The following is a 136245-nucleotide window of genomic DNA, read 5'->3' as shown; positions in this document are numbered from 1 at the left end:
ATCCTTTGTGCAAAGTAGGTAACAACTAAGCTTCATAAGCTCGATTCATATTTTTTAATATAAAAATGAGAACAAGCATTTTCAATTAAGGTGCGTTGGGGTAAGATCGGCGGAGGGGTAAGAACGTACAAATCAAATATCTCCCTTATTTGGCAATATTTTTTAATGCTGGCTACATTGCGTGACACTTCATTTCGTTCCGCCCCGCCCCGCAGTGACCGCCACTCGCTCCGGCAGCAAGGACGTGTGCACGCGCCGTTTTAAAAAAAAGGTAAGTTTTGTAAAATATTTGTTTATCCGGTCTTTCACCTAGATTTTTATTTGCATATTTTAGCAAAAGTATAGATTATTTTGACATGGTTTTGCGTAAATACTAAGTTTTGAGCAATGATAACATGATAAAACTAATCCAGATTTGTCTACTACCTCTGTAGGCAGAAATCCGGTGTTACCCATGTCGGGTAAAGATCGCACAAAAATATCCGGTCTTAACCCTATTCGAAAATGGGCAGTGATTGTCAAACTTTTGTTACACATGATTTAATTTAATTTTAAATAATTACTTAGGGCTGATTTTTCATCTTTAGTTAATTCTTAAGTTTAGAATAAATTTGACAATTGACAGTTTTTAGTATGGAAGAATTGTCAAATATTCAAAGTTATTCCTTTGACAAAATTTAACTGATAATTCAATAATTGGCCCTTTAATGTGTTAGCAATCGTTTCAATACGGCGCTTATAACCCAGGATCACACTGCTCGATTCTGCAGCTATCTGTTTTTTGATGACATTAATTTTAAATGAAATTTGAGTATGATTTTATTGTAACTTTCGTGAGACATACTAAATTAATTATTATGTTATCGGATTACTCACGTAATGTTTTGACGAGGAACTCGACTAGTTTCAAGCCATGCTAGAGGCTCATATTCATGAGCAGCATTACGCGACACACGACGCGGCGATTGTCGCACTGCTACTGGCGACTCGAGTTTCGCGCCCATCGCGCCCTCTGTCTGGAATCGCGCGTAGTATCCGGCGCGCGCGACGTTGTTGGCTCGTTAGACTCGTTCGCCGGCGGCTGCGTAGGTGTTGGGTTCGATTCTCGGGTCGACGCAAAGACGGTGCTGCATACCGCGCTCACTGTGTCACACTCCAGACCCGCAACATTGTAGGCTGACGCAGATTGTAGACTTGGCTTCGCCGTCGCGGAATGCAGCACCGTCTTTGCGTCGACCCGAGAATCGAACCCAACACCTATGCAGCCGCCGGCGAACGAGTCTAACGAGCCAACAACGTCGCGCGCGCCGTATAGTACGCGCGATTCCAGGCAGAGGGCGCGATGGGCGCGAAACTCGAGTCGTCAGTAGCAGCGTGACAATCGCCGCGTCGTGTGTCGCGAAATGCTGCTCATGAATATGAGCCTCTTGCATGGCTCGAAACTAGTAGAGTTCCTCGTCAAAACATTACGTGAGTGAGCCGATAACATAATAATTAATGAAATTTGAGTAAGTAAGTATTCAAAGGATTAGCATTAAGTTACCTATAAGTAACTTGCCTGTATTTTTTTTATATTATAATTATTTTGGTAATACTATTTACAGCTAGATTTTTAGGGTTCCGTAGGCAAATGACAAAAAACGGAACATTTATAGATTCGTCATGTCTGTCTGTACGTATGTCACAGCCATTTATTTCCGAAACTGTTGGACCTACATAGTTGAAACTTTGTAGGTTGATGTATTTCGGTAACCGTTATGCGAATTTTGAATAATAAATTTAAGGGAAAAATTTAATTTAACTCCATACTCGTTTTTAAGAAATAAAACATTTTCAAAAACCGCAAATATAACTTTGTCGTTTATACAAGCGCTATGGAAAACTAAGTTATTTTTGGCATTACAATTTTATATTGTGTCATATACTTGCCTGCTACGGAACCCTTCATGGGCGAGTCCGACTCGCACCTGGCCGGGTTTTAATCCATTTTACGTCATTTAAAATAAAAATATGATGTAAAGAATAGAAAAAAATGGTTGCCATCTATCAGTGAGCTGCGCTTAACAATAATATACCTATTTACACCTGGCAACCTACCGTTGCGGCTGACTGAGATTACATTATATTTTTTCATAGGCAGCCCATTGCTAATTCTCTGATTACTTTTTCTTCTTTCTTTAACTTCCATTTAAAATTAATATCATCAAAAAGTCAGATAGCTACAGAATCGAACAATGGGATTTTAACCTATTATGTAGAAAATATCATTTAAATTAAACTAACTTACGTAGCTGTTTTTGAGATGTTAGGGTTTGTGTCTCGGGTTAGATAGATACTTAGATCAACAATTTATTCGCAGATGCCACGTAAATACTCCCGAACCTCTTCGCGGGCCACTGCTTACACAAAAGAAGCGCTGGAGTTAGCAATCCAGCGAATAAATAATAGAGAATTAACATATGCAGCCGCTTCAAAAATGTACGGCATACCTACATCGACACTTAGTGACCGAATTTTAAAAAAAACAGCAACATTAAGTACTACCCTCGGCAGGCCGACAGCTATCCCACCACCATTAGAAGCTCAACTGGCAAACTGCCTACGAATACTGGAAAAGTGGGGTTGGGGGTTATCAAGACAAGAAATACTTGATGTTACCCAAGATTTTATAAAAAAAAAATAAAATTAAAACCCCCTTCAAAGATGATAGACCGGGACCGGACTGGTTTATTTCTTTTCGGCAACGCCACAATTTATCTATAAAAAAACCGCAACCAGTAGAATTCGTTAGAAAAAAAATGACCGATCCATTTATTATCAACGAATATTTTAATGTTCTTAAAAATACACTCCAGGAATTAAATATTACAGATCCCAAACAAATTTGGAACCTAGACGAAACGTCAGTATGTCTTGATCCTACAAAAACGAAAGTTGTAGGTGCCAGAGGGGAGGCTTGTACACGAACAACATATGGAAGCGCTAAGGAAAATATCACAGTTTTAACTACTGTTAATGCAGCTGGACAGAAATTGGACCCACTGATCGTTTTTAAGGGCAAACACATGTACGAACAGTGGATGTTACAGACTCCTGAAAAATACGATTTCAATCTTGCGTATGCAGCCAGCAAACGAGGCTGGATGGAAACGGATATTTTTTATGATTACATATTAAAAGTATTTATACCTAATTTGGGTGAAGACAGGCCCGTATTATTGGTGTATGATGGACATGTCAGTCATGTCGATGATAAAGTGGTAGCTTTAGCAGTAGAGAATAACATCACTATATTGAAGCTGCCTGCCCACACTTCACATCTATTGCAACCGTTAGACTTGGCTGTGTTTAAATCTTTTAAAACAATTTGGGATAGAAACCTCGTAAAATAGCAGAGACAAAACGTTGGAATAAAATTAAGAAAGGAAAGTTTTGCTCAAATGTTTGCGGATGCGTGGCAGGAAACCAAACCACATGTAATAAAAAATGGCTTTAAAAAAGGTGGTATTTACCCTTTTAATCCTGCGGTTATACCAAAGGACAAATATGATCCAGCAGCTTATGCGCGATGGCAAAAACACATGGCTTTGACGACTTTAAAACAACCGAAAACTCTAACACAGATATGTCTGAATAAAATTAGTAAATTCATGTCTTATAACGGCTCTATTTCTACAAATAATAATATTGATAACTCTAACATGTTGGACTCACTGAATTTAGAACATAGAAACAGTCTGCAACAACCACTCGCCAATTTCGAACAAATGCTATTAGAAAAAGTTTCACAAAACCCTCAAAACTCTAAGAACAATAAAGCTGTTAAGTTAAAACGAATCGCGAAAGGTGCAGAAGTGATTACAAAATCATTTTTAGAAAAACAAAAAGAGATAGAATTCGCAAAGGAAAAAGAAATACAGAAGGCAACGAAACGGGAACAAAAATCTAAAAATGATGCATTTGATCCTATACCAGGACCATCTGGGATTCAAGATAAAAACTTAAGAACAGAAGCAACTGTAACGAATGTGTCGATTTTGACAAATAAGAACAAGCCTGACTTGTGTATTTCTAAAAAAGGCAAAGGAGTAGGAAAACGCACTAGAGCTGACAAAGAAAATCATTTAAATGTGGACAAGTTTGATGAATACAAGAAGAAAAATGTATTAAATAAATCAGGCCAAAAGACAACTACAAAGAGAGCAATGAAAAAGCGTAAAAGATCTAATAGCAGTGTAACGACAATTGAAAGTGTTCAGATGAGCGTACATAGTGATTCTGACATAATAGATTATTTTAGTGATATATTTTCTGACTGTGATAAATTGACTGACTTTAATATGTATGAGGAAAACAAGACTGATTTAGAATTAGCATCTAGAGAAGAACAAATTGAACAAATAATTAAAGAAATACAGGAAATGGATAATAATCAAGAGAAAACAGCAAGCCAAAGGGATGATACCTATGAAGAGAGATATGAAATAATTCCCGAAATTCATACCGAACCGACATTCGTTAAGGCAAAAGATAAAAATAAAGTGACTATCTTGTCGTCTGTAAAAATTACACCAGAAAACCAAGCTTTCTATAAAATTCCACCCAGAAGTTTACAACTAAAGCCAATTGATAAAGATTTAGATTTGTTTACAAACCAAAAACGAAAACTAATACATAGTCCAACCACACCAAAGAAAAAAACAAAGAAAGTTAATTCCCTGACAAAAGTAACGAAACAAGATCAAAAAGATTTAAGTGGAAACTATTACATTAACATTGATAAAGATGATGATGATGATGGTGAGACCAAAAATAATGATTCGAAGAAATATAGTATTGGGGATACAGTTCTTGTTCGATATTACAAACGAACTTGGACATATTACGTTGGTATCATTGAAAATATTGATACAAATATGTACAAAATAAAATTTTATAGAAATGTTGGCAAAAAAAACAACATAAAATTTGTTATTCCTAAGCGTAAAGATGAAGACCACGTACCTGATTCTAATATAGTTAAGGTGATAGAATTACTACAAATAAATGAAGATCCTGTTGAGTATACCCTTATGAATGATGATGATGAAAATTTCTTTTAAATTGAATAATTATGTTAACGGTAATTTTATTATTCCGTGTTTGTGATTTTTTTATACTTTAAGATGGCAAAATATTTCTGAAAGGTACATTTTGTTTTGATTTTTATTTTTTGGTTTTGATTTTTATTTTTCTATACCATTGTTATAGATATTTCAGTTTAATTAGGAATGTTGTCTTAATAATACTGAAATGTCCATAACAGTGGTCAATTCTTTGATATAATTGTTTATGGTAAAATTAGGTATATTGGCAGTATAATTTGATATATTGGCTAGTCATTTTATTTTTCGTTAATTATATTCTGACAGTATAAGCATTTATGTGGCCTACCCAAATGTTTTTTGGTTGGTATTGTTCGTCGGATCATTCAGCAACAGCCGTCAGCTGAGCTAATTGTAAACTGAGACACATGCGTGCTTCCATCTGAACAGGGGCCTTAGTCTGCTATTACAATTGTGTCAGAATGGTCGAACATTGAGCAGTGCAAGAGGGAAGGAGGTATACAACCTATGTAGGTTGTAGAGGAGCTATGTAGCTCCGTCCCTTTTGCACTGCTCAATGATCGACCTTTCTGACACAATTGTAATAGCAGACTAAGCGGTTGTTTGAGTGGACCTGGAGCCTTAGTCAGCAATTACAATTGTGTCAGAATGGTCGTTCATTGAGCACTGCAAGAGGGAAGGAGGTATACAACCTACATAGCTCCGTCCCTTTTGCACTGCTCAATGATCGACCTTTCTGACACAATTGTAATAGCAGACTAAGGCGGTTGTTTGAGTGGACCTGGAGCCTTAGTCAGCAATTACAATTGTGTCAGAATGGTCGATCATTGAGCAGTGCAAGAGGGAAGGAGCTATACAACCTACATAGATCCGTCCCTTTTGCACTGCTCAATGATCGACCATTCTGACACAATTGTCCACAGGTCCGCTCAAACTGTTGTGGTTCTTTCCTCAAAAGACCACTACAGAACCAACTTGCACGGTTCTCCGAGATCTTTAATTGATCTTGTCTGATATTGTCTTGACTTTAAAAGAGACAAACTCTGAGTTTGTTTCGGCATTTCTTCTCAGAGTAGTCCGATTGGCAATACCGGTCTCATCTAGTTATTTAAGAGATTGACGTGTAAAAGAGTTACATTGTAACTTATTTGCAAAATAAATATCATTTATAAGCAATTTGTTTTCACATTGTAAAATGAAAATTTTATTATTATAGTATTCATTCTGTTTGTGTTTTCTATATTTTAAGAGGGTAAAATGTTCCTAAATATGTTTGTTTTGTTATGGATAATTATGTTTTTATTATTTTCTAGATCCTTGCCAATTCTTTGATAAAAAAAAATATTGTTATTTTGAATTGTATTTCACATGAAAATATTTTAATTTTAAGTTACTGATTTCTATTAAGTAAGTACATTATTACAATATAAAATTTTATACTAACACAAATTCGTTTTATTATTTTAATATTCGATTTCCGATTCCCTCATTCCATTAATTTCACTACCAACTATACAGTATTTCAATATTATTACTAATACTTTAACAGGCGCGTGATGTATTTGGTAGCATGCTCGAGGATAAATCCAAACTTTGAGAAACACAATTTCTTTGAAATTTGGTATGCGGGGTAAGATCGGACAAATTTAACGAAAAAAAAAGAATCATCTGGAACATCTATATTTGTTGTATTAGGTAAATTTTTGTGATGTCATGTTAAAGTACAGGAAAGATAGGATACGTTCCTTTCATACACCTTGTGCTCCAAGCACTAGAAGTTATTTTAAATTGTTGTTCGAACTTACCCCAAGATGACCAAATCGTCATTACATAAAAAAAAAATGTGTCCTGGTTTTATAGGCTTGCAGAGCAAAAAGTATTGAGTATTTATAAATAAATGAAATTAAAAATTACACTATGTTTAATAATGATTCGTTTCCACTATTTTTCATTAATGTGCTGTGTACCAAAATGGAGAAAATTAAGTTTTTGCAACATCCTCGCAACTATTCGAAAATCCGTCCGATGTTACCCCAACGCACCCTATATACTACACAGTAGTATTAAATAATATTATTAATACATTTTACACTTATTATTACATAATTAGTCTAAGTTTTAACTAAACACCGCGTTTCTAATATGGAAATTCACAATATATTCAGAGTTCGTTCTCTGTACACTGATGGCGAATGGGTCGGTTGGATGGAATGTGAATGCGACAAGTCTCCGCGCACTAGCTGGCACTGACTGTCCTAAAACGCCTGCGTAAATCTTGAATTTTAGTAATCCCGAGTCACGTGCATAAAATCTGTAATGTGACGAAATATAATGATTAGATTTCAGCCATGATCCCACTGCAGTACTAAGGCTAAAAGATAATGAGCAACTGTTATAGAAGCAACATAAAACATAATATTCTTAGGGTTGTAATATCTTACCTTATGGGATATTCTCCATACGCTTTTGGCCTTTCCATAACGGAGACCCATTTGTCATCATAGCTGAATAGTCCTAGATCTAAATATGGAGATCCACTATAAGACTGTGCACTGATAGGCAGCTGCGCTAGAATTCTCTTTGTGGCTTCGGTTCGGCCTCCATAAATAGCTCTAACTATAGTTTGTTTAAATCTTTGTTGTGTAAGCCTTGCATAAAGATTATTAGATGGAGAACAAGTGAACTGTGAGTCGGCGCATAGCCTGGCATTTCTAAAGCAGTCACAGTAATTCTCAAAAAGCTGTAAAAGACCTTCTGATGTGTTCTCATATACTTCTAATATTTTGCTTTCACTTATTTGGTAAATGACGAAAAACGATGACTGACTGTTAGGTTCTGCCACACGCAATGTCACGACCTCTTCGCTGGCATACTTTATAAAAAGGTGATCCTCATCTAACAACTGCATCTTCCACATCCGAAGACTTTTGAACATGTCAAAATATTTGTAAAACTTCCTTAGTTCAAGGGGGTCTCTAGATTCATCACTGATTGTCTTAGCCCTTTTAAAAAGGAAAACTAGTAATCTGTGTTTTAGGCTATTAATGGTTTCTTCATGAAAGGGTCTTTCATTTGTTAATGGCACAAAAACAGAGTTCACTATAAATGGATCGTCATCATAGCAAAATCTGCCAATTTTCCTTATTTCTATGAGCATGCCTTCAACAATCTGGAACAAGTGTATTGTTTGATGCTGCACTGATAGAACTGCTAACACTTCCTTGTACAAATAAATCCCTTGATTGTGAGACAGGTAAATTTTGTCAATTCTGAAATGCTTTGTGTCACACAACTTGCCTTGATGCAAGTCAACAAGATGGAGGGAATAATCTTCTAGAGCTGATCTGAAACAAGACAGAAAATGAGTCAAATAAGTAACAAATCTTGGTTGATTATTGTATCATTACTTTTTAGCAAAATACCTAATAGTAGGAGTAACAGCTTCATTGTTGCTATGGATATGATAGAAATGTGGTCTAAGGTCATCAGGAATGTGTGCTGCTGATCCCACAATGACATATCTTCCGTCTTCAGTGAACAGACTGCACTCTCTGTTCAACTGCTGGTCCATTACGGGCATGTGGCCAACATTGCGCTCAGACCTCTGCACTTCTCTTTGCTGACACACATTTACTGTGAACTTCGGCTGAAAAGATATAGATAGTAATTTGAGACTCATTATATTGTTTGGTACCTAACATATCCACCATTTCATACATAAGTTAATTTACATCTGATTAGTTAATAAAAGATGTTTACCTTAAAAAACCTGTAAAAAATGTGAGTTCTAATTCTATGGTGTGCATCAGCATCAGCATTAAGTAAATCTGAAGGATATCCTGCAACTAGATCTCCGGCAGCAGAGGCACCTCTGTACTCATAAATCTGTAAAAATGTTTTGGAATCCATTTAAAAAACTTCATAGAAAAAGCATGTAGAATGAATAGCATGTTATTTTAAAATCATGTCTATACCTCTAGAGATGTTTGGTCAGCAGAAAATGCTATGAAATGCTTTCCATCTGGGCTAAATTTCCTCAGGAAACATGGTGGTTTTTCTACATTAACAATAGTCAAATTCGGAAACACGTTTTGATAAAACTCTCGAACGACATGAAAGTGAGAGCCAGGTTTTCGGGAACCGTAAATTTCTCTATCCATAAGCCGTATCACTAAATTTTGAGGCTTGATTTTACGTGGTACTATTCTCTCCGTACAGAAGAATTCATCTTCGTTGAGAGCACCGGGCGGAGGATCTTCGTAATACACTGGTTTGGCTTGACTGGTGGATGCCATGGTTAATATCGCTGTATCACTTAGCTACAAATTCCACCATTTTACACAATATGTACTAGTAAATAGAACAAAGATTTATAATCAAACTCGAAGCTGACGCCTGACGGGCTGACGCTAAACAACAAAATTTAGGAAAATGGCGATATCAGCTGTTTAGTGACAGTCGTAAGCATCGTCCTAAAACAAATAGGTATTTTTGTTTTTAGCTTTTATTGCGAATCTGTAATCATAATTCTCCATTAGTCTGTATGGATAAATAAATAACAAATATTTTATTAACTTAATTGACACAAACGTATGCATAAAATAGTTTTCTACAATATCTTCGACTACGTGCATTTCATTGTCAAAACAAAAAAAGCTACTGTTGAGTTGACATTTGACGGAAGACGGAACTGTCAATATAAGAATTTAAGGTTATGTTGTTATATCACGGTGTTTATCTTCTCTGAATTCCTAAAATTTTGGAAATGATGCAAGAATTAAATGCCCGACTAGGTTCTATGTACAATACCCTCTCGACCTTAAGCAAACGGAAATCATTTAAGTATGGTTTGCCCTTCATTTTATTTATGGTTGGAGGATCATTCGGTTTGCGAGAATGGACACAAATCAGGTGATTTTTACATTCTTTGAAAAACATACGTGTCCTTTTAACTCAATTATTGTATTATTGTAACTAATGTGATTAAATATTACCTCAGTTTGTTATATGTTTGTATAATGGCATTACAAAAGAGCCCCTTTACTATGGCATCGTACTATGTAAAGAAATTAATATTTTTACATTGCTTCCTTCTACTATCTTATCTGTAACTTTTGGTTAGTGTTTAAATATGAACACATGGTTTTAAATAATGTACAAATTGAGTACATAACATAATAACATACCTACAAATAATCATTGTTATTTATTAACAGTAAAATTGCTAGATCTTGCAAGAGAATCAAAACATGATTTTCAACCAATTCACTTGGAGCAATAATAGTGTAGGAATTAACTAAGTCATAAGTAATCAGAGTTAAGGTCATATCCTGAATGTTGATAAGCAATAATTATTTCCAAAATGCTGATGAAATCTTGTGTAAAGAATGCATTAGTCAATATAATTATGTTATTATAAGTTGATATGAGTATATGATAAGTTGATGATATTCATGATATTTATTACTGTTATCTGCAATAATTTCTCAATAGGATTGACAACTAATTTTTATTGTAATGTCTGTCTGGTTGATTATTTAAAAATATTGTATATTGTTATGTATTTTTTTAGTTTATTATGGAAAAAAATACTTTGCATGATGTATGGATTTGAAATCTTGCATGACATCACTTCTATGTACATTCTATACTTAGAAATGACATAGCCAGCTCCCATTACTAAACATTGATTCATTTCATCTAAGTATTGCAACTATATGCAACAACTTTAAAAAAAATGTGTCTAATATTTTGTCATTATCTATTGTATGGACTAAATAGATAGAACACTATATTGTTTGAGTACAAATTCTTAAGAATGGCAAGTGTAGAGATAATGTATTAATAATACCTACATATGTGGACTATTTGTCATCATTTCCTTAATAGCAGTAGGCAATACTCATTGTTTCCTTTAACAGTCATCACTTTACTTAAAATTTATTGTATGAAACATCCTTATGTTAATTTAAACAATGAACTATTTGTATGTAAAATCTAATCTCAATCTGATGTTTTTAAATTGAAGATTAACAAACACCCATCCTATTTATTATGCAAAAAGTATTATTGATAAAAAAAAGTAATAAAATTACTTATTATTTCCTTTCAGATACCAATTTTCTAAGGTAAAAGGTGTAAGTAGAGAGGAGGCAGCGAAAATGGGACTTAACAAAGAGAAGAATGTCACTTTAGAAGAAACATATGAAGAAATACAGAAACTTGACATAGACAACTGGGAAAACAAGAGAGGGCCTCGCCCTTGGGAAGCTGTTGAAGAAAAAAAGAAGTGATTAGGAGGCTAATTGATATAGCGCTTTATTCCTATAGTCGTAAACTACAAAGTTGTTTGTATTATTGGTGTAAATATTGTTAATTCTTAGTTTATTTAAATAATAATTACTGTTGAAGAGTACATGACTATGATGTTGTTTTATTTAATGACCATTGTTTATTTATTTTGATTATTGATTAATAACATAGTAATTAGTAACATAGTTAACTAACAAGTTAATCACTCAATGCTATAATTATGTGGACAAGACTTTAGAGATAACTAATTACATGATCATTAAAATACCATGAACTGACTGCTTCGTTGGTCGAGTGGATGCAAGTGCGGCCGAACAAGGGGCCTTGGGTTCGATTCTCCGATCGATTAAACTACTACTGGGCTTTTTTCGGTTTTTCGAAAATTTCTTAGTAGTAGCACGAAGTCTGGAATTGTGCACAGTATATGGCAATAGGCTCGCCCCCTAATTACACGGGGCTAATAGCACAGTGAAAAGTGGGTGTACATTGTATTACGTGCCGTAATGTGCACCTCGGCCTACCCTTTCGAGCATAAATGGCGTGACGTTGACGTAAAATACCATGAAGTATGTAACAATGTTATCATCTTAGTTACAAAACTCTATTCATAGATATTTAACATGAATACTATGGATAAATGGTTACTTTGTTTAACAAAAGTTTTAGAATAAAGCAGTAGAATCTATACAATTTTACCTTATTCTATTGTACCCACCTAGAACTAGATGGTATTTTAAAGAATAGACCATAATATCCTAAGATGTTGGTAAAGAAAAGACCAATTTTATTAGCATCCTATTTATTTAGGAGTTAAAATTTAAGAATCATTATGTTTTTTTTGCCCTTGGAGAACCTGGAAAAGATTGTATTGTAAACTTCAGTTGTTTAAAAAAAACATGCAGTTGTTTTTGCATCTAACGTTAACAAGAAAGATAGATGAAAAACATTTAAGAGAAATTTCATACATATAAAAAGTTGAATCACCTAGAATTCGTTTGAAAACAAATGCCCTCATTAAAGTCTCCGGGAAATCTTTTTACGCACGCAAAATATTTACTTGGCGCTTTACCAAAAACGAAGTGTTTTCAGCGATGCGAACTGTGAATATCATAGGTTTAATAGCCTTGCACTGCCATTGAATAAAGTGCGGTAGGTATTAATAGTTACTGAATACCTATTCCTAATAGTTCCGCGTAGTATAATGTATTTTAATGCAATGTACGCAGCGATGTACACGTGTAGCCTCGAAAACATCCGGGAAAATAGGAGCATTTAATAAAAAATATTTATCAATTTGAAATCTAAATTCGTAATAAGAAACAGTCGGATTGTCGGAAGCATACTGTTTGCCCAATAACGCTTGTTATAACAGTATCTAATTAACGTATGTCCTAGATATTTTTATAGAGCGTAAAAATAAGGAAATAATCAGAAATTCACGACAATACCTACTGTAATATTATGTATAACTGTACATAAGCCTACTTAGGTAGGTATATCACTTGAATTTCAGTTTAGTCCTGTTAGGTATAATTTGAATTGCCTACCTACACATTCAAGTCATTGTCATTTTTTTTTCTTTTGTTTTACGCCGGCTCCACACGTTGGCCCCAATATTGGCCCCAACGCTATTCATCCAACGTGTGGATCTAGAAAATGGCATTGGTCCCAACGTTAGGGCGAGCGTTGGTAGTTGGCCGGCTCGTGTCGGTTTCATCAAAGGAATCTGCGCCAACGCTCGCGATCTGTCCACACGTTGGCGCTTTGCTCAGTTCTGTTACAACACGCAGCGAGTGCATTACGTCGAGCGAGAATGGCTTTCTCATCCACAAAATCGTCACCGGCTTGGACAAATGAAAAAGTAATAGAATTTACAGAACTTTATCATGCACATCCAATAATATGGGACGCAACTCGAAAGGACCACAAAAATATAAATTTATTAGCTGATGCATGGCGCACCATTCAACAAAATATGGGAATGAATTTCTCAATCGAAGATTTAAAAAAAAAGCGAGAATCATTAATGAGCACATATCGCCTTTACAGAAAGAAAATTAGTGACTCTACTCGATCTGGATCATCAACAGATGATATTTTTAAACCAAATTGGTTTGCTTATGAGTTCATGGATAGCTTTCTTGCTCCGATTTATGATAAATCGAATACAATTACTATTAACACAGAGAGATTGTCTTTTTATTTTTTCTCAGTAACAAATATAAATGTGCACTCATCATTACTATAAACGCGCTCAGAGCAGTTTCGATTTCTGTATCGGACATCTTCACATTGGCGTTGACGGGATAGAACTAGTTTATTAGCCAACGTGTGTACGCCTCACCGAGTTTGCAGTCCAACGTTGGTACGAGCGTTGGGACCAACATGTGGAGCCGGCCTTATGCGCATGAGAGTTGCAGGCGGGCATCGAACCCGTGACACGTGACACGTTGGTCACCCAGCCACTGCACCAACCTTGATATTAGAGAAAAAATGGACTTTCGACTTCGAAATTAAACAGCACGAAGTCTGATAAAAAGCTACCTACCTAGTTTTTGTGTGGTATTAAGGTACCTGGTAAATGACAAAAATAAAGTATGACAACATTAGTCGTGGTATTTATTTTACTGCCTTTTTAAACCACGACTCGTGGTCTTTATTTTTAGTACATAAAGCGCAATAGAACTGCAAAATATTATTTTATTTCTTTCTGAGTACTTAACTACTAATTATGTAGGAAAGAAGCGAAAGAGATCTGTAAGATCGTAGCAATTGGCGTTCCATTGTCTCTGCCTACCCCCATGGGAGACAGGCGTGAGGTTAATTATATATGTATGTATATAAATACCCTTATGTATAAAATGAACAGGAAGGCACAATATGTTCATAAACGTTTTTGTATTTATAAAATCAGAGCTATTGTTCGATAATTTATTGTGATTTGTGAACAATAGAATAGGTATGTCCACAATACGTTTCTAGAGCGATGTGGAAGCGATAGAGGCCTGTCTGTTTACTGTTTACTTATCAGATAGAATGAAATATGCAAACATCACGTTTTTTTCACTTGTTTCGGTAGGTATTTGTGATAATGACCGGAATAACCTCGCGCCCGACCATCGACCGACTGACATGAAAATATTACTTTTCATTTTAGTCTAATCGGGTTTATTTGTCTACAAAGTGCGATGAAACAGTCTAATCTATACCTATCTCAATAGGAAATATGCCAATTTTACTGGTTTTACACCGAGCGAGACCGATGCCCGCTAAATGCTACTGAAAAAACTACGCACCAAAAATATTATTCTCTGGAAATCAATCTTGGCACTAATTTGTAACTGTTGGTGCTGCGAAACTGCGTAACCAGTCACGGGTTTGGTTCCCACGATCCAGACATTGTTATTTCACTATCTGTATGGATGTAAATATGCACCCTAATCGCAGGTAAAAAATGTAATAAAGGGTGACTCGGAGGGTCTTTGTGTCTAGAAAGTTCAGACCTTCAGATGAACTCGAAGCGAAAAATGCAATGACGCCCTCCCTCACCGAGGTTATTGACCTTTTAATCTCGTCTCGTCTGGTCGTCTGGAGTCTGTCAGACAAAGCACATTAGTTTATTGATAAAGATACGGACTGTAGATGCTTATGGGTAGACATAGATTTCAGATAGCCCTCTTTATCTCCACAACCTTAAACCCTACAATTTTATATCTTCCCATACCAATAAAGGAAGAAAGGACAAAAAAATTAAAAATGAGAGATTTAAAATGTTTTAGGTATTGCACAATAATTTCATTTCGTCACGTACCTATTCCCCTTAAAACGATGAGTCATACCATCGTGTGATTTTACATAATGTACAGCTATATACGTGTACCTAGACATAATTTATGCTTAGGTACAAACTGTTGTATACAGTATCTGATGCAATTCTACTTATAACTTAACAATAATATCTCTAAGTATTACTTACATAAGGTAGATAGACTAGATACTACATAAGTAAAGTACCTAGGCACTTATAAATGCCAACCAGCATTTAGCAAGCGTGGTGATTATTTCTCAAACCTTCTCCATGTGAGAAGAGGGCTTTGGTCAACAGTGGCTCATTTATAAGCTGTACATGTTGACTTACTTTTTTTTAGGTAAATCAATGATTCCAACTGCTATCTTAACCGTTAATGCGACTGTAAATATTCAGTTGACCTACTGAACTTAGACAGGATTTCCTGCAATTGTTTTCTTAGGTTCATCATTTTTATCGCTACAACTACAAGTATCGTGAGTGACCCGGTTGTGGCCACTTTAAGAATTTTGTCGACTTTGAGGCTGTCTTAACTTATAGTTTTCGTTATCATGAACATATTTCTTGTAAAAAGTCATTTAACATGTATTAATCTTGCCTAAGAAAACCCTTTTTTTAAAGAACGTCCAATAGAAAAATAATTGTATAAAAAAGAAAAAAAAAGGGAGTTTGTGCCATTTTTGGCCAGATTCGTGCCATTTCTGGCCACGGTCGTGTGCCAGTTCTGGCCATCAAAAAATACAATAAAAGTAATTAAAATTTATTAATTAAATTTGACATTTTAGAAACAATGGTTTTTATTTAATCTGGAAAATATGAAATATTATTACTTCACTTGAATTTAACTTACTAATAAAGAGATCAATATTTATATGACGTTGGTAAAAGCTGTAAAGTAAACTGACCTCCCTTTGTGTGAAGGCAATTTATAGCATCTCTGAAAATGAAAAATATGTATTTTTTGATATGTAAAGCCAAGGAAAAATAATAAATAAATTACGATAAATGACTAGAAGTTTCTGCGTTTATGTACAAAAATTTTGGCCAGCCGTGTGGCCAAAGATGGAGAAATTCATAATTTTGTCTCCATTAGTGGCCACCTTCTAATAATCCCACTTCAGAAACATATGGCGACAAAATAACTTTAGTTCCACTAAGATAATATATTCTTCATGTAGTATTAACATAAACATCCAAACAATAAGCAAAGATTAAAAAAATAAAAACCAAATCCTCACCCGCTCGCCTTAGCCTTTTTGTTAAGATCTTAACAATTTCACCCTCAACTAAAAAGAATGACTTGTTGCATCGAAGTGAAGTTTGACACATCAAAGCTGCCAACGGTATCAGTGTCTCCAATATTCAATATTTTAAATACTGTACATCACAGAGTAATTTATTTGTCCATGCCTTAGTTATAAATATTTGAAGGCCCAAGTGGCCACAAAGGGGTCGATGGCCACAACCGGGTCACTTGCCCTATTAGGTAGCTTATACCCGTGACCCTAAAAATATCTGGTTACCTAGTAAGTTCGTATAAGTACTTCCTCTGCGAACCTTAGAATAGTTTATCTAAAATTAAACAAGTTTTTATTTATAAAAGGGTTCAGAACTTCAGACGAAAATAACCACGTTCAAATAAAATGTGTTAATGCCCTTTATTTAATGAATGACCGGTTACCAAAAGAAAATACACTTTTCGCTAACGTAAAAATAAACTAAGTTATGATACCTATTTAATTATTGTATGTGGGATTAAATGCTGGTAGGTATCCATAGGTGCCTAAATCAATTAATAATACCTATACCGAGGTATTAATATTTTATGTGGATAACAACTATAAGTACCTAAGTATAGGTATGTTTTCTAAATAATTTCTATGGCCGTGTGCCTTTCTTTAATTTAATTACTTATGTGATTATGATAACATATCTACAGACGGCCTAATGAACTAACCACAGTTAGGTAATAAGTTCTTAATTAGGTTTACAATTTATGAAGTTGGTAGGCTAGCTATCGAATTTAATTTTGTTTTATTAAGGCACCTAGTTCCCTATAAAAACACAGGTACATTTATTCTGAGTAAATAACAGAAAGCAACGGCATTGTTTTGCGTCGAAACTCTGTTTTTATTATTGATCGCCATGATACGCAGAACACAGTAAACGGCTTTGTTTTGTTAGGGCTTCCACCAGTTCCAGACCAAACAGTTTACGTCACAAAGGAAAAGAAGCAACGCATGCGTTCTAGAACATACTTGTTATCTCTATCTTTCACGGGTGCCAAAGAGAGACAAAAATAGCTTCGGTTAACTTCGGTAATATGTTCGGTGCGCTTCGTAGCATTGATTTTCCCCGAGACCGTGTCTATAAAAAGGGTACATCGGTGCTCGCAGCAGCGCATTTGAAAACGAGAATTGAAAAAGGAATTCACAAGCGTGTGACTTTTTAGAGTTGTTCGTCAGAGATAACAATTTTATTGAAATTTTGTGTTTTATCAGACTAAATTCTAGTGATTAAATTGGTAAGTGTTATTTTTTTATTTATTAAATATTTAGTGTTTTAGTTTTTATTTACACATCGGTGATGAAAAGTGAATACATATTGTAGTGAACTACGCAGTTTTTATTATTGATCGTACGCCATCTTGATTTCAACAGTGATCCGATTTTACATTCGTTGCTTTGAAAGTAAATTTCGTGTGAAGTTCTCTTTATAAATTCAAGCATGTATTCTGTATAAATCACATCCAACAATAAAAATAATGCTCAATTTCTAAAGTTATTGTTGATAATGACAAAATAAATCATAATATTCAGTGCAGTGCCTACTTCGTCATAGTCGTTTTCTATTGAACAAAATAAATTAAAATTAATATAACTAATACATATTGTTCTCATCAATTTAAACAGGGTAAGATAATTCAAATATGGCATTGTGGCCTACTTTATGGTGATTTCACTGTTCTATGAATAATTTAAACTTAATTTTCTGCAATAAAAGATGGTCATTACGAGATAGTCAAGCCAGCGTAGTAGGTCGCCCTCATTTTCTCATTTTATTTTATCCGTGACCTACTTATTAACGTTAGTCTTGTAGCAATCGTTTCCTGCAGCGTGTTATTTTTTTTTTATTTCTTTAAGAACCTTAGCTGTATTGTTGTTTTGGTTGGTTCTTATTTTATACCTTACCTGTTTATGAGTATAATAAGTTACTGTGTACTTATGTGGTATATTGCACAGTGAAGTGAAACTACACAGGGCTGTTAAACCAATTGTCTAGGTGTTGTCATTGTTATTAGTCATACTTGTACCGAAAGATATTAGTGACTCACAAATTGTTTACCTAGTACATTGTGAAATAATGTTGATTTTAACCAGCAATTTTCTTCTATTACAGACAACATGCAGATCTTTGTGAAGACTTTGACGGGGAAAACCATAACACTCGAGGTTGAACCTTCGGACACAATTGAAAATGTGAAAGCTAAGATTCAGGACAAGGAGGGTATCCCCCCAGACCAACAGCGATTGATCTTCGCCGGCAAGCAGCTGGAAGACGGCCGCACTCTCTCCGACTACAACATTCAGAAGGAGTCCACCCTTCACTTGGTCCTTCGTCTGCGTGGTGGTATGCAAATCTTTGTCAAGACCCTGACTGGTAAGACTATCACTCTTGAGGTCGAACCTTCAGACACAATCGAAAATGTCAAAGCCAAAATTCAGGACAAAGAGGGAATCCCACCTGACCAGCAACGACTGATCTTCGCCGGTAAGCAGCTGGAAGATGGCCGCACTCTCTCCGACTACAACATTCAGAAGGAGTCTACCCTCCACTTAGTCCTGCGTCTGCGTGGTGGTATGCAAATCTTTGTCAAAACCTTGACTGGTAAAACTATCACACTGGAAGTTGAGCCCTCTGACACAATTGAAAACGTCAAAGCTAAAATCCAAGACAAAGAGGGAATCCCACCTGACCAGCAACGACTGATCTTCGCCGGTAAGCAGCTGGAAGATGGCCGCACTCTCTCCGACTACAACATTCAGAAGGAGTCGACCCTTCACTTGGTATTGCGTCTGCGTGGTGGTATGCAAATCTTTGTCAAGACCCTGACCGGTAAGACCATCACACTCGAGGTCGAACCTTCAGACACAATTGAAAATGTCAAAGCCAAAATTCAGGACAAAGAGGGAATCCCACCTGACCAGCAACGACTGATCTTCGCCGGTAAGCAGCTGGAAGATGGCCGTACCCTTTCTGATTACAACATTCAGAAGGAGTCGACCCTTCACTTGGTATTGCGTCTGCGTGGTGGTATGCAAATCTTTGTCAAGACCCTGACCGGTAAGACCATCACACTCGAGGTCGAACCTTCAGACACAATCGAAAATGTCAAAGCCAAAATTCAGGACAAAGAGGGAATCCCACCTGACCAGCAACGACTGATCTTCGCCGGTAAGCAGCTGGAAGATGGCCGCACTCTCTCCGACTACAACATTCAGAAGGAGTCGACCCTTCACTTGGTATTGCGTCTGCGTGGTGGTATGCAAATCTTTGTCAAAACCCTCACGGGTAAGACCATCACACTCGAGGTTGAGCCCTCTGACACCATTGAAAATGTGAAAGCCAAAATTCAGGACAAAGAGGGAATCCCACCTGACCAGCAACGACTGATCTTCGCCGGTAAGCAGCTGGAAGATGGCCGCACTCTCTCTGACTACAACATTCAGAAGGAGTCGACCCTTCACTTGGTATTGCGTCTGCGTGGTGGTATGCAAATCTTTGTCAAGACCCTGACCGGTAAGACCATCACACTCGAGGTCGAACCTTCAGACACAATTGAAAATGTCAAAGCCAAAATTCAGGACAAAGAGGGAATCCCACCTGACCAGCAACGACTGATCTTCGCCGGTAAGCAGCTGGAAGATGGCCGCACTCTCTCCGACTACAACATTCAGAAGGAGTCTACCCTCCACTTAGTCCTGCGTCTGCGTGGTGGTATGCAAATCTTTGTCAAAACCCTCACGGGTAAGACCATCACACTCGAGGTTGAGCCCTCTGACACCATTGAAAATGTGAAAGCCAAAATTCAGGACAAAGAGGGAATCCCACCTGACCAGCAACGACTGATCTTCGCCGGTAAGCAGCTGGAAGATGGCCGTACCCTTTCTGATTACAACATTCAGAAGGAGTCGACCCTTCACTTGGTATTGCGTCTGCGTGGTGGTATGCAAATCTTTGTCAAGACCCTGACCGGTAAGACCATCACACTCGAGGTCGAACCTTCAGACACAATCGAAAATGTCAAAGCCAAAATTCAGGACAAAGAGGGAATCCCACCTGACCAGCAACGACTGATCTTCGCCGGTAAGCAGCTGGAAGATGGCCGCACACTCTCCGACTACAACATTCAGAAGGAGTCTACCCTCCACTTAGTCCTGCGTCTGCGTGGTGGTATGCAAATCTTTGTCAAAACCTTGACTGGTAAAACTATCACACTGGAAGTTGAGCCCTCTGACACAATTGAAAACGTCAAAGCTAAAATCCAAGACAAAGAGGGAATCCCACCTGACCAGCAACGACTGATCTTCGCCGGTAAGCAGCTGGAAGATGGCCGCACACTCTCCGACTACAACATTCAGAAGGAGTCCACTCTTCACTTGGTATTGCGTCTGCGTGGTGGTATGCAAATCTTTGTCAAGACCCTGACCGGTAAGACCATCACACTCGAGGTCGAACCTTCAGACACAATTGAAAATGTCAAAGCCAAAATTCAGGACAAAGAGGGAATCCCACCTGACCAGCAACGACTGATCTTCGCCGGTAAGCAGCTGGAAGATGGCCGCACTCTCTCCGACTACAACATTCAGAAGGAGTCGACCCTTCACTTGGTATTGCGTCTGCGTGGTGGTATGCAAATCTTTGTCAAGACCCTGACCGGTAAGACCATCACACTCGAGGTTGAGCCCTCTGACACAATTGAAAACGTCAAAGCTAAAATCCAAGACAAAGAGGGAATCCCACCTGACCAGCAACGACTGATCTTCGCCGGTAAGCAGCTGGAAGATGGCCGCACTCTCTCCGACTACAACATTCAGAAGGAGTCTACCCTCCACTTAGTCCTGCGTCTGCGTGGTGGTATGCAAATCTTTGTCAAAACCTTGACTGGTAAAACTATCACACTGGAAGTTGAGCCCTCCGACACAATTGAAAACGTCAAAGCTAAAATCCAAGACAAAGAGGGAATCCCACCTGACCAGCAACGACTGATCTTCGCCGGTAAGCAGCTGGAAGATGGCCGCACTCTCTCCGACTACAACATTCAGAAGGAGTCGACCCTTCACTTGGTATTGCGTCTGCGTGGTGGTATGCAAATCTTTGTCAAGACCCTCACGGGTAAGACCATCACACTCGAGGTTGAGCCTTCAGACACAATCGAAAATGTCAAAGCCAAAATTCAGGACAAAGAGGGAATCCCACCTGACCAGCAACGACTGATCTTCGCCGGTAAGCAGCTGGAAGATGGCCGCACTCTCTCCGACTACAACATTCAGAAGGAGTCGACCCTTCACTTGGTATTGCGTCTGCGTGGTGGTATGCAAATCTTTGTCAAAACCTTGACTGGTAAAACTATCACACTGGAAGTTGAGCCCTCTGACACAATTGAAAACGTCAAAGCTAAAATCCAAGACAAAGAGGGAATCCCACCTGACCAGCAACGACTGATCTTCGCCGGTAAGCAGCTGGAAGATGGCCGCACTCTCTCCGACTACAACATTCAGAAGGAGTCGACCCTTCACTTGGTATTGCGTCTGCGTGGTGGTATGCAAATCTTTGTCAAGACCCTGACCGGTAAGACCATCACACTCGAGGTCGAACCTTCAGACACAATTGAAAATGTCAAAGCCAAAATTCAGGACAAAGAGGGAATCCCACCTGACCAGCAACGACTGATCTTCGCCGGTAAGCAGCTGGAAGATGGCCGCACACTCTCCGACTACAACATTCAGAAGGAATCTACACTGCATTTAGTTCTTCGTCTAAGAGGCGGTATGCAAATCTTTGTCAAAACCTTGACTGGAAAAACAATAACTTTAGAAGTTGAGCCATCAGACACCATCGAAAATGTAAAAGCAAAAATTCAAGACAAAGAGGGAATTCCACCTGACCAACAAAGATTGATCTTCGCAGGCAAGCAACTGGAAGATGGCCGCACACTTTCCGACTATAATATTCAAAAAGAATCTACACTGCATTTAGTTTTAAGGTTAAGAGGTGGAATGTAAAAAAAATGTTCTTCTGAAATAAATTTCTTCTGAATGAATTTTCTTTGTTTTTATTAAACGACTTCTAGGAGGTTCTCAGTTTGACCTGTATGTTTTTGCGCGAATATCTCGCGTTTGGCTTAACTAATTTTGATGCGGTTTTAAGCATATTCTTTTTTAGACTTAGGAAAAGGTTTTAGGGATACTATCTGATTTAAAAAAAATAAAGGTGGTAGATAATTTGAAGGCAAAGTAAAGTAAAAGTTTATTATTATTAGAAGCCTTTATTATTTTTTTATTTTGTCTTGGTGTGTGCTGTAATATAATCTTACAAATTTAATTTGAGCTGCTTCCCCGTTACCTATTGACTTGAAACTTTACATCCATATGTGCCTATTTAGGTACTGTGTAATATTATGATGATATTGATAATGGTACTGATCAATGATCATGTATTACTTAGGAAGCCGTAGGCACTTCAATAGTAATTGTACTACGACACGAGCTCATAGAGTTTAGGCTTGTTTGGTAAATATAAACAAATACAATACATCTTTGCTAGATGGTAACCACAACATGTGTCTGATGAAACTGAAAGGTAGCTGGAATATAGTTCTTCACAACGAAGTTCTTTTGTTGATATTTGATTGCATGATGCGTACCTTCACGACAAATATCTCGTCGTCATTGATATAATTATGGTTAAAACTACAATAAAGTATTCTAAAAGTTTATATGAACAATTTATTATCCCTATGTATTCTTTATGTCTACTCTGCATAACCCTATCGAATTAGGGCTCATAGGCTCATACTCATACTAAAGAGTGAAATATAAAAAGAAAAGTCTGAAAGGTATTATCTTTTAAATAATTTCATTAATAGAATGAAATTGCCTCGATATAATGGTTATAAACATAAGTAGTTTCGGGTTCGATTCCCGAGTATGGGAAATGAAATGGTATATTTGTTGGATTTAGACTTGATGTTACATTATCTTATTACCTACACTGTTACAAATGTCCACATTTTTTGCAAATTACAAAAAAATACATACTATACTGACAAATTTAATGGTCCTTAAATACCGCAGTGTCTTTGATGCTATACTATCAAGGGCGAGATGTTTGGTTTTTATAAAACCAATACCTAATATCAAGCAGATTCAAGTGGTGGCAGATCTTGGTAAATCTTCTCTTCTCTAGCAGAACTCCATTCGAAACTGGTTGCCAATTTCACAGCATAGATCCTATACAGGTGTAAAAACTTTTAAAAACTATGTTTAATGTAAAGTGATTTTTTAAATTACTCGCCAAGCTATAGAACTTTTAGTACACCGCGAAATTTAATTTTCGTAATTCATCAAGTGACTGTCCATCCGGGATCTGTGGCACTTTATGGTTTTTAGAATTGGGTCCGTCTATAAACAACAGGCTGAATAAGCAAGTACCCCAGTTGGCATAAAGTAGTCAAAGGACGGGAAAAAACATTTGATCAACAAATCAACAATAATCTGAACTGTCAGATTTGAAATTTCAAATAAAATCACCACAAACGGGAGCCAACATTGGTCGCTAAAATTGCAAAAAATTGTGTGTTTGGAGGATTTTTAGAGTATCTGTATGGAATACTATATTATGATTCAAGATTAGTTACAGTTACTTCAATATTAATGCTTTTAGTGGTATTTTAAATTTGTAAATTAAGTATAACTTCACGATGGAAGAATCGATTCTACGGTATGAAAAAATTGACTTCCTAGGAGAGGGACAGGTAAATAACACTATATTTTTACATTATAGTCATGTCAGTAATTATACTGAGCTGAAAATAATTAATATAGTAAACTACATAACCTCCAAAACTTTGTTATAGTTTGCCACTGTCTACAAAGCTAGAGATGTGAAGACGGATAAAATTGTGGCGGTAAAGAAGATCAAAATAGGCTCCCGTCTGGAGGCTCAAGATGGTATCAACCGAACAGCTTTGAGAGAGATAAAGCTGCTGCAGGAGTTGCAGCATATCAATCTCATTGGTTTATTAGGTAAAACTTATGTTATTACATACTTACATTACTTCTCTAATACTTGTGAATATATATCATTCAACCACACTTTTTGAGTAGTCTGTATTTACTAATTTAGAAATTGATGTGATAGCCACCAAGACAGGGCATGAAAATTAATAAATTGAAGTTTTTTTTTCTAAATGTTTGATGTGAAAACTATTCAACAATCATTCCTAATTTTGTTGATAGAAATCTGTATTTGTGTATAAGGTTTTGGAATTTTTCTTTTCTTTCAGATGTATTTGGACAAAAATCAAATGTATCATTAGTGTTTGACTTTATGGACACAGATCTAGAGATAATTGTTAAGGACAATACTATAGTGCTCACTCCAGCTAATGTTAAGGCTTATATGATTATGACTTTAAGAGGTAAGATATCATAATTGAAATAATAGTAATAGTCTAGCTTTTCTCCATTAATTTACGGAAGTAAACCATGATTTTTAGTTAATTCAGTATGTCTCACAATAGTTATTATAAAACCAGCATTTGTTTAAACTCAATATTTCACTAAATAGGTACTATCATCAAACTAAATTTTTGACATAAACATACATGTAACATAACCGCACCCTTGTCTCTCAAAGAGGTGGGCAGAGACAATAGATTGCAAATTCAGACAAATCTTACATACTTCTTTCACTTCATTGTTGTTCCTGCTGCTTAAATGAAAATAAAAAGAAAACAGTTTAAATCTACAACTCCTATTCTAATTTACTTTGATTTTGGAACCTGTGCCTGTTGTGTGACTTTCATTTCCACAGGCTCACTTCCTATTACTTGCGCCACTTAACATAACTGGTGAAAAGTGGGTGTTAACATTTGTACCTCTGCTTTCTTCTTTGGCTGGGTATCAACTCATTGCATGTTTGATCATGGGTTGCCACTATTGGCTCATAAGACACTCAATGAGTTAAAAACTCAATTTTTTCATAATTGCAGGTTTAGAATACTTACACCAGAATTGGATTTTGCACAGAGATTTAAAGCCTAACAACTTGCTTATAAATCGGGAAGGAATTCTAAAGATTGGTGATTTCGGTCTGGCAAAGGCCTTTGGCTCTCCGACCAGAATAAATACTCATCAGGTTGTCACCAGGTGGTACAGGTAATAATTTTATTGTTATAATATTAATTTATGTTCTAGAATTTTGATTTTGGAACTTATATTATGTTGATTATACATGTAATAAAAATTCTATAGTAATTAATTACAGTATATTTACATCCAGATATCAGTCATAAATTCACAAGAAATTATAATATAGAACCTTATATAATTACGTACTATTATTATTCACCACTGACAGTGTGACAGCCCCGACTATGGAAAGGTAGAACAAATTACTACTACTAAGAGTTCGGAAATTGATCCAAGGAATGGGCTAGTACTTGTGTTTGTGACCAATTCAATGTGTATAGTATATACCCTTATATTTCAGATCCCCAGAACTATTGTTTGGAGCCAGGCAATATGGCACAGGTGTAGACATGTGGGCGATAGGTTGTATATTAGCAGAACTACTGCTGAGAGTGCCCTTCTTACCTGGAGAGTCAGATCTGGACCAACTTTCGCGTATCTTTCAAGTGTTTGGCACACCAAGTGAAGAAACTTGGCCAGTGAGTATTATTAAATGTATTCCATTTTTCTAACATAGTCCTACAGATAAATAGATTTAGAATGTTCATAAAACTCTGTTGTTCAGCTATCACTGTAGACTTCAAATAATTTAATAGTATCTAAATCTAAATTACAATATACTAGTTGCAATTTGATTGTATTAGGACTAACATTATTTTATTGTTATCTTTTATCTAGGCCTAGAATCCTAGATGAAGATGATAATACTTGAAAGTCTAACAAAGTATTTTACTTTTGTTTTTGTTCATTCGACTTTTTGTATATTTTCAGGGTATGAAGAACTTAACAGACTATGTGCAGTTCAAGCACTTTCCACCGCAGCAGCTACGCCACATTTTCAGCGCCGCGTCTGATGATCTCATCCAACTGTTGGAGAGCCTACTTGCTCTGTATCCACCCAGCCGGTGTGATTGCACACAGGCATTACAGATGGCGTATTTCAGGTGATTATTTTTTTACAATAGTTTAGTAACAGATAACAGATAGTCCTTTGTGAATAACACTAATGTATTTATTTTTCAATACTTGTTATTGTGGTTTTATATGTTGTAATAATATGCAGATATTGCATCGAAATTATTAATTGAAAATAACTGCTTACTCATGTGAAATTACTGAGAAACACTACTAGTTTCAAGCCACAACGGAACTCTTATTTTACAAACTGTGTGCGGCGTCAATTGGGTGCGAGATGTCGTCTTTTCGCGCACGTTGTTCAAAATTGTCGATTCATACAAATACTAAATTACAAAATACTTGTTTCAGCAACAAACCAGCTCCATCAATAGGCTCCAAGCTGCCTATGCCTTCCAACATAAGCAAGATAGAGGCTGAAAAACCGTCGCTAAAGAGAAAGCTGCTGGAAAACATCGATGGCGGTTCCTTAGCGAAAAGACTACAGTTTTGACTAGCAAACAACTTAAGACATTCTTAGTACTTGCTGGACTTAGTACAATGAAAGTGCAATTTACCTTATAATAATGATTGTTGATTATAATGATGTTGACATTAGAGGTAAAGCTAGAAACATGTAATTATTGACAGATATTATACCTCGTGCAATGTTACACAGGTGTCTATTAAATATAATTCCAGTCTTAAGATGTTAAATGTCCTGTATTTATAGCATTTCAGATGATTTTATATGTTATTGCTGATTAATCAAAATAAGCAGACTGCTTCAGCCAATGATAACTGTGTCAATATGTGTAATTAGAAAACGTCAATTTATGTAATGTTTTGTAATTTTATGCATTTTTGTTTTTGGATTGTTATGGCATATGCACCACTTCAACTAATTGACAGAACTGAACTGCTAAGACTTGCTGATATTAATTACAAAACTTTATTGATAAGAGAAAATATAGATTTGATATTAAAATATACTTTTATTTATTAAAAACAATGATAACTGTAAAATAAAAGTACAGTTTGTAGTAAATATAATATTTCAAGTTATAGCTTAATTTTCTATGCACCAGAATTTAAAAACATTGACAAAATTAATCTCCTAATATAAAGGATTATCGATACGGACGTAAGATTATCATGATTAAATATGAACACGTTAGCAATTACAATATAAAAATAATTCTTATGTGAAATACATTGTAATGTAATTATTGTATTCAGTAGAAGTATACGACTATAGTTGTCGTATACCCAAATAGTTAGAGACCTATCCTTGGTCTATTTGATGCCTGCTCTAGAGAGCGAAGCATATACTTGATTTATCTTATGCACACAACAACACTGGTGCGTTGTAAATGTCCTATTTCTGTCTCACGTTTACTTGGGCAGCGGGACCGACACTAGTCTGAAAAAGAAACGCCATATTTATTTACTAGAAAAAGATAAATAAATAGACTAGGTAAAGAAAATGACAGACGAGCTCATTCTCCGTATTGTGTAGGCAGTGCGTGCGAGATGTGCCTTAGTAGAGCGCTCTGGAACGTCCAGTACGGGCAACGGCCTTTCGTATATCACTACGTCACGGCACTGCACCTGTAGTCCTGGAAATAAACAATACTACTAAATTGTCCAGACCTATTTCATAGGACACCATGATCCACGATAAACATTATAAACTGTACACCCTGGTTAAACATTATTAATTAGATGCTAATCTTATATCTTGCGTTGCCTATCGAAATAACTCAGTAATTGGAAAAAAGTTCCAAAAAATATTTTAATGTTATTTTGTCACTACTCACCACTGTCCGAGTAATCGCCGTTGTCGTTAGGCCTCTGTGCGACTGTTTTGCTCTTCTTAATGGCGGTCTGTACACAAAATTTATATCTGTCCCTTCTTTAATTTCTTACATCTAATTTTTTTCTATTTTATAGCTTAATTTTCTTGCAGCTTATACATTCACACTTTCTGTAGGCAAACACAACATTTTAGTATATTGACTATAATTTCTGGAATGATGATTTATGCAATGTTCTAAGTGCCAATTCATAGTTGAATTAAAAACAAAAATATTGTGTAAGCCAACGAAAGTAACAAAAGTACAAGGAGAATCATAGAATCAAATGAAATGGCCTGAGAACATTGTCTTACAATAATTTACATTTACCTTGGGCGAATTGGACACTACTGACAAACGTCCGTAGACGCCATATTTGCGTTCGTCTTCTGGCCTTAGCGTTCCCATTTTTTTCATGACTAAATAAATCTGTGGGTAAAATGTAGTTTTAGAATTTCATCCCTTTTGAATGATAGCATATTAGAATTTTACACGCGTATGGCTAACCTGCTCTAACATGCCGTAACTTCTTATGAGGAAATCCCTCTGCGCCAACAAATTGACTCTCTCGCGTTCCTCTTTCTCCACGATAGGATCAGGCTCGAACGAACACAGCACGTACGTAGGCTTGACCTCTTTCTCGGGCACCTAGTTTGTTTTCCAAATATAAGTACACTTAAACTAAGATTTTTTCAACTATGTAAAAAGAAAATAAATAATAGTTTGGTGAATTTAAACTTTATTTGTTATAACAGTGATGGGTAGCAGAACTATATTAAATTATTGTTATATGTTATCGTTATTTTATCCTTATATACCATTTCAGTTTACAGCAAATGGAGGTGGAAATTTAGGCCTGGTATCATAATCAGTGTCGGCGTAAGGGCCACTGACACCCCGGGCGAAAATATTGTGGCGCCCACTTGAGGAAAGCAATATCAAGTGTTAGTAGTAGTTTTAAATTTTTTGGCGCCCCCAGACTTTGTCGCCCTGGGCCATCGGCCCATCTCGCCCCCCTAACGCCGGCACTGATCATAATTGAATACAAATGTTAGCAGGCACTTTAAATGTAGAAGTCTCTTAATAATAACTTATGATTACTTTTCGTTTTATTTTAACTTTTTTTGTTTTGACATTCTGATTTTTGTTGCGGCTTGGTAGCTCTGTGCAAATCGGTTTCCGTATATTTGAAATTCCTTGATAACAGCCTGTTGTATCACTTCTGACGAGGGGTACCCCTCGCTTCATGTCCGGAAACCATTCACCTACTTCAGGTAAAGATCCTATTAAAATAAAATCGTTAACCGGTCGCTGTGGTAGTGGACTGATTAACTCGTATTCTTCTTTTTCAGTTTTCTCAATGACTATATTTTGACTAGCGTGAAAAAACCAGTCTTCAACGCTAGGTATAATATTTTTAAACGAATGCTTTACCTTTTTGGTCGATGCCGTACTTCTGACTACGCGGACGGGTGTTCGTTGGTCATCTAGGAACCATTCACTGACTTTTGGTTCTAATAAAGTGACATCACTAACCGGTTGCTGAGAGAGCGAGGGTTTGTTGCTGAGCTTCTTATCTTTGTCATCTTTGTCTTTGCGTTTCTGTTCCTTGTCAGCGCGAGCCTTTGCTTTGCTCGGCTTTTCTGTAATTGTAGTTGTAGTGATTGCGGTAGTGGTAGAGCTTCCTTCTTCAGGTTTCTTCTCACCTTCCTTGGGGCCCTTCGGTTGAGATGGCTTCTTAAGAGCTTCGGCTTTGGCTTTGGTTTGCTGAATGTTATGAAGATATGTAGTGAATTGTAGAGTTATATGTTTATTATGTTTTAAAAATGTGGGTGAGTGATAATGTTGTTTAGAAGTACCTGAAATTCTTCTCTCTGTAAGCGCGTGCAGTCTCCTCGGGCCCGCGATGAAGCGGTACCAGTGTAGAGCGAGCCCGACGGTTGTTGGAACAGGGACGCGTACTGTTCACCCACCGGGTACACACGTCTGCAAAAATAAAAAATCTTATAATATAAATATTACATACTTTAAGAAGAAACCTTGAAATTTGTGGTGTGTAACTGACCTATAGTTTCCTAGATGCGTTTCCTCCCATTGTATTTGGGTTTGCCATGGACTCTTTTCGGGTTCTTTCTCTTCTGTTGGTGTAAATTCTGCAAATCTGCAACAATTTGTTCGTTAAATTCTGTCCCTACTAAATTACTTTGTACTGGTCCTTCAATTTCAATGCACTTCTGTTAAGTATACGATTTATTTGTATTATTAAAATCTCTTGCATATTATTAAATGGTCTTACTTGTTTGTCTGAAGGAGCCGGTCTCGTATCCTCTTGCGGTCCTCTTCGAGAACTCTTCGCTTATCACACTGCCATATATTGAGCATAGTCAACGTGTCTGTGAGTAGACCTTCCTTCACCTCGCGGTCCAACTGCGTGTCCGTGTGAAAACTCGGCGAATGATTCACCTGGAAATATGTTAAATAAATAAATACTCTAACTTCATTGTTAGTATTTTTATTAAACTTGTATAAGTGATCATCAGTCATAGTCAGAGTCAGAGATGAATACTTAGAAAAAACACCCATCTCTAATCACAGTTGTTAGTTGTCAGGGACAGACCTCATACATTTATACATTTAGCAACTAATGAGTAGCGTTTTAGTACTGAACTTACTTCGAGTATATAAGGGTGTAACTTATGATCCAGAAGGATATCGAAGCCCAGTATTTCAAAGCACGCATGCACCTGTGAAATAATTAGGTATAAAATAGTTTAATTATAAATCCAAAATGTAAAATAAACGTATTTAAAACAAAATACTTTATTTTGAAGATATAACTAAAAGATTACTACTATAAAAGTTCTAACTAGATAACGCTAAGTAGCAAGTATAGAGTATAAATAATTTACTTTAGAAAAAAAAAACGCTAGGCTATAGAAAGGTCCTGTACTATCAAGGGCTTTCATTAAATTTTTAAAAAGGATGGAAGGAAGAATCCAGTTTGGATAATAAGAACATAGGTAAGTAATTTAATTTAACATACGATTTCAAAACTCGTAGCACATAGTAACAATCTATACCTAAAAAAGCTTTATAGCAGATATAAAAAATGGCTTACGCTTAAAAGAAATAGAAGTAAATAGGGAAAAGAAAATACTTTTAACTTGACTAATTTTATCAAAATTTAAAGAATAGGTATCTACTGGAAATAATTTAGGGCTGCCTTTCAACACAAGTTCCAAAAAATGTTTGCTAGTTATATGTAGAAGGCGCTTAATATACTTACTAAAATACCTAGAAAACTTTACTAAGCTAAAAATATGAAAGTCTGCTCTCTGAAGCTCCAACAACAAATATAAAACTGAAAAGAACCATATCATGCGAAGGAAAGCATGCGTGGTAGCTATGCTTGAGAATCGGCCACGCAGATATTATAGTCTTCACGATAACTTGGTCTATGGCGTGCCACAGCCTGTCCAGGTCGACGCCTTGTGACAACAGGATCTTGTTCAAAGTCGATATCTTGCTGATGAATGGAAATTCATCGTGACTTTAGATTCGATTAGATAGGAGCCCTACCTCAGGAATCAAGATAGGTAGTGACCTATCACAGGACATTATCTATCTTTTAATTAATCAAAACTAGGTATTTTGTCGACCAACAAGTAGTAGTCTACGTAGTAGGGACTTAGGTAGTAAGTAAACTTTTGAACATTACCACTATACAGTCAGTTTATAATTATTTTTAGAATCGATGGGGAATATAAGTACAAAGAGAGTTTATTAAATAATCCAAAATTCTAACTATAAGTATTCACCCTTGAAGTATAATACAATAAATCTGAATATATTAGGAAGATAATTCTCACCGTTTGCTTCCCGCTTCTGAATCATACACATAAGTGCGGCTGTGCTTATTTAGGGCGTAGTTCGTTAAGTGCATAAACACATTTGTCGTGTTGTTCACATTAGGATCTGCGTACCGGCTCGTAGCGAACCTTAGACAGAAATCATATAAAATTTATCACATTAATCATTAAAATTACATTGAATATCTTATTCTCTAACTTACCTTAAGCTTTCGACGAACACAAGCATATTAAATGATGTAAATATAAGTTATAAATAGTTATAATAGCAGAGATAAGTTAGTTAAATAATGTGAATGCGCTAAAAGAAGACGACTAATGTCAGAATTAAAAATATATCGTAATGTGGTGAACCGTTTGTTCGATCGATCAATGGTGTTCCTCAGGGTAACATTCTTGGTCTGATGATGTTTTTACTTATCTAAATTACTTGTAATGAAGGTTGTTAGTAGGAGTAAGTAACTAAATGAAAGCTGAAAATGATTCTATTAGTAGCCATTACTACCGTGAGAGCTACTAATACCTTACGAGTCCTTCATTGTAAACAAAAATGCGAAGGGGGTCGCACGATGTTATAAGAGTGTATACTCGAATATCGAACTTGTATCCATCAACCAAGTATGGCTTTGATAAATACACCTAAAATATGTAAATCAATTCTAAAACTGAAATATTTCTTCTAGGTATATCAACAGAGGGGAAACAGGTAAAATTACCCCGAGGCAAACAGTCAAGAACAGTTGACTGTTCTTCAACTAATTATACAATAAAGGAAGGTTTTTAGAAGTATTTTCTGAATATTTTGATTAACTTACCTGACAGATAAGTTTGTCCGTAGGTTTAATATCTTTAAGTGACTTCGTTAGATAGATGCCGCGCCCTTGGCTCCCACATTCTGGTTTTATGATAAATGTCTTATTTTTACGGGACTTACTATAGTTTAGTGCTTCACCAAAACTGCAACATAATCAGGATTATTAAGACACATTTTTCACTGATCATAAATTATTTAGGCACCGGAAATACTTACTCTGCAGGCAAGCACCAAGTTTTTGGAAAAAAATTGTACTCCTTGGGATAAATTTTCTGCATTCTATTCAAATTCCGTGCTAGCAAGTCTTTCCTAAAAATGTTACACATTATGAGATTGAAAAGTTCTTAGTAAACTGTGAATATCTTCTTTAATATAAAAATAAATCGTAGAATTAGCTTGTTCATTTAAGGAGAACATTCTTATGTAGGAAAAGTTAACAAATATGCGCAGAAAAAAAAAAATATAAGAAAGTTCACGGGCTCCGCTAGTTAAATAATATAATAATAGGTTTACCTGCAGATTTCTAACATTCCAGGAAAATGATTGATGCGTTGAAATCTTTTCATTTCTTTTGCTCTTTCCACAGAAACACTCATGTCTGTCCAGTAAAAATTCCAAGCATCTTCCTCAGATACTTCTCGCATCCCAAAAGCACTAGCAACCTTCCGTATTGACTCATATCGACAATTTGTTAGACATATTGATATTTGCGATCTAGCAAGGAAAAGTAATAAATAGTACTCTGAATTCAGGTTACTTTTTAACACAATGAAATACAGTGTATATCAACACTTTGTTACCAGGTTTCCCTTCATTCGGTTTTTGGATCAAATTTATCTCATAGGATCAAAGTATGAACAACTTGTCTAGTATTTTTGAACAGCATATAATTTATGAGAGGGTCCCAAATTTGCCAATCCCTGATTCCCTTACAACCCTTAACGCCTCTAGTTTTTCGGGTGTCCATGGCCAGCGGCGATTGCTTACCATCAGTTGATCCATCTGCACATTTACCGGCTTTTACCATAAAAAAGTATTTAAAAAGGTTATTATAATGTATACGAGATACCTCCTCCTCTTCTTTTTCTTGCGTGTAGCTTCTATAGGAATAATAGGGGCTGTTCTTGATGTTGGTTGTGATGTGTCATCCTCTCCGTACAGTTTATTGTCGTAGTTACGTATCAGCATTGAAGCTATGTTTTCAGCCTGTTCCTTTTCCTCCTTAGCTTGCTGCTCAGTTGCCACTTTCTCTTCTGTAGTATTAAATATTTTATATGTTTATTTATTATCTAATAATACACCTTCCTGCTTCTAAAATATGGAAAATTTATTTTTATTAAATACTTACCCTGCACTTTCTCATTTTTCCTTTTGTTTGCCACTGAATATGTTTGTTTCGAGCTATGTTGCGATTGCTGATCCTCTTCACGCAAGAAAGTGTCTTGTAAATCCACCTATAAAATAATTAAACTGATCATAGCAGGTATCTATTAACTTTCAAATATTTGAATAATAGTTACCTCCATTTGCTGCAATGAATTAATATTAGTGATAAATGACCTAAAAACTCGTGTTAGGCATTCTACGGCGTGCAATAATATCGCTCAGTGCTTATGAAATAAGTCACCTAACAACGAAGGCCTAAAACAAAAATTAAAAGTCGCTGAAACAGGAATTTATGCCATAGAGTTTTTAAATTACAAACTTTCATAACACAGCTACATTTATATTATTCTTCTTACCAAACTTTGTTATGTAGTAATTTCATTAAAATTTTGCGAGAGACATTATTGGAAACTGTTTTTTGTTTTTGTTTCATGTCAGCTGTCAAGTCAAAATATTTCACTTCCGTTTCAGCTGGTTTCAGTATCAAACTTTTCCGAATTTTCCGGAAGTGACACATGAGATCAAATACGTTTTGTGCCCACCATCATGAACCCATGACAGATAGGAGAAAATTAAAAAATACTATTGTTGTTTTTTCCCAGAACTTAAAAGTTACGATATTTTGAAATATTCAAGAGATTATTATTGTAAATACAGGTATTAAACGTTGAAACTTGAATCAACGTATTAGAAATGATAAAGTAAGCAGAAAAAAAAAAGTTATCAAAGTAGGGCAAGTAGACAGATTATTTAAGTACCTTGGCAATTAATTAGTTACTAAAAATAATTGAGTATTTACTTTTATTATACATAAAAAAAATTAATTCGAAAAAGCAAGCGTATTGTATTTCTTTTTGCGCTGACAAATTTTAAATGGTTACTCGCAAAGCCACAATATCTGCAGGCTTTAGCAAGGGACTTCTATCCTAAATTGATTTTGTTATATTTATCTAGCAGTGAAAACTCAGCTTAATTTTATTATTTGTTTAAAATAATATAAAAACTCATTTGTTGATTCCACAACTGTCCTGAATTTACCATAGACTTTTATTGGAGTGGCAATGTTGTCTTTGATTTTAAGCTTGTTTTTGAGTCCGGTCCAGTCACAAAAATTAATGTTTCCATAGACAAAACGATTATTTGCTATCTTCGGAGCATTACGTGGGAATCAATCAAATTAAACTCTATTTTTTACGTGATAAAATTGAAATCAGTTTTGGTGATTTTGGTTTTGGAAGTTCAGTCATTTACCAAAGTGGGCCGTACCCCGGGCCGTCAACTTAACACAAATCGTCAAATTCTACATTCTTGTACATATTTCTGCTTTTCCGCCAAAGTACAGAGTCATTCTAGATTTGCCAAAATGGCAGAGGGACAGGACGAACCCAAAAAAATTACTATTACAGTGAAAACACCGAAAGAAAAACAGCAAGTAGAGATTGATGAGGATGCTGACGTTAAAAAAGTAAGTACGGCGCCGCCAGAAACTGTGCTCATGGCGTAATAACATAGATATTGCACACGCAATCACTGACGACATTTATTTGGATATTCGGTAAAGTAAATATGAATTCGTTATTTGGTTTTAGCTCAAGGAAGTGTTGTCCCCTAAATTCAGTGCAGAGCCGGAGCAGTTATGTCTCATATTTGCCGGAAAGATCTTGAACGATGCCGACTCCCTGAAACAGCACAACATCAAGGACGGGCTGACAGTCCATCTCGTGATAAAGACCCCTCCGAGGCCCGAGCCTGAGGGCGCTACACGACGCCCTCCAGGTACGCAATTACTTACATCCTGTCACTATTGCGAAACATAGGTTTGGATTTCCCTTAGTGCTACAGCTAACAGAGCTAGTGAACCTTGCATTAACTGGGCCAATGATACTGTGGATCTAAATGAGAGAATTTTGTTCAATGGTGTAACTCAAGGTACTGTGAAGAAAGAATAGTGATTGTAATGGTTGCACAGCTATGTTGGAATTTGTTAAAGTAATATTTTAATTAGGTCATTGACTAATTAATGTATTCAAGCAGCAATGAGTTTTGCGAAGCTAGAACAATAGTGAACAAAGTATTTTATCAAAGGTGTAGTAATAATTTAATGTAAAATTATTTATTGAAGACATAGTTGGACGGATAGACGTCACTCCGTTTTCATTGTATATTTTAAATGCTTATAACTTGAATTTCTAGATAGTTCAAAAATTACACTAGCAAATAAAAGTGTTGACAATGTAAAGATTTCATAGGTACTATAATGCTGAATTGTCAACAGTTAATAAGTAACACATATAAACAAAATTCTTATTCTTAAATTCCATGTAATGCGTCTGTGTTTTTTGATAAAAGAAATGATAATGCAGATGTTATCAACATTTGTATTAAGGTCAATTTTAGGCTGAAAAATATACAAAGTACCTAAATTGGTTTATTTTTGTGCAACTTAAGTTTGATTGCATTACCAAGTACTACCTGATTTATGATATTTGTGTAACAAAGGGAGTCTACTAGGACCATACATTCATTCCGTTTACATTCCAACTAGAACTGCTACTGTTTTATTATAAAAACAATGTTCTTCTAATGATTTTATAATGGGTTACAGTCTCAATTCAGTTAGCTAACTGTTTAGGAGATATTATTATACACAAGTATTAACTTGACATCATGTGAAGATAGAATAATATGTATTAAATAGTATTAATTAACTAAACACTTATCAATTTAAAACCATAAGTCTATATTATCTTAAGATTTAATGTTGTTACTGAGAATTTGAAACAAATAACAATTACAAATATGTATGAAAATACAGGTAGACTGTAAAATTGAACTGAAGAAATCAATATACCTACTTGTTGATTTCTTGAAATTAGTAATGATATGACAATCAGAAGTAGTGTTTGTAATATGTAACATTAATGAGAATGTTAGTAAATATAAACCTTATCACACTAATTCTATGTCTTGGCACTCTCAAAGATATTATGAGATTTCCTTATTTGACAACCACAAAAGTAGATGGCTGATGAATGAAGAAATATAATGATTCATCCTATTGCTTGTGACTCCTATTATTAGGCATGGATGTTTCTTTGCCTGTCACACAGAAATGATGCAACATTGTGTAAAAGATTAAATGAAAATCTAGAATAATCTTATTAGAAAATATAGTGTAGTGAAAATTCTAATAAGTAATTAATGGTCATGAAGCATAAAAGGTGTTTAATTATAAACTCCTTGGGTATATCAACAGGTTTATTAGTATTTTGATATATTTACTAAACTAAAGGCTGGCTTCACAGGATCTGGATAGTTCTCCCAGTAAACTTTATCAGAAACTTATAAGAATAGAGAAGTTGGACTTTAAAGTGTATTTTTGGTATTTGGAAAATGTTAGTAAGATATGGTAGAATGTATTTTAATGTGTGATTTCTCATATTTCAGCTGATGTTGGTGCTACTCCATTTGGTTTAAATTCATTGGGTGGATTAGCAGGCCTAGAGAGTTTGGGTCTTGGCCAGAGCACTTTTATGGATTTACAGGTATGGAATCAACTTGATAATGTTTTGTGTGAATGTAAAATGAGTAACTGATTCGAAACAAAAATACTTGTTTAATGTTTATTGTAAATTTTTTTCATTCCACATAGACTTCTTTTGGTGTCAAAGAATAATCATTGTTAATAAATGATATTCGTTGTAGGCTCGAATGCAACAAGAGCTCCTGTCCAACCCAGACATGTTGAGACAAGTGCTGGACAATCCACTGGTGCAACAGATGATGAATGACCCCGAGAACATGCGCACACTTATCACTTCAAACCCACAGATGCAGGATCTTATGGCAGTAAGTATTCTTATTAGAAATGCTTTGTCAATATAATTTTCTTCATTACTTCTACCTTTTTCTACCTTCATCTAGTCACATTATTGTCTTTTTTCACAACTACCTCCGTCATGGGTCTCAAATGAAGGTGTTTCATTTGGTATTTCTAAATAAATTTGGTAAATAGACAATCATCCAATGACTTCTCCCGCCTTGGGCGAAGCGAGAGGGAGTGTCTATTACTGACTAAAAACTACCCCATTCCTATTCCTGCTTTTCGAGCCAGAGCCCCAGTAAACCTGCTAGGTAGTTTGCAGCTCCAGATACTTTCAGTACTCTAGATACTAGATTCACAAGATAACAAATTGTAACAAAGCATTTTGTTATTACAGAGAAATCCAGAGATAAGTCACATGCTGAACAACCCTGAGCTTTTGCGGCAGACTATGGAGTTGGCTCGCAATCCCGCCATGTTGCAGGAACTCATGCGTTCTCATGACCGTGCCCTCTCCAACCTGGAGAGCATACCTGGTTAGTAATCATTGTCTAAATTGTTTATCATCATCTCATCAGATTATGGTTTCGTATATAAGAAAAAGATATAAGATAAGACAACAATAGAAAATACATTGTGTCTCGTGTGGATCTGCATTCTGGCACACAATGTGTTAATGGTGATGAGTACCAGAATGTAATAGGGTTAGTCTGTCGGGTTTTATTATAAGAAACCATTGTTCTGACGATGGATACCTATTTCATATTTAGAAAATTATTCCTAAAATATTGATTATATTATTCCAGGTGGTTACAATGCTTTACAGCGTATGTACAGAGACATCCAAGAGCCAATGTTGAATGTAGCTAGCAGTATGGCGGGCAACCCCTTCTCTGGACTAGTGGACAACTCTGGTGAGTTAATTTTATCAAGTTTAATATCCTAGTTTATTTTATAGAAGTTACTGTAAAAAGTTACAAAAAGTCCCTGTTGATAATTACAGAAAAATTGTTGCAAATTAGATTTAGTATATAAAAATTCTGAATTGAATCTTAAGCTGAAGTACTTGTGACCAACAATCACAATAATAACATTATATATGTTGTATTTTTCCCTTTGGACATTGTACTATCTTAAACATTTACCATTTTGTTCCCATCAGATGGTACAAACCCGCAACAGGGAGCTGAGAACAGGCAACCACTGCCCAACCCTTGGCAGCGTGGTGGCGGTGGTGGCGGCGGCGGTGCCGCGGGGACCGGCGGCACTGGCGCCGCACCGACCGGGCCCGGCCTCATCAACACGCCGGGCATGCAGTCGCTGCTGCAGCAGATGTCTGAGAACCCTCGCCTCGTGCAGTCCATGCTCTCCGCGCCCTACACCAACACTATGCTCCAGGCCCTCGCCGCTGACCCTGACATGGCATCCCAGCTTATTAACCAGGTTTGTGAGACGAGAGCAAACTTTTTACTTTGTACAATAAGACGAATGCGATGGGGTTTAGCTTGTAATTAATGAAATATAAGTGATCTTTTCTTTATTTTCAATTTTACGTAACATCATTTAATAAATAATAAAAAAATATATATTCTTACAGAACCCGATGTTCGCGAACAACCCCCAGCTACAGGAACAGATCCGTACAATGATGCCGCAAATGTTAGCACAGTTACAGAATCCAGAGATGCAGCAGATGATGTCCAACCCACAGGTCAGTATTCAATTAGTCACATCACATCAACAGCCTTTTAGTTGCCACTGGTGACCCAAGACCTCTTCTCGCACGAGAAAGGTTTGAGATTTACAATAAAATTAAATGTATTTTTTACTATGTACTCTAATGATTAAAAAGTCTGTCTAATGTTCAAAAAGTCAATATGTTTATTGTTTTGACTATAAGTATTGTACAATATTTATGTAACCAATTCAACTCATACCCGATATACAATAATATGAGTAAAAGTCATGAACATTATTAAAGATCATAATCATTTTGAGGTATTTATAAGAAACATAATGTATGTATCAATTATCTTGCAGGCCCTGAACGCGTTACTCCAGATCCAGCAAGGGTTGGAGCAGCTCCGCACGGCGGCGCCGTCACTGGTGGGCAACCTGGGGCTGGGCGTGGGCAACGCCACCGCCACCCCCACCACCACGCCGCCAGCACCCGCCGCGCCGCCCAACGCACCCCCGCGCCAACAACAGAACTCTGAACTCTTCACGCAGGTTGTGCTCTATAACATTATAGCTTCTAATATTTTGTCAGTGAATTAATTTACTTATTAATCATAGGTACAACTAAAGAAATCCCAGGAGATATAAATCGTAATATAGTCCAAAATAACCAGTTTAAAACAGTATTTTACTAAAGCAAATTATCTGCACTGCTAGTAAGGGTTCTCTTGTGACTGAATGAATAACTGGCTAAATTTTTCGCTATAAAGTTCCCAGAAATCGACACTTTTTAAACTAGAGATGAATTAAATGCTTATTATAATTACAGTATAATATTATTAAACAGTGGTTTCACAACAAGTTTCGAGTAATTTGCTCTTAACTGCAGTGAAACCACTAACAAGGTAGACATAAAATACTTTGTCTATATGTGCCGGCTCCGTCGCAGTCATACGCGCACCGCCCGCACTTCGATGTGGTACTTAATCACTTATGTTTTTAAATCACTTGCTAGAATTCATGTATCCTTCTATCTCATTGAGTGGTTAAAAATGGTTCTTATTGCAGTTGTATCTTTCCTTAGGTTGCTGTAGTTTTGTTAGGTATTTCTACATTTATCAATAGATTAGAAGTTGATGCATTTAGAGAAGTATATTGTTTGCAGATCATGCTTGGTAAAAGTAAGTACGCCAATTTTAATATTTGTTTTTCCGTACACAGTTCATGCAGCGAATGATGTCGGCCATGGCGAATAATCAGACGAATTCATCACAGCCGCCCGAGCAGCGCTACTCGCAACAACTCGAACAACTTACGGCTATGGGCTTCCTTAATCGGGAAGCGAATCTGCAAGGTAAACACTTCACACAATCTTATAATTATTTTGAATAAATATGCCCAATGTATTTTGATATATCAACTACAGATACCAAATAAGGAGACTAAAGACTATTTTATTCTCTTTCAGCACTGATTGCGACATTCGGCGATGTAAACGCGGCGGTGGAGAGGTTACTAGCCCTCGGCCAGTTGTCCATGAGCTAACACTCGAGCGCTTAGCAACTTAGACGTCCACTACTGCGGCTACGATTTGCTTACACCATCCTAAAACTATAATTTAGTTACAATCTCACTACCATTCGGGTCGAAATCAAGTTCTTTTGTTTTGTATCACAGTTATTTATTGTTTGAAGCTTAGTTACTCGTGATCACGTGTGGTATGTTAGATGTCGTGATATTATATTTAGGGTATGGGTGTGGCTTTTAGGCCCTTGACATTGATGGTCGCCATGCAGAAGAAACAAGCTACAGTTTATAATAAAGTCTGCTACTTGCCTGATAATGATCAAATTATCCAATATCTCGATACATCGTGTCCCTCAATAAATAGACTATTATATTCGCTTGTTGGTGGTGCCAAGTGAGTTTGTAACAATGTTATAGTTACATATTTATATTGTTTATGGTTTCGGTAAAAAAATGTGTGAGTGATGTATTTGAATTACTCTTTTAAAATGGCAGGATTCGAAATAAGTGTGTTTTACAACAAGTAATAAGTATTGAAAATACACTTAGACTTCACCTTCGTATTTATTAAAAGGTAATTTCAATAGTTATTAATATGCATACACTTAGTGGTAATATTAAAACGTGCATAGTTTTTGAATAACGTCATTTTATGGAAACACTACCACTTGATTTTGTTTTGAATGCAATGGTGTAAGTAAGGATGAGCTAGCGACAACAAATCTACAATAACATAACACTCTTCAAATTTATTACCGTGTTTGTCGTTACGCACGTCTCAGTTTCCTTTAATTAATATTGTAATGATAAAAATTCATTCCTTCTTGTTTTAGGCAATACGCAAAATTGTTGTTTATACATTAAGTAATAAAAAAAAACTAGAATTCCTGATAAAATCGTCATTTTTTTATTATACTACTGTAAAGGAATATAAAATATATTTCTACGATTTAATTTAATGTATTCTTGTTATACTCTATGTTATCGATGTGAACTCACTGGCGTAGAATTACGTAAATAATAGGTTTATGTAAATAGATTTGCTTCGAAAAAAAATATGTGGAAGAAACGCACTTACTTGCAATAAAAGTTTATCATTTTGTCGAAAACTATTGATTTTTTGTATAATTTCAGTTTCTTCTTGATTTTTTTACTTTAGTCACAATTTAATGGGGTATATAAGGTTGACTGATTATTTTGCATTGTGTCAGGTTAAACTGAATATTGGTTGAATATGGACAAAAATATATCAATATAACAAAAGACAAAAACACAATTGTTTTCTTTTACATGTATTAATTATACAGGCAGCTTTTTAAGATGAATTTGAAACATTGTGTTACTGCAGTTCTTAGAATAACCTGATATACTTACTTAAAAAACTTGCCTGTAAAACAATACCGACTATGCTTGTTCTACTTTTTGTCTGCAGCCATGTAAAATATATTATTTATCTATTTTCTTTTTGTGGTGGTAAAATACTTTTATATTACACTTTTCTTTTGTAGCCTATTGTAGTGGTTTTATAGGTAATTAAATTTAAGTTGTAAAAAGTATGAAAGAGTACTAATGTTGCTCATTTTTGTAGGGGAATGTGTTAAAATTACCCAGAAGTGATGAATCACTTTGTGTATTAAATATTTCTTGTATAGAGAGGCATTGATCATAGGCGCACCTTTATTTATAAACATATCCTTTCTTCTACTAGATAATGACGTATGTTTATTGGCTTATTCTTTATTTTGAACATGAGAAAAATTTACGCATTCCTGTTATTCTTTTCTTAGCTAGCTTCAATGCTTTGGACCCACATTTTTACTTTGAAATAGTAGTTGTTGATTTGGCTTATCAAATTCATGTTTTAATTAAAAAGCGTGTGCTCTGTGATGTGTTCTAGACTGCTAGAATTGTTTAAAATCGTATGAATCTGGGTGTAACAATATTATTACGTGACAGAATGCAATTATTATAAATAAATTTAAATACAGTTGTTTTATTTGTTCCTACCGTGGCTATTACAGTCCGATAAATATATACTGCAACTGTTTAATGAAAGGCCCACTGACTTTATAATTATTCTCGGGTTTTTTATTTCGTCTTACAGCCAGACAAAATGAGATGTCACTTTTCTCGGTAAAGTCCCCGATTCCCTATTCTTTGACAATTCAGCGAACCGCCTATCGATGGTCGAGATCATGGCACGCAAACTCCCCCTTTCGTGAGAGGTTTTTATTCAGCAGTGATGAGGTATTACAAGGACGTAAAAAAAGCTTTCAGGACGAACGATGGTAGTCTGGTTGAAGACGGAACCCAGCTATGCACGTTGCTGTCCACTACGCCCGAGAGTCGTTGCAGGGAGTAGACCAACACTGCAAGACAAATTAGAGTGTCATGAGTTCGGGGGCTACGGAAAAATGTGTTTCCCGCACTGTAAGACCTCAGTACCTTTCGTCCTCCCCAGGCGAGAGGATTTTCCACTTTAGGGTAAAAAAGGGCCATATACAACCATAGCCAATTTATTGTTATGGTTTTTTTTACATTTTAGATCTGTTCTCAAAATTACTGTCAAAGCAAAAGTCAAACATTCTGCCGTCACTGTCACTGTCACCTAAAAGGGCAACGAGTTCGAGTTGGAATTTGTAATGAATTTCAATTTATTGACAATAATAATATTGATTAAGTTATGAAGAATTTTAAATGAACAAAGTGAAATTATAAGGTATTTATTACTTATAACGCGTTAGATAAATAATTCCTATGTCGTACACCTAAAGTAATTGCTTCAAAATGTTGCGTTTCAGATGTATTCCCCACGGCAGAAGATTTTGTGGTTTGCATTTAGTACTCGGATTCTACTGATTATCTTACAAGCAATATCAAATCTTATCATACCGGACCATAACGCTAATGTATTTATTAGCCCCGAAGACCCAAACTTGCGTAAAACGAATGCGGATGTCATCGTCGATAAGTTATTAGGGGGCATGAAAAGATGGGATGCCCAGTACTTTATACATATTGCCCAGTTTGGCTACACTTATGAAAATTGTCTAGCGTTTTTCCCTTTATTTCCATTACTTGTAAGATATTTTGCTTATGGACTGAATAGTGTATTTGGTACAGTGCTAAATTTTCATAGCAATTTGTTAATTTCTGCAACTATTTTAAATATTGTATTTTTTATTAAATCAGCAGATGTATTACACAGACTGAGTTTAAGAATTTTGCGCAGTGAATGCAGGGCATATAAATCTGTTATATTGTATTGTGTTAATCCTGCAAGTATTTTCTTCTCTGCACCATATTCAGAATCACTGTTTGCATGGATGTCGTTTTATACAATGTTCAAGTGTACAGAAAGTGAGACTCTGAGGTTTGCTAACATTGACATAATGAGTGGTCTACCAGCTGGGTTCTCCATGATCACTCGGTCTAATGGTTCTGTCAATTTAGGATTCATATTCTATGCAACTTTTAAAAATGTTATAGAGAGAACTATACCTGAAATTATTTACAAATATAGGACATTAAAACATAAGATAATATTGCCATTCCTATTGTTGCCACTGTTGACTACACTTGTATCAGTGTTTTTGACTGTAACTATAGCTCTGTTGCCATTTCTTTTAGTACAGACATACAATTACTTGAAGTATTGTGTACACAATGAGCACAATTTACCAGAATTTTTATCTAACACTGAGTATGTGTTGCCTGGTAGTGCTGAGAGTCCATGGTGTAACAGTAGTATACCATTGTCATATTCCTATATACAAAGTCATTACTGGGATGTTGGTTTCTTCAAATATTATAAATTGAAACAGATTCCTAACTTTATACTGGCTGCACCTGTTATAGTGTTAGTGATGTACCATTGCTTGTCTTATGTAATATGCAACATAAGACTGTGTTTTAGACTTGGATTGAGATCTAATATAATTGGGTATTCAAATAAGATGCCTTACAGGCCAAAGCAATATTCTAAGTGTTTTGGGGCCAATGATCCTATTGTATTTGTATATATTGTGCATATGTTGTTTCTCTGTGTATTCTGCATAATGTTTGTACATATACAGGTGACTACTAGGCTTTTGGCATCAGCTAGTCCGATATTGTACTGGATATGTTCAACTAAAATGAATGTTGGTCCCACACCAACATCTGATCAGAATACTATAAATGAGCATTTTAGACGAATTGGGATAGGGAAGAGAATACCTTCACATCATTTATCCATAGCCAATTTGGAAGGTGTTGATAATATGTACAGCAAATGGAAAACATTTATAATATCGAGAAAGATGCCAGATGTACAATCACGAATGATACAGTATTATTTTATTGGATATTATTTTATAGGGACAGTATTGTTTTCAAATTTTTATCCATGGACTTAAATGTTTTTTACTGTCGAACTGGACATATCATTTACGTATCAGCTGCAGACTGATGGTTTACAATTAATCTAATTTATTTGTCTACATATCATTTGTGATATTTAAATGCATTCCAATAAAACTCTTACTCTTACATAGTTCAAAGTAATATAATACATATTATTGCTGCCTTATCAATAAATGTTATAACTACATGATAACTTTTACCAAATTAATATTTATAGAGAGTAGTGAAAATAGAAATTATATCAATATTACGACTTGTTAGAGCCCTTAGTATTAAAATGATCATGTTAAGATTTTTATGCTTAAAATGGGGCCTTTCAATATGAACAATATTCAAATACATATGCTACATTGTCATTTAATAAATAAATGCTTTTAAAATATAGTTGTTAAGGAAAAGTTTTCGTACAAATTGACTGTTATTAGTCTAGTCATTAATTTTATGTAGTTAGGGAGAATGTGCACAATGAGCAATATTAGATGAAAATTAAAGTTCTTATTTAGATGTAAAAGAATTGGTATTTGTTTATTGAAATCAATAAAATCTAAATATGTATCAGATCAAGTACCTGACAATATAATATAATTATCATGTTTAATATTGGAGTTCCATTTAGATAAAACAAACTTAATTCTTATGAAAGTTTCTTGTTATGAGTAGTTTCAACAGTTGAGTAGGACTAGAATAAGATTATATCGATCAAACTTTTGATCTTCAAATGGAATTGACTTTTAACACGAATTAGCTTAGTAAGATTCAATTATTAGCTTTGACAAGATATAGCGAGGGACCACCGATTGAGCATTAAATGAAACCTCCGGTGACCCAAGTAGATTTTTATATGACAAGTCCTATTAGATTATATGAATTTCAAATATATTTCTATTAGATAATTATAAAGCACGCCAGCTTCTCAAATTCATACTACACATAGCAACCGTCCATTTTGAAATAGCCTCCATGAAACACTGTGCCATTTTAGAGCCTTATAAAGTTCACAGTCCCATTTATTGTAAAAGAGTTACTTAATAAAAAAATAAACACAGTTTGCTAGATTTCTAATAATAGCTTTTGCTAAAATTTGGACTTGTTATCGCTTCAAGCTCAAAATTTAATTAGATTTTAATTATTGATTTCAACTGCACAATTTCTATTATTATCATTGCTACGATTTTTAACATCTATTTTAGCTATATTTTAAAAAATACATTTAAGTGATGACTTCATATTTTTTTATGGTTGTGAACATACTTTAATTGACATTAATCTAAATGTCACTGCACTTCCTTCACTTTTTGTTATTTAAATATTTATGAAATTAAACACAATATTAAAGTTAAAATAGTTTTATTGTTACAATACAAAATTATTTATACTTAATTTAATATTAGCCATCATTACTCCCAATTTTTGATTCAATTGAGAAGAGTTATAAAGATATTATGTAAAATGCATGTATAAGATAATATATTTGAAAATTGTGCCTATTTTAGATTGTTTTTTGACAGCAGCAACTTGAATATAAATACGTATTTTAATTTATGAAAGAAAATAACTGTACTGCCTTCCAATCCAATAGGTATTTAAACATTTATAGAAACTAAAGTGTTGCTGTTGACTTTACAATCCACACATCTAATTATAATTTTTATGTATAACACCTTACAAACACGCTTAATTACAAACACACCACACCATTTGTATATTCGACTTGCTACTAAATCTATGCTTACTTTTTACAATTTCTCCTCGACAGTTAAATTTTTACACCTAACATTAAAACATGGAAAATTCTTATGTGCCTAACAGAGAAACGGTCGAGATTCTCGTGGCATCAATAATATAAAATACTTAATCATCAACGCTCATGTCCATAGACGAGGGTTTGGGAGAGGCTTCAGCAGAGTCCGACAGTCGGGACGAGACTGACAGGTCGGCGACGGAGTCGGCGCTGGGCCCTCCGTCGCCGGCGTAACCCTATACGACCGCAAGCGCCTCCCGCAACCTCTGGCGGGCGCGGCGCACGCGCTCCTCCTGCCGCCTCACGTCATCTTTCGTGATAGTCACCGACGCAATCAGCGGCTGCTCAGGGTTTAAAAAAACGCCAGGATTCTCCAGGATTGACTGCTTTGTTCCGGTTTGACCTGGAAATAATTTAACATAATGTCACTTTGTTTACAAAAAGCCAGTAAGGCTGATATACAGGTTTTTAGGCGACATACAGGTTTTTCTAAACTTATTATAACTGGTTGTACTTATGTAACTCTAGCCAAGTTTTTCATGTATTTTGATTTTGAAGTATATACCTGTTATAGGTTGAGAGGAAACATGGAGAGCTGTGGCCAGCGACTGAATGATAGTCGCATCCGAGTTGTATGGCCCCAAGGGCTTGATATATTTCGGCAACGATGTGGTGCCTTTTACACCGTCTGCGTCACACGCCGTCAAACCCTGAAAACATAAATAATATATAGATAAATGAATTGCACAAAAAGCTTATCTTAATAGGACTAAGAGCAGAATTAGCACGTAATACATGTCGCATCGTGTGTCGTGTCGTTTCGGACGATCGACAAATTGTTGTTTAGAGTTCAGGTATAGGACAACAAACAATTTTTTTTTAAAGAACAAACTGGTGTCTATTCGATGTATTAATTGAATGGTATATCCGGTATGACTTCCTTTCTAGCGAAAAGCAGTTGATTAAATCGTTTATATAAACCTTAAGTACTATTTCCGAAATGCAAAAATTTAAAACCACTTACTTCAAGCCTCTTTTCCCAGAACAGTTGTTTCGGTTTCTCCTGTGTGCCATGTTTCAGGTCTGTTTTTACTTTGCTTTCCTGTGTCTTATACACAGTGACTGGCTGCTTGAAAATCGACGCAGTTTGGCGGATAGGTGGTACTAAAGACGCGTCAGACCGAACACCCCTGTATTAAAAAAATATGTGTAAGTAGATGTACTTGAAGAGATATTGTAATTGGATACTTAGGTTCTACTTTTGAAATTTCAATTAAAAACTTTTTTCTAGTAGATTTTTTTTTTAATTCAAGGGACACTATTACACTGATAGGATCATGCCACATGGAACACAAAACATGCTTAAATTAAACACTTTAACATTTAACACACTCACTACCACCACCCATTAAGTGTCGGTTGATTGGTGAATTTCTTCCCTGATTTGTTGGGAAAGAAATGAGGTGAATGTGAGTTTACAATGTTAGCTAGTTAAAGCAGAAATAAATGATATAATGACAAGGACTCTATGGACAAGTGGTGATCTGTATCAAGTTGCATTTAATCCAATTAATTAAATGTTTTGTGATACAGCACAATAATAATATGTAATTCAAATTTTTATCAGTATAAACTTACTGTGAGAATTGATTTTTTATGTAATGCTAATGTCTGTCTAATGAATGCTGACTAGTAATATTAAAACAATAATGGAGTGGACTTCATTGAGACAAATAATCATGTCAGTGGATGATAAAAAATGTGAGGCAATGTAATTTTGATATTTTTTTTAAAGCTGTTTGCAATAGTATGTATAGTATGTATGTTGTGCTACGCAAATTTTTCGAACATAAATGGGTTAATAAAATATCACCTTGAAAACCATTTACGCATCATAAAAATTAATTTAGAAACCAACAAAATATGATTAATTCACAGTAATAAACAACACAAACTTATATCTATGGTTACTTTACTTACCATCACTTACTAATATTATAACTAATACTGCTTTGTGCATGGTGTAGCAAGCAAGGCAGTTTAATGTAAGGGAATTGTGTAAATAATGTAAAGTTATGAATGGGGTTTACCAATACCTGTAGAGTGTCTATGCAGTCTATGTACTAAATAACATTTTTAATGTGACTAGGAAATAGATAGATCACCATGGTTATAAACAAACTACAGGCACTTGATTAGGCTATAATGCTTACAATATTTTGCCATATACTGCATTTTCAAGCCAATGATTTTATGTTTTCGTATTAAAATAACATTAGCAAAGCTGCCAAGGTATGAAATATGGTACAGTGGCAATGATAAATGATTTGATGAAGCACTAAAAGCCTTAGCTCTAACAAGGAGTTTGGTTAACATATAAACAGGTACTAAAACTGGTTTGTGTCAAGCGGTGCATCTGGTGTGACATCTAAACAACTACTACAAACACAAACAACACTGATTATGTTTCAAAAAACAAAACATAATCACTGTTAACACACAAAGAGCAAAACTATACCTAGGCACACGTATTACAAGCTTCTATTGGATAGCATTATAAATACAGATGGAACATAAGCAGGACTGCACTAATGATCACAACACAAGTGGAAGAAGTTATGACACTAATGGGAACCTGTAATCAAACTGCGCGCGTGCTTTCTTGGCCTTGCACAGCAGCATAGTGTTTATCTGACCCTGCTGAAAGTCGAAACACGACAGGTCCATACTATCACCCAGATAACGAACTAGTTCAGCCTTACTGCGAAACTTTTTACCTGTTGGGCTACAGAAAAATTTACTGTCACTGTTGAACAACTTGCCAGGAGCTGGAGTGCATTAGCATCGGTTAATCCCTGATTTAGTGATGGATATGTAAATGTTAAGTTAGACAATTTATTAGCCATGTTAACTGACCATTCGTTTCCACGTTTTAGCTTAATCTAAGTTATTCACAACTATATATGTGAATGTTTTATTTCTGTATGAAATAGTATCTTAACTTATACCTAATTTAATTCTGACAGTGAACATGCTAATTGTGATTTACTTCGAGATAAATTTATGCAAATTTTTAATTAAAAAAATGTTGTTTTTTATTAGATTTAAATTTAATTACAATTCAAATGAAATTATAAAAGGAATTGAATGAACATTGTTGTAAGTCGAGAATTTATTTGTTAGTATAAATATAAATTTTCCTGTTTCTCACCTGTAATAGTAAACATCAACTTTTCCAGCAGATAAACCAGTCTTTCTTAATACTTCTTCCCGTTGCCAGCCTTTGGATAAGGCTGGGCAGTCCGATCTCTTCTTTTCAATGGAAATATTCATTGTACTCATTATCACCAACCAAACTCGTAGAAATCAACTAAAATAACGACATAATTACTTTGATAATATTGATATTAAAGTAAGAAACGATTTGATTACTATTTGATGGAAATTGACTATAATTTAAGGCATTAAATTACGATACAAACTTTTAGTTCCTGAAAAATGCTACTCCATTCGGGACTCCAACAACGTTGTTGACAATTTTGACAGGAACGAATGAATGAATGAATATTTACATTGACACAAACCATAGACTGAGATAAGAATTAAAGGTAAAGACTAAACCATTATAATTTTTAATTTTTCAATAAAATAAATGTCTAAACACTAGGTTTCTCGCTAGTAAAAATCGTTATTTTGGCCATTTCAACATCATAATTTTAATGTGGAAAGTCTTTTCTTTATCTAAATAAAATAATATAAAGGCAGAGTGTTTTGTTGTTTCGGTGAAAAGCTCTTTGGTCAGGTAATTCATGTCATTTTCCAACTCGGTCATCTATTCTTCCCCTACTTAATTTTTAGTTCAGTGCGGTCGGTCAGTAATTCTGATTTGCGGTGAATAGTGGATAACGTTTAGTTTATTAATTTTATCAAGGAAAATACGAGTTGAGTTGGTATAAATAACAATAGCAGCATAAAGTGATAGTGGCAGATGTGTCCATTTTTCATCCAGGATCGTTTACATGTATGTATTTGCTATGCATTTCACAATAACTGTTGATGGTTATTTCGTTGAATGATGTCAACTTCTGCTTTGATACTTTCACTTTGAAACATTTTATGAATTTAAATGAATAAGAGTTTATTTATTAAGTGTAAGTATTATCCTAGTGATGTAAGAAGACAAATCCTTTACCAAAGCTGAGATCAGTTAATGTTTGTTACAAGACTTCAGAAAAATGGTGTAGAATGTAAATAAAAACAAATAAGGACATTCTAATGTATTTCAAACATTGTATATCTTACTGACAACTGGTAACAGAGACAGTTCCAGCTACATTACTTATCTGATAATGATAAAGACTGTTTTATTGCACTGTCAAGATTACCCACTTGTGTTTTTATTACCTACTTACATTAAGTCATTCCTCTTCCTTCTGCAATGTGAATTTGCCAAATACCTTTTAATAAATTACACAATTAGACTAAATATCAACATTTTATGTGTATTTACAGTATGGCTTTCATTTATGATCATTTGTAAAGTATCAATCAATGAAACTTTTCCTGTTAGAACCTTATTTTGAGTTACTAATTATTTTCCTTATGTTAAAGTATTAAAAATATAGTTAGACTTTAATAAGTTGGATATTTTTATGTTGCAATTAAAATAGCCTCATGCTTTATTAACAATTTTATTTATTATAATCTCAATACCAGGTATGCCACATGAAACCAATTGGCGAAAAGTATAAATTATGTTAAGTGTTGTGGTGGGCCAGAGGTTTAAGACGAATCACGATTTACCAATGTGACATTTTCCCAGTTATATATACTTTCTATGATTACTTATAGACCACTGACAAATGGTGAAGGAAACACCATGAGCAAATCTGGGCTTACAATTTCTAATTATAAGTTTGAAATCGCAAACTCGCATTGAGCAAGCATAGTGATTAATGCTCAAACCTTCTCCATGTGAGAAGATCCCTTGGTTAGTAGTGGATACTCTCAGGCTACATGTACACTAAGTAAACATGCACAAGCAGCTCTGCACCCCCTCTTAACTAATAAAAGGGGTGATGATTATGTGACATGTAAATTCCAAGAACCCAACCCAAGTTCTAATAAAATTTGACCTCTCACTATGACTCAGTATTTTGTACCACCCTTAGATAAAAACTATTAACATTAATGTATCCAAAGATAATTAATTATCCAGTATATTACTCATCATAATTAATTTACAGTAACTAGTTATAAATTTGAGAAAAGTTTAATTAGTATTAGTAATGTATGACATGTTTAAGTTCAGTCTCGGATCAAGGGAATATGAGTCATATTCTTGTGAACTGTAGATATTGTATCAGTTATCATACCTAAATGTTTTAACCCTTATTCACTGAGTCACAGATTATGATGTTTTTGTGATGAGTCTGTAGTACATATCAGATATTAATATAATAAAATATTAATCTCAATAACAAATTAGACACTGAATGTTGACATTAGAGTGATTAATCTATATTGTATAGTCTGTCTCTGCATGAGACAAAATGTGTTAAAACACATTGTGTCTCATGCAGATCTGTACTCTAATACAATAATACAATAATCTAATATCTAATATTGAGATTAATATTTTACTCTATACAATTTAAAAATTGTATACCCACAGACCAGAGTCAGCAGTCTAGAATATTAAATTCTACTTTAATCAAATTATTGCCTTATCTAATATTTAGGCAAAGAGTTAAAAATAATTTTGGTATTGATAAAAATTAATTCTGGGTTTTCAGTTTTCGAATGTTGGAAACTGTTGTTGAACCTCAAAACTTGAGTCGTAAAACATAACTAGAAAAAAGAGTTTAATAAATTTATTATGTGCACCTCTGCTTATCCCTTTGGTATAGGCACAGGCACATATGGTAGTGTGATAGGTAATTCATACAAATGTTATTCGTAAGGCCTTTTCAAAAATATCCAATTTATTTTCTTGTCAGCCTAACTGGCACATTTTTCAACACACTTCATAAACATGTCAAATTATATCTGGCACTTATAATACCAACAGAAACTAAATCGGACATTGTTAAATATACTCTTAACCTGATGAATTAAACTTGTATACTAGTGAATATAGTGTCCCTGCTCTGAAAACATTTTCACACCGAAAAGCCCAAAGTACTGTTTCAGTGTAATGATAGGATGATATTTATTTTTTAAATAGGTTACAATGTAACTCTTTTACACGTCAATCTTTCAAAAACTAGATGAGGCCGACTGTATATTTGAGAATGCCCAAGTCATCGAAAAAATTGTGGTAAATAGCAATATTGTAAACCTTATAAAGTAGTTTCATTGCAGAAACACATTGTTGTTGCATATGCGTGCACTAAATAACTGATGTGCCTTATCTTACATAATAATCAACAGCATACTTGTAAAGCAGTTATGTTCATTTTCACATAATCACTTAGGCAATCATTACACAATCATTTGTCGAACTCGTTACACGAAGATTCCATGATTATTTATTAATATTGTTTTATTGTAAGCGATGACGTGACTGGACCTTACCGTCGGCTGCTGCCACTCTCACGCCTATCGATCAATTAATCGTTTCAATTATTCAAGTCGGACGAATGTCGACGGTACGTCTCCTTGAACTTTCTTTTCGCAATTGGATGTTCAAATGTCAATATTGTTTTCAAGTTTATGTGACTTTTACACTTCTGAGTGTGCTTTCTCCACCACTGATTGAAAGATCTGACCTTCCAAAAGAGACTCGTATTCAGTCGTAGAGAGTTACGGGTACGGATGTCTAAGTAGAGACGTTAATAATTTTATCTATGAACTAACTTTTAATGGTGGATACTCGAAAGGAAGTCTGTACTATAGATTAATCGGTTAGTTGTTAAACAGGTCACTAGGCTGTACCTACACCTATGCCTACTATAATACAATACTTACTCAATCGTCCATTTAGAAATTACTAGTTTATGATCGTTCATGGATCATAATTCTTTATTGTACGTAAGCGAGGAAAGTACTGAATGTTTTTGCTTTATACTTCTATATACCATTCACGACCACAAGGCTCCCAATTTAGAAATGGGTACTTTAAAATTTTATGATTAATCTCAATCTGTCCTGAGGCATAGTAACGGAATTGGGCAATAAAGAGTATCATTTCCTTGTTTTAAATTCGCTGGAAGCCTTTTCAATTTGACTAATGTAGTCTGCAGAATATACGTACTGCTTCACGTTCGTCTTGGATTGTATAACAATAAAAAATTCTAAGGCACCTTTGAAGAACTCAGCGAAGGCTTAAGTGGGAGACTTTAAAAAGCGATGCTTAATCAAAATTGTGATCAGACAGATCTCATGACAATTTTGATTGAATTAAATACTTGTGTAATCGGTTAAAACTATTTTTTACCGTATCTAGTTCGAACTTCAGTGTGGTCTATATAATATTAAATAACCTGGAAATCATAAAAAGCGCCGAGCTTATATCAAGCCTATGTATAAAATATTGCTTTATCCTAGCAGTAGAAAAGTAGCTAGTACATTTTTACCTATCCTTTCAGGAATGTACCGACGTGAGTTTTATACAAATTCGTCGTGATGTAACTAACCTAACATAGTTACAATAACAAATTCATTGTGGACAGGCGATAACTCATGAAATTTATTTCCGAAAACTGTAATTAAAGTCGATTGTGCCCCTATTCTAGGAAAAACCTTTCATAGATTTAGTTGATATGCGCGGCGGTGACTTAAACACGAGACCCCCAATTTTATGGATTGCTTCCAAAAGTGGACTCCTACCGTACGAAAAAGCTAAATATGAGGTCATATTTTCATAAATTACATAGTTCGGTACGCTTGATTTGCAAGAGCATGACCTCGATCATTAGCATGCTAATTTTGACAATGGAATTACTTCGTCGGTTAGTTCACTTATGGCCAGTAGCTATCGTCCAACGGTCTATTGACCCATGTCAGCTATAAAAATATTAAAAAGTCTGCACGCGATGTAGTTAACCAATATTGCTGTGCGTCAGAGATTTACTATGACTAATGGAAACAAACGATTAAGGCCTTGCTACTAAAATTGACCATCATATTTCTTTCTCAATCAGAATACATTATCTAAAACTGTTTCTTAGACAAGTGACTTGTCTACAAGTGCATGACAATGACAGGGATGATACTCAAGAAAAACAAAGCCTTGCCCAAAAAGTACACCATAATTTGTTACCTTCGTATCAATTTTGAAGTCTTAAAAGCTTGCGATTACTTAGTTATTTGTGTCTATCGCATAATACCGTCCATTTGTAGCTTTCTAATGGGGTAAGGGAGGGGTCCAATGACAGGTGACGATTTGACGTCATCCACGCACACTGACGGTTTCTGGGCATTTAATGATGCCAGCTAATGATCCGCCGTACCTTAGTAATATTACTCAAACAAAACTTACTGATTGTATCGATATCAGAAATCAACGCACGACTGCTAAATTCAGTCATCTCATCCGATTGAATGGACATCGCTCCTATTTTGCTATTAAAATCCTTAAATGCTAGTTGGAACTCCTAAATGACAGTCGAACCAATAGCGTGCGCCTGCACCTTGGGGGAAAACCAACTACATATGTACAATGTTGTGAAGCAGAATGTATTTACAAAAGATTGTTTCTTACATGTGTATAAACAAAGTGATCCCAAGAATTTGTTGGCTCCAAATTACGTATTTCGTTTGAATTGCACTATTTGCTGAAAAACTTAACCCAAATAGAAACAGAGCGGAAATATTAATGGTGACGTCCCCTAGAGCTTATGGACACTGCTGGTGCTAGAATTAGACATTATGTGTACCGTCTGTATACGTAATATATCAAAATGTCAAGGTAAGGCACCGCGGCAGAAGCGCGAGCATGCGGAGCGAATAACCCGCAAAAGCTCTGAAAGCTATTAAGCTTTTTCGGTTATCAGCGAGGAAGGTAGGTAGGGCTGCCTTGTTGCTTTATCCGAAAATGTCAGGCGCGGCCAGTGACGTCATCAGCGAAATGGCGCGACATTTCGCGGTGCGCCTGCCACGCCCGAGCCCACCCTAATCTCTTGTCATAGCAGGGTTGTCCGAGCGAAACGTTCCCCAAGGTTCTTTCTTGGGACCGACCTCCTTTTTACGGTTAACAGTGGCAACTATTTGCTGATAGCCGCTAAATTATGGTTATTTTGTAATCGCAAAGAAGTTCTATGTCGATGTCTGTGGATGTTGCGACAGTGCATCAGGATAACATTTTGTTCTGTTTATCTGTAGTAGGGGAAAATGCCTTAAATTAATTACGATTAAGTTAATAAAGTTAAGACTTTTGTCTTAATCTCAAACAGATAAAACTTGTAATCTTTAGTATTAAGTATAGCAGATAATGCAATGAAGATAATAAACGGTACAGTATTTATATTTACGTAGTTGTAACACTTTGATATCTTTGATCTTAAATATGTATTTTCTTCCATCACAAGGATGAAAGAAATGCTTTATCTTTGAAACGTTTTGCTTGTATACCACCATACCCACATTCATTAACAACTTTATATTATAGCATAGTGCTTCTTTGGTAGTCTAATCTCCTCATAGCTCCAGAAGTAGTATCCTTATCACATTTATGAAAGAATTTTCTATCCGCACAAATGTTTGACAATTAAAATTTCTTTACAGGTCAGTTTTAGTTCGGATTTCTATAATTCTCGCGTGCAATATTGTTTTAGTATAGATGATATCATCAATTGTTATCATCCAGTGGGTAAATCAGTAATCATAATATTGTAACAGGTAAAACACTTCTATTGTATTTGTATTAGGTATCTGTCAACAATTGCGTTCGTAGAATCGATTAATTTAGTTTTGATTGCAACGTTATTTATTAAATTAGTCGACCTATTAAAGTGCTTCGGTCGTTACTCTGGTCAGGTAGAAAGTGTTGATATACTGTTCTGCTAGTAAAGAATGTTAGTTGTAGTGAGCAAGGTTTCTGGTGATTCCACTGCAGGTCTACATTGGGTTCGTTGATAACTTACCATCAGGTGATCCGTCGGTTCGTTTACCCATTCTATAAAAAAGGGGTTTTAGACATTTGGAGGTGGTTTTATTCTGCGGCCTGAAATTAAGTTTATCCTCACACCCTTGACGTTTCAGTCATTTTGGTTTACCATCCCGCCCAGCCACGATGCATTTGGTTAGTCTAGTTAAGATTGTCACCGTCATCGAAACTGTTACTTTTCTCTTCTTGCGATTGTATTGAAAATCTGCGTCTCGCAGCGTCAAGAAAATTGAGCAGTAATTTTTATATTATTCGGGATTGGGCTAGGCGAGAGGGAGTGTCAGACTCTTACTGACTAAAAACCACCCCGTTCCTACTCTTGCTTAAAGCCCGAGTCCCGGTAAATCCGCTAGGTAGTTCACAGCTCCGCATCAGGAATCAGCCCTACTGGGCCCCATCTTTGGTGGTCCGTGGTGTGACTCGCCGTCCGCAGACCCTAACATTATTCAGGAATGCCGACATAATTTAATTGTAGTGTAGTTGACACTGTCTGTATGGAATGGGATCAGGAAAAGTACACTAAAAGGTTTACAGGAAAAGTTTAGGAAATAAACAAATGTAAAATAGACCTTAAAGTGTGTTTTGTTTTGGTGTCAATATTATGTATTTATAATAACAGGAAAATCAGTATTATCTGTCTCTATAAAGTCTAAAATGGTCTAAACATGACACTGTTTTTTCCTCAAGTAATATTTTGATTTTACATCAATTTGATCATTCCTAATTTCCTATATACCTATAGAAAAAATATAAACTGTTACTCTTTTAAACTTATGAACATTTATAAGATACGTATTGGTTGACACCAGTGATGTGGTTAAATCTTGAGCATAAAAATTACATAAAGTTTCCTTACTTATTCGTATCCTACTTTACGATATAGAATCGTTTATTTGTAATTCCAATTCGCAAATAGAAGATTTATAACTAGATCACCTACTTACAAAAGTATACTAGAAACCAATGTAAATAAATCATATTGAAATATTGTGATTCTATCATTGACACATACATGTTAAACGTACGTGTTACAACGTTTTAACCATTTTATACCCATCTGTTCAGTCACTTACGGAAAACTATAGGTATTTAGTGAATACGTGAAATGTACAATCAAATAAATGGGTGTGTCTGGCTAAATAATTAACTTAAATGTAGTTATAATCGTTTACTGTTGTTAACAGGTAATCACCATGGCAGTAATGACCCGGTGTCTATAAGACTAAGTTGTTGTTTCGGCTTCAGGTGAGTCTATCCCAATTATTTTAATGCTTTTTTTGCTTGAAAGTAGTCTGTCCTCGAAACTGACAGTGACTAGTCATTGCTGATTGTTCAGCCGTGACACTGAGACAGATGATGACCAGGTGCCGCGTGCCTAGAACAATATAGCTAAGAAAATCCTCTACCAAGTTTTTGTATCGCCAAAAATACAAAGTTATTGCGTACAATTAGGTGACCATTGTTTTACACGTCAACAACGTTGATGGATGATTTTACTAAGTTTTCGCGAAATGCGAAAACGCGATCTAAATGCGGAAGAAGGGTGTATTGTCTTTGAAGGCCGTCACTTCGGAGGCGCGGCCGTCACGCGTTGATGTCTGCCAAATTAAAAACAACAACGTTTCAGTTTGTTCTTAATTAATTAAAAAACGTATGTTTAATTACATTACAACCTCGCATATGATTTACTCTGATTGATCCATGTTTGACCATCTCATACATTAAGTTAATTAATGTGTGAACTGATTTCACGACTGTTGACATTGTTCTAACATTTTTTTTTAAATTAACTAATAAATGTATTTTGTAATTTAATAAAAAATGTGAATTAACAGCTGTTTGATTACACTTACACATGTTGAACTTAATGTTTGGTACTCCGTTGTCATATGTACAAAATCTCACCGTGTACATAAATGATGACATTAGTCAGCGGCTAGGGTTCTTAATGTCTTGAGAACCAACATGTTGTATGATACATTCCTACATCAATAAATTATTACAACTTCAACACTAAAAGACTGATATCATTTCAAATAAACTTGCTGTGTCACGCATAGAAAAGTAAAAGAGAATCATAATTTGTCCCGGCGCGTTAAATAACGTGAGATAACAGGACAAATTGACTAATTAATTAATAGAATAATATTAGCTAATCACTAATCAGCGTTGTAATCAAATGGAGTATAATCCGATTACTGGTCTGTGGGTGACCCCATCAAACCCTATCAGCTAATCGATTCCGCTGACGAGTCTATATTGATAGTGACCGCATAGACGCATGATGGGTGTCACGCCACGCCTAACTCAATCACGGCCGGGAATGAGCTTTAATGTTCCTGAAAGTAGAACGCGGAAACACGTAAGCGTTTTATGGCAAACTAGTTCTTCTTTGTTGCTGTTAAGGCTCGATGTCAAAGGTTTGTCCATTGTTTAAGGGGTGGCTATATTTACTCGGCCCGTGTCCGACCTAATTTGGCGCGATTTGATTTTGCTAACGGACCCATATATTCCATAAGCTTCATTCTAGTAGTTTAGTTACACAAATTGACGCTCGGTATATAGTTCCATAATGGCCCATATATCCGTATAGTTTGACGTTGTTTACGAAGCATTTTCACGTAAATGTTTATCGGATGTTGTAACCCTTTGATAATCTGGTAATTAATAATTAATAAACTACTGCATTGAGGTTATATTTAGCTGTTTACGTTTAGCTTTGGAAAATTAATGTTTTAGAGAGTAAGTATTTGTTTGCACGAATTTACCTAAAACTCATTGCGCTAATTGGTTCTTAGTCCTTGAATTGTTCAAAGACGTAACGTCTAATTTCTTTCCTTATGCTATAATTAGTGCAATGACAAGAATACACAATTGCAGTGGAAACAAAAGTGAAGATTTGCCTTAATGAGGCATTTGACATCACTAACATAATGTTTATGTAAACTGCCATTTATATTTTCTGGTTCGCCACAAGTATATGGTGAATTACCAGTAAATTACTGATATGCTCTACATGTAATTAACAATAAGCGTCAGTAATTGGCTGTATAATGTTGCTACAATGTACGTTAACGTCCGCGTCCAGCCCTATTAAGTTATAATTCGTTTATCCAGAACAAGATACAAATACTATTTTATATTGGACCGTTGCCAACTCTGCGTGACTGCTTTCACTGATTATTCACCGATTTATTTTTATTTTTGTTGAATATTGAATTGAAATTCATCCTACAGCTTTGCTAAAATAGTTTGTAGTAGTTCTATTTTGTGTTTACTCGTGTTCTGAACGTAGACTAGGCCACCCTTTGGTTCCGTGGGCGTCATAGTCAATAGCAATATCCTTTTGTACGCTGATGTTGATGAATGACAATACAATGTAGGTGTTCGTACTCACTAACCAATTTACTAAGAAGCAATAAAGACTTGTGTATTGGTATTCAGAGTCCATACATTTATCTTCGAGTCTTTTCCTAACTAGGTTGAGGTTAGCTAACTCTTACCCAGATTCGACTAGGTGCAATTATTTTTGTAGTGACCGCCATGTATTGAGCCTATAAGACCTAAAACCATGTGCGCACATATACTAAAACTAAACAAACAAGGCTATTAGATTCTATCACAATGAAAAAGCCCAATACATGTAAACTAGTATGATCTAGTATGGCCAAATTAGTTACTGTTAAACTTATTACAAAAACAAAACAATTTGCCGCTCTACATTCTTAAGACGATACTTTTGCGCATATGGTCCGCGAATGAAGTCACGGACGCGATAATATTTACAAGATGTCTAGACAAGCGTCCAGGTAACTTAAACCAATTTTATATAGTCCCTAAAAGTTGGTATTGGAATTTTCCAGAATATTCACGGTCAATTTCTAAATGCTGTTAAATAAATCAACTTCTATTAAACCTCAAACGTTTCAATTTTAATCGTTTCAAGGACCGATAAATACGGCTCGTGATATTGTAAGTCTGTGACCAAGAAACACGCTTGCTTCCTAAACAAATTGTCTTTCAAAGGTTTACAAAAAACTGCAAATTATCGCTCTATTTTTCTTAGACCTTGTAGCATCGTCACTTTCATTTTCTCTTTGTCAAATGTCTTTAATTTTCTGTAAATAATGTTTACAATCTTGGTTTTTTGTGATTCATCGCAAACAGACAGATAGTTTTCAGGGTTATTTTTCTGTGACCATTTTATGAGTCACTGTATCTCATTCCTCTCCTGAAAGCCAGGCAATTATCGTTATTGCTCATTAGTGGCAATTTGTGTGCTGTTGCGATCCTGTGAAACGGTTAAATTCGCACCGGCAGTGTTGTCATATTGCATCGATAATGTCGTCAGTAGTAACAGTGTCTAGCCATCCATGTGTGCCGTTGCACAAGACCTGTCGACATAATGGCCCACTACAAACGGTGTTAGTGAATGCTGTATAAACTACCTACAGGAAATTGATTCGCTTAGAAAGAATCGTTTTATTGATTTATGTTACCCCTCACCACTTCCACTGCATTTCTATAAACTATAAATCACCTTGTTCTGTCGTCAATATTATTTCAAACTAGCTTCTGCCCGCGACTCCGTCCGCGCGGATGTCGGTCTTCGCGTGGAAGTTTTATTTCTCCATTTTGAGTAACTTTGACAATGACATCTTATAAATATCTATTGGACCCAAATACGGCGAGGCCCATAATAATTAAGGAGATCCCTCTATTGAGCTACTGCTGTTGAGCTCGCGTTCTGTAGAATAAAACTGAAAAATAAAGTTTTTTTTTCTACGTATTTTTCCAGGATAAAATGTATCCTATTTTATGCCAAGGATAATAAGGTATAATTATACCAAGTTTCATCGAAATCGAACCGTTACTTTTCGAATCGTTAGTTAATTTTCACGTGATGCCTGAACATACAGACAGACAGACAAAAAAAATTTAATCACATATTTGGTTTTGGTATCGATCCAGTAACACACCCTGCTATTTATTCTTTCAATATTTTCAATGTACAGAATTGACCCTTCTACAGATTTATTATAATATTTTGCCCGCGACTTCGTTCGCGTGGAATAGTGACTTCCGGCAAATTTTTGGTTTTAACCACATAGTTCCCGATCTCGCGGGATCTCTTCAAAAATGAGATGTGGAAGATATTCCAGGGAACTCTTCAAAAATCAACATAATGAGCTCTGTGTTTGAATTTAATAGATGTATACTCACTTAGGGCATTGAAAAAATAGTTTAAAAACGGACTTAAACTAACTTAAAACTAAAGAAAGCTACGAATTACGAATTTATAACAATTAAAAAAGAAACTATATTACAACCTATCCTCTATGCTATAATAACCAAGCTTAAACTAAATAATTTAAAAGAAACGACTTAAATCTAATCTAATTAATTTATAAATTAGACTTACAATTTTATTAAAAAAACTAACTACAGTAACTACTAATAATCGATATCAAACTAAACCTACGTTAAATAGTTTAACCAAAAAACCAGGAAAACCCAACAAATAAACTTATTACCTAATTGATAAATACAACGAAACCAATTTAGAATATACGAAACAGCAGCACCACTACAGACAAATAATCATACGACTGATAATACACTTTTTCTACGATAGTACCGAAGCGCTCGGCCGATACCCAACCAAATGAATGTAACGAAACCATAGCGCGATCTATTTCGATCCCAACGCCATCTATCGAGGATAAAGACAACTTGGATTATTTATTTATACTCCGTTCGGGCATTTTCTTTGTACTAAAAGTTTAATTATATTGATATTATTTTTTTCATACCTTTTTACTATTTATTTACTTTTTTCGATGAATTAAAACAATAACATGAACCGAAGTCGTGTAACGATCGACATAGAATTATCTATACTCCGTTAGAGCATTTTCTTTGTACTAAATGTTTTATTATATTGATATTATTTTTTTCATACCTTTTTACTATTTATTTACTTTTTTTCGATGAATTAAAACAATAACATGAACCGAAGTCGTGTAACGATCGACATAGAATTATTTATAAATTATTTATTTCTTATTTTTATTTTTTGATTTTTGAAATAAAAATATATCTATGTCCTTTCTAAGGTTCTAAACTATATCTGTACCAAATTTCAACCAAATCCGTCAAATAGTTGCGGAGATTAATGGTATAAGCATAGAATGTTCGACGTGATTCTTTAATTTGACATAACTTTTTTATTTATGAACCGATTGACATGAAACAAACACTAAATGTAAATTTAAGCATCCCACAATATATTCGTGAAAACTGCATCCAACTTGGATTAGCCGTTTCTGAGATTAGCGCGCACAGACGAACAGACAAACAGACAAACAGACAAAAAAAAAGTTAATTACATTTTTGGGTTCGACATCGACATAACAATAACCCCTGCTATTTTTTTTATTTTTATTTTCAATGTACAGACAGCACTTTTCTACGATTTTATTATATGTATAGATAGCTACTGTTGTTAATTGAAATGATTTCATTTCATTCATTAGTCTCTACTCTAAATGCAGAAATATTGACCTAAAGCTCAAAAGTAAGTTAAGGATTTCAAGTTTTAACATCTTAGTTAAATATTCACATTCCCTTTAAAGTTTTAAGACCACTATACAGCTTGTAACTTGTATTATAGAAATGTTTTCAACTTCATCGTCGATTGCTTGAAATGGCTCTATAATGTTGAAACACGTCGTACGAAAGCCAGCATTGGAAGTAGAATGAAACGAAACCATCAATGGAAGTGGTATCGTAGCCGAAGTTTGGTAGAGCTCCAACTCACCTTGAGGTTTGCTGTTACGTACGCTAAAATACACTATCAAAACAGTGCGTTTCGTTCACCGTTCCGAGCCACACGCTCGCTTGGCAAGCGCTCTCCATATAATAATTGTTTTACTAATAAAGCCGAGAAATAAAGTCGCGAACATTTTGATAGCGCTTTACCGCTGTGCCTTATATTATTTTATTATTACAAATAAAAGGTTTAACTCTAATAATAAGAGGAAATTATTTTTGTAATGTGAATGTGACGTGTTTAACGCGGACTCAGCGTCTCATTGGATTGTCTGAGATTCGTCTGGGCGAAACCTATTTCTATGATGTGAGTTCATAAACAAAAACATTTTTTACAACACGGAAGTAGGCTTTTGTTGCATGATTTATTTATTTTAATAGCAGATTGATATTTATTTCGAAATCGTGCCGATAATAGATATTATTGCAAATTGAAACCATTCATTAAATGTTGCACTTGACTATAATTATGGTATTATTTATTGATCAATATAATGATTACTGTTTTATGAAGTCGTAAAATGTGCACTCATATTAAAAGAAAATAAAACTCTTTTTATCAGTACTGCTATTAAAATCTTCACTCATATTTTACGACCCCATAGGTCAATCAATATTTGTTTTAAATTGGATCATCTAAGCACAACACATTATTCTACAATAATAGAAGTAGTAGTATTTAATCATTAAAAAAAATATATAAGTATTACAGTATACATTAAAATATATCCAACAACATTAAAATTCATCTATTTATTGTTAATCTGCATAATATTTATTTTTACTCTTAAATAAATTTTTAGTTTTAAATTGGGAAATAATGATGATATTTCGAAACCGCCTTCTTTGCCCAAGTTTATTGGCATTTACCTCTTGCTTACATTTCGTAACTTAATTATGGATCAGTAAAAGTCAAAATTCTTTCATAATCAGGAAATTTATAAGGTCAGAGGAATGTTGAGAGTCGTCCGTTTATTAAAAAAGTATTTCTAGTTTAGTATTGGACTAGAAACGTATGTGATATGTGACATACATCATTATGTTAGTATTGATTTAATATCTGATAGGAATTGATAAAGAAAGTGCTATCTCTGTTACGCTGGTTAGGCAATTCTCATTGTATTTGTACTGGTCTCTCGTCCCATCAATAACTGGGTGAATAGGGGTTACGAACGACCAGTCACTGTCATTTCAAATGTTGCGTCATAAGGAAATGAGGTAATGGCCTAATGGACTCTATATTTTATTTAGAAAATATCAAAGTTTATCAAAAAGCCATAAAAGCATTTCTTCGTATGGGAACATTTGGTACAGTTCAATAGTTACACCCGTTTTTGACCAATAATATGGATAAGTTCTTTGTTGTATAGAAAAATCCTTTTTCCATAGCATGGAATTAATATAGAAAGCCCAAATTCCTAAATCCAACAAAATACTCAAACCCAAGTTTACCAGTCATTTTAAAAGGATATACAGTAAATTGGCATAGGTTAACGTTACAATACACTAAACAAATGTATGTCTTAGAGTCTATTTAAACGAAACTTCCTTAACTGAGTCATCGTCGCTTGGGCCAAACCCTTTGACCTACAAACGAAGAATTAAGGTTGTTACTGCTACATAAAATGTAGGTCATCCCTATAGTAAAAATCCTAACGATAAATGTTTACAGTACATCAAATAAAGTAAACGAGGAAGGGTTTCGTTGTGCCTTGTGCACCTATTTAGAAGTGATTTGATATTGTTTTAAAAACGGGGTCTCCGAATTTGGAAGAATGGGGATAGTAGAACATAAGTTGCACGATTGGTAGTTATCGTGACGTGAGAAGAATAATGAACTATGATAAAGGAAAATAAGTATTCCATGTTGTCCATGCAGTGAATAGAATTCTAATTGAATTATGTTCACTTTCTGGATATCTTAAGCCTATGGACAAAAGAAATACTATACCAGTAGCCACTACTCTTACTTAATAGAATCGGTCCTAATATAGTACCTTGGGGAACTCCTGAGCTTGGCTTGAATTTATAACATAAATCGCTATTATCCAGCGGTGGTGTGGTGCAAATTTTGAAAAAGATAAACAGAAGCTACTATACTTTAGAACAATACTGTATATCGCTTTGATGATTTCAGTAAAAACAAAACATCATTTACACGCACGCTATAGTGATATTTAATTATATAGGTGTGACTTCTACAATTCTATTCATGTGTTAGTATAAATGAGGTAGTTTGCACGAATGTTTTCATAGCTAGAAATCATAAGTTCCAACAACCCTGTACTCTTTGCGTCAGTAGATAAAACAAACCATTATAATATTGTAGACTTTACTGGATAAACTCAATTTTCCTTATGAAATCTAACGGCAATATTGAAATAGGGACCTGTTACTAGTTGCCAAGTATTTCTGAAGGACGGTAGCAGCTTGATTAATTACTAATAATTATAATTTTATCATTATCAGTTGCGTATAATAACTATGGAGAAGAAACTGACTCACTGTCTACTGTCTGATTCATATTTCTCTTATTGATCTTTGACTTGGAATTTTTTAAGGTATTTTCCAGACTCTACAAGTTTCTTTATATGAAATGTCGTTTACGTTGATTTATTGTAGAATATTATCAAGTTGTTATCGTAATCACAACTTTTGAGCACTAAATTGTAGCAATTTTGAGATGATGATTTTAATAAAGAATACATGTAAATAATCATCAATCTCTAAAGAATTCCTTTAATTTGACGGTCTCCTGCTAGTCTGTAAGAATAAGAATTTATAACTATTTTAAAAAATTAATATCTTATAAAATTCTAAACTCAAATATTGATCACATCATCGTACTTGACAGCTCAGGTGGACGACATTTAACTTATGGCCTGACCTTAATATTATCAATACCTAGAATTATTTATATCCAATCATATTCTATCTTCGAGTAGAAAGGGACTTTGCTGATATGATAATGTATAAAATCACTGTGTGAACTGTATAGTGTATGTATGTACACAATAAACAGTCAAGGTTTAACATGTTTTATGACGTCATCCAAGGGTCCACACTTTTAAGTGCACGTGTACTTAGAATTGAGAGGAAAATTCGAAGTAATATTCAAATTATACTGATAGCAGTGTGCAGACATTACCCATTTGTCTCAATTATTAAAAGCCAACTAGTGGTCGCCTAGTGGTCGAAATTCAACCATATACGATTTAATTTACAATACCACTTAACATACGTTCAAGGATAATTTCTATTTAACTCAAACTCAAACAAACTCTTTTATAAAACTCTTTTCATATGAGACGTCATCGCAATGTCTATCGATTTTGACGTTTTGTCATATACGATCAGATACTATGCATGTGTGTGTAATGTTTTATTTATTGATTTAATGTACTTTATAAGCATTATTTTTGAAAAATATTAGCGTGCTGCACTTCTCCTACACATAAACTATAAGTGTACCAAATTTTATGCTCCTACGTCCGCGCAATTTTCATAAAAAGCGGTCCAAAGTTTTTGCATCACGTATTAATATATAGATAACGTATTTCCTAGTTGTTGGAAATTGGATGTTTGGCTGAAAAGAAAAATGAATTAGATTGAGTGAAGAGAAAATAATTTGTGATTGGATGACTTCTGATAAAATGGAAAAAGAGGTCATGTTATACCGACTGCAAATAAAATGGGATAAGGACAGGAAAATGAAGAACTGTTGAAAAGTACAGTCATTTATTCCGTATTCCGCCAACGCACTTGATAACTGATTAAATAATAAACTACCCACTCGTTATTGTCTCATTAAACATTTTTTTATGGAACGACCTAACCTAGTTATTTTTTATTGTATGAATATGATTATGAAGTCTTGTTCAAACCAAGTTAAATTACGGTATCGATAAGATACGATCTTGAAATGGCATTGTTACTAAGTGGAAACCTATAAGTGGTGAGGAACACTCAAGATAACACGACACTACCCAATTTACTAGAAGGCTACAGCCGTACAAGCAATCAATCAACCCTTATTTCTGAAGTGCCCTTATTTTTCCCACACGAAATATAATTAGTTTGCTAACCTCTTGTCGTAGAAACGAAACAGACGCCATGTTTTTGCCTCTACTTCTAGACTCCTAAAGGGAATTCACCTATTATACGGGAATAATAATAAATTGTAATAATGTTCCAACTACCATAATGCTTTATTATTAAATAAATTACACAAACGCGTACAGGAAGATTATGTCCTGTTACTGCTGATAAAATTCACGTGCTTATCCTTTCAGAATAGGTATGATACGATATACAAAATGTACAAAAAAAAAATGTAATCGCACCATTAATATAGTTGCAAATATTGTACATTGAATGAATAAAATATTATAATACGTCCTTCATTTTAAATGCCAAATCCAATTTTATTTGTATAATCTTATAAGTTATGCAATGAAAAAGAAATGTCAGCATACCAGATCTAGGCTACGAAATAGTGTCGAGATAAGTAAATGTTGCATTTGAAAGAGTGTAAAAGATATTAACATTATCAGATAGTGATACACCCACCTGTGTATTATTGATTACTAGAATCTCTGTCGTATATTACGTGTAATGACACTTAAACATAATCACTGCATTTTATACAGTTGAATCATTATAACACTTGGTCCAACCTTGATCACTAGTTGTCATTTTTTCAAACGATTGTTCATTGAATATCTTTCAAGTCCATCGTTGATATGAGATGACGACACGTGACTGTATCAAGCGGCGCATCTCAATTCTCCCAATAAACTTTAATTGTCTCGTCATTAGCACTGCTTGTCTGCTTGTTTCTAGGAGGTCGGAAAACATGGCCAGTCATACCAGTCTTCGTACATGGTTAAATCGAAAAATGTAATTTCGTTCTGGTCAAGTGTAACTCGTTTGATAAGGCGTTTCTTATCAAAAAACGTTATTGCAGATTATCATTGTCTCTTTTGCAAACCGTTTGGCGTTGTTGGTATTTACCGGTAATTGTTCCGATGCGTGTAACCATGCAATATCGAAAAAGTACAATACTCGAACTGAAGCCGTGTTTGAAGAAGTATTTTGAGATAATTTTAACGATATAGAAAATGGAATAGATTCAAGTCAGATATTGTTAGACTAACCGAACTTTAACCGCAGTTGGGAAAAATACAGGATACTATCGTAAATCCCCATGTTTATGATAATATCCTGTATTTTTCCACTCGTTTTAGTGTGAATTTATGAATTGTAATTTGTATCATAAGTAACCATGGATGCTTCAAACATAATAATATCAATCAAGTAAAGTTAAGTGTAGAACAATAATACCAGACCAAATTAGTGGCTTTGTCGTGACTTGTTTTCATTAAATCTATTGATATTATCTATTCCAATTGTTTACCACAAGTTGTAATAGTATAGCAATATGAAACAACTGATAGAGTAGGTGTAATACTATGATTATTGTAATTTCAAGTAAATCATCTTTGGATACGTAGACTTGTTGCTTGTGGGCGTGATTTAAGGTGTTTACGTGCAAGCGTACTTATAGTGTTAATACTTAAATTCTCTTCACACAGCGGTGTTAAAACCAGATTGTTAACACCGTTTCAAAGATTATGAAGTTCGGCAAGTATGACGTACATATGCTGGCAGACAGCAGGCCGTTGGAATAAAACGATAAATAGTAAAGCTATTGGCTAGAAAAAATATCCTCAAACTATCGTTTCTGAATTCACCAGGTGGCAGCTCCAGAAACACCTCAAGGAAAGATGATGTTGCTACTGTCAAATATTCAATTTTACCAATAGATTTCAGAATGATATTAGACAAAAATATTATTATCTTCTAGTAACCTCACCCTTTTATAGCTTCACCAATGAGTTTATGTTTAAACTACGCTCAATGAAACACTCATTCAACCAGTATTTCTAAACATGGGTCACGACAATCGGTTGAACTATTAACACACTTCACTGTATGCCAATATTGCCAATACGTTCGATTCAAATTTTTGCCTTATCGTCATCATCTTCATTAGTGCTTGCGAATTCTTACGTCAAGGTTCATTCAATAACAATTAATATACTCAACAAGGTTTGTTTTGAAGATTCGTCTGATTTAATTGGTCGACTCATACTTCAGCTAATACCTAGTAATAGGGTGTCGTGTGAATCTTAAGAGCTTAGAATGTTGAGGCTTAAGTGGATAGTTTATCAGAGTGACGTAGGTGTTTAAACGACAAACCCCAGTGACGGTGATCCAATTGAGTTTTATCAGTACAACGCTTAATAAAAATACTCTTATTAGTAGAGAACAAACAACAGACTCTAAATACATAGAGTGGATGGATAGAAACCTTCTAGATTTAAGAGACTAGTAAATGCAATGCGATTTATTTTAAGTGTGTACTTAATATTATTTTGTGATACCGTTGATACTGCATGCTTATGCATACTCTATTTTCTTTTAGTAGTTACTAAGTTTAATCTCGTTTTGTTCCAGGAAGACGAAGTGCTCTGGCGGTGCACAGAATGCCGATCGCGCCGCGCGGCCCTCCGCCTTCGACGCCACCCTACCACCTGCTTCTCCGTAGGAGACCTAGCTTAACCCTCAAGTGTCCTTCGATAATATAACGTCTAACTTTTTGTACGCCTCTTTTATACCGACCTATAAGTATAAGTACGCAGTGTTTAAGTGTCGCGCGCAAGTGTGAGTGTATATGTGTGTCGATGGTGCGGCCGACATGGGAAAGTCCTCGGCGAGAACACATGGCCAAGGTGAGTGTCTTCCCGCCCACTGTACTAAACACCTGTCCTCAAGGTCACTTTGCTATTCTATGTTTATTATACACGAGTACATATATACCTAAGATGGTCTTCCAAGGTCTTCAGCTTGTCCAAGGCATCAAGCACAGTTCCAGTTTTGAGTATCTGAACAAGTTTTCAAGGACACCGCAACTAAAGCACCACTAAACGCATTATTATTTTTTCTTATTTATTCTTCTAAAACAATTCTAATACTGACCTTGTTCCCTATCAAAGACCTACCTTTCAAAGATAGATGGCATGAGCTCTATTGTTTTAATAACGCAGATTTGAATTCTTAAATCGTTTGAAGTTATTATCCAGCCCACGCACTTTGAATATCTCTTGCGTAACAAATACAATCGCCCAGACCTAAAACAACCGACTATCAATAGGTCATAGATATATTATTTCTGCGTCTATGAAACGTGTAAGTTCAAATCTCACGCCTACACTCTATATCGTTGGATTCAGAGACGTCATCAGAATTGAAAAATGTTAGCTAGACCTTTCTAGATGTTCTACTACCTATTTTATTGACAAATTATATTCATATTGACAATAGTTCTTTCGCAGTCGGGACCCATTCTAGAAAGCCAGCCGTATGTGCCCTCACTAAGTCTTTATATTTAGAATGGGTCCCGACTGCTTAAATTTTACGATGACTTTCTTGTTTTAGGGTTTTTCCATTTTAATATTATAAAGAAACGCAGTCGGGTTTTTTAGTTTTTTAAATTACTTTTTTTATTCATTCATTTACTTTATTATATCAGCGAAGCTTTCAGAGCTACCAATGTGGTTTGACTCAGTCCACATGATTCATTCATGACTTTTTATTTACACGAAACATGTCTTGAATTATATTTTCATTCGCGTAGAAACAAATTTATTGCAACCAGTGCAAAGCTTATGGAACAAGACACAAATACAACTTTGTTAAGATCTGGTCAAGGCCGCGTAAGTTGTGAGGGAGAACTGAAATGTAGATGGGGCTAACTGATGATACAATTTGACTCGATTCTAAAGATAGTAATTATTCGTCGAACTTTTAGATTAATATAACTTTTGATGAATACTGTGCGACCAAAGTTTAACAACTTTAATTACTAAATTTTTTCATATATACCAAGGGAATAAAGGAATATTCTAATAGTTCCAATCGTCCACTTGAACTCTGTTCGTTAATTGCTCCAATTTGTTCCACTTTCTCGTTACCTTCACTTACGGCTCCAATATCGATCACTTATGATATTGAACTTATAATTGCACGTCATCCATGACACTGACCGTCCACTGTCATTACAGTATGCCGTAGGATGATGATTATACCGTCCTTCGTTTCACCATATTATTCGATTTGTGAAGGAATATAATTATTATGATTTGTACACGTCAAATCGATCACTCTTACGTACCTACAATTACACTTTTAATAAGTAGTCTAGAAATGTATTCTATTACTTGTAATTATTTTTTTCTCTAGCATATAGATTCAGGAATAGAAGTTGACATTATTCACCATTAACTTCGATAAATGAAGGACATTATTTTTCTAAGCGGTAAATATTTTCTAATTTGGATTGTTAGGTACCTCTTTTTCATATTGATAGTGGCACTGTTCAAGCTGAATGTCTTCACGCATTCTGTCTGTCTGTTCTGTCATATACCATGATGCCATCTCCCATCAAGATTGGGTGCCCTACTACTTTTCTATATCGTACTAGCAAACCCGGCGAACTCCGTTTCGCCAATGATTTTCCCTGTTTTCTTGCTTTCCTCTTGCTTTTTTGAATTTTATTTATTTATTTAGTCTTCATCACAAAAAACAGTGAATGGCGGACTTAATGCCTTAAGGCATTCTCTAACAGTCAACCATAGGGTAGTGCAGAGAAATGAAGCGGATTGATGCGAAGCCAAAACACACAAAAGAATTATCTTTGCTATAAACCTCACCAACGAACGCAAAACTGTGAAAATCGGTTCATGCGTTCTGGAGTTATAGCGTCGGGAAGGAAAACCCGACTTATTTTTATACAATCGTATTACAAATATTACAAATGAAAGCGTTCATTTTGTAGTCGAAATCTTCATTACATCTAATTACTAAGAAAGAGACCTGAGCTTTATCGTAATAAGTACATCTTACTGCAAGCTTAATGAAAAATCCGCCCCTTCCATCAGCACCGACAGTCATGGTTCTACCGCCAACGATTAATGTCTGTCTAACTTTTGACACCGCCGTGATTTTATGCTTTAGACAAATATTTGGTATGTGTTCATTACTTGTTCAAAGTTTGAACGTTTGTTTACTATGGCGGTTAAGCTGTCATGGGGTTGCCGGTTGGTTGGTTAAATGTCCAATAACGTATGCAAGTTAACCTTTGTCTGTCTTGAACTGAAGTACATGTTTTAAGGAGAAGTATGTTCGTAGATACATATTATCTTCTTCATGTAACTATTTGTGCTTTGTGACTTTAAATGTAAATATTAGTTTGTTTTCTGCAAAATATGAGACAAAGGAACTGTCGTGACCATGTCGTTATTTTGGAGCATGCTTTAATACTACTACGCAGGGGGATTTGGCTTTAATTTTAAGTATCCAGGTGTACTTGAAAAGTTATCTAACTATTCCTTATCTTTTTTCATAAAAATACTTTAGAGAACACTTAAAAAGGGGTCACGATCGATTTATTTTTACCATTATTGCATGGCTCTCAACAAGCCAAAACTGGGATTTATACAATAACTATATCTACCTTTTAGTAGAACAACAGATGGTAATGTTTATTACTTCTCAGAAGCTACGATTAAAAAGAAACTAATGCCAAAACTGTTAACGTTGTAAATATTTTTGGAATAACTCACTCAATCTGCAATGATAACATTGTATTCACATCTGAAGTACTATTGAGTCTATTACACTGCATAGTGCATTTGCAATTTAGTGATCGATGCTCCTACTAAACGTCGAAGGAAAGTAATGTTCGCTAATGCGATTTAGTAGTTTTATATAAATATAACATCAGCACTCAGTGGACGACGCGTTCTCTGGCGCTGACCAAGAAGGGCTCGGAACACGCAATGTAAATTTTACATAAGCGTGTGTTTACATAATATTATATCCCTAAGTGGTGACCTAAAACCTCAACCTCTGGGATTACCGATGTATGCTCTAAGTAAAATTAGTCTACAGCTAGGATCCCTGAGGAATTTTATAAAGGTCATTACTGGACACAATTTATGATAAAAGGGGCACTCGGTTAACTAAAACATCACAAAGACTTTTTGAAATTATCTTGAGAAATAAATTAAATGTCGTCGGAAATATTCGAGTGGAGCCAGATAAAGTCAGGTCCAGACGCCATTGTCCTCCATTGTTCCTTGTAGTAAGGGCCTTTCCTGTTGAAATTTTGCCAACTAGACGGTTTGTGTACATACCTGTTTTGTATTATGTCTAAGTTGCCCGTTTATTTCAATAAATCCCTATGTAATGTCTCAAGTGATTTCCAAAGCAAAATTTTTAGATGTTTTTAAATTAAATGAATTTCATCTTACGTTGCTTCTTCCAACCTTTTTGTTATACTTCTAATAATGTAGTTACTTACACTTGAAATCTTAATAAATGTAGTTTAATTACGGAACTAAGAAAGACTTTCTTAGATTGGATGTACGAAAAAGCGATTTATCTTGACAGAAGCTTGGACGTGTAAAATGCTCTTGTGCGGAAGTTAGCCAGACGCGATAAAGGACGAGTTTCAACTTATACCGAGCTCCTTACTTAGCTCCAACGCTTGCCGCTCGCTTCATAAATCAGGACAGGACGTTTTAAAAATCTTCCTTCGCCAGTTCTTCTTTCACCTGCGAGGTTTATTATGGAGTTAGTAAAACGCTTTGTTCGGGTATTCACATTTTTGGCATATAATTTATTGTGCTCTCAGTCTATCTGCTGTTGTATTTTTTGAAGATATGATAAAAATAATGTTTGTTTTCATCATAAATTGCTACACAGTACATATATTAGGCAAATATTTAACATAGTCAGTTTTCAATTTCCGGAAGTTATGAACAGGTGCTGCCATCGGTTCAGCAGACAATTTTAATTTTATGTTTAATGGATATTTGGAGATTGGAGGGATATCATTGAAATTGGAATGGGTAGCATATTGGGAGTATTTTCACAACGATCACATGATCAAGATTTTAGAATATGGCTATCAGTTTTATTAGGAGTAAATACTGAGAAGAAATGGCAACACCGGGGCGGTGGCATAATCAGTATCGGTGTGGGATGCGCGCGCCGAGCAGGCGGCGCTAGTGTGTGCGGCACACGAGTCTCGGCCCTGCGACGGGTCAGAGCGCGCGTGCGGGCGCGTGTCGCGAGCGGCGAGTGGCGTGCGGCGTGTACCGGGTGCGGAGCGGGCCAGCCGCCGGGGTGGCCGCGCGGAGCGCGCGACATGGGGCGGCGGTAACGGCGCGGATGTGCGCGCGATCCGAGGCTGTGGAGCTGGAGGTGCTGGGCGCGGAGGGCGGAGAGCCGCGCGTGCCGCCGCGCCCGCTGCGCCTTTCCCTCCTCGAGCTGCTGGGCAAGCTGGTGCGCCGAGACCAGCCCGCCCCGTCGCACCGCCGCGCTAGGCACAACCATCGGTTCCGTACTTTTGTCTCGTGCGGTCGGTATCTATTGATTTGTTGCTGTCATTAAGATCTTACCGATAAAAACGTCTTATTGAATTTTTATTTCGTTGGCCGCCGGCGAAGTCCTGCGTCATCTAGTATCGTACTTACGTGCCTCGCAGCGTGCAAGCGACGCTGATATCGTTTGCGTAACGTCTTGGTATTCTACTCAGACGCTCGCCGACATGTTTTCGTTTTGGCCGGCACGCTGTGAATGGCAGAGCGACTTCCCCCGATTGATGATGAGTCATTTCAGGAATAGAGATGATGCACAATTGTACATAGTGGACAAGGTCGGTGTCGGCGCGCCCCCGTACGGTCAACGGCCGGGGTGAGACGGCGCTTCAGCGCTTCGCGTATGACCCCGCGCTGTTGTTATCGATTACCCGCTAATGTTTCACTTCACTAAATTTAATTAGGATGCAATTCTTTTGCCAATATGTCAACTTCCGTACTTCAGGGAAGTGTGATAATAGACTACGACAATATTTTCCTGTCAATCAATACAAGAACGGCGTATCTACCTGTTTGCTCCATGTTTTTTCACGAGCTAAGGAATTATCAGCACCAGTGCGTGTAAATCGCGCGTAATTAGATTATTTTGCTGTTGCATTAAAGTATTCCTTTCGAAACAAATGGTGTGTTATGATGAAACGTGCCATGTGGAAACGGGGATTAGTTTCATGAATGAAGTTAATAAGTTAGGGCCCTTTTCTCCGAAAAGATGGCGTTTCGGTGTTGCCTTTTGTAACGTGTCTAATGCGGGATGTATGCCGCATCCTATACAATTAAAATGTAGGAAAATATAAATTCACAATTTCTATTAGTGTGAAATGTAAGTAAACAGAAGTAGGTACATCATTATTATTGAGGTAAGCAAAAAGGTGTAGATTTATTTCTTGAACAATTATTATGGTAATTATATTAAAACTTACCAGGCCTAAGGCCTGGCCTAATTCTGATGAAAATTATTATGAAAAATTAAATTCGATACTAAAACTTTTTCAGGTCAGCTTTCGTATTCCAAGTATAGTGATAAGATCCCCAACTTATAATAATAGGCTTTAAGAAGTACTTCAAAATACATAAATCTATATAAAACTAACTGGCCCGGCAAACTTCGTACCGCCTCAAACATATTTTCTCATCTTTTAAAACTTCCCTAGCCTTCCACAAATAATTTAAGATCAAAATTTGCCATATCTGGACAGCCGTTTTCGAGTTTTAGCGAGACTAACGAACAGCAATTGATTTTTGTATATAAAGAGAGATTAAACATTATAAGAGGTATTTCATGACGGCCAATGGCAATTGTAATTGTGAAATATAATAACGGATTCAATACAATGAAGATTTGCATAACACTGAGCTAGACAAGCTTCCAGTCGGTGAATGAAGGCCAGTTGAGGTCAACGACATAACAAGAAATTGGAAGTACAACCTGGATGTAACCGGCAGAACAATCACAGGACAATGATACGCTGTGGGCGGCTAACAGCTGAAAATGAACATGATGACTCATTTGTTTGAAATACTTTAAATATTCCGGTTGATTGCCATCACCAAGCCAAAACTTCTGGTGTAAATCTGCCCAAGATTTATATATTTTTATATCAGGGCTTGTGTTGATACTTCCGTTTGCAGTCCGTCTGTTCGATAAGGACCACACTTTTTTCCCGAAAAGTCAAACTTCTCAGTTATTTCAGCATTTACCAATAAATCAGTCAGTATTGTGGATTAAACAACAATCAAATGATCCCAGAAACAAAAAAATACTCGTAACTAAAGGAAAATGAGAAAGAAAAGCCATTATCCGCTGCTATCCAAGACTAAAATATGGCATCCATTAATTCGATTCGGGATGTAATAAAAAGGTCTTCGAATCTTCACCTAATCACGTATTCGTGTTCATAAGTAATATCGGTTTCTGCCTATTTCCACGATTGTTAATTTAACATCGATTGGTAATTAATTACCATATCGCAAGTTTTAGTGCCCCAGTGCCACACGTGCTGAAAACGGGAAGTGGAAATTTTAGTTTCTATGTACTTATATGACTATTATTAAAACATATTTCTGTAAAAAAAGAATCAAGGAGAACGAAACTTCCCAAGAAGGTTCGGAAATAAATTTCAAATCAATGGTGTAATTATTGATTTAGCCTTCGGAAGCACCCGAACACTAAGAAATAATAACCTTGAAGTCCTCAAGTTCTTTGTTGTTCCTTTCGACTCGTAAAATGACCGCCTACAAATTGTTCTGGACCTTTTTAAGCATTTTACCCTCAGCATTATTATCTCAGCGACATTTTCGTCACTTTGTTAAAAGTTGAAGGGAGGAAAATTAATTTATCTTCACCTTGTCCTTCAACTCAGTAGCTTTGTCCTTGATTTCTTTTTCAAATGCTCGAATTATTGTGGCTACATTCTTACATGAGAATTGTTAAACCGGAATCCTGAGTATTCCTCAATAATTTAATAATTGGTTGGGTAACAGTAATACATTTCTATTTCGATACACGTCTGTAAATAATATTGCATGTGTAATACTTCACTCAAATACTTGGAGGTATTATTATTCTACACATATTTTGTAATATATATTATCTGATATTGAAGTAGTAGGTTTACAGTACATGTATTGGAATACAAATTCGAATAATACTAAGACGAGGCACGTGTAGGAAACTTGACATGAACGTCTCAGCCGTGTTTAGGTCTAGCATTGTAATGTGATTCAGTAAGGGTGTGTGGAGACGATGCCCCTGAAAATGTTATTAGTCGTAAACTGGGAGGAGATCGATCGCCGTCCCCTCGGCGCCCAGTCGAGACGCACTCGTAACCACTACGACGATGAACAGATCAACAGCTCTATGTAGATGTTGCTACATCCGTTATAGAAATTGTCAATATACAGAAACGTTCAACTCCCATAATGAAGTTATTGCTCTGGAAGTTATTTTGTAGCTGCACACTGTGGGGCTACATCCTTTGACAAATAGATGTTATGGGACACAGGAACATGATTAATTGTTAATTACAAGTCGGTTCAGCGGGATATTAATTTGAACTTAAGTGCTATTAAATTATAGTCGTTATTTGCAGAATGTTTGTGGATGGGATCTTTTTGGCAGAGCGCTGAAATTATATGTGGGTGTTTTTCTTTGTCTGTTTGTTACGGAGACATTTCTCAATGGCCCTCAATTGTTTAATGGAGCGCTGTCTTCTTAAAACATTTGTTTCAAGTCAAGAGAATACGTGACGTATTTTTTAAACTCATTTTAGTTTGTTGAAAGTACCTATTCAGGAGCTCAGCTGTAGCATTTAAAGCAGGCTTCATGAATAGGCGGTTAGTTAATTATCCCTGTACCATTTGTCGGGACACGTTCTTTTTCCAGATGCAGTCGGTTATACCCTGCCATCTTGTACTATAATTACTTTGAATGAAAGGGTACCTCTATGCATTTATTTTTACGATTCAAGCACTTATTCATTCCAGTCTGCTTTGTATCATAAGGTAAAGATACATGGAATCCTGCCTAATAATAACACAAAAGGTGCATTTGTTGATCGTCCTGCAATTCAGTGAACATCGACAGCTTTGCGATAAAGCCGTAATCAATAGTTTACCAATGACTTTAAAGTGACATATCACGTGTGCCTTCAAAAGTATAAAATGAGGATTAAGGATCCAAACCTAAAAAAAAAAACAGTGGATAGTCGCTAAAATTAGACTAGTTTTGACATTAAAGTAAAAGTCATCGTGATAAGAAAACTATTCGGTTTTTCTCGCGTCTCGTACTAAGTTTAAGTATTTACATAAATTAAACTATCCTTTTATTACGAAGATAACGTTTATAACCGATAACAGTTTATCACTGTGATAGTACAATTACAATAAAATTATGTCGTATAGGATTTCCCTCGTTTTATGAAGTTTTTTGGACGTTTTAAATGTAAAGGTAATTTGAAAGTCATTGCATCATAGAAAGTACACCTATATTCGTAAATTTTGTTGTACGTTCCCATATCTTCTATAGTTATGTATCGACTATAATAATTATGTCTTCTCCTATTATTATCTATTACCTTAACTTCTGTTCTTTACAATATGCTTTCTCTTCTGTAACTTTGCACCTACCACTTCATCATTGTGCAGTTCTGCACCACCCAATGGTTGATTGTCAGAGAATCCCCATGGCATCAAGTCCGCCAATTTCACAGTGCATGTGTGTGCTCTAAGTCTTTGACTGCCAATGGAAAACTGTTGAAGGTAAATCCTCTGCTAACGTCGGTCACCGGTGACCACCACGGCGTTCAATGTGTTAAATAAACAAATCACAAAGGGCCCCAACTTAATACAACTAATATAAATAGTACATGTTCCTTTCGGGACTCCGAAATATCATAAATCTAAAAATAAACGAATGTAATATCAATTTCGTAATACGACAGTTGTTATAATAGAAGGACCGCCTTCTTGTCACTTTTTCATACGTCGTAGTCGCGTCATCTTCTGAATTTTATTATTTCTCTCCCACACACAACTCGTAAAGTAAATTAATAATTTCGATAATGGAATGTAAATATGTACGATGTAGTTACGATTAAGAAAATTAAAATGTAGTCTATATTTTTTTCCATTTAAAAAATGTAGACGAATGTATGTTAGTTTATTCAAAAGTAAAGTACCAACAAGTTGGTGAAATTCTCTAGTGTCCAGTGCATCAATTTTAATATTATTATTAGTCCTTTACGTACTGCGATTGTCACCAGCTAACTTCTTTATTTGTGTGATTTGGTGTTTTTTTTAATAATGAGTGAGTTACGAGGTTTGTCGTTTGAAAAAAGTATTTGCTTTTAGTGCATTCATTAAAATACTTTGAAATTGAAATAACAGGAAAACCGATTCTTCATCGTACTATAATTATTATCTTACTACAGAATCAGATAATAACACAAAAAATAAATAGAATGTGTAACCTCCTTTGCAGTGAATAAGGAAAACTTTTTCACTTTCACTATATCTAGTAATAGTTGTTTACTATTGCTTGTTTTTTATTACTAGGTGACGACAATTTCAAAAGAAGTGTGTTGGTTATTCCAAAAGCCCTATTCTTCTATGGTTGACTAGGTTCCTTATTTTTTTTTTCTACATTGTATTCTCTTTGTGACCATTCAATTTAATGAGGATATGCAGACATTGTTTGCACGCCCATTGAGGTACAAATTAGTCAGTTCGTTTACATTGAAACAAACAAAAGAATTTAAGATGTCCGTCAAGAATAACTATGTGTTCAAAGTGTGTGGAATTTTGAAGTACTTTAGCAAGTTTAGACAGAAGTAACATTTAGAAACAATCGTTTATTTATGCCCTTGTATTTACATAAATTATGACAATTAGATCAGTAAGTCTGTTTGCAAGGTTTGTGTGAATTAATGTCTTAATGTTATTGTTTATTGTTGCAGAGAATGAACGGAGAATCAAAGCGAACAACAGAGAATACAACGCGCAGTTCCGCTACGCCGTAAGTTGATTTGTATTTTCTATATTTCATACTTTATTAACATAAGCTCCTATTTATAGATTGAAAATACTATAGTATTATTCCTTATGACGTTTATTGTAAGATCCGAATACTAAATACAGAAACGATAATCAGGACTCGAAAATTTTACTCGATTCTTCGACCATTTACCCTATGAGACTTCCCATAAATAATACTTAGGTACCGAAGGACCATAAATTGTTATAAGTATTGAAGAAGACTTTTATAGTAAGTCCAACTAAGAAACCACTTGCTTTTAATGACATAGTCATGAATTTATGGTGCGGTCGATACTGTACTCTAGGGCAGATTTATGGGTAGATGTGCAAGTGCGATTCCTGAGATTCCTTTTTTTCTTTAGAAATAGTGGCAGTGGCCACATAGCTTAATTTAAAAGCACCTGATTCTGGAGACCTTTAATTGGGGAAAGAAAGAACGAAGAAGAAAATTCAGAGAGAACTTAAATATTATATTATCCAATACTACCACTAACGCATTGATTGATTGAAAAAAGGATTGATTGCCTGAAGACATAGAGACACCGTTTAGATCAAAATGACTAAAGTGGTAAACATTGGAGAATATTATAACTTCTTCTGGCATCAAGATTATGGCAAACCCTCGTAGGTAGAGTAGCCTCATACTTCAGCAGGGTACTGTCACAGGGTGTTGAATGATACTGAAAAACTACATGCTATCATTCAGTTTCCGCTCGAATAAATCAGCTAATTCTACTATTATTGCATTATAGGCGTTAATTAATCTTTGTTCGCAAGTTATTATTAAACCCGTTATATAAACAGATATTTTCTTAATTGTATTCTGATAATAAATTAATGATAATGCTTTTTTCGCTTTGTTTTTCCATTTCCTCGTGTAATTTTGAAAAGTTTATCTTCGCCAATTGAAACTTTGAACAATTATTGTGTTTTTACATCTTAGTGTATGCTAAGTATACGCAATGCAATAGTGCAATTAATATTGAACTGATTTTATTAATTTATTATAGGTACTTCTATTTATTATTTTCGTTACTCCTGACTGCTGTCATGCATTTCGTTTACGAAATAATCCATAGTTAAGCCATGTCTTTGAAATAGCTGATTAATTAGGATTAATTCATTCAAGTAAACTGGATGATGGATGGTTAGGGCGGGTCAATGAAAACTGACAGATTTAATTAGTGAACTTTATCAGCCATGCCCTAATGTCGGCAGCTCTGTTAATTATTTATTATTAGTATACCATAACATTCAATTGATCGAAACATGACGTGGTGAGATGTAGATTTTCTGTATAACTATTTACATATTCTGAAATAGAGAACAATGCATGCCTGTATCAATATAAGAATCAAATTCGGACTACGTTTTGTTACTGAGAATTTTAGAGTCGTACGCACGATAGCTAAACCTAGTCAATAGCTATAGTTAGTTACGTACCTACATAAATATATGTACGTTACCTAAATTTGGGTGTTCTACAAACTTAGGTTATTAACAAGTGGAACAATAGAACACCCGTTAACCTGCTTTATAAACGGGAGTACCTGGCTGATCGTAGATCTTTACTCTATTTTGGACATAGATTCAACAATACGTTCGCATGCGTCATACTGGCATGAACAGAAAATGACGTAAACAAAGATTTTGCGCGGCCTATGTATAATTAAGTGTAGGCCGGATGATATGTGTGAACAATATGAAATCATACTCTGATAACATGTAATTCCTAATTATATCACCTGAATGGCTATTCGTCATTTCGTGCTTCCGGATCATTTGGTGAATAGATTTCATCTTGAACTTTGATCTTAAGAGTACATTGGAAATCTACAAGCAGCCTAAGGTGTTCTGATATTTTATTACAAAAGAATCTAGTATACTTAGATAGGTAGCACAAATGCCTGAACTAAACTTTATCTACGTTATGGTATGGATAAAAATAGACAATCCGTCTATCCTTCCAATATTCACATGGCAACTGGTGTATAAATTGGGCTAACAATAATGCCCAAATAACCTCGTCTGTAGCAAGGTTCTATATTTACTTTAGTCTAACTGACATCTACCTGTAATTATTTACCCTGTCTTGTTAGCCTAGTGGTTGCGTACATTATTGTGGATCACGATTACAAGGTCTCTTTGTGGTCACCAGGTCGAACAAAAGTGTTGGTAGATTTTCCTGTCAAGAATTTTACTATTAATAGATCTTAGGCTAGAAGTTAGGAGCTGATAACTGCCCTGTTGGCACGAGAAACTTTGAAATCGACGGGTTTGAGCGTAGAACATTTTCCTCGGAATCGATTTTGTAGTACGACTGCTCTAATATCTAGACTTAAATGAAACGCTGCAATTTAGATCGTTAAGATTTATTTTAAAATGTCCTTTTTTACAGAGCAACTTCATCAAGACATCGAAGTATTCGATCATAACGTTCCTGCCGCTGAATCTGTTGGAGCAGTTCCAGCGGCTGGCGAACTTCTACTTCTTGTGCCTGTTGGTGCTGCAGCTGATCCCGGCCATCTCGTCGCTCACACCTATCACCACTGCGATACCACTGATCGGTGTACTTGCTCTCACTGCCGTCAAGGACGCGTACGACGATTTTGTAAGTACCATTAAAAAACATTTTTAATCTAGACACACGGCAGTGTGTCCGCCAAGTTCGAGCAAAAAAACCGACACACCGACCGTGGGTTATATTACACGAACCATTTCGGGCCAAGTTCGACCCACCTATAACTCAAAATCTATTTTATCTACGCATATGAAATTTCTAGTATCTGTCAAGATCTACTTACTTATCTAAAATACAAAATTTCATTAATGTACCTATTGTAGGTCTTGAGATATTGACGTCAGAAAATCGCAATTTTTACTATATACTCACTGACTGACTCACTCACTCACTCATCAAAAACCTAGACCACTTCCAATGGTCGTATTGACTTGAAATTTGGCATGGAGGTAGGTCTTTAGGTCAAGGTAAAGGAAAAAATCTGAAAATGGCCAAGTGTGAGTCGGTTTTAAAAATAATGAAGGTCTAAATTCATACCCCTAAGGAACTAAAACAAAAAAATTATCTATATCTTCCAATGGTCGTACCGACCTAAAATTCGTTACGAAGGTTTGTATTTAGTCAAAGTAAAGTAAAATAAGAAAAAAAGAAAATAAACCTTACAAAAATAAATGAAATCCCACCCAAAACATAAATGTGAAAGGCTGCCAAGTTCGATAATATTGGAATGCTTCGCCTATAAAAGAAGTGAGATCTAAATAAGTACCAAGTTCCATACACAGACCTCAGTTAAAAATGATATAACTTGGCAAGTTTTAATAGAAAATTATATACTTGACTCATTGCGTTTAGTAGGTTTATAACAAAGTGTGTGAAAACTTGCCAACTTGTTATATCATTTTTAACTGAGGTCTGTGTATGGAACTTGGTACTTATTTAGATCTCACTTCTTTTATAGGCGAAGCATTCCAATATTATCGAACTTGGCAGCCTTTCACATTTATGTTTTGGGTGGGATTATTTTTATACATCACTAGCTGACCCGGCAAACTTCGTAACGCCTCAAACATTTTTTTCTCACCTTTTAAACCTGCCCTAGATTTCGACAAATAATTCAAGACCAAAATTTGCCCATCGGTTTATCTGTTCTCGAGTTTTAGCGAGACTAACGAACAGCAATAGATTTTTATATATAGAGATAGAACAATAAAATACTAAGATGTCAATGACCTGTCTGTCTGGATATTTCGCTCTATGTGTAAGCACTAAGCATATATTATGTCTCACAATAGCTGAGTTTTATAACCGGATATCCCTAAAAGGAACTGCCAAAACTTGTCTAAGCTTAGATCCGACATTGATTTTCGCAATGCCATATACGCTATCTCTGCCGCACCTTAACTGCAGTTGTACTATGTACCTAATAGCTACGTTTAGATATATTGTTATACATATGTAAGTAACCTGTAAACTGCAGTTTAATAGTCCATAATCGTACAAAGGCTCGCAGCAAACATCTGGCGAGCCAACTTTATATCCCGATGCGGTAATCGAACTCGAGCCGCCACGCTGCGTCATTTGGCTCGTTAAAATAATAACACGGATGTGTACTACATTTCATATTTGATAGTTTGAACATTTTTTTAACGTTGTCAAGAATTTTTAGAAATGATTTTTTCTGTCGTAGGAATTACGTAAAGCCGTTAATAACTGTTTGAAAGGAATTGATTCCATTTTATAAGACAGCCTTGAGTGATGTAGCTCTTAATTATTCATTAGTCCTTCATTATGTCTTTATTCCTTTCTCGTAATAACATGTCATATAATTATAATTAATGTGGATAATATGATCGATATTTTACCTTGCGTAAAATAGGAAATCCCTAAAAACGACCTTCAGAGCTTCATACTATGAATAATCCACTCAAAAGTTGTAAAAACTAGTATTTTTCAAAGAAATCGTCATTAGATCACCAGTTCAGTGTTAATGAGTGTGTGTAGGAGTAATCAAATAATAAAACTGACTACGCATGCTGTCCTTGTCTAGGCACATTGTCGCTAATGCTTACTGACCTATTATGTCATCTATTGTGGATCAAGGACGCAGACGTACTTAATTAGTGATCCGTGACAAAATGTGCATTATGTGACAAGATCGTTTGATTTAATTACCGATTAATCGTGTGTTATGTACGAATACCAGCCCATCATACTCCCAGATTACATCAATAGATTTTGAACTTTAATCCAAAAATGTAAAGTTGTTAATTTAACCGATTGGAGTTGGTTAACCGGCTGTCGTGGACGGGTCAATAGATCTCGAACTAGAACGTCATAACTTGATTTCCGATAATCAATTATGCAATCGAGATTATTTCTAGGTGATTTGTGAATGTCAACTTTTCTTCCGAATACGTTTATTATTTAAATGATCTCCGTTCAAAATATAATCATGCTTCTACATAAATGCCTTTCAAATAAGTTTTTTTTTGTAAACTTGACGTCAAATCAATGGAGTGGCGGTACAAGATACGTCTTTATGCTCATGACATGACTATTCTAGAGGTCTGAGGTCCTTTACGATCTTGATTTATGTCCATTGAGTTTTTATGTTTTTAACCTTGGAAATTATTATTAACCATGACACAGTAGTTCATTCTGATACTATCAAATATTTTGTTTATTTTTCACCTTGTGTGTGACAGTACTTAGTTGTTTGAAAAATGATCATTTCCCCTTCTAGACATTGAATGAACGTATGCGCGTTCTCGTGTTTGGGTAAATGGACTGCTCATTTATAAATAATTAAAGACCATGGCATGTGTAGAGTAACCATCGCTAATTTTAGCGAAACTCCTCAAGGCGTAATTTGTTAACGTTGCAACCATCATCAAAATAGCAAATACTGCAGAATTAGTGTTCAATCAAACACTACCACTAGCAGTTCTTAAAATTGAAACACCGAATTTTATCAGCACCTCATGTGTAGCATTTAACATTTTCTATCAATTACCTGTAATTTATTTTTAAACTCGATTATGTTAAAGGAAGGTTAGTGTTATCGTGAATTTTTAAACAAGTCTTGCATTTGTAGCACAGTTACGGCCTTCGCATATTATCATGACCTTGTCTATGAATAGGCCCCTTTATATTCTTTGTTATTTTCCCACTAACGCGAGCAAATAAACCTTTTAATGGGTGAATTTAAGAGCTCTGACACAGTTTATATGTCCGCTCTGTAGATATACGCACTTCCGAAACACTTTCGCTTGACATTAATTAACTTTTTAACAAAAAAAGTTTTTAAGTAAGTAGTTCGTACACAGATTGTTACTTTGATTTGAGGTTAAACTAGAGTTCTTTTACTTTTACGTCCGGAAATGTTAACATCGACCCATTTGGTAGTCTAAGTTCTAGTCCATTTCTGTGTGTACCACCCTTTACATTAGGCTTTGTATTTTTTTTCTCACAATGTATTCCATATTTGAATCTAGACGTTTGTAACCTGTGTGTACTGTCAAACGTGTCTGAGTATCGATTAACCAATAACTAAGTCTAAACTAAACCAAAGAGGTATTAAGCGAAGCGCCATTTTATCGTATCACAGACAAGAGTGTTCCGATTTTGAATCGGATTATGCATACAGAATCCCCTTGTGGAATAACATCTATCGACTGTAGCCCTGATTGGATATACCTGTCTGTCTGTACTGATGTTTTCTATTAAGTTGATGGGATTATGAAAACGGTAATCTCTCGGAAAGAATTGGATTTTCAAAACAAAAACATAATAATATATTTCTTTTCTTGATTTAGAATGCTTACGTACCTTAGAGGTACTATGAAGGTGCTATGTGTGTAAAATATAACACCACCTTACAATTTAGGAAAGAAACACGCAAGTGAAATTGCAGGCACGAAATAGAACTTTGAATCAATGGCCATAAGAGTGACTTTTGAGGCACTACATAAATATTATCAGTTAAACTGATCAGTACTTTAATGCCTGCTATATTTGTAGTATATAATTTATTCCTATTTACGGTTGGCGGGTTGAAGAAACTTTACTGTATTCAACACTCGCGATTTTCCTTATACATTACGTAGGAAAAGTACAGCATTCCTAACATATTTCTATTAGATCTACGGTCGAACATCTGGTAATAAATACGCAATATCTGACTACACATCTGGCCTTTTTGAAGGACTATGTATGGCCTTCTTCAGTGCACCTACTGATTTCATTAACATACTAAATTTTTGTTAGAGACGTCGTTACTCGTCGTTTCGTAGCATCACATATGAGACATGTTAAAGTTAAGTCATCTTAAACTCTGAGGCAGGGCTGTAGATGGGTGATGTTTCTTTATGTCTAGAGACCACGATGTTATTAGAAGATTACGTCAGTTTCAGGTTCTTTACGCGATAATAGCAACCGTTACGCATGAACGCTACGATACACCTAATAGGTTCGGCTATATTAGTCATGCCAAGTAAAATACTAACTACATACTAATATATTATAGTTCTAGTCTTTAATGTAGTAATATTCTTTTCCAGCAACGTCATCAGAACGATTCACAAGTAAACCACAGGCGGGCGAAGACTCTGCGCAATGGCAAGCTTGTGGAGGAGAAGTGGGCGTCTGTTCAGGTGGGAGACGTCATCAGGCTGGAGAACGACCAGTTCGTCGCGGCGGACATTTTGCTCCTCAGCAGCTCGGAGCCCAACGGTCTCTGTTACATAGAGACTGCCGAGTTGGATGGGTCAGTTTATTTTATATTTTTTTATTTATTTTTTAAACCTTCCCTGTGATTTCCGAAAATAATTCATGACCAAAATTTGCCAAATCGGTCCAACCCATCTCAGAACAGATTTTTACTTATAGAGATTTGGTGGAATATATGACAAAAAGTAGTTTAATTGCCATTTAGAAACCATAGCTTCAATTTAAAGCTACTAACTAGTAATGGCACAAATTGTGTGTAAAACTTATTTAATAAAAAAAGTAGGTATAAAGAATCGGCTAGTAAAGAAAACATTCACGACATTGTTTTGTTTGCTTGGTTGCAGGGAGACGAATTTGAAATGTCGTCAGTGCCTTTTAGAGACGGCTGCAATGGGGCAGGACGACGCACAACTGGGTGCTTTCGACGGTGAGATCGTCTGCGAAACGCCCAACAATCTACTTAATAAGTTTGAAGGTATGTACTACAATCATTTTTTTTTTTTTTTAAAACGTTGTCCCGTGCTACGGGTTTTCTCCTGTGTCGTGGGTTCATTTACAAATATACAAGTTCACATACACATATATTCTTTATTGTACAATGTAACTACAGTTTTTTTATCATGTTACGTACGCGTACGTAAATTATATAATTATTTAAAACCACCAGATTAATTTTCTCAATGTCCGCTGTGCGTGACGCTCTGGTGACATAAATACAATACAACATTATGTATAAGAATAAGCATTACAATAATAATTTACTTAAAAAACTACAGTTGATGACGTCATCAACAAGACATGCAACATAGTAAAGAAAGAGTTTCTTATACAAAGTTAATTCCTAATTACTTGTTGTTTTTGCTTGATCAGTCGTTTCACTATATTTGCGAAATGTTCAGTGGAAGCCGCACACAGTTGCCGCTTGGTTAAGTAACTTTGAAATCGCTTGCCAATAGCAGACACCTAACCGTCTTATTACAAAGTACTTAACAAGCAAATTCTTATGATTCTCAAATCCGCGATTAACCTTCCATTTGGATTACACAAACTTAATAAAAGTTACTATGGTTTTGTGGGGAATTAATGTTGGTATGTGTTTTTGTGTAGTAAACAGTTTTGCTGCCACTTTGGTAGTGGTTTCAAACTCGACTGCGTAGCAAGGGGAAATGAAAACCTTATATGAATGTTTTTTGGTCCAAGTCAGCATGTTTTTTTGTTTGTATGTTTACATAATTTACATACATAACCTCATGCCTATGGTTTCCAATGGGGGTACGCAGAGTAATCTTACCTCTTTCGCTTCATCAACAGTTATCAGTCTTTTCATGTATGCTCGTCGGTTAAGGGTACTTTTAATTTGGCCCTTCTTTAATGTTGTACGTAATTTATTAAGAATTTTACAATATAGGTAAAGACTTCTTTGCTTTTATTGAACCCATAACATGCACATGCTACTGCAGTCAATATAATATAGCCACCGTGAAACCGTGCCACTACCATTATTTTAGTCACGTCTCAAATTGTAAACAATAACTAAACGTGATTCATTCCATAACTATTGGATTTTATTTTACATGTTTTTGACACTAAATATTTTGAGCATTTGTCGTTCATTTCCTCGTTTAGATGTAAGATAAGACCGGCTTGATTATATCAACAAAAAAGTATGATTTGATTCAATTAAAATATGTAATGATATAAGTAAGTGGTACAATAACCCTTGAAAGAGTAGGCAGAGGTTTATGTCAACACTCGCTATTTAACTCGACTAGTTGCATGCCATCCTAGGGGCTCATATTCATGAGCAGAACTGGCAGATTAGTAATAGCACGACAATCACCGCGTCGTGTACCGCGAAATGCTGCTTATGAATATGACTCTCTAGCATGGCTTGAAATTAGTCGAGTTCCCCGTCAAACAGTTAAGTACGTGAGTAAGCCGATAACATAATATCTAATGTAGTATGTCTCACGAAAGTTATAATAATAAAATTAAAATCAGGTCTTTTTATCCTCGTCGTGTAGCCTCCATCCATCCATTACACATAGATGATTGTAAATTAGGCACATTTCCATAACGAAAGCCAGAAGTAGATAGGTTATTATATTTACCTGGTAATATTGATACATTGTAGCAAAATATAAATCCCTTTACCACGATCAATTTTCAAACTGATACATCTTTTTTCCCGAGCAGGCCATATAATACGCTCGCTGGGTGCAATACGGGCAATAAGGTACTTTATCATATTGATGGATGGAATCTAAATCGAGTATTTGTACTTGAACGTGTGAATCATACGGACTTGGGTTATTCTCTGTCAGTGACACAGTTCACTTGTATTATCTGTACTGCGGTAATTTCTTCTATTTATCTTAATTACTACTAATTATTAGTTTAGATTACTAATAATTATAAGTTTAGTATTGGGGTTTTACTATGATTAAGTGTTTACGTGACTGCTTGTTAATTTAATGTGTTGAAGTCCTATAACTATATCTTTCCGTTTAGTCGACTCTCGGCCACTTGGCCCTTGATTATGGTGTATTCTCGTTCCCTAAGGGCCGAGTTTAAATTATTATTATCAGCGAAATTTGAGTTTCCTTTCGGCCCTCAAAGTACAGTTGCTAGAAAAATAGTTCCGACCATACTATTTATTCAAAATATCCCCTGTATAATTTGTATGTTGTATACAAGACATGACACGAGTGTTGTACTATTTACCATAACACTGTATTTGCTATCTGAAGACTTATCTATCCGTTCTTTTTAGTATTGCCTTGTTCAATTTTATGCCAGCCAATTATCTACGCAAGTAATTGTTACTTGGTAGTATTTCTTTAATTATCTACAGCTAGGTTTTTGTCCAAAGAAAAACAATTATTGTAATTGGTTTACTATACGTAGTGTTCCGTGTATAGTGCAAACTTTGGCAATAATTCTGCGAGTCGTTTCCCAATTCGTTTGGGATTTGGTTGCCCTTGGCCACAATCTGTTAAACATCCGTATTTTATTAAAGATAGAGATCTGCCCTTTGTAACCCCTAGAGAACACAATGAAGGACCTATTTAATGATCTAATTAATATACTTCGCAGTTGATTTTAGTCTTTAAACCGCTGTGCTTAGATGTCCTGCCGTCCAGTCGACGAGTGACGTGATAAAAGTCGGGTATAAAATAGGAGAGGAAAACGGTGATGCTTTTCGAGTTATTTAGATTGGGTATCGAGTTTTATAAATACCACTAGACCAACAAGGAAACTATTAGATAAACAAACCTATGAATATTATTTTGTAGACTTAAAATTAATTGACATAGAGAACATTTTGCCTCATGCGCGATATAAATATTTCCTTAATTAAAATAACAATAACATATTTGGTAGGAACCACTTAATACGGTCGTTTTGGCTAATTTGAGCAATTGATAGAAATATTTGGTTTTCTAGGTCATGCGGACACAATCATTTGTCTACGATGTGCCTTTTTAAACGACTTCAAAAACCGATATTTAGCATTCTCAACTGAGAAAATGTATTTGAAACCTAAGACCCCTTGTTATACAGTTGAATTTGCGATAACTGTACCAACAAGTCTATAATATAGTAATGGAAAACAAGCACTAACATAGGATCTCGGTTGAATAAACATAGCAGTCGATCGCCTGCCCCGTCGATCACCTCACCCCCTCGCTATCACTTCGATTATGACGTCATAACTGCCGACCATACGACTTCACTCGTTCAATACCATAGGTATTTGATTACTGTAGTCTTATGAACTGAGAAACTTTCTCAGAATGCTTAGTGTTGCCGTCGCATCGAACTGTGTATTTACTCCAACCAATATGTATCTACACATGTACATGTGTGATAGAAATTCGACTTTATGTCTTTGTAATTATATTTCAAAATCTATTGAAGACTATACATCAAGTTTTGGAGCTCGGTGTACTGTAAATTCTCATCATAAAATCGTTTTGCTTATAAGTTGCCAAGCATTTAAAATGCTGGACACGGTAACCTAAAAGCGACTATAATCTTTATAAGTTCTCAGCAATAAAGTTCCTTTTTAATTGCAGGTACGCTGAGCTGGCGCAACCAGCACTTCTCACTCGACAACGACAAGATCCTGCTGCGTGGCTGCGTACTACGCAACACGCAGTGGTGTTATGGCGTTGTCGTATTCGCCGGGAAGGACACCAAACTCATGCAGAACTCCGGCAAGACCAAATTCAAGCGCACCAGCATAGATAGGCTACTTAATTTTCTTATTATAGGGGTGAGTGAAAGTAAACTTTATATGTTTTGTGTTTAAGGTTGCAAGTTAAGCTAAAGTGTTGCAATAATCTGTCTATATTTTAGCGCAGCATAGAATTTGCGCAATATTTTTTTAAGCGCATTTTAGCTGGCAGATAGTGTTTATGTTATATCATCTACATGCGGCTCACTCATTTCTGTTTTACGGTAACGCTTGTCTAGTTTCGAACCTAATCGGAGCCCTTAGTTATAAATTTTGTACACGGGCGTTGCGCATCCAACTTAACTGTGACTAAATCATATAAATATTACCTAGTAGTTGTATTTTGCTGCCTAATAGTTGTAATGCAAAAAAAGATGAGTACATAAGTGAATGTTTACCGTCCGCAGATAGTATTCTTCTTGCTGTCGATGTGCGTGTTCTGCACGGTGGCGTGCGGCGTGTGGGAGTGGCTGGTGGGGCGCTACTTCCAGGTGTACCTGCCGTGGGACACGCTGGTGCCGGCCGAGCCCACCTGGGGCGCGCTCGTCATCGCCCTGCTCGTCTTCTTCTCATACGCCATCGTCATGAACACTGTCGTGCCTATATCGCTCTATGTCTCTGTAGAGGTCAGTATCTGACAGTTGAATCAACAGCTTTTCCACCTGTATACAAAGTGTTTAGGAATCATGTACCCTTATTGGACCTTTTCACAACTACCTACTTTAAGATAGGCTTTTAAAGTTATCATTACCTTAAAAGCCTATCATACGCCATCGTCATGAACACTGTCGTGCCTATATCGCTCTATGTCTCTGTAGAGGTCAGTATCTGACAGTATTATGTCCGTATAAACGCTACTCAATTTGAAGATGCTTTCAAATGTAGTTCTGTCACTATCAATTCTTTATAAAATGACAGAGATAGCACGATATTTAAGTACAACTTAAAATTGAGTAGCGTTTGAGTATTCGGCCGTTAGTCTTATTAATCAACTGCTTTTCCACCTGTATACAAAGTGTTTAGGAATCATGTACCCTTATTGGACCTTTTCACAACTACCTATTTAGTTATACTTTAAGATAGGCTTTTAAAGTTATCATTACTTTAAAAGGCTATAACATAAATGTTCCAAAAATATAGACAATAATAAGTATAATATTATTTGTTCGAAAATAATATCCTTTAATTTAGTAATTTCTTACGTAATTCTATAGTGCTTGACCACAAATCATTTCTAACTTTACGAAAATGACCATATTATATATCTCTATACACTCAACACTTAAATCAGTCACGTTAAATAATTTGTTTTCCTGTTATTTATAGGTAATAAGGTTTGCCCAGAGTTTCCTCATAAACTGGGACGAGAAAATGTATTACGAAAAGACTGGTACCGCGGCAAAGGCGCGAACTACCACTTTAAATGAGGAACTTGGTAAGTTTAACAATAAATCAACCAATTAAATTAATCCCAACACTTGCGCAAATATTTCCACAATTATTGCGCTAACACTTGCGCAAATGTTTCCGCAATTATTGCGCTACTTCTTGTATGCGTGCGTACAAATGTGTGAATAATGTTTTTGTTGTTTCCAGGCCAGATCCAGTACATATTCTCAGATAAAACGGGCACTCTCACGCAGAACATAATGACGTTCAATAAGTGTTCGATAGCGGGCGTTTGCTACGGAGACGTCGTGGACGAAACCACCGGTGAAACTATAGACCTCGCCGAGGTACGTCATGTACGTTCAATTCCAAACCACGCCACGGACCAAGTACCCACTTTCAAAGTTATTTATTGAACAGCACATGCTCTAGACTAGACCATATAGTCGATAGACACATGCATGTAGGTTTATGCAGTCTGTATAAAGTATCACTAAGCACTTGAATTCAACAAGACGACGCACGACCAGTTATACATCTTTTGTTTTGCATGTTTGACTTTGATTTTCAAAATAGTTGGTACTTTGGACTTACGTTTTGTACTGTAAATGATGAAATTGTCCACGTTTGCTCACGCTTTTGGGGTTATGTGAACTGTTTGAATTTTATTGTCATGTCATACTGTTTGTGTTTGTTTTACAGTTAGTTTGTGGATATTATAGTACCACACCTCAGTATCATGTTTGTGTTATACATAATATATTCACTACATGAATGAATATTTCAATCGAACATCCACCAAGCGCATCACTAGATCCTTAGATTTTGTTTGAGTTTTATTTGCATGGTCACACACATCAGTGGTGCAGTTTGTGCCCTGCAGACATAAACACATAATGGGGAACATTTGTCATCGTTAGACCGCTACTCCTAGAGGATCAATAATATAGAAACATAAATTGCGATGATCATTTACCTACATGAAGTGGAAATTGTTCGCGGCTAGATCTCGAAAGTATTGAAGGAATAGTTTCAATAGCTGCACGTTTAGTCGTATACGAGATACGAGATCGAGTAGGTTAGGTAGGCGATGTAGGGTGGAGTGTGATGTGTGTGTGGTGACGCAGCGACACCGCGGCGCGGGCGCAGGGGGCGGGGCCAGCGGGGGCGGGGCCGGCGGGGGCGGGGCGCGGGGCGCGGCGCGCGCGCGCCTGCTGGAGCTGGAGCAGGACGCCGGCCGCAGCACGCCCGGCGGCCGCCGCCCGCGCGTACGCAGCACTACTCGTAACTCTGCCCGCGTCACTCACTCCATGCCGCTGCCCCGCTGCCACATACGACAGCTCCTACCAATATCTGTCCCGCTCAACATACGTGTTTTGCACGCCCTACTGGTGTGCTTGTCTTTGCTGCAATGCCCTCGGCATCTCCTAAAACGAAATAATCATTAACTTCTTCTTATTCAATTAGGCCGTACGCTGTGTTTAATAGTATCTAGCGTTATATGGTTCGCTTAAGCGCAAATCGTTCCCATAGCATGTTCGAAGCACCATGCTCCTTTTGACCGTTTTCCATGTCAACAGACGAATACGTCTAATCGCCGTCGCGACATCATTGTTCAGTCATACGCTTCGTGTAGACTGTAGACCCTACCATCATAGATGTAAGGTTCATTATGTGTTAGCGATACAATGCAAATGCATATTTTACAGCGTACGGCCAAACGCACCCTTGCATAGTGGCGGCGTGCGAAACATTTTACTCAAAAGAAATCCGAATTGCTATTTGCTTAATTAAACTTAAGTTAAATGTCTGCTAATCATTTAGTTTGCTTGGATATGATTTAAAGCATATCTACTCGATGTTCAATAGCTTTCGGTGCTCGTATTTGGAGCGGGCAGCGGTCCTGGCGCCTGTGTTTAAGTTCCTATCCCTCCCCCCTTTCTGAATAATCCTCTGTACTTCTGGAATGTTCTCTAGCTAACCCACACAAGTGAAGTAGCAAGTCACCATTTGAGACTCGCTCCGGCACTACCTACGAACTATAGACATTCTGTCTTCTTCTATTTTTTTTTATTACTTCTAGCCATCTCTAACTTATTAACGTATTGACAAAATTAACAAACTCTTTCTGAATATTAGTATTACAATAAAATACTCTTTTTAACATAATATGGCCATATAAAAAATAAAAATACTTTTTCTTCTAGACGGTATAAACTAAACAAATATTTATGATACGGAGACAACTAATTTCTTTCTTTCTTGGTTCGAATAAATAATAATAATTTCTATTGGGTTCTTTATGTAATGTTTCCCTACACACAAACTACTAATAATGTATAAATTGTATGTATGTATGTCCTTGTCCATATGTAATTAACTGGTACTCTTGTATGCATGTTCGCTTCGCATCGTGTGTTTTTTGTTTATAAGCTTTAACACTATTAACTGCATCTGTAGAACCATTGACAAATCTACGAAAAAAAAATTATATAAAAAGTATAAAAAAAATATAAAATAATGGGGAAGGCAACACAGAATTACTGGCAACACCCTCTGTGATACCTAACTTCTAAAATATATTAGTACAATGTTTTAACAACTCTAGATTCCATTCAGTTGTTCATTCATATTATAGTTTTTTATTTAGCCTTTTTAGAAACTAGTCTAGAATTCCCTTTGTATTTTGCTGAACATCTTTTATAGTTCTTGTTAAATGTAGTTTGATCTCTGACGATATTATTTGGAGGCTATAAACTACTGACTTTCAAATTGTAAATAAACAAAAAGATCGCTTTTGAAAACTTTTATAAAACATCCCTCATTTACAGAGTTGTTAACCAACTCTCAGGATCATATTTCTGGGTGTAAAATAATGAGGGAGGTCTTTTAAAAGTTTTAATTATACAACTTTATCATACCGTCCTACTGAGAGACATTTAATGGTTACTTGACCCAGACCTTAGCAATGTTGTTTTCGATACAAAATCGTTACTAAGGAATAGTTTAAGTAATCATTAAATGTCTTTGAGTGCGGCAGTTTGTCTCGGAATTAATACTTGTCTTACGCATCGGCAAAACTTGTAATTTCTCGTTTTCCCTATCTTAAAGAGATCAAGCTATATTCTACCGAAACAATAGACAAAACCATCTGCAGTTGCTTTTCCCATTTCATTTTCAAAAACAAGAAAGAAAACCGTAGATTTGTTGCCGTAAGCCCAACCTTCTTGACAATAATTGAGTATTTTGCGTATAACAGAGCTCGGAGCCTTTGGACTTCTCGTTTAACCCTGAATACGAGCCGGAGTTCAAGTTCTTCGACAGCACACTCCTGGATGCAGTGAAGAGGGGCGACAAGAATGTCCACGACTTCTTTCGACTGCTCGCGCTGTGTCATACGGTCATGCCCGACCAGAAGAACGGCAGGCTGGAGTACCAGGTAAGAATATTCAATAGCATTCACAGAAAAATGAGTATATTTCTCGCAATAAAATTTAGCAATGAACTTGGAACTCTAGTATGAATAATTACTACTAGGTGATCTGTGTATTATCCCTTAAAACCTAAGGAGCAGGATCTTCTGTTGGAAACTGCCTAAGAATATCTTATCAACTTGTCTAGCATTGAACACTTACTACTAGGTGATATGTGTCTTATCCCTTAAAATCCTTAGAATTGACATCTTCTGTTGGAAACTGCCTAAAAAATGTTCAGTAGTATTAGAGTATACATAATTATCTCAACATAAGACTATATAGATGCGGCGTGGTTCTGTTTTTATAAGATCCTATGAAAGAAAACATCATAATATGTTGTAATATTATAATTTTGTAATTCCAGGCGCAGTCTCCCGACGAGTCTGCCCTGGTTTCAGCAGCAAGAAATTTTGGTTTCGTGTTCAGAGAACGCTCGCCTAATAGTATTACAATAGAAGTAATGGGTAAAACAGAGGTACGTGTTTCATTTTTATTTTCACTTTATCTAAAACTATTCTTGATACAAAAGGATAAATCGAAATTGGCTTTTTAACATTGTTTTTTTTTTGTTCCAGGTGTATGAATTGTTATGTATATTAGATTTTAATAATGTTAGGAAAAGAATGTCCGTGATATTGAGGAAGGATGGTGAAATTAGGTTATATACAAAAGGTGCTGATAATGTAATATATGACAGATTAAAAAATGGAAATCAAACAGATGTAAAGTCAAAGACACAGGAACATTTAAATGTAAGTATCTTTTCTATTCATGGTAGTTACTAGAACACTTTATGACATCAGTGATAAAAGTAAAACTGTCCTTGCAATAATTTAAACTGGGATTGTCAATTTTTATTCCGTGAATAACATAATAATAATGAAAAGCAATTACGTCCAATTTATGGCATTATTTTAATCTTCATTGTTTTGGAATTTGATTGGAAATGACTAAGAAATTATCTCTTGTGTCAGAAATTCGCGGGCGAAGGTCTGCGCACGCTGGCGCTGGCGTGGCGTCCGCTGGAGGAGCGCGGGTTCGCCGAGTGGAAGCGGAGGCACCACGCCGCCGCGCTCGCGCTGCACGACCGGGACGAGCAGCTCGACGCCATCTACGAGGAGATCGAGACCGATCTACTGCTCATGGGTAAATAACTAAATATAGCCATACATTCATTTGTATTTTTTGTTGTATTGTCATCAGCCAAAATATATTCAATAAATGTTTCTCTTGACGAGAAACCTTTGCTCACTGTTTACGTAACGTTTAAATACGTGATAAAGTCTCAGCACCGGGTCAACTTCACCGATGTGAGATCACGAACTCAGAGAAAACTGAGTTAGTGTTAGGGGGGACCAATCCCCCTTTCCAAAGGGGAAAAAAGAAGTTGTAACTCCCATAATATGCAATATTCTGGTGCTGCGAGTTTACCATCAACACTCCAAACGGTTATTTACCTGCCTATCCCATAAAAGAAGCAATGATAAGAAATGAAAATATTTTTATTCGTTTACAGGCGTAACAGCAATAGAAGACAAATTACAAGACGGTGTACCAGAAACAATAGCGAATCTCAGTATGGCCGGCATCAAGGTGTGGGTCTTAACCGGCGATAAACAAGGTAAATATTTTACTTGCAGACTTGTAAAATAACTCTATACATTTGCGAATAATTACGTGATTACATAAAGTCAAATTTCCAATATCACTTTCATATTTGTCAAGCAACCTTAAACTCATTCGGTTAAGTGCTATTTTTGTTCATCAAACTTTTGTTATTTCCAGAAACGGCGATAAACATCGGCTACTCGTGTCAGCTACTCACAGACGACATGGCGGAGGTGTTCGTCATAGACGGCGCCTCGTACGACGACGTCGACCGACAGCTCGCCAAGTGCAGGGACAGTATACGAGTCGTCAACACGTTCATGCCTCATGGTAAGCATATTTTGAAAAATACGTGATACAAAGGCCTTGTAAAAACCGATGTGAAACAACGCTAGCGTTGTGTTTCATGTCAGTAATGTTATCGAAGGCCCAATCGTCACCGAATCTGAGGGATTTGTGAATTTTCAAATCTCTTACTCCCAATTTACCGGTAACGCCATTGTATCGCCGATTTTTTACTATCAGTTGAAACTGTTGATTTGTCGCCCTACCGTAAAGCTAGTTGGCTCTAGTTAGGTCCCAGGTCCTAATTGTCTTAACTGTTAATAGGCTGAGTAATAGGTAGACAATTGCCAATAATATGTGCTAAACGCGCTAATGTAGCGTTTCAATTAGCTTGTCTAGCGACGTCAAACCCTTCTTGCATAGGTTTCACTTTTATTTCCATTCTAAAAGATCTTGATTCAAGATTTTTTTGTAAAAATCTTTCATTAAATCTGGACTACTTTTCAATATTTATTTCTACATGAGAGAAATGTTGTAAATTCTCATCGTTTTGTTAACTCTTCTTTGGTGATAGATATCGGACCAAAAATAACCGAAATTTAACGTTTCCACAGGTTCATCGGAGGCGAAGTCCCCGGGCGAGGCGAACGGCGGCGCGGGCGTGTCGCGCGCGTCCCCCGGGCGGGCCAACGTGAAGCTGAACGCGCCCGCCGTGTCCGTCGTGACCTTTAGGTGGGGACAATACTCTCGCACTCACTGCAGGTAGACAGACACACGCCCTACTACCGCACCGCTGCCTCTATACACTCTCTGTACGCTACTCTTGTGCCACGTCTGTCCTATACCTACTTCGTTTTGTGTCTACGTCTAATATATCGATATATATCAGTATTATACAGATGTTTCCAGATGGCCAAGTTCCGTCTGAAACAATAATTTTCCATGGTTTTTGGCACACGTTAGTGCTATTTATTATTTTTGGGAAAATATGGAAACTGATACTTAGTTTCCAACTATCATCCACTATATAAGTGGAGGCAATTTATTTAGAATTTTTGTCTGATAAAGCACGACATACCAATGTTTGTTTACGTATTTATATTTGTGCATATTTTTATAAATTACTTACATAAAATCGTTGTAAGTATATGTATATATTGTATAATACATATTATTTTATTTTGTGACGTTTTATCGCCAAATAATTGATGAAAAATGCTTTAAATGTCTATGTGCTTAAGCCGCGCTTCAAAATGTCAAGTGTCAACGCTATTAATGATGTTGTTGTGGCTTTAGCTGTATTAAGAAATAAATAAAAAAACTAAAAATAAATATATAGAAGTTAGAATCTTATATTAACCTCTTTATCGCTTAGTTTGATCGTAAAATTATAATTTGTGAACTAACAAAATTTCGTAACTAATGTCATTTCCCTACTAATATAGCGGTAGTTCTGTCCACACGTATGTCTGTACACCACGCTAGAGTGCTCCTTCTCTAACCTTTATCTTTAAAATCGACACCTAGATTAGTACTGTAGACATCACCGTATAATAATTATAGATTATCCTTCACTCTATATAAATACGGCACGTCAAGTTACCACAAAAATTCTTTCATAGATTCTCGACTCTGTCATAAAGATGATATGGTTGAAAATCTATTAAAGGAAGACAGTTTTGGGGTATGTTGATGTGCCGGTATTTTACAATTTGTGTGCATTTGTTCTGTTAGCAAAATGTGATGCGTTCTGTGTCTTTGTGTGATTTCTAACTTCAGTTATGTTCATTTACGAGTTTTGAAAATAATTAGTTTGTTCCTATTTTTCTTTTTTAATTGTAAATGAACACAACTGGAGCCCATCTTGTTTATCATAAGGATTATATAAAAATAAAATAAAATAGAAATGATTTAATTTCGTATTTTAAAAAGTAAATGTTATCTCAATACATTAGTAAAGTTTAATGTCATGTGCATTAATAAAGTCCAATTTGATAATGTAAATATGGCAAAATGTGTTTTAACTAAATTTTCTCGCATATCTTAGACTTTGTCTAACAAAATTACCGTTTTTAGTCGCAAATAAATTAGATAACCGCCCTGTTTATACAAAATGTTAACATAAGCTGTACGACTGTAGTGAGCCAGACTGTTACAGCAACGAGTACGTGTCCGGTGGCGCCCCCTACTCGGCCGACTCGCACGAACACAACGACGACACCAACGGGTTCGCCATCGTCATCAACGGACACTCGCTCGTACACTGTCTGCATCCTAAACTTGAGGAGAAGTGAGTACATACTACTTAGATTACTAAAAGCTCTTCTTCAAAATCGAAGTCAAATCATTTATTCCAATTAAACAGGTAAAGGTAAAATCAATAGGTACTTTACTTTTGTTATGTCAACAAATAATGAAATAAATATTTGTTTCTCAGTCTGTCCGTTAGTGGATCTAGGTGCTCGTACCTTTAATTGAAACCCCAAAAGGTGTTCTGCAAGACCATCTTTTTACCCTGAGTTTTGTCTCATGGAGAGTGAGCTAGTTGTCATATTGGACAGTGGACACAAGTTACAGAAATGCTACAGTTGAGAATTAACCCAATAACTTTTTGCTTAACCTGAGAATGGAAGATTCACGAATAAGTGAAATACATGTGTAGTATTTAGTTTAAGTAGGTAAATTGAAAGAAGGAAGGGGACTTTATCAGATTCGAATGTTATAAATGTGAATTAGATAATACCGTATATATATTTATACCCGCCTAGTTTTTTACGAAGTATTTCTTTTGTTGCAGATTTTTAGATGTAGTATTGCAATGTCGATCAGTGATCTGCTGTCGAGTGACGCCATTGCAGAAAGCAATGGTGGTAGAACTCATCAAGAAGAGTCGGAAAGCCGTCACGTTAGCCATCGGTGACGGCGCCAATGACGTCTCTATGATCAAAGGTAAGGAGTTAATACATTTTGTGTCAGCAAACGTCAAATATTTTCTATTTCCTTGTAGTTAAATCTACTATTGAGATGAAAAACAAATAGATTTTATTGAAGTCGCTAATTGTAATTAATAGATCATGAATATGTTGTTGTTGTTTCATTCCATTAACGAAGCAACCTATTTAGTTAAATTGTTTCAACAATATTAATCTATACTAATATTATAAAGCTGAAGAGTTTGTTTGTTTGTTTGTTTGTTTGAACGCGCTAATCTCTGGAACTACTGGTCCGATTTGAATAATTCTTTTTGTGTTGAATAGTGCATTTATCGAGGAAGGCTATAGGCTATAAAACATCACGCTATGACCAATAGGAGCCAAGCAGAGCGGGTGAAACCGCGCGGAAGTAGCTAGTAAATAATAAATGTTGTATCTGATTCCGCAGCGGCGCACATAGGCGTGGGTATATCGGGGCAGGAGGGCATGCAGGCGGTGTTGGCCTCCGACTACTCCATCGCGCAGTTCCGGTTCCTGCAGCGACTACTGCTGGTCCACGGCCGGTGGTCCTACTACAGGATGTGCAAGTTCCTGCGGTACTTCTTCTACAAGAACTTCGCGTTCACCGTCTGTCACTTCTGGTTCGCGTTTTTCTGCGGATTTAGTGCGCAGGTTTGTATAATCCTGATTTTTTTTTCCTATTTTATAACTTTTTTGTTATGACACGGCACTAACATTTTTATCTAATTATGAGTGATTAAGAATCGTCAGTTGCCGTTAATTAAATGCCTCGAAATCAGCAACGGTCATACTATGACATCTAGACAGTGCAGTTTAACATATAATTTATTTTGTTTGTCAGACGGTGTTCGACGAGATGTTCATCTCTGTGTACAACTTGTTCTACACGTCGCTGCCGGTGCTGGCGCTGGGCGTGTTCGAGCAGGACGTGTCCGACACCACCTCGCTGCAGTTCCCCAAGCTGTACGCGCCCGGACACACCAGCCAACTCTTCAACAAGACCGAGTTCATCAAGTCCACGCTGCACGGCTGCTTCACCTCGCTCGTCCTCTTCTTAATACCTTATGGTGAGATATTGATGTTTGTCGTATTTGTATAACTTGTGATGACTAGTTGGCGCCACTGTCGCGTTAAGTCACTATCATTCCAACCGAAATGATAAACTGATTCAACAGTACATAGAACATAGACTATTAATGGATTGAGTTCGGCAATACTTGTTAATTTTTACTTTTGTATTAATATAACACATATAATTAATTTCAGGTACATACAAAGATGGTTTGGCGCCGAATGGTTTAATTCTGTCAGATCATATGTTACTAGGAACTGTAGTAGCAACAATATTAATTATAGACAATACAACACAGGTAATTATACTCGTAGAAACTAATTTTACATGGGCATATACAAATTATGGGTAAACTGATATTAAATTGTGATTTCAGATAGCCTTGGATACGACATATTGGACAGTGTTCAACCATATAACGATATGGGGATCACTGGTGTCGTACTTCGTTCTAGATTATTTCTATAACTACGCGATCGGCGGCCCGTACGTGGGCTCGCTCACAGTCGCGCTCACACAGGCCACCTTCTGGTTCACCGCCGTCCTCACCGTGAGTATACTCCCGCATACTGTGTCATTACTGTACAGTAGTACATGTGAACGGAGAGTGACGTTGCGCTGTGTCCGACAGATGATCATCCTGATGGTGCCGGTGGTGTCGTGGCGCCTGGCGTGTTCCTGGACGCGGCCGACGCTGGCGGAGCGGCTGCGGGCGCGCCAGCGCTGGCGGGCCGCCGCCCCCGCGCCGCGCACGCCGTCCGCGCGCCGCGCGCGCCGCTCCGTGCGCTCGGGGTACGCCTTCGCGCACCAGGAGGGCTTCGGCCGCCTCATCACGTCGGGCAAGATCATGCGCCGCATCCCGCACGCGGACGCGGCGCTGTCGGCGCTGGCGTCGCTGCCCGGCAAGTTCCACGCGCGGCCCGAGCCGCCGGCCAGCCCGGGCCCCGCGGCGCCGAGCCCCGCGGCCCCGGGCCCCTCGCCGCCGGGCCCCGCGCGGGCCCCGACGCAGAACCTGGCGACGGTGGACTTATGAGTGCGCCCGGCGCCGCGCGCGCCCCCCATTGTGATAACGTCGGTAGAGTTAAACTTCGTATTGTCCTACTATTGCCTATTGAATTATATTTGTTGATCGAGATTATATATTGATAGATATTTATCGCGGCCCGCGGAGGGTCGCTCGTGCGACTCCGTTGTTTTTTACTCGTGTCGTTTCGTTCGTTGAGTTTGTCGGTCCGGGCGTCCGGTCCCGGTGAAATGTGCATTTAGACGAGCCGTCGATATCGCCGGCAGTGAAAACGCGACATGACTTGTATTATTAATATTATTTTCAGAACGTTATGTTAGTGCCAAAGGAGAATAAACAACAGTTGAACTGTCTATAAATGTATAGAATATTTATGTCAGAATGTATATCTTCTATTCAATCAAAATGTTGTTGTTATTATATTTTGCTATAGTCAAAATTCAACAAATTATAATTATTGTTTTGTCAACCTTTTAATTGGTAAAATATCAACTCTGATTATGTACTTAGGACATCTTACATAAAAGTATTAATTTAAAATAAAATATGATGAATCTACGTAATTTATGAATCAAAAAGATTGTAAATTATAAAACATGTAGCGTTTTAACTGCATGTGAATATTATGATCAACATTTGCTTTGGAATCAGTTTTTTAATAAAAAAAATAATTCTTTAAACAAGTTTTTTCAATTACAACGCTACCCAAAAATCCATACCTCCTTCAACTCCGCTTTCCTGTCCCATTTGTTGTGTGATCACTAGAGTGACTGCCACACAAGGGGCATCGGGTTCATTTCCCGAATCGAATATTCTCAATAAATATTAACAAATTAAAACAGACTGCCTCGTTGGTCGAGTGGTCGCAAGTGCGACTGCTGAACAAGGGTTCGATTCCCGGGTCGGGCAAAGTATTGCTGAGCTCTTTTCGGTTTTTCGAAAACATCTCAGTAGTAGCACGGAGTCTGGAATTGTGCCCGGTATATGGCAATAGGCATACCCCCTATTACATGGGACTTATAAACACACATGGTGAAAAGAGGGTGTACATTGTATAGTGGTACGTGTCTTAATGTGCACCTCTGCCTACCCCTTCGGGGATAAAAGGCATGACGTTGTGTGTGCGTAAAACAGATACGAGTTTGACACAACCAATACCCATTATTACATCACACGTTGCGTCGATGATCAGTCAGGTTGGGCAAACAATTTCAGTATATCCCAAATCCTTAGTAATGTAATAAATAGTGATACGCACCTGTGACTTCTGGTGTTGCGGGTGTCCATTGGTGACGCTCATCGCTTACGAGTGACCCGTTTGCTCGTTTGCCATAAACGTATACCATAAAAAAAGTAAGCTCATGAATATCAATAGCACATACGACATAGGTGTGTGACTTTATAAATTGGCCCCTTTCAGTCCAAGGTCATTCCCGTTTTTACGGGGTGTGTACGTCTAGGAGGTAAAGAATCCGTCCGCGTCCGAAACAGCCATCAGGCTCTGAGCTACGGACTGTCTGACAGGTTACCGGGGCCCCAGCTCGAAAAGCGGAAAGCTGTAAAGTAGGAACGGAGTGGTTTTTAGTGAATTAAGTCGCTTCGCCCAAGGCGGAAGAATACAATAGATTATTTTCTCTCTTCAAAAAAGATAATACAAAAGGGGGTACCGAATATTTCGTTATTTTTATCTAGGACCTCTAGATTTTGACATTGGAATTTTGGAACATTTTCGCATAAGAAGCCAATGACAAAATTAGTTCCCTATTTTATCTGTTTCACCGAAACAGCATCAAAATATTGAAAATGACACTGACACTGACAACAACTGTCTAAAGTCAATGTCAAATATTGAACGAATCGGTGTTTGGAGGTTATGTTATAGTTAGTATTCACATGATTGTATTTACATTTTAACATATTGATTAATAATAGTGATTAAAAATGAATGAGCCTTACCACGTCGTCCCGTGGTTTAATAGCGAAGAGTGGCACAGTGTGTATAACGATTTAGAAAATTCGTCTGCAAATAAAGAAAAGTTGCTTGAACGTTTACTTATATGGAAAGCTAGAAGCCCATCACTGCCATCCGGCATTGAGTCAACATTGAGTCTGTTGCAAGTTTATGTTGAAGATAAAAAATCTGAGGATGGAAGCAGTGATCAATTACTGCGTTTGGCATATTCATCTGCGATCATGCGATTCGTTAACCATATGTTAGACACAGTTACAGTAAAAGGCTCGAGTTTATACCAAGCAGCTCGAACCTTGGGCGTTCCCGACTGGGTCGTTGACTTGCGACACGACACCGCCCACAGTAACACACTTCCGCCTTTAAAATTGCTAAGGGATGGATGTTTAGTAAGTTTACAGTGGCTTCTTTTAAATTACTGGGATAAACTAAAGCCATACATTCAAGATTATGTTTGCGGACAGGAAGACCCTGTTACTGGAGATTTGTATAAAATTGAGGCACTGTTTAATTTTTATATTTCATTAGGAATATGCACTCAGACAAAACTGAAAATGAAAAACTTGTCAGAAATACCAAATGCAAAAATGAGAGACACAATAGTTAGTAATGCAATAGAATTGCTTCAGGACCAAGTTGATCTCTCCAATCTAAAAACTGTGTCCATTAATTCACTAATTAACACATTGAACCTTGAAGGTAAAAAGCTTTTAAAAGTTAAGGAACCGAGCGCAGCTGTGAATGAGATACTACTTGGAAATGAGTCACTATTGCTTTCAAAGGAACTTCTATACTTCTTCGGTGCAAGTGACTTTAAATACAAAAATAAATTATGCAGTAGCTATGTTAAATGTTTCGAAATGCTTTTGTCATTCCTGCATACAAATGATCTATTGTTGGATTTAATTCTGGGCCTCATAAAGATTACACAAACTCAAGAAAGTGGACATTTTAAATCTAAACTATCTGCATTGTGGTTATCAGAAATTTTAGCTGCTCTCAAAATATCACAAAATATTGACATAAAAATGAGAAAGTAAGTAGAACTTTTGATATGTAATTTGCATTGCATGTAGTTATATTAGTTACTTACCCATCTGTCTTTTTTCCAGAATGAGTTTTGATGACAAAACTTCAAAGAAGAGGAAAGATTTAAAACGCTTGTATGAGCATTGGTACCCGGGCTCTAGCATCAAAGATAGATTTCTGTTGGACCTTCACAAATCTGTCCCCGAGGAGCTACAAGACATCAGCTATATTAACCCAATAATTACTGCTTACAATAATTATTTAACTTACTTTATACATGATCTACTAGACTTACTTGAACCTAATCTGCCAACGATGGTTTCACAAAAAATTTGCACATTGGCCAAATTAATATCAACTCCAGAAAAGTTTCCGGTTACTACAACTTCTGTGATTTACACAGTTGATGATTTGGAAGAAAGTGATGATGTTATGATTGTTGAAAATACTGAAGAGGAAGAATGTAGAAAAGAGGATACAGGTAGCCGGCCGGGTGTACAATCGGAAATCAACAGTATTTGGAAATTAGCTGCCAAAGAATTTGACTGGTCAACTTGCCCTATCGGCAAACTGCCTTTCCAGAATAAAGAAACAGAAGTAGAGATGGAAACGAATTAATAATAATGACAAAAATAAACACATTTATCTCATTATTCTTTTTTTTTATTTTCATATTTTGTATACAGTATAATGTTTTGGTTACATTTCATTTATATTGACACATTATAGGATCCCTAAAAATAGTTGAACAATATACATGTTTATATGATACAAGATTCATTATTGATTAACATTTAGGACAAAGTTCACAGTCAAATGACATACAAGTATATAAAACGACCATGTGTAAACAGCTTATTATTGGTCCTTATAGCAAATACAATTACAGAGTTGAATAAACAAATGCCAGTTGTCTGTAACTTACTGAAATATCCAACTAATATCTTATAAATCAGTTCCATAAACATGGGTATTATTAAAATAACCGTTACATCGCTAGTTGGCAACAGAAAAATAAAATGTGATGTTGCACATATAACTTTAGGTTTAAAATTTTAATTTCCAATGATATTTAATATGAAACGACGAACTACGATAAAATTTCAACAATCCAATGATATAATGCACCAATAGAGAATTTAAAATGAAACAATGATTGATAGGCACTTTCACAAATAAACAGTGGCAGAGACTATAGCAGTCCTTAAGATAAAATAGTACCTTGCTAAGAGTTGTCATAGAACTAATAAATTATTTACATAAACCTTACGCGGAACAGGCGAATATCTACATACACTTCTAAAGTGTTAATTCCTAGTCGTAGCCACATTGCACATTCATTAATTTTTCTTGTAAAATAACTTAGTTTAACATTATGATTATGAGTATGTTCGCTGATGGGGAGCTCGTAAACACGATACGATTACATTATCGAGACCTAACCACGAGATTATTACACATATATTTATATATAGTTGAAATGTAGAATGTATGTGGCTAATATTAATGTTGACGCTAACAACGCTATACAAGAATACTAATAAATGTAAACCATCAACAATAATAGCTAGACTTTCAGACGTGTTCAGGCTAGTCAGAGACTGCTGAAAGCAAACTAGTCGAAGGCACAGAAAGTACACTAGATTACTGCGACACAACCCCAATAAACGAGAAACAACAGAGTTTTTTATACATAAAAATATAGTATTTGTTCGGCACCTTGATAACACATGCACTTCCACGGGTCATTTAATTTTAACAAATGCAAATAAGTCTAAGAATAGTTTTCCTCATTATTTTTCTGTTCTGTGTAAATTGCTCAAAAGGTACGCCTCAGTATCAACTGTGAGATTCAAACAAATTTCGTGGCATTATAAATGGTACAAAAAGTTTATTTAAGCTTATTAGAATATAAGTAAGTTAATACAGTCCATCATAAATATTGAGCTATAAAATATGTCCACAGACGATAGTTAAACAAGAGGCTTACAAACATTACAAGTTGTCACAGAGTAATTCGTTGTTTGTATAGTAAATTGTTAAAAACTAATTAATAAAAAGCGGGTAAAATATTTGTGACTTAACAATAAATTCAATAGCTTATTTTAAGACAGTCTTTTAGAATATGAAAGCAAATTAAGATAGAGGCAAGGTACATGGTGTTCATGATCATATTTGGGATAATAATAAATCATAGGAATATGTTTTACAAACTTAACGATCCTGTTGAGGCGCCAAGTACCGTAGTAAGAAGAAGTATGTTATATTTTAATACATAATATTTAATTATACGTAAAATAACCATTACATGTCTAAGACATTAGTTATGATCATAAGTACTCAGGCAAAATATTTACTGTATAATATTTTTGATATCAGATTTTTTGTGAATGCTTCAGAGCATTAACTTTTAACATACATACAAGTTGCTAAATAATATAAGTAAGTATATCAATGACATGAGGCAAAGCAACTAGATATAAATTTTGGTTTATAAAATAATTGATACCTTGTATAGTTTGGAACATGATTAGTTAACTAGGATCACAAAATCTCAATTAAATTGCGTAATTCTAACGTCATTAAGTGATGTCTTTGGGTTGGTTTAAATTTTGAACTTTTCTCTACAGAACATTACACGACTCACAAGCTAACTCAGAATTACAACATTACTAATTCATCGTCCTAAAACTATATGAAGTTTAAGAATAAACACCAATTTGGCATATTCTTTTGATGTGTGTCAGACAATTTTGTTACCATTTTGCGTCGACAGAGAGACGACATAATATACCTAAATAAAATAATTACACAAAATGGAATGAATCACTTTTCAACAAGTAGCTAGCGGCTTTAACCTACCAACTAATCGCAAACTTTGAAAAATACAGTCACGTGTCATCTTAAGTCGTCTAATAACGAAATACGAAAGAAGAACAATATATTGCTATAATTTTTAAAATCACCTTTAGACAAGATTTACATATTTACACAGAAAATATATCATAAAATACGTCAGTGCAAAGATGGATGTAAATATTTTTATGTACGAAAAAATACTTTTATATTCACACATCACAAGTTTGGGCCATCGCCTGGGTGTAGTAGCGGCGACTATGACTTACTGAAATAAGCTCATCACTACGTCTAAGTACGGTAGAACAACGGCTACGTCGACTGCGCTCGCGCATACTACTGCTAGCACATGTATACTTGTCTAAAACAGCTCAATTACATAGCACATAGTACGATATACAAGAACAGGAGTGTTGGTTGCACATCGATCTCTATCTGAAGTTATTTATTCGCTAACTATTAGCAACATTACGGGACAAGTCGCAAACATACAATAAATACTATACGACGAGTTTTGAAACACTCTACAGTGGTGTTACTCTAAACAATTAAAATGTAAAATAATGCACAGGAACATTTAACATTTAATTTATTCTGTCATGAATTTGAATTTGGGAAACTTATCCAATCGTGCATGTTTTGACAACGTTTATAAATATCATGGCAAAACTTGGACATCATTGCATAGCATCTGGGGGAAGGCTCCCGATTATCTGACTTACGTTACTACAGACCGGGTGTAATCGTCTATGTGTTGATATGATCCAGGATGAGAAGACGGTGGCGTTACACCATGATGGGGTCGTCTGAGGAGAGCTGTCGGTGCAGGAGCCTCTGCGATCGCATGGAACTGGCTCCGGTGCTCAGGTCGTCAGTACTGCCCAGCTCGCCGTCGTGGTCCGTCGTAGAGAGCATCTCGTCGTCTGACGTCGCTCTGTACAACAACAATATTACATAAATATGACGAGACCGCATATCATACCTACTTATATTATTAGCTAGAAAAATATAAAAATTAAGCTTTTAATAAAACCAATTAGTGAGAGAATTAATATTATTAGATGACTCTTTTAGATTTATTAGTAGAAATAATTAATTTTTGACTCCTATTACTCAATAGGAGTCAGTTTGCGGCGTGTATAAGTAATATTAGTAGTGTTACTTACGATATGGCAGCGTTACCGTCGCCCCCGCTTGGTGTAGGTGTCATACCTGATTAGTGTGGGCAGGTTGGAGGTGAGGATGGCCTTCTCCTTCTGTATCTCGTGTATGTGTCCGACGAGGATCTGTTCCTCGTTGCGCGGCGCGTGGCTGTGCGAGCGCAGCGACGACAGGCGGGACGTGGCCGTGTGGCACGCCGTGTCCAGGGTCGCTATGTCTTGGAGCATGCCACGCACCTGGGGAAGAATTACGTCATTAGTTTAAGTTTTTACAACCATGATGTATGAAAAACTTCGTGATAAACTGCCGAGAAACAGCGAATACTCTTATGGAGTAGCGAATGCTAGGACAAGCTTCACTCTGGGTCGCTGAGTCAACCAAGAAAACTATGTGTAAAAATAATTTACAAATCATGACGTGTCTAATTCTATAAAGAATTCCGAAGAGATATACGTAACGCTCAGAGGCAATAAGTCAATTTCGAGACTATTATTAAAAATACAAGTAACTTACGGTGCGCATCTTATCGACGAGTATGGCCTCTAGACAGGCAGTCTGTCGCGCGATGTCGTGCAGCGAGTCCTGTGCAGGTTGTACCTTGTGTGTGCGCAGTATGCACGGGGCAAACACTATCGCTAACGCATTCGGACCCATCCTGAAAAAGATAGACAGTTATTAGATCACAAAGAAACACCATATTGATTTATATTTAAATATTTTTTTAAGAACTGGTGATAAAAATAATGTTACTTTATATTAGTTTTTAATAAAGCTCAACATTACCTATTATGATCCTCTCCAAGCGCCACCCTCGCCAGGTGGAATATTAGCCTCTCGACAAGATCGAAGTTTGGTTTCGGTAGCTTTCTTAGAATTGTAAATATAGTAGAGACCCGCTCCTGGAAAATATAATAAAAACAATTTAATATTTAAACATATTTTTTGGCTGTAATCATTCATCATCATCAATCATAATGTAATCATCATTTGTTGAAATACTTTCGATTTTCCTAAACTATGATTTTACTAAAACTACAAGTTTACTTCAAAACTTAAGAACTGTGCGACAGATTTTTCACGAAACTTTGGATTTCAGAACATATCACACATCAGTGTCTTTACTTTTAATTTTATTGGATGTACCTGTGGGTCGGAGATCTGCGAGGCGAGTATGAAGTCGTCGTATAGGTCGAAGGTGAGCAGTGGCTCGGGCAGCTCGCGGAAGAAGCTCTTGAGTACGGAGGCGCGCACGTGCACCGCGTACAGGTCCAGTCGGTCCACGCCCTCCTCCGGGGACTCGTCCAGTAACCGTCTCAGCTCACGCACCTGGGGGAACGACAAGGACCGGGTTAATAAATTTGTTACTAAAGTGATAGTTACTTTATAGTTAAAAGGGGAAAAGGGCGGAATATAAAGATGTATCTTAGGCTGGACTTAACCCACCGCCACCGCCACCCAGCGGCGAACTAATCGCGCTTAGTCTCCCACCGACCGACTATCAAGTGTTTTGTCAAGACTATCAAGTGTTTTGTCAAGACACTTGATAGTATGTTAAAAATGCGTTACCGGCTTTTAGGAGACATTGAGAGAGGAAAGCTTATCTGAATTGAGGTGTTATTTTTCTAAACATTTTCAAAAATAAGCACATCAATATATTTTAAACTCTACAACAAGGCAGCAGACCAAACAACCAATTTAAAAAAAGTTCCGCAACCAAAGCTACAACGAGTCTTACCTTCGAACTAAGTCCACTTTTTCTGTACAAGCCCTCTGTGTAGAGGCCGGTCATTTCTATCGTAGTAATCAGCCTGTCCACGACTATGGGGATGTTACTCTCGCCCGTCGGTAGGTCAGCTAGTGGTACTCCAAACACCTGGAAAATGGCACCAAAAAGTTTTAGTAACAGGTATCATAAATGACAAGTACAGACTATTATATTGATATACTCGTATTATCTTCATTGATGTGTACAACAATAAACTTTAGAGGACATAATTTATTTACGTTAAACCATAAATTGTTTGTTATAATGACTCCACACAACCAAATATCGTAGAAAACGTATAAAGTGTCTACATTACCTTCCCTCGTGTGACGACCCCCATTTGTTCCCGTCCGCCCGCGTCCACGGCGCCCACTATCGCGGCCGACGGGGTCTGGTTGTCTTTACGGCACAGTGTCGACACCTATATCCATAAAAAAAGTTTGCATAAAATCGGAATCATAATAACAAGGTTGAAGATTTAATAAAGTCAAGGATACTGTTATCACGTGTAAGTTCAAGCTAGCAAGAGCATAATAAAATGTACGAATGGAATAATTATATGATAATAAAATATATTTATTTTGCGAATAGGATACAAAATTGCACTATTAACAAGTTATTTTATGGCGATACCTTCTACATTTGATTCTATTACGATTTGGCTAATTTTGGTCTTGAATTACTTGTGGATGTCCAGGGTTTAAAATGTGAGAAAAAACGTCTGAAGCGATACAAACTTTGCGGGTCAGCTAGTTCTTTATAGTTATAAAAATTACATTATAACATGAAGGTTCCCTTATAAAATAAACCATTTATAACTTACCTTAGTGTAACATTTCTTATGCGAGGCAAGTTTACACGTCTGGCATATGAGCGACCGCTCTATGGGCCACATGAAGAAAGTCTTGCAGATCTCACACTCCGTCGGTATGTTGATCATGGACAGTATGAACGTATGGCCTTTGTATTGTATTGGATCGTCCACCTGGAAACACAGCATATATCATTTAGCAACATGAACTAAGAAAATAGAATCACCCCGAAAGTCCCATGTACTTCAGCAACAATTAATATACATATTTCTCTTTGCTGCTCATTTTATTCTTTATACCTTATTTTCTCAGACTTTCTTTTTGAACCCTAAGGTTGACTGGTAGAAAATGCCATATGGCATTAAGTTCGCCTTATGTACCACTATTATATTGTATTGTGTACATTAGAAGATTAAATAAATAACTTGATAATAAAATTGATATCATTATGGTTTGGCCAATGAAGTAAATGGACTCAGTATAATTTTTAATACTTTTAAAAGTTTAAAGAACAACCAATGACAGTCAAAACCCTCACCTTTCTCTTTTTATCCTTTTTTCTTTTCGTCCTAGCTTTATCAGTGTCATGTTGGCTCATAAACTCGTCCATGAAACCCCTAAAGGCGTTGACCCCCATGGTGATGGAGAGCGTGGACCCCTCCCTGGCACAAACCGTCTCCATCACGTGCAGGAAGTTGCCGATCAGATCCTTGTACTTCAGCGCAGAGCCCCGCGTCTCCACTATGCTGTACGTCGCTACTAAATTGTCTTTGAATTCTAATAATGCGTGTTTGAATACCCTGTCGACCTGTTGAAGTGAAATTAAGTAAATTTTAGTAAATATAACCTTATACACATGCAAAATTAAACTTTATTTCCGGAAAAATAAAACGTAATTTACCTCAGATTGCTTCTTCTTCTCATTAGGTTCCATTTCATAAATCTTCTCCATGATAAAGTTCTGCATTGCTTGTAGCTCAGTCGCGTCCGATATTATCTTATCGGTCCTATCCATAAACTCTGACGTGCCCGTTAAATTAAAGTTGGAACTGACAGAACTTTTGGAGTTATCTAGTAGGTTATAATTAGAGTTGGAAATGATTCTCTTTCTGTTCTTGTGGCGCCCCCTACTGGCGACGGTGACGGGACTAGAGCAGGGCATGGTGATGACTCCTTTGTTCTGTATGCACTTGGTGTGGTAGAGCTGCTTGCAGTCGATGCAGCGCTGGCCCTGCGTGATGAAGGCGTCGATAGCTTGGTGGCAGTATACGCACTTGTCTCCTTTCGCAAACCGAGTGCCTTTACGAAACCTGTCGAGTTAAAACGTATGTAGTTAGTAGTTCGGTCACATGTTAACATCAGTACAATCTTGTTCGAACATAACTTTGATGTGTAATTCTAGTCACAAATTGTGTTTGTGTACACAATTATGTTGTTGGGCGTAAATCCAAGAAATAAATAGTAAAACTCGTATGGTAAAAATATGGTATATTGGTTGGTTAAAATGGTAATGGTTAATGGTATGAGCAAACGCGTCTTGGTTGGTGATCGTTTGTTAACTAACTCTATAATAATTTTAATATTAAAACTAAAGATTTGGGCCAGCGTGGAACTGCTGACTGCGCGCGCGATTGACATCAATAAACTGTACTTTGTACATATGTAATGTTCAATGCAAGTGGTAAAATTAATATTAACTTTGTTTTACAAAAAGTTTCTAAAAGATATTGTGTAGGCATCGTAGTCACCTGTGGCCAGCAATTCGGAAGAGTCCATTGCCAGTCTGTCCGATGAAGTCAGTGGAGCGTGGGTCGAGTGGGCGCACGTCCCCAGGGGCGGGGTCCGAGTTGCGGCGCCGTAGGGCTGCGCCCGCCACACTCGTCGTGGGGACCCCCGCCACTACTAGACCACTTATTTGCTCCGAACCAGTGCTAGACATAAGAATAAGCGTGTTATTATGCTTGTAAATAAAACAATATAATGGTCTGATATGGTAATATTGCACATTTTAAAGCATAAAATCATATTTCAAAAACTAAAACATGTTAATTTTTTCAGAAGAAAATCGCACTAAATGAAGAAAAAAGTATGATAGTTACCGGTCGTGCAGTGAGAGCGAGGCGTCGACGATGATGTCAGGCGGCGGGCCGCGGTCTGCCCGGCGGGGGGAGCGCCGCCCCGACCGCGCCGGGGGCGCAGGCGCCACGCATACACTCGCCGGCTCCGTACTCGCCGCTGTACACAATACACATACATTCACATAAATACTCGTAAATAATCAACGTAGGTCTGAGTATGATGCCTTGAGGAACACCAATAATATTATTTCGTTTCAGAACATAAGTCACTGTTTTCACTCGCTATTTTATCTCTGTTATGTAAATTTTATCATAAATCATCAACAGTACTTTGAACTGAAACCTTGGTAAGACATATTAAAGAATATCACTGATATTGTATCGAAAGCTTTTGAAAGGTTCAAGAAACCAATGTAATAAAATTTATACGTACGTGCTTCAGGCGCGGGAGTGACGGAGAGTCCTGGCGCGGGCGCGGAGTGCGGGGGCGGCGGCGGCGGGGCGCGCGGGTCGCGGCGCACGGCCGGCAGCGACAGCAGCGACTGCAGCGGCTGCAGCCCGCGCGCCTCCAGCGTCGCGCTCGACACGCTGCGCTGGTACACGCCCGCAGACCCACGTCTGGACATACACCGACACTTGTTACAACTTGCACATCACTCAATTTAACTCTTTGTATCATTACGACATTGGAATACCGCCAAATAATAAATTATAAAGTACAGTATAAGCCAACAATAAACGTCCCGTACGATCAGCTTCTTCCGGAGCTTTCTTCTGCCGGACACGCAAACGATTCGCTTTTTGTCAAGTTTATATTTTCTTGCGAAGTTCTAGAGACTTTGACTACCGCCGACAAAAAACTGTTTAAGACAAATCCTCCGCTATCTTGACAAATAATGTTCGCATGTTAAACACTCACTTCTCAAGCACACAAAGAAACTGAAATCTACATGCCCTGTGTATAATGTAATATATCAAAATAAAAACACTAACGAGAAACATCTAGTTTGCAAAGTAAACAAACACTTACCTAATGCTAGTTTTATTAGTTTCCGTACTATCCGAGGGGTTCCAATTGCCTATCTGTCTAAGGTACTCCTCGCTACTACTCATAATGGACTCCAACAGCTCCAAATCTTTCTTTTTCGATGTGTAGTCTTCTTTCTCTCGCTTTTCTCGTTTCTAAATAAATAATAGTTCCTTGTTATACAGTTTAAAGCAAAGGTAAAAAATTCCATATCATAAAAAGATATTTAGTAGCTAATATGCTAGTTATATGAACAAGATTATCACCATAGAGTTTTTTGTAAGGTCAATAACTTGTAAATTACTGTAGAAAATAGGATAATTCTTCTTATTTAGGTATGTCCTTTATTCTTTACATAAGATTTTTATGTAAGAAATGCTACTCATAAGGAAAGCGTTTGAAAGTTAGACTGTTAGATAAGTACATATAATATTATTTTTACCTTAGTAATAGCTTCTTTTTCATTCATGAGGTAGTTCTGGTCGAGCCGTAGCCAGAGTAATTCGTCTGCTAAGTCCTCTGGAGTGATCTTGTTGGGCAGAGTGACTCCGGTCTGAGGATACCTGTTTGTATTCGTGGTGACATTCCATCTTTCATCCTCTGGCGACTCGCTTGTTTCTTTGGGTATTACGCTGAGGAAAGAGATTTTTGAATTGAAAACTATATTGTACTGTAAAGTCAAATTGCTCTTGTTGAAAATAGATATGCATAGGTAGTTTTAAATGTGCTGAGGGCTTAGTGCAAGTTTGTTTACATTAACGCGGTCGACACGTTTATGAAGTTCGACGCCGTGATTGGCTGCTCCAATCTAACGAACCAATCATAGGACTAAACGCGGTAACGTCTCAATAGGGATAACGTAAAATGACTCGCATTCAGTACTTTTATTATTTAAGATATTAAGTGCTGTATTTACCTTGTGCTTGTCTGTCTCATCAAAGAATTTTCCGTCTTTGATACTCTCTTCTTGACTTTCTGAATATTTGTTGTATTTTCTATAGTATCTATTAAAATGTCCCGTTTCTTCTCGACCCTGTAACAATACCATATTATAAAATTTGATTTAAAGTTTTACAGAGTTTGAAAATGCCTAATTATGGTAAAAACAATAATGTTTATTCTTCTTACCTCGGTATAGGTAATGACTGTGTCGCTCTCAGTTGCCTCGAATTTTCCAGTTCTTTTCGTAGTATAAGATTCCTAAAATATTTCAACAATTATTTATTTCGTTTATTTTACGCATTTTGGAGCTTGTAACTATTATTTATCATTGGAGAAAAATTAAAATACCCGGACTTTTTGTGAAACATCTTTCCGTGGAATTGCACTTCATGCTATAAAGAATAGTCACATATTTCGTAATTTAGTAGAGATAAATTTGTCTAATTTTGGGATTCAATAATTCAAAGTAAAATTATTGTATATATAGTCATTAAAAGTTTTAAACTCTACATCACAGAGTGTAGCACTATGGCTTAGAACTCTAAGTTCACAATAAATTATGGTCAAAACGTAAGGAACATCAAATATCTATATGTATAGACTTATCAACTCAAAAAACTCAAAAGTAACCCATATAAAGCTGTAGTGTAGAGGTACTCACACAGGGTCCTTGTTGTATATCCTGAGTTTGACGGCGTCGGGGCCGCGGCCATCATGCTGTCAACACAAACACGGCACGTGTGTGTGTGTGTGTGTGTGTACTACCACACTTTACTCACACTATTAGTCACACTAACTCTCTGTTAGTTGGAGGGCTTGTTTCACTATACACTTGTATATTTTATAAATTTTACCCTGGACTTACGATAAGCATATACATAATAATAATGTGTTTCATTTCATTTTAATTTAATTTAAAAAAGTAAGTCCATAAAGCCTTTCTGTCATTCATTGGAAAATTACAGTGTTATGTACATGTACTATTATTAAAACTCATTGCGAGCCAAAATACTTTTCATTGTAGAATGCAGATATACTTTATCATTAGATAGTGGAACAAACCCTAACAGTTATATAACATCAAATTGGATAAGGGTGCCAAACTGAGATCAATCAACAAAATTTTGAATTTTAATTCTTCATATCCGGGCGAGGGTTATCATTTAAGTTTTATACAGTGCTGTATAATACAAGTGCATGATAGAAAGAACAGTCAACATATAATGCAATGAGAATATGCATTATACATACATGCTATGGGAAAGATTTGCTGACAAAAACATTTAACCGCCGTACTCAGTCATTTAATGCTTACTTAAACCAGTCATTAACAATAGTTTAAGTAATCATTAAATGTCTCCGAGTGCGGCAGTAAGAGAGATAACCCTGACTCGTAAGGCAAACAGTTGAGAAAAACAAAGAGTATGTATAGAGTATGATAGTATTAATGATTAAACCATGCGGTGTATGTACCTCTGAGTCTCCGGAAGGCCTGCGAGCCAGTATGGCCCGGCGCAGTAGATGTCCCCGGGCGGCGGCCTGGAAGGCCACGATGCCGCGACGTAGCCGTAAGTACCACCGCCGCTGTCGACTGCCGCGGTACCACGCCTGCAGGCGGACTGCTGCCGCCTGCCGCGCTGTTAGCCATTGTCTGCGGAACGAGAATAATTATGTTACTCTGTCTATTTTATCCCTAGTATTTGGGTATCATAGCGCCTCATAACATCACCAGTTAATAGTTATGTAGCTAAGCAGTAATTATTGAAATGGATGGTGGCGAGAGGCGACGCTTTGGTTACGTAGCCAAATTAGAAGCGTGACCCAAGCATTACACATGTGGAAATACCTTTGTAGACGTCGAAAAGAGTACAATAAAAATATCAAAACTACAAGAAACTAATATAAATAGTCTAAATCATCAGGGCCGTACGTGAATTAAAGACTAAAAAAACTGCAATTTCTTTTATATGAAGGAAAACAATACCATTCCCTAGATTGGTTTTTATTTTAAAAACCTAAGCTTATTAGTTATACTTAGTATTAGTTATAGTTATTGGGGATTTCCCCAATAACTACAAAATCTACAAAATATTAACTAACAAGCCTGTAATTCTAATGGTTACCTGGTAAAATATTGTATAACGACGGAGGCGCGGCGTAGTGCGAGGAACCGTCTCCTCTCGAGCACGGCCCGGAACCACCGCTGTATCGTGATGATGGAAGCCATGATCTGCTGGTGCAGCCGGTACTCCAGCTTCGTCTGCTCACTCTCACGCATGAAGATCTTTGTAGCACCTGCAATAGGCAATAGTTTAATCATTAAACTAGATACGTGATAATATTTTAGTTTAAATTCTAAAGACATGATGGTTGTCATCGGTGTTGGGGTGATTCGCGCGCGATGCTCATGAATAAGAGTCCCGGTGTGATTCGAAAGTAGTAGAACTTTTCTCGAATAGTCTACGTTAGTTAACTGTATATTTTGTATGTCTTTCAATAGATTAGTTATTAAATTATTACACAGAACTTGACTTACCTAATTGATAGTTATCCCTATCCAAGTTGAGTGTGGCGAGGAAGTGTCGTACATCAGTTTGCGAGCTGAGTAGTCCTTTAGGTAATAATATCCTATAGAGTTGTATGAACTCCTCGTACGTGAGCCGGACGTTATACCCGGCCTGTCGTATCCGGACCGTTTCCAACATGCCCGTGTAGCGAAGTTGACGCTGTACCGTTTCATCGTCGAACACATGTGGAACTTTCTCGCCGTTTGATTTTATACATCTGTAGGACAAATAATGATTAACGTTTGACTGCTAACAGAATCATTTACTAGGGCCAGTATATACTTTTTATTGATTCTGTATCAATCAGTATCAATTTATTTTTACAGTTAAATGTATAGAACTACAGTCTAATGACACTATAGACTATGAGAGCTATAGTTTTTATTATTTTATCTATTTTAATCCACAGAAGGCGACTACCACATAGGTCTATTAGTCGCAAAATAACCTAAAACAAGGATTTAACCTACGAATGTTTAGTAATGTAGAGGTTACCTGATAAAGAACGGGTTGGCCTGGTTGAGTGTGTCCATGAGTGCGGACAGTGAGTGTTGGAACTGCGCGGCGACAGTCTGTTGTTGCTTGCGTTTCCCGGCCGGCGCGGCAGTCCGACCTGCCAACGTCTTCACGCTCTGCAGATTCTTTAAACCTTTTTTCGCTCTCTCCCTAGGCCTAAACGACTTGTTTTTCCTGCACAATCAAATCAAACTCATTTAACAACAAGAATATAAAGTACCGACTCTCTAAGAGACCGCAATATGGATTTTGTTCACTTTGAATTTCATATTTGTTCCTCTCAAGTATCCATAAAGCCATGAGATCTCTTAAAGGGAACACCAACCACCTAAGTAACTGCTCAGTGAAAATGTGCGAATTATTTACATACATGCTAGTAAATGTGGTCTTTTGAAAAACTTTTTGAGCAATTTGCAATCCAAGAAGCTGATGTAAAACAATTTATCTGCGAATAAGAACAAGCTTATAATGTAAAAAAGAGGATGTTTTATTACTAAAATTGATTTACAGCTTAATTTAGATAAAATCTGCAGAAACCTGTTACTACGCTTGACCCATACAATAAAGCAACTAACTACAATTACAGCATCTATGTATTATTTACTTCTAAACCTCGACAGTACATTGCAATAGAAGATGTAATTGTATGTGTATAGCTGAAACCAACCGTTATATTATATTATACATAATATGCAATAAAGACGCCACAAAAGGAATGCGACAGATAAATGCACGAAAACACGAAACCCATAGCCATCACCGTGAGAGAGGAAAGTGAAGAGACCCCAACCGAAACACGCAGGTTCTTCAAACAAAATTCTTGAGTGATCATTCAAATGAGTCCAAAAATAAAATAAAAATGAATTGTAAGAATTTGATCAAAGGAGGAGTGGTAGTGGCACTCGTCGTAGAGACTTTGTTTGAGGAGTGAGCGGTGCAGAAGTATCGGTGTCGAGGCGACGTACATGACGATCTGGCTGGCGCGCTGCATGACGTCGGTGTCGTCCAGCGCGCGCTCCCGCCGCGTGCGGGTCTCGGCGATCCTGTAATTTTTTGTCCCTTTCCCACCCGCGCGGGCCGCGTTTGCTGTCTCTGTCCTCGGTTTAGTATCGGCGTGGGCCCGCGTCGGAGTCTCGCGCGCCTTACTGCCCGCTCGGTGGGGCGTTCTGTCCCAGTGATGGAGGGTGAGAAAGGTATCCAGGATTACAAAATTAATGTAACAAAAATAACTCAGTTGACCGAAATTCATGAGTCTGTGATGCATGCATACCTGCTCAGGGTGACCGCGGGTGAGAATGAGTATTACCTAATAGAGAGCTAAGATGGAAACTAATGCTTGGGACTAATAGCGAGTCAACAGACAGACACAGTGGAGGCCGCGGCGGGGAGCCCGGCCGCGACCTCGCGCAGTATACGCAGTACGCAACAAAGGGTGTTACAGGTTGGACTAAGACATGGATGTCCATGCGTTAGGTGCACATAGAACATATAACAAGCATGCCGTAAATTCGGTGACTTACGCAATGCGGTTGATTGCAAGATTGATTGACGATACTGTCACCAGTTGGCTGAGCAACAAGACACATTTCATTACGTCACATAACGTTGCTTGCAAAGCTATATTTAATACATATTTTATACATAACAATAATGTAAATCATCAAGGTCGTGTTTCCAACCGCAAGTGCTTCATTTACATTTGAAATATAAGCTCAATTAATCACGTGAATGTTGAATAATATAGTTAGCAGAAAACGTTTGTAGTTTCTTGGAAAACTACAATATGTTTCACGAAGCATTTGTGGCTAGAAGCAGACCCAACAATACAAATTTCCAATAATCTTTTCATTTGCCAATTTGTTCCATTATAATATATGTAATAATAAGTAGAGTAGTATAAGTAATACTCTTCATGCCTTTCAAGTTAATATGGTATTACAAAATTTGCAGTTAGTGGTAATGTACTTTGTCTAAGCTGTATTTTAATTGTAATGCAAATTGGACACAATGACGTTGCAATAAGGTGTGTTTGTGTCTGCAACTGACCTGATGATGGTGTCGTTGGGGGCGTGGATGGAGGCGCGCGGTACTCGGGACGCGCCGTCCACTCGCTGCACGCGGTGTCTCCGCCCTGCTTCCAAAAATGCAAAGTATCCCCTGGAAAAGAAACATATTCATTATTGACATTAACATTAAAGATTTCACATGAATCGGCTCGTTTGATACGGTGTTTTTTTGTATAAATAACCTATGAAGCTGTAGATATGCGATTATGACGGGGACCAGTTGTGAATATTGAGTTAGGGCTTTATAGTATATAGTTAAGTCAAAGTCTAATGCCTTAACTAATATAACAAAAACTGTTCTAAGTAACCATGAATACAACTAAATCATTTGTTATTTACCTGAAAAACGCGCGCACAATCGCCCATCGGAACACGGCTACCGGGTCGACTCCGACCAATTCCCTCACGAATGCTAGCGAGGAGTTCTTCAACACGCTCACTATGTCCTGCCGCATCAGGTCCAAGTTCTTCTCACGCATCGCTGTTACCTGAAACATAAGATAAAATTTACAATTTATTTTTGATGGTTGTTCTGTTATCATCCATCTCTAGTTACACAATAAACTTTATTATCTAAGTAATGGGTTTTACTAAACTTGAAGTTACTTAAAACACTGCTTCAATCCTTTTGGCTATACTTAAGAATTTATATGAAAATATATTACTAAATCAGCTAGTCCTTGTCATATTATAATTCTGATGTGCTATTGAAACTTATGGTTTCCTTTTTCCAATATTATGCCTAATTACGGTATATGATTGATTTACCTGATACTTGACTCTCCCGGCGTAATGTCTGACTACAAAAGCAGGCTCCCGTCTCTGTGGCTTCTCATAGAAGGGGTTGTTCTCATGTACAGAATTAAACTTCTGTAATAACGTCTCATTCGTCGCCCATGGGAAGCTGGAATTTAAATTATTTCATTAATGGTAATATAATTTTGAGCAACTTTGTAGCTTCTGTGTATTTTTATTAAATACACATACAACTAAAAATAGTAAAATTACCACATTTTATAAGATGATTTAAAAGTAAATCTAGCTTATACCACATATAACAAACTGCTCTAAATGTTACACTCCTCTTTTAAATTATTTAAAAGACATCAATTCAAAAGTATTTCCGTCAACATTAAACAAATACTCACTTGCACTGATCATCGAGCAGGCACAAGAGTCCATTGACCTTGCCTTCAATGAGCTGCAAGCACCCGGTGTTGTCACTGAACCCGATGTCGGTCCAGGGTATACCTTCCCGCTTGTACTCCTCCTGCTCGTACTTGAACACATGCTGGTTGAAGTAGTGCTGCAGGTGCTCGTTGGCATAGTTGATGCACAACTGCTCAAAGCTGTTGCTCAGACCGAAATCCTCGAAACCGAATATGTCCAGAACGCCTGTAAAGTTAATTGATTTAATTTAGTGAATTAGAAACTATAATAGACAGAGTATGAGTTGAATGTGTCTGGAACCTGTCCTAACTGACATGTAACAGGTAGGTAAGTGTGTTTAGCATTAATTAATTAGCTGGTAAAATACGGGGATCAGTTTCGATTCCCCGGTTGTGTTAAGACTATTGAAATTTTCAGATATGAAAAATTTCGAGACACTTATAAGCGGAAAAAGTGTGTGTCAAATAATTTCTAAGAATAAAAAGGTGGTGAGTGATAAAAAGGCTAGTAAATTATGGTATTGTAACTCACCTATACTATGTCCCTGATGTTCCCTAAGCGTATCCTTTTTAGAGAGCAACGCGTGGTTGACTTGCATCACAATCCAGTCGAAGAGAGCACCATATAAGCACTTTGCCATCGCGTCTCGCGTCGCTATCGCTTCAGGCAACCTGTAATATACAAATAAATGTATTAGAATAACATTTGGTTGCTAATATTTTAAAAACCTCAAGAAAAACTTTAAATCGTTGAGGGAACTCAATTTATGCGTCAGTTTAATTTTATTCCTATTAAAAGATCGTATCAAATTAATAACCGAATGAGGCATCATGACATGTGTAATGTCTCCATGTCAAAATTACTAAGCAGTTCATCAGTCTTTGAGAGACACGCTTAAGCTTTAGATGAAGGGACAAGACAAGAGATAGTGCTTCTAATCCTTTAACCATCTCATAAGAAAGGAATGCGAGTTAGGTATAAGATTATAATCTCTACAGATAAGAGTCTACAAAGACAGTAAACAAACAATTTCATAGTACAATTATAAGCCTATGGACAGAAAATTTAAATTTTACATCAACTCATTTGCATGATTACATTGTGTACTATCGTTAAATCTCAGATTACAATAACAGATATAAATCCTCCTTTGAATAAATACCATACGGCTGGTCCTAATTACTGGCAAGATTCCACAAAACATTGTCTACCTTGGCCTCTTTTCAAAGATATTGTTTGTTTTCCTTGCATATTTTACTTTGAATCAACAAGTGACTGTGTGATGATATTTGCCGCAATCGCCGATCACCATTTCCGCACTGAATTATATTGAATTTTGTATACTGGGTAGAACGCGTGAATATTTGCAACGATAGAAACAAAGCTAAAGTTTTATCGTAACTTTCGGATTGCTGGGTGATAATGATAAACAGTATTAATTGTCCATTTAATTAAACAAACAACCAGTTAGGTTTACTCCTAGTAGTACAGTTTGGTATAACAACATAAGAGAGAACGAAAAATTTACCAATATACACATAGATTTTAAGTAAGTACGAAATATGTAAAGTTTACTGGAAGAAAATAAATTATAGATTTCTCACCTGTAATTTATAACTAGCGTTTCTCCGGAAGCCCGTGCTCGTTTGGACGTGAGGGCAGCCAGTAGAGTCTCCTGTTTGACCCGCAGCAGCGAGGATATGAGGGACACCACCTCCGGGTTCCGTACACCCACTGCTTCATCATGGTGGTATGATTTCCTCTGTGGTTGGAACTCCACATTACCTGTAAATAATGGGATTATATTTATTAAATAAAGTTGTGTTTTTATACCATGATTGTTTTAACTTAATACTTAAACCAAAGCTTATAATATTTCATCTGATCTTGATAAAGAAAACATAGGTAAGTTACAACTATATTACTATAATATCGCCTACATAAATAACTGGAATAAAGAGAATGCTAACCACCACAAGGAAACCAACAAAATAAATAATAACAGTGTTTTTATTTTCCTTTTTGGTATGCAGTGCTCTCATTAATCCATTTTCCTTTTCCAATTAAGTCTATGTAATAAAAGGTAGATATTACAGGCCAACCATTTCCCAATTATACTTTAAATGCGGATTAAAAGGCAAATTATAATACACTATGTCTAAAATCGAAGCTTTCCTACAAATAGTCTGTTACAAAATCCAGTGGTTTCAGACATTAATGTGTTGAAAAAAACTCTTCAGGACCCTTAGTCCGAGTTTGCTTTACGTCTTTTATATACAGCTCTATATGTTACTATTAGATCAATAGGACTGATCAGTATTTTCTATACAGATTTTAGAATGACTGCCAAAACAAACAGAGCTAGTGCTCCATGATTTTACGATAATGATGATTCACTATGGGATTTATTTTGTTATGTTATTCCCTACTTTAAATAAATTCCCATATTTCCTGTAATTCGGGAACCCTCATTTCCCAAACCACAACCACTTGTTGAAAACAAACATAAATTCATGCCTATGTCCCATATAGATAGACAGAAAGTACATAATTATGTACTATCTACTACTCATTGTGATCCTTCATGTATATTTCTTTCTAGCTTTCACCAGCAGCTTCGCCTGCGGTCCCATGGGATAAAAAGTATCCTATATGTTATTCCAGACTATAATCTACCCCTGTTCCAAATTTCATCCCAATCTCTTCAGATGTTTTGACGTGATTGAGTAACAAACATACACACAAATCACAAACTTTGGCATTTATAATGTCAGTATCAACAGTAGGATTAGCTCTTTCGCTTGCTTAGTCAATAATATATCATTGAGTCTTATTCCATAAAGAGCAAAGGACTTTTCGGAGTCAATCTATATTAATTTGTGAAAATCAGATCATCCGAGATGTGAGTCTTGTTTAATTGAATATAAAAATTAGTATATTTAATATTTCTTTCTATTTTTTTACACTTCAACTATGATGATATGAATTTAAACAGCAGAAATTAATATTCATAATACGAATTTTATCTTAGGTTTATGATGGTTATTTCTTTTTCAAGCTATTTTAATGAAATTCCTACATTAACATTGTCAACTAAAGCATGTCACTAGTCATGTGTAAAACAATTGAAGGAAAATGATTGATGCAAATGTCAATTACTAATACAAGAATGCAAGAATTTACATATTTGTTGAGTGTAGGAGGAAAAGGAACCAGTTTCCTATTTTTAGCTAATTATACTCTACAGAATAATTACAATGCTACTTGTACAATTAATATGTAAAATTTAATTACGTATTTAAGCAGTATTGCAAATTATCCGTCAAATCTCCTCTTAGATACTGTGCTTTATATCATTTTGAAATAGTGGTAATCTTGTGCTCCAAAAAGGACACTTTGGCGATAATTTGAAAGTTTTGTGAGACCAATTTACTTAGCATGTGACTATGCATGATTTAATATTGTTAGTTATGTAAAAAAATCTACCCTACTATATCACATTTGTTAATGTTATTCTTATTATAACAGACTATATTATTTTTTAACATGACCACAACATTCGTATTTCCCGAGATTACTGGAAATATTCGTAAGTGATTTGATGTCAACAACTTATTTGCATCAATGTATCAACTTTCACTGTGACGTTGGCATGTAATTTAACAATAATATGTCTGATAATAGAAATTATCAAAGTAATAAAGACTCTATCAGTCGATAAGATTACGTTAATGGTGAGATGATGAATTTATAACATACTTGTCAAAATTCGTAGAATAAACTCACCCAAAAGTAGCACGGCTGAGAGGACGGCGAACAGTCGCCGCTGTTTATCCATCGTGAAGCCCACCATCTCCATAGATTGTTTTAACCGAGAAAACTCATACTGTTCATCAATACCGGGCACCTCACTACAACCAGTCCTCGATAAATAATTATATTTGTCAACACTAAGTAAATGCAACTGTTCCTTCTCCTGCTCCGACGCACCAGCCAATAAATAATAGAACACATGATAATTCCTCTCGTTACGACCTTGACTGCATATTCTTGATTTTTCCAAAAGATATTTTTGTACAACAGCTCCATGCACCATGCCATTTTCCTTGTAGTTCACTTGTATAAACTTGCCAAACCGACTGGAATTATTATTATGGGCAGTTTTAGCATTACCAAATGCTTCTAACACTGGGCCTGCACTCAATATTGTTTGCTCGACACCACTACCATGAGATCCTTTTTGACTCAACGCCGTGAGATGATGTAGTAGAAAATTCGTACTCTCAGTCTTTCCTGAACCACTCTCTCCACTGATCACTATGCATTGATTCGTTCTCTCTCGGAGCATACAATGATATGCGGCGTCGGCAACTGCGAATATGTGAGGCGGCAGTCCTATCCGTTTGTTCTGATATAGCTTCACATACTTCGGGTTGTAGATAGGGTAGAACTTGAACGGGTTGAGTGCTATTAATATAGAGCCGACGTATGTGTAGATGTAGCCGGCCGAGAACCTCGCCCTCAAGTTATCTAGCAACGTCTGCTCGTTGAGCTCCGGCAACTGGCACAGGTCCGGGTACTCGCGGTCCTTCGGCTGGTACAGGAAGCGCTGGAAGTAATCCTTTATCAGCTGCGGGTCCACCGAGAAGTTCTCCATCCATGGCTCGTCGGGAATCTTCTCTCGGAGATAAAATCTGCAAATAAAAACAAAACCTTTGAACCGCGATATCGACGTTAATAAGCGGGAAAGTGTCTAAAAATAAGATTTTACTTTTGAGTCATAATGACGAAATCTAAATATTTGTGAGTTGTGGAACAGTTTTAGAGGCCATGTTTGATCGAGCGGCAAAGTTTCAGTTTGATTGGCAGGATGGAGACGCCGTTATCACGCCGCTGCCGCAGGAAGAGTGAGTCATGCGCCACTCTGGGATATTATCCCCAATCACTGCTACAGCCCTTCATTATACAACTAAGTAGTCGTTCAAACAACACTTATTTCATTGCAACGTTCGATATGTATAATAAACACATTCATAGCGGGACTTCGATAACGTTTTAGTTACGTCTGTTATTACTCGCGTTTAAATGCATAATAATAGAATTTCGATGTACAATTTATGTTAATTAAACTTGTCTCTTTTCCGCACATGAAGTAAGGATACAGAAGCCAAAATTACGATAATTACCTCGCGCAAAACAAATTACGATGAATCATCACAACAGAACATAGTACAAATAGTATTGCGGTGACAGGACACTTAATGAGCACAACTATATGTAAAGGTACAGACACAAGACACGCAGGTGTTTAAGACAAGGTTAGACGTATCTCTCGTAACACATAATTGCAGGAATAAGACAATTATATAGAAAAACCTGATTTGACATTGTTCGACTCGCCACAGACTACTGTTCGCGTCGAGGAAAATATATTTATTCAAATAGGGTAGGTATGCAATATGTAGTCTGTACTTTAATTAAATTAATCATAACTTGAACGCTACAGTGTTAATTACAGCAGGAAAATTAACATGTAACAAGAGTGAATGTTGTAACGCTTGAAAACAATGTTAACATGTTGTTCATTACCCGACTGCGCCAGAAGGAGGGTTATGTTTTTCGAGAGTATGTATGTATGTATGTATGTATGTATAATTGTTTGGCACGCTCTGCAGCCTAAACGGCTTGATGGATTTTGACTTGCGAGGTGTCGTTAGATTCGTATTTACTGTGAGAGTGACACTGGATATATCAAAATGTTTAAAAAAACAAAATGGCGGATTTTTGGCGCCAAATTCGAATATTGCTCACTCTCTAGCCTGAACGACTCGATGGATTTTGGCTTGAGAGGTGTCCTTTGATTCGTATTTACTGTGAGAGTGACACTGGATATATCAAAATAATAAAAAAATCAAAATGGCGGATTTTTGGCGCCAAATTCGAATATTGCCCACTCTCTAGCCTGAACGACTCGATGGATTTCAGCTTGATAGGGGTCGTTTGATTCGTATTTACTGTGAGAGTGACACTAGATATATCAATAAATAATAAAACTAAAAGAAAATAAAATAAAAAAGGTAATTTAAAAAACTAAAAAACCCGACTGCGTTTCTTTACAACATGAAAATGAAAAAACCCTAAAACAAGAATACAAGAAAAATTTAAGCAGTCGGGACCCATTCTAGAAAGCCAGCCGTATGTGTCCTAAGTCTTCATAATATTTGGAATGGGTCCCGACTGCTTAAATTTTTCTTGTATTCTTGTTTTAGGGTTTTTTCATTTTCATGTTGTAAAGAAACGCAGTCGGGTTTTTTAGTTTTTTAAATTACCTTTTTTTTAAACGTAATAATATCGGCAGAGCGACAATGTCCGATATAATTTTTTTGTTGATATGATAATTATGATTGAAATGATGTGTCATAAGTAATTAGTATATGACACATGCACATGAGAGGTTTCTTGGTACTGTGACTGACCTGTTGTACTGTCCCGAGCCGGTGTTGTTGGGCCACAGCAGCATGACCGCGACGGGCGACTCATTGGGCCCCAGTCGCCGCTCCTTGCACTCGCCGCTGAGCATGTCTCCCACCACCTATTGAGGATATTAGTGTACATTAATATACAAACACATTTAAGGATAATATAAATGAGTACCAGCTCATGTTTGTAGTCTGACTAAGGGTTCTGCTCACCAATCATGGGTACTACAGCCATAAAATTGAATCACACATTATCATAAACATATTTTAACTCACAACACACTAATAATTCGACAGTTAACTGGAACATTTCGATCATTATACACAGTCACGACAAATTAAATAGAATTTAAGCTAAACTAGTTCATTTGATAAATTCAACCGTTAATATAGAACAAATGTTATCATCACTTTTTAAAAACAAAGTGTACAACTGTATTTATCATATCTAACTTCCTTAAAATGTTTTAATCTAGCCTATGAGCTGGACGACACATGCAGAATGTCTCACTGATGACCAAGCAAAGGAAGTAATCGTCTTGGACAGAAGCTGACTCACTCAGTTACAATGAGCAAAAAATTGTTAATGTTTATATTGTTAATCAATTTTTTTTTTGTATCAATTTGGTGAGCTGTTTTAAGTTGACAGATATTGAGCAAACGTGTTTAAGATACTCTGTAACAGGATTTTGTTATTTGAGACCTGCTATGTTTTTTTGGACCTAACCTAATGTTGTCTATGTTAGAATGGGATTAAGAAGGTGGTCTGTGATAATTGATTTGTTCAAACTGGCCTATAATTTCGAGAAGGTAGAGTGTTACTATAACTGTGACAAATTAGATTCTGGAAAAGGTAAAAATAATTAATACAATTATGAAAATATTTAATATGATTAAGCCGAGTGTTTCGCTGAAAAGCGCAGCCACAACTTGATATCTAATCAATTCATATGGTTCCTCTGGTCATAGACACATTAAAATTTGGTTCTAATAAAATAGACCTACCTCTGCCAGTTCATATGGGCCTCCGGATCCATTAGTAAGTCCGAGTTTGTCAGTGATGCAGCAGACAATTTCTTCAGAGCTGGTCTGCTTTGAGGCTTCTACTGACAGGGCCTCGTAGTGTGGAGACAGTGCACCCACATACACCTGCATTTTAGAAATATTATAATATTAGGTACAAAAAGCTTTAAACAGAGAGGAATGCAAGGAGGGTAGGGAGGCCTTTGCCCTGCAGTGGGATGATCATGGCTGAAATCTAATCTAGGTACATAAAATATTTAATATCTTTCATATTAAATCTATCCCAAAGAGAATTGTTTTAAAAGGTGGTGACAGATTGTAGTAAAAAAAATAAATGAAATAAATACTTTAGATGTCTTTTTTCTTTTGTGATGCGAGCCTTTTCACATATTATAATAATATTGTGTTAGGAGTTATTTCTAGAAAAGAACTGGAAGCAATTTTTTAATATAAAATGTTACATCGTCTGCAGCACATGTTTTGCGTCTAAGTGTTCTATTTTCAGTTTTTCATATACAATCAGTACAATATGATGCAAGTAAATCATGACAGCATATCGGCCGAATTCTAACATTTGTTATACAACATTTTAGGATGTATTTATAGCTAATCTATTGATAGATTCTTTTAAAATTAGTCACTATGCATAGAAGCATTTGAAATGTGTAAACAAACATGTATTTGTTTACTGTCCACAGTTGCACTATAAACATTAATATGGACAGGGCTGGCATTGAACTTTGTATAAATTAAGAATTCTTTTCTTTGAGAACTGACTTAAAAATGAGACTTCCTTTTTGGGATGAGGAAGTAAATTGGTAATTGACATTAACTGGATGTAAAGACTGAGCCAGTACTGAAAAATGTGACATTGAGTCAGTTGTTATTCTGAGAACATTTTAACTGAACTACATTTGTCCAACATATGGTTATGTTTAACACAACAAAGGCTTCATATTTATTTGCTTTTAATTATTAAGTTTAATTTAAAAAAAAAGTGTAAAATTTCTACTAGATTTCACCTGACAACATTTATAGTGTCTAGGATTATTGTGATTTGTATAACCACCAAAAAGGTTATTTGGTTAAGAACAAGAACAAGCCAGAGATTGTAGCAATTTGCTGCAGCATTCAATAAACAAGAAATACAAAAAAAAAGAAGTAAAATGTTACTGACCTGCACAATATACCTGTGATTTTCAGAATGAGCCATTTTGCACCATTGTCCTACTCTGTGCGGCTCAATTCAATGTATTTACAGCTGATCTTCATTTCACCACAATGTGTTTCACTTGTTTCATGCTTTCGTGAGTGTTTACACACATTTCAGGTAAACACTGATCTCTGTTATCACTCTATCTCCCACAGCTATCTCAGTTGTGTATTTTCATTCAATGTTGATAAGTAAAGCATCAAGTAAAGCGGGAATCCGGTCGATGTTTTTAAGAATATGGATATTCAGCGCACTGCACCTGACCCCCACCGAGTTGCACAGGTAGTCAACCGTGACAAGTTCACAAAATAGCATGTCCTGACTGAGGATCGCCGCTCTAACCCCCGCTCTCTGTATTCCTTGTCAATCGATTCAGCTTTTCACTGCGTAAACATCAACCCAACAATAAAACACAAAGAAGAGAAATCTCAGATTTGGGTCACATGCTGATTGAATAGAACAGTTGTCCAGCTTACTTCGAGATCTTTAGTGAACTTTATTTCAATTCAACTTAACTTATCATTGCTTAAATAAAGACTTAGTAAATGGTTTGAAAACTGGTACACCTTACAAGCGTATTGCAGTTAAAAAAACAACACTTTAGATACAAAACTGTAGCGAAATCGGTGTCTCCGACAACCTGTTATTTGTCAAACACAACTCTTCCCAACGCACCACGTAATCGCACCAGATAAATATTAATATTGGCAAAATATATAAAAAAGTTTTCTATTCCTCGTACACTTTTGATTAAGTTCATGTGTTATTTCAATAAACAGTTTGATCAGAGAAATCTAATCTATTGAACCACCATTTTTATTTGTGTCCGACTTGAATCGTGTATCAATGGAAAAATAGACGATTTAAAAAATATTCAAAAGTTAATAAAATCTACCATATCGTGAACTTCTCAATTTAGTCGTATAATATCATAGACAATCACTGTCAAGAATAGACAAACATTTGATTTAATTTTTTTTTAATTCGTGGAGTTGTTCTGAGCCAAAGTTTCTCTCAAACAGTCTACTTTTACTGAACATATTTTATACAAATAATTTATTTTTCTAGTCTTTTTATCATCACAAACCATATAAATTAAATAATCTATTCAAAATGTCTTGGTTATAACTTTATTCATATTAAGAGAAATAAAAAGCTGGTGTTGTGTTGCCATTTAAAAGTCAGTGTTTACATAATTTTGATTTGTGTAAAATAAATCGAAATAAGTTTACCACTCAACATTTTAAAATTACAGAAAAGTTTTACAAGTACTACCTTTTCAGGTTTAAGGCTATATTTCCTGATGGCTATATTTATTGCTATGCTACACTACTTGTATTAACTGTATTTTCCCTCCTTTTTTATATGTATGAAATCGTTATCTTATCATTGTTTCTTTTTCGTTCCACAAACTATTTTTTATTCTTAAAGTCATAAATAAACTGATACATCTCATATGCAATCGATGTGTCCAAAAATACCAGTGAGCTAAGGAGAAATCACAGGATGCAACTATTCGTCAATGACGTCATTCACTCACGCCGAGGCGGGCTTGTCCGTTGTCGTGTCGTTTGAATTTTTTTTGGCATCAATCCTCATTCTCAACAAAAAGAAAAATATCAGTCTAGAAGCAGAACTCAAATAAGAGCTATGTTACAGAATAAAGAGTTCTTTATTTTAGCTTAAAATTAGTCTTTCGTTTAAATACATGACATTCACATTTCTACCTAAATTATGTTTTTATTTTTTTAACCACTTAAAAGCATCTGCACAGGTCTTCTGGAGTCAATAATTTGCAAGAGAACTGTAGGTTAATATTAAGTAATGTTTTTATCTTTTGCACGTTCGATACAACTTTGTACTTTGTTAGCCGAGATAATAGTTTCCAATGTGGCTTTGCATGTGGATAACAATAACACGGTACGGTATCAATATTATAAGCGTTTCTACTAATGCATTATTGGAGTTCACTGCACCTGTAGGTAGAGCATAGACTATGCTCCTAGTAGGTCCCTAGGTTTTTAATTTACTTGCATCTCCTAAGAATATTTATAAAAAAAAAAATACTGTAGGGTTGGCGTTGTTTGATGAACTACTGACTCATCTATGCTGAGTGGCTGGCTGCGGCGCAACGAGTCGTGGATTTTACCAGCGTTTGACAAAAATAAGTTGACTGTTAGTAAATAAATAAAGTGGACAAACAATAGCACTAAAAAAAAAACTGTGGAACGAGCTGTCTTCGCCGGTATTTTCGAACCACCACGACCTTCAAACCTCCTTCAAACCTCAAAAAAGAGCGTATTTATTCCTTTTTAAAAGACCGGCAACACACCTGTGACTCCTCTGGTGTTGCGGGTGTCCATGGACGGCGCAGATCGCTTACCATCAGGTGACCCGTCTGCTCGTTTGCTTCCTATTCCATAAAAAAAGCTACCAGTCATAATAATATGGGTATGGGATGAAGGCGGCATCAAGTCCTAAGGTAATAAACTCTCGACAGCAGCTCTATCTCTATGATCATGCCTTGATGGCTTGATGATTAGCAGTCCACAAGTTTACCTTGTCTTAAGCTGTCGCTTGCGGTAATTCTGAACCAGTACTATCAA

At 36.1% G+C, this 136245-nt stretch overlaps 11 protein-coding genes across 46 annotated transcripts; 7 read left to right on the top strand and 4 right to left on the bottom strand.

Annotated features, from left to right (window-relative positions):
- Positions 1-7163: 7163 nt before the first annotated feature.
- Positions 7164-9612, bottom strand: LOC118274126 (DET1 homolog). The gene is made up of 5 exons (XM_035591506.2): positions 9080-9612; positions 8865-8990; positions 8528-8751; positions 7547-8449; positions 7164-7416 (listed from the first exon to the last, which is right to left on the bottom strand). Exons 1-5 carry the CDS (start codon positions 9398-9400, stop codon positions 7224-7226), a joined length of 1767 nt encoding a protein of 588 aa, XP_035447399.1. The 5' UTR covers positions 9401-9612; the 3' UTR covers positions 7164-7223.
- Positions 9613-9776: 164 nt separating this feature from the next.
- Positions 9777-11528, top strand: LOC118274127 (cytochrome c oxidase assembly protein COX16 homolog, mitochondrial). Its single transcript, XM_035591507.2, has 2 exons — positions 9777-10016; positions 11218-11528. The coding sequence occupies exons 1-2, from the start codon at positions 9871-9873 to the stop codon at positions 11396-11398; spliced, it is 327 nt and encodes a 108-aa protein (XP_035447400.2). The 5' UTR covers positions 9777-9870; the 3' UTR covers positions 11399-11528.
- A 6054-nt stretch (positions 11529-17582) lies between these two features.
- On the top strand, positions 17583-22549 carry LOC118274107 (polyubiquitin-C). Of its 18 annotated transcripts, none has more exons than XM_050707674.1 (3): positions 17583-17749; positions 18625-18912; positions 19369-22549. In XM_050707674.1, the coding sequence occupies exons 2-3, from the start codon at positions 18630-18632 to the stop codon at positions 22509-22511; spliced, it is 3426 nt and encodes a 1141-aa protein (XP_050563631.1). In that variant the 5' UTR covers positions 17583-17749; positions 18625-18629; the 3' UTR covers positions 22512-22549. The 18 variants fall into 18 exon arrangements, with proteins under 18 accessions (XP_050563631.1, XP_050563618.1, XP_050563654.1 ...); XM_050707661.1 differs by having other exon boundaries at positions 18625-18969; positions 19198-22549; XM_050707697.1 differs by having other exon boundaries at positions 18625-19133; positions 19818-22549.
- A 1446-nt stretch (positions 22550-23995) lies between these two features.
- LOC118274109 (cyclin-dependent kinase 7) lies at positions 23996-27582 on the top strand. The gene is made up of 7 exons (XM_035591486.2): positions 23996-24262; positions 24365-24533; positions 24794-24928; positions 25502-25667; positions 26002-26179; positions 26472-26644; positions 26967-27582. The coding sequence occupies exons 1-7, from the start codon at positions 24209-24211 to the stop codon at positions 27106-27108; spliced, it is 1017 nt and encodes a 338-aa protein (XP_035447379.1). The 5' UTR covers positions 23996-24208; the 3' UTR covers positions 27109-27582.
- A 49-nt stretch (positions 27583-27631) lies between these two features.
- Positions 27632-35040, bottom strand: LOC118274108 (tubulin polyglutamylase TTLL13). 3 transcript variants are annotated; one of them, XM_035591484.2, is made up of 20 exons: positions 34876-35040; positions 34654-34796; positions 34482-34587; positions 34203-34386; positions 33647-33847; positions 33350-33442; positions 33135-33276; positions 32843-32958; positions 32320-32448; positions 31823-31976; positions 31123-31194; positions 30747-30913; positions 30516-30611; positions 30310-30436; positions 29987-30217; positions 28958-29098; positions 28781-28879; positions 28415-28481; positions 28090-28213; positions 27632-28017 (listed from the first exon to the last, which is right to left on the bottom strand). In XM_035591484.2, exons 2-20 carry the CDS (start codon positions 34657-34659, stop codon positions 27990-27992), a joined length of 2283 nt encoding a protein of 760 aa, XP_035447377.2. In that variant the 5' UTR covers positions 34660-34796; positions 34876-35040; the 3' UTR covers positions 27632-27989. The 3 variants fall into 3 exon arrangements, 2 of the variants coding, with proteins under 2 accessions (XP_035447377.2, XP_035447376.2); XM_035591483.2 differs by having other exon boundaries at positions 34654-34774; XR_007707642.1 differs by lacking the exon at positions 27632-28017 and having other exon boundaries at positions 28131-28213; positions 28415-28581; positions 34654-34774.
- Positions 35041-35596: 556 nt separating this feature from the next.
- On the top strand, positions 35597-43529 carry LOC118273975 (ubiquilin-1). Of its 2 annotated transcripts, XM_035591274.2 has the most exons (12): positions 35647-35984; positions 36109-36295; positions 37967-38064; positions 38225-38368; positions 38740-38878; positions 39149-39256; positions 39505-39785; positions 39940-40053; positions 40383-40571; positions 40969-40998; positions 41241-41373; positions 41488-43529. In XM_035591274.2, the coding sequence occupies exons 1-12, from the start codon at positions 35883-35885 to the stop codon at positions 41562-41564; spliced, it is 1602 nt and encodes a 533-aa protein (XP_035447167.1). In that variant the 5' UTR covers positions 35647-35882; the 3' UTR covers positions 41565-43529. The 2 variants fall into 2 exon arrangements, with proteins under 2 accessions (XP_035447168.1, XP_035447167.1); XM_035591275.2 differs by lacking the exon at positions 40969-40998 and having other exon boundaries at positions 35597-35984.
- A 589-nt stretch (positions 43530-44118) lies between these two features.
- LOC118274002 (GPI mannosyltransferase 2) lies at positions 44119-46681 on the top strand. Its single transcript, XM_035591313.2, has 2 exons — positions 44119-44265; positions 44348-46681. The coding sequence occupies exon 2, from the start codon at positions 44348-44350 to the stop codon at positions 45941-45943; it is 1596 nt and encodes a 531-aa protein (XP_035447206.2). The 5' UTR covers positions 44119-44265; the 3' UTR covers positions 45944-46681.
- A 599-nt stretch (positions 46682-47280) lies between these two features.
- LOC118274003 (methyl-CpG-binding domain protein 3) lies at positions 47281-51288 on the bottom strand. 2 transcript variants are annotated; one of them, XM_035591314.2, is made up of 6 exons: positions 51174-51288; positions 50903-51061; positions 50327-50476; positions 48716-48881; positions 48257-48401; positions 47281-48094 (listed from the first exon to the last, which is right to left on the bottom strand). In XM_035591314.2, exons 2-6 carry the CDS (start codon positions 51031-51033, stop codon positions 47928-47930), a joined length of 759 nt encoding a protein of 252 aa, XP_035447207.1. In that variant the 5' UTR covers positions 51034-51061; positions 51174-51288; the 3' UTR covers positions 47281-47927. The 2 variants fall into 2 exon arrangements, with proteins under 2 accessions (XP_035447207.1, XP_035447208.1); XM_035591315.2 differs by lacking the exon at positions 50327-50476.
- A 252-nt stretch (positions 51289-51540) lies between these two features.
- LOC118273933 (phospholipid-transporting ATPase ID) lies at positions 51541-105649 on the top strand. 10 transcript variants are annotated; one of them, XM_035591164.2, is made up of 26 exons: positions 51541-51712; positions 58984-59044; positions 71150-71424; positions 81591-81649; positions 84068-84280; positions 88750-88955; positions 89263-89393; positions 92998-93197; positions 93566-93784; positions 94485-94593; positions 94755-94903; positions 95675-95815; positions 97807-97986; positions 98388-98498; positions 98599-98775; positions 98998-99169; positions 99540-99644; positions 99809-99961; positions 100531-100678; positions 102057-102206; positions 102714-102865; positions 103298-103521; positions 103712-103937; positions 104137-104240; positions 104319-104492; positions 104574-105649. In XM_035591164.2, the coding sequence occupies exons 3-26, from the start codon at positions 71367-71369 to the stop codon at positions 104973-104975; spliced, it is 3963 nt and encodes a 1320-aa protein (XP_035447057.1). In that variant the 5' UTR covers positions 51541-51712; positions 58984-59044; positions 71150-71366; the 3' UTR covers positions 104976-105649. The 10 variants fall into 10 exon arrangements, with proteins under 10 accessions (XP_035447057.1, XP_050563735.1, XP_035447058.1 ...); XM_050707778.1 differs by lacking the exon at positions 95675-95815; XM_035591165.2 differs by lacking the exons at positions 51541-51712; positions 58984-59044 and adding an exon at positions 64654-64937.
- Positions 105650-106801: 1152 nt separating this feature from the next.
- LOC118274397 (uncharacterized) lies at positions 106802-108617 on the top strand. The gene is made up of 2 exons (XM_035591872.2): positions 106802-107971; positions 108048-108617. Exons 1-2 carry the CDS (start codon positions 106908-106910, stop codon positions 108580-108582), a joined length of 1599 nt encoding a protein of 532 aa, XP_035447765.2. The 5' UTR covers positions 106802-106907; the 3' UTR covers positions 108583-108617.
- On the bottom strand, positions 108606-134491 carry LOC118274396 (unconventional myosin-IXa). 6 transcript variants are annotated; one of them, XM_035591867.2, is made up of 33 exons: positions 133604-134490; positions 132409-132552; positions 131401-131516; positions 128711-129618; positions 126529-126709; positions 125456-125595; positions 124903-125149; positions 124523-124658; positions 124094-124242; positions 123735-123845; positions 123209-123256; positions 121668-121862; positions 121142-121389; positions 120729-120900; positions 120079-120256; positions 119267-119322; positions 118792-118863; positions 118580-118696; positions 118106-118295; positions 117667-117818; positions 117070-117254; positions 116658-116793; positions 116307-116489; positions 115460-115868; positions 115097-115366; positions 114570-114731; positions 114063-114167; positions 113717-113854; positions 113125-113307; positions 112765-112880; positions 112495-112636; positions 112033-112217; positions 108606-111754 (listed from the first exon to the last, which is right to left on the bottom strand). In XM_035591867.2, the coding sequence occupies exons 1-33, from the start codon at positions 133637-133639 to the stop codon at positions 111607-111609; spliced, it is 5958 nt and encodes a 1985-aa protein (XP_035447760.2). In that variant the 5' UTR covers positions 133640-134490; the 3' UTR covers positions 108606-111606. The 6 variants fall into 6 exon arrangements, with proteins under 6 accessions (XP_035447760.2, XP_035447759.2, XP_035447761.2 ...); XM_035591866.2 differs by lacking the exon at positions 123209-123256 and adding an exon at positions 122654-122854; XM_050707774.1 differs by lacking the exon at positions 123209-123256 and adding an exon at positions 122654-122854 and having other exon boundaries at positions 111606-111754; positions 111987-112217; positions 133604-134491.
- Between the last annotated feature and the right edge of the window lie 1754 nt (positions 134492-136245).

The sequence above is a fragment of the Spodoptera frugiperda genome, chromosome 3, assembly GCF_023101765.2.
Source record: "Spodoptera frugiperda isolate SF20-4 chromosome 3, AGI-APGP_CSIRO_Sfru_2.0, whole genome shotgun sequence".
NCBI lineage: Eukaryota > Metazoa > Arthropoda > Insecta > Lepidoptera > Noctuidae > Spodoptera > Spodoptera frugiperda.
This window is presented reverse-complemented; position numbering and strand designations above follow the sequence as displayed.

Bases quoted from the DNA above. Each gene is read 5' to 3' on its own strand.
- LOC118274126 (XM_035591506.2), bottom strand. From the start codon at position 9,400: ATGGCATCCACCAGTCAAGCCAAACCAGTGTATTACGAAGATCCTCCG. The intron at 8,752-8,864 runs GTAAACATCTTT...ATATCTTTTCAG, and splicing joins TTTTTTACAGGTTTTTTAAG to CCGAAGTTCACAGTAAATGT. The intron at 7,417-7,546 runs GTAAGATATTAC...GTCACATTACAG, and splicing joins TATGGAGAATATCCCATAAG to ATTTTATGCACGTGACTCGG.
- LOC118274127 (XM_035591507.2), top strand. From the start codon at position 9,871: ATGATGCAAGAATTAAATGCCCGACTAGGTTCTATGTACAATACCCTC. The intron at 10,017-11,217 runs GTGATTTTTACA...ATTTCCTTTCAG, and splicing joins CGAGAATGGACACAAATCAG to ATACCAATTTTCTAAGGTAA.
- LOC118274107 (XM_035591481.2), top strand. From the start codon at position 18,630: ATGCAGATCTTTGTGAAGACTTTGACGGGGAAAACCATAACACTCGAG.
- LOC118274109 (XM_035591486.2), top strand. From the start codon at position 24,209: ATGGAAGAATCGATTCTACGGTATGAAAAAATTGACTTCCTAGGAGAG. The intron at 24,929-25,501 runs GTAAGATATCAT...TCATAATTGCAG, and splicing joins TATGATTATGACTTTAAGAG to GTTTAGAATACTTACACCAG. The intron at 26,180-26,471 runs GTGAGTATTATT...GTATATTTTCAG, and splicing joins CAAGTGAAGAAACTTGGCCA to GGTATGAAGAACTTAACAGA.
- LOC118274108 (XM_035591484.2), bottom strand. The intron at 30,437-30,515 runs GTCAGTTACACA...TTATTTTTGCAG, and splicing joins ACGCATCTAGGAAACTATAG to ACGTGTGTACCCGGTGGGTG. The intron at 28,018-28,089 runs GTCTGTCATTTT...TTTCTTTTTCAG, and splicing joins ACAATACGGAGAATGAGCTC to ACTAGTGTCGGTCCCGCTGC.
- LOC118273975 (XM_035591274.2), top strand. From the start codon at position 35,883: ATGGCAGAGGGACAGGACGAACCCAAAAAAATTACTATTACAGTGAAA. The intron at 35,985-36,108 runs GTAAGTACGGCG...ATTTGGTTTTAG, and splicing joins AGGATGCTGACGTTAAAAAA to CTCAAGGAAGTGTTGTCCCC. The intron at 41,374-41,487 runs GTAAACACTTCA...ATTCTCTTTCAG, and splicing joins TCGGGAAGCGAATCTGCAAG to CACTGATTGCGACATTCGGC.
- LOC118274002 (XM_035591313.2), top strand. From the start codon at position 44,348: ATGTATTCCCCACGGCAGAAGATTTTGTGGTTTGCATTTAGTACTCGG.
- LOC118274003 (XM_035591314.2), bottom strand. From the start codon at position 51,033: ATGAGTACAATGAATATTTCCATTGAAAAGAAGAGATCGGACTGCCCA. The intron at 50,477-50,902 runs GTGAGAAACAGG...ATTTTTCTGTAG, and splicing joins GTTGATGTTTACTATTACAG to CCCAACAGGTAAAAAGTTTC. The intron at 48,882-50,326 runs GTTCCCATTAGT...TTTTTAATACAG, and splicing joins CGCGCGCAGTTTGATTACAG to GGGTGTTCGGTCTGACGCGT.
- LOC118273933 (XM_035591159.2), top strand. From the start codon at position 75,929: ATGTGCGCGCGATCCGAGGCTGTGGAGCTGGAGGTGCTGGGCGCGGAG. The intron at 95,816-97,806 runs GTACGCAGCACT...TGCGTATAACAG, and splicing joins CCGGCGGCCGCCGCCCGCGC to AGCTCGGAGCCTTTGGACTT. The intron at 103,938-104,136 runs GTGAGATATTGA...AATTAATTTCAG, and splicing joins CCTCTTCTTAATACCTTATG to GTACATACAAAGATGGTTTG.
- LOC118274397 (XM_035591872.2), top strand. From the start codon at position 106,908: ATGAATGAGCCTTACCACGTCGTCCCGTGGTTTAATAGCGAAGAGTGG. The intron at 107,972-108,047 runs GTAAGTAGAACT...TCTTTTTTCCAG, and splicing joins ATTGACATAAAAATGAGAAA to AATGAGTTTTGATGACAAAA.
- LOC118274396 (XM_035591866.2), bottom strand. From the start codon at position 133,639: ATGGCTCATTCTGAAAATCACAGGTATATTGTGCAG. The intron at 123,846-124,093 runs GTAAATAACAAA...TTTCTTTTCCAG, and splicing joins ATTGTGCGCGCGTTTTTCAG to GGGATACTTTGCATTTTTGG. The intron at 115,869-116,306 runs GTGACTACGATG...TTAACTCGACAG, and splicing joins TTCCGAATTGCTGGCCACAG to GTTTCGTAAAGGCACTCGGT.